The following is a 144,179-nucleotide window of genomic DNA, read 5'->3' as shown; positions in this document are numbered from 1 at the left end:
ACCATGATAGGGGCCTAAAATAATATGTGGTCAGGGGTCTTTTGTATGCAAAAAAATTTATTAATCTTTTAAAAATGGTTAAACAATATTCAAATAAATGGCAATAAAAGTAAAGAATTACACCAAAGTACACTACATTTTAAATATTTGTCCCTCTTTTTGGGCACCTCCTATTTATGTCATTTAATTAATACTGTATATATATATATATATATATATATATATATATATATATATATATATATATATATATATATATATATATATATATATATATATTACAGTACATACATATATGTACATACAGTACTCTCCTACATCAGTACATGCCTTTCATAACACCCTTGTGGCTGATGAACACAAATATCCATATGCACTCTATAATATTTAGTGGAAATTATCAAAGGGAATTATAAGAGCAAATTTGGACTGAATGTGGAATGAAATGCTCAAAAATCACATACAATACTTATGACGAGATGAACCAATACTTTTGGCAATAGATTATATAGTATCATACAGTATCCTTGTAGATGAGACTGCCTTTGCTAACATTATCACTTTATGTTGATATCCTAGAGGTTTTGTAAAGAGGAATGCAGTGGTGCTGTGCCTCTCACTGTTCCCTTGACCAGTGTGGATTTTGCTGTGTGGGAAAAGAAAAACGTGAGTACTTTCTTGTTTTAAATTAGTTTATAGGCAGCAAAACCTATTTATTTTTCTGTCATATGTTTAAACTCAGGAACTAAGTAATGAATGTGTTCTTCCAGATAGAAGAGCAGGCTCAAGAAGTCCAGGCAGGTCTGTGGCTGTTAAACATGGCCATCGGTTCATTAAGTGCATCGATCACCAGCTCGGCGCTCCATTCCCACATAAATGCCACTATCAGAAACATCGCCAACCTGAAGCATGTGCTACGCAGCCTCAGTATACAGGTGAGTCCCGTATTCTTGAGTGATTAGTCAGAGGGGTCATGTGGTGCATTCACTTCAGAGAACATGCATTGAACACAACTGCAGTTCCTGTTTCTGTGCATGCTGATACGTAGAAGAGGGAAGAGAGCTAAAAGCTTGGGTAATAAGAGTCAATCCAGAAATAGACAGAGGCTAAAAAGTTTGTGTGTGCGTGCATCTGTGTGGGAGAGAGCAAGGACAAGAGTACTGGATCCCACCATATCAACAGCTTTGAGATACTGATATGTATGTTTGTGGAAGACGCACAGATTCACTGAATTCCTGGAAAGGTCAGATTGTATCAGTGTAGTCAGAGAATGCTGGGAGAAAGCCCAGCTCTTGTCATTCATCTACTAAAACAAACATCAGCTCAACCTAACCTTTTTTCTATGTGTCATGCCAAAATTGATCACGTATGCAGTTTAATTAGAGGAACATTCCAGTGCAATGATGTTATTTCGGAAAATGCCTATTGCATGATCATATGGTTACATTTACTCTTTATAAACCATTTCATTTGATCAATAAGACTGATTTACTCTTTCTCTAATCTCTTACTTCATCTCTTTCTGTTTCTCATGCTCTGTCATTGTCTCACAGGACTATGTACCTACAGGTGGTGGGACAGAAGAGACATGGAGAGTGTCTTCAGCCTCCGAGCTCTTCCAAGTCCACATCAACTTTCTTCGTGGGAAAGTGAACCTTGTGCTCCACAATGCACCTGTCTGCCAGCAACAAATCACATGATTGGCACATGTACAGGACAGAACTGGAACCCAATATATTGGAGCAGACTTTATTAGAAGGCAGAACATTAGTACTAAACTGTCAGGGGCGTTGTGCTCACCTGCATGGAGCACTTTCTCACCATCAATGAAGAATGGAAGACAATATTTATCTTCTAGAACTCTAGATGGCCTTAGGATTCAGATCTCTTCACTGCTGCCCCGACCAACTCTGCAGACTTTTCTGTCTGTAATGCAAACTGTCACTCCTTTCTCTTCATTTGACTGTTATATCGCAGATGCAACTGCATCAACCCTAATCAGATACCACTTTTAATATTTTTTTTGTATTTTTGGTGATTTTATGATGCTTAATATTTATATAGATTTCTACTAGCTGGATTGTGGGTTATATTATAAAGCTAAAGTATGAGGAAGCTGCCTGCTTTCTGTCTTAGCCTTTTACACCTCTAAAAATTGACCTGCTGCTTTAAAGACATATTTATCATTCTCAGTAATGCACTGATTTTATATAGATTGTATGATGTGTGAGAGAGAGATAGCCGAGAGTGTGCAAGCGTGAAGGAATGTGAGTAATTTTGGAGTGTGTGTTTGCGTGTGTGTGTGTGTGTGAGAGAGAATGAGAGAAAGAGGGATATCAGTGGACAGACTGTTTACAGGTCACTTCTGGTGAGAGGAAGAGCGACCAAATAGTTACGCTTTTGGGGGAAACTGGGGGGTTATGTGAGGGCTGATGAGGTTTTGTGTTGATTATAAGCGTCTGCACTGGATTCACGTGCAAACGCACAGCACCGCACAGAGAATGGCCAGGAAAAATATTGCGTCACTGCCAGGAAAAATATTGATTGGTTTGCATGAAGAACATCCTGCCTGACTCCTGCTCTGTTCACAGTCTGGTGTAATGGCCTGGGAAACTTTTGGGTAGATGACGTATGTCTGATGTTTCTATTTGTGTTTCAGGCTCGGATTGGTCATTCTTGTTGGCGTCTGTCTCTTTTTTTTTTCAAAACAATGTTTTTGCTATGGGGATCGTTTTTGATGTTTGTGAATCAGTGTGTGAATGCAAAAAAGGAAGTTTGTAATATCACTTTCCTGTTTGTTACAGTTGTTTGCTTCTTTTACCACTTGTCCTATTCGGTCAATTAAATGCAAAATATTATTCTGAAACGTAGCTGAAGGAAATCAAGGAAATAATATTTGGCCTGCTTGATTGTATTTGTTCATCTAAGTGATCTTATTGAATCTCTTGCTTCCATGAAGCCTGTGTAGGCACAATGAGGACACGGCATGAGTTAGAGATACAAAACAAGATGCCATCAATAAGACTTTCAAACTATATGAATAAATATCTTTTAAAATTTATGAAATTTTCCTAATCAGTCAAGTTTAACTTTTACCTAATTAGATTCATTGTAAAAGCTACTTTTTGATTAAAATAATAAAAATAATGAATTGAGATACCCCATGTCCACTATACAGCATACAAATGTTATCTATGTAGTGTTACAGTAACTCAAAACATTGCAATCATGTTTATTATAATTGTCAAAGATTCCTTAACTCTACTAGTTTGACACGTATCTCAGGATTGAAACATAATATGGATGAGTTTATAATAAATGAATCAATCCTTTATTAATTTTTTTAACAAGGTCTGTATTCTGCATATTTCACTAAATGATTTCTAATAATGTATAATGGTATAATGTATATGACCATATATCCTTCCAATATAAAATGCTGCATATTAAAATATACAATGTGCCTCAAAAGCTCATAGCACGTAATAAAAATACAGTGGAAAAGAAAACCAATTATTATTTTAAAAAATCATAGTATATATACACCATAACAACATAGAATAGCTGTAATTTAACTTAAGTAATGGGTTATTTTTAGTGGCAGTGTTGATTCTCATCATTAATGTAGATTTATTCATTGACAGAGACTTAAAGCACTTTTGTACATCTCTCTGGACAAGGGCATCTGCTAAATGCAGCAAATGTTAATGTAAATGTGAAACATTATGCAAACACTGGGCCAATATAAAATATAACTTTCTATTACTCTGCCAATGGAGGACTAAGACATGTTTTCTGCCTGGTTAATATGATGCTTGTTCGTTTTCCGAAATAACTATATTAATAGTAACGTTTGTTACGGCTTATAAAGTCCTATTAAATTTGATTGCTTTTTTAAAACATAACTATCAAAAGCCATGGATAAAAACAAAGAAACTGTACATGTATATGTAATAGTGCTTTATTTACACAACTATACAACAAATATTTTCAAAAAGAAGATTAATTAAAAAACAAAAAACAAATACACCAGCAATTTGTTTTTCAGGAAATCTGACATGCATAAACACAAACTAAAATTTTTCTCTCAAAAACAACTGCACAAAATGTTTACACTCTGACAAATACGGAAACATGATTCACAGACAGCGGTCACAGTTCTTCTTCCTGCAGCTTACATCTCATCCCATCTGCTGACAGTGAACTTGTGGGATTGGACAGTGAACTAAATTCACACAAGGGATATCTTGTGACAGAAATATCACTTTATATTATGCAGTTTCATCTACTACCATCAACTGGATTGTCTCCCTCTTGCTTTTTTTTTTCATTGTGGAATGCGAACAGTCTCACTTTTTAAGCCTTGTAGTTGGATGCGTCTTTAAGCATTGGGGTAGAACACTTTGATGTGGATGGCAGAGTTGTTACGTGTGCGTGTGAGTGGCTCCCCGGCTTCATCTGGATCCTCAGGTTCCAGATCATCTATGAGCTCTACAGTGGAGGTGTTGGCAGCAATCTGAAGTGCCCCCTGGCTAAATGCCTGCAACTGCAGAGCAATGTTAATGGCCCGATTAATAGCAAGGCCTAGGCCATGAATGCAGATCTCCCTGTGACCTGCACCGCCATCCAGCAGCTTCTGACACCTGGCCAGCTGGGCCTTGAAGTCAGTCTTCATGTTGATGTACACATCATTGCGCCTCTTTGGTAGCTTCCTGGGGAGCCGCTTGCGGAGGGTATATTCCACTGGGTCCATCTCTGTTGCTGGCCCCTCAGAGGATGAAAATCCCAAAGACTTCTGTGACATGGAAGTTGACACCTGACTTCGAGGCTCTGCCATCTTGCAGCTTCTGGGGATTAAAGCTGAAAAAGAAAAAACATCTAATGCAAAGAGGTCTTAGAGAAATATCATCATACTGAATGTCACTAGGTGTAAAGATTTGTATTGTCCATGTGACAGTATCACGTCAATATGTAGACAGACAAGTAAGCCGTACATATACGTTATTCTTACTTTAGATGTATTAACTGTTACAATGATTAAGCGGTGTGCAGAAGGGAATAAGTTCTACTAGAATTAGTTTGTGATATTTGAGCTTTTTTTGAACATTTACAAGATTTTCTTAACAAAACATTTCAACTAGCCAGATTTAAATGTTGGTCAATTAGGTCAAGGGTATGTGATGGACTAGACAGAAGCTGACTTACACATATATGGACCCCTAATAGATTAAATGACAAAATTCTCATTAACTTGATTTGATTAGGCAATGTTATTTAATCCATACTTGGGCTCTCGCACTCGCTCATCATTGCGGCAGGGGAAATGGCTGCCTCTCGTTTCTACGTTTTTATTGCAGTTTTTTTCGACGGAAACAAGCCTTAATATCTTTTACACAGATATAGAAAATACCTTACTCACACAATGGTAAGTTCGAGGTGAGACAGAGTTCTCGGTTTCTGTACTTCACTGTGCCTTGGTGGAAATTAAATTTAAAGATTTTTTATTTGTATAGCGCTTTTAACAATTGTCCCAAAGCAGATTTTACACAGATGAATAGGTTATAATATATGAATGTATATGTCAGTGCCTAGAAGTTTATTCCTAATGAGTAAGTCAGTGGTGACAGTGGTTTGAGGAAGAAACCTTGAGAGGAACCAAACTTAGCCTAACAAATGTAATGGGGATTTCAGCTGAAATCTGCAAGTTATGACAATAAAACCATTCAGAATCACAGAGAAATTGCACAACACAGATCAGGGAGGAAAAGCGTTGTTTAACATTATCATTTGCCTTTTTATTTTTTACTGCCTCATCATCTCTGATCTTTAGACATGTTAAAATGAGTGCTTAAAATGTGATGGTAATCTATAACTGAACATTTCTAAAAGATTTATAAAAAAGCTTGTGAACTTTTAATGTGAGACAGGAAGCTGTGTTGTCATTTAACTTTAGATGTTTCTATGAACTGACACTGAGCTCAGATCATGTCGTAATATACACACTAGTGAATTAGCTCCAAACAACAATCCGACCCGGTTTTTTACACTGTTTAATCCACAGTCATTGCACAAACTCTGTATTTTTTTCCATATGTTTTCAAAGAATGAATGCACATTAAAAGCTTATCGGCTACAGATAATCACCATAATCCAAATCCGCACAGGGTTTTCTCGTGTACAGATCATATGCATCTTAGTATGTCGATTTATCGCCGGTTTATCGCTACGATAACCAGCTTTCAACAAAAGACCAGAACCAGCATGCTGTTTCTAATAAAGATACCTGTTCTGCTGTTGGGGCCAGTCACTGCAACTGACTGCGGAAAATCCCGGAAGTACTCGGAATAACACCGGAAGTACACACTTGCCTACGTAAAGATAACGAGATGATGAATAATATACCCAACCTCACACCACCGGTAATGTCGCAGATTATATAAAACAATAGTTTGTTCGTAGTATGTTGTAAAGATGAGCGGATCGAAAAATTCGACATAGTTATACATTAAAAACAACCAAAAAAATATATAACTTTGAAGCACCAAGCATCCAGCTCTCTACTGCCCCCTACTGTAGAGTAAACAAATAAATAGCTAAGCTTTATTTATTGTTTAGGAAAACTTGTAAAAACATTAGGATATTCTTGTATCTCCAGATATTGAATTAACCTGACGCTTTAGGGATTTTTACAACGTGCTTATATCTTTCTTCATTTTGTATTCTGTAATGTGTTGTATGTGCACTCAGAAAACAGCAGGGACAGAAACATTTTTTTCTACTTCAGCCTTGGCAAAGAAGCCAGAGCTTGTCATAATGGCCAAAGAACATTATAAAGATGGTAACACAGATTGAAATACATCAGAGTGCGTTTAGTATTCAGGCCAGTCCTTTGTTTTAAATGCATCCAATACCTGCTTACCTGTGCCATCAGCATTGACACTTTGTACCTTCTGCGTCTTCCTGACTCAGGAAGTTGAACAAGTTCTCACTTGTAGTTTCTGAATTGTCATATCCAAATACCATGAACTCAGGACAGTTGCACATCCCAATACATAAGCACTTTTCCTGTTTTTACGTTATGTAAGATATTGGTGGATTAGAAACCCTTTTGACAAAGCACTGGGTAGGAGTGCCCTAATGGCAGGTTTGCCTAAGAATGTTATTTATATGTAGAATGTCAGTTTTACAAGTAAATTCTGTGGCATGCCATCAGGCCAAGCAAGGCCTTCTAAACTGTATCAGAATCACTGACTTACATATTCATATATTTTTGTTCATGAATATATATATATATATATATATATATATATATATATATATATATATATATATATATATAATTATTCCCAATACTCTATTATTTTCATTTCATAGTGTGTCATAGTGCTGCTACAAAGAGTGTCTGTTTACATTGAAGTTTCTATCTAATCAAATTTCAGCCATCATGCCATGTGTGGCCAGGATCAAAGATATCTGCTGCTGTAAGGCCTTGAAAAATGAACAAAGTGGTGCTTGTAGTGTACAGGTCATGCTGCTTGAAGAATGTTGCTTTAATCAATCAGATTTTGAGTTGACGGCATTGAAGCCATCTGGCGGGCGTATGGTAACGTCAGCATTTTCACATCCTTTGATTGGATAGTCAGAGAGTGCACTAGTCAATGCTCTCAAATTGCATCAAAAACCCAGGGTCATTTTATGAAGTTAATATTGATGCTTCTGCAACAGTTGATGTATCTGGGCACCTGTTGCTGCAGTGAAATGAGACTTGTTGATTTGTGTTCTTTTGGTTTCTTGCTTTAGTAATAGCTGTTATTCTGTGTTTCTGTATATTATTAATGCTTTTATTTGCCATGACATCATAATGATGGGATTAACCACTGAAGGCCTACATGTAAAATCTACGGCCCACCACTGAGTGCACTTTACCAATTCCATGACCATAGTCCCTTTCTTCCCCATATCATACAACCATCTCAGACTTTTTGTTCTTCCTAGGAAGCAGGATGTAGGTGGGGTCAAGCTTGGTAACAACATCTTCGAAGCCCTCAAACTAACGGGGGGGGGGGGGGTTGGACACAACATCAACATTTCATCTGATTTTTTATGGCTACTTAATAAATATTAGATTTCACAATTGAGCTAAATGGACACGGTTTGGGATCTATACTTTAAAGGTCTACCTGAGTTTTACATGATCCAGGTATCTTTGTCATACTTGGAAAAAAGTTGTGTTCAGATACCACATTGGCCTACTATATACTGCCTCTGTGCTACGTTTGGTGTGAATAGTATTCATGGTATGCAATTTCAAACATATCTAGTACTACTGGCCTACTTTCTCTTGGTCTTGGGTTTTATTTAACATGGTTCTGTATTTACAAGTCAATCAAATCACACAATGCAAACAAAATGCATCTAAAATGCAACCGTTGAATCCGCATCTGATTTGATGGCGAGAATCATTGTTCTGGGACAGTGGAAAAAAAGTTGAGAGAGATTAAATTTGAGACGGAGGAGGTGATTTGAAAGTTTCTGATCCCCTGCTGCTTATGTAGTAGGCAAAGTAATATAATAAAGCAGGAGTTTTTAATATGGCGTTTGCCAGATGTTGGAAAATAGTATAGGAAACAATGAGTCAATGGAGTATTTGGGAGCCAAAAGAGTCGGCTCTTGTTGTTGAGCCGAGTCGATTGCCCTGACGCACTACTGCCACCTACTGTCTGCAGTCGAATTATTTAGAAATCATTATTAATGTCGGACCTTCTGTAAGACTTTCTTACAGAAATTGCATTTTAATATATTTTTTTTCATTGCGTTTCTTTTTTCATTTCATTTCGATGATTTTTTTTTCTATGCAATTCTTTAGCAATTCTATTCAGTGGATTTTGTTTCGATGCATTTTTTCCTGTGCAATTCTTTATCATTTCTATTCAGTGGATTTTTTTTCGATGCATTAAATTTTTTTTACATTTCTATTCAATGCATTTATTTTCAGTGCAATGCTTGGACATTTCTATTCGATGCATTTGTCAGAATAAATGGATTTGGGCGATAATCCTGTGCGACACACGTAAAGCTGGTTATCGTATATTGAGTGTTGAAACTAAAACCGCACACACGTGGCTCATGTGCAACACTACAACACTAAGCAGTGTTCCTACAAACCATTATATTGAAATCAGTTAGTCGACTAATATAGAGCCTGAAGGGCAACAAGACGTGCACAGTAAAATGAGCCGACCATCCAATCCAAGGAAAGGAGGCGCGACGCTATTGTCCAAAGGTAGTGCAGAAAAGCTGATGGGGGCGTCGTTAACATGGTGTGTGTGTGTGTGTGTGTGTGTGTGAGAGAGAGAGAGAGAGAGAGAGAGAGAGAGAGAGCGCTTTGCTGTACAACGGAGTAAAGTAACTTTTTAAAGAGTCAATTATTTAACCCTAAAGGGAAATTGTAATTTAATAAAATATCCCAGCTTGTCTGGAAGCCCTGGGTCAGCCATAGTACAGCACCCATGGGGCAGAGAGGGTTAATTGCCTTAACCCTAAGGATGCTTAAGGGACCAGTGGTGGTAGGCAACCCAGAGCCTTAACCACTGAACAATCACTGCCATTATTAAATGGATTTTCTGTAGGCTGTACCAGATACTGAAGGTTTAAACGGCTTGAATTAAATAAGGCTTTGCTGATTGTATTAAAAAGAAATTGGTGCATAAAAGTAAACGTTCCCACTGTCATACTTTGAGGAAGCTGAAGAATGTTTTTGTTTCATGGTGATGGCAAACACCGTAATCTTTCAAATCAGCACACAATTTCCTCTTGTCTGTGTGCCACTGCCTCGATCTCAACATAACTGAGATCATAATTAAGTGTCACAAAGCAGGCTGTACCTTGAAGTGCACAGGTATTCTCTGTTTTGAATTTTATTTGACATTTTTGTGGCTTGAATATTAAACAAAAATGTTAATTGTTATTGTAATTATAAATGATTTTTTTCCTAATATAAAGGTCACCACTGGTCAACTTTGACCCACGGCCTCTAGTTTGGTCATCTGATCTCGGGGGATTTATATGAATTAGGTAGGAGGCTTTAGGGTAACTCCAACCGTGATAACGTAATTTCTTATAATGTAAGTGACTTGTGTGGGTGTTGCTTGAGTAAACAGCCCTGCCTCAGAGCTACACACAAGTACACCTAACAAAGTGTGCTTTGTCAGTATGCAATGAGCCTTAAAGGTTGTAGGTGTAGCTAATCAAGAGATCATAGTGTGTATAGAACATGTTTCCTTGGATTTACTGACTAGACAAGAATGATAAAATTAGGAGATGATTCATTTAAAAGTTAATGATTATAAAAAAAGAGTTTGGATTTAAAACCAGGCATCCCATCCTCCATCATTACTCCCGGTGTTTCCAAGACCTGTCTTCAGATCTATGGTGACCACATAGTGAAGGACGAAGCAGTTATTTGAAAGGAATTAATAAAATAACATACAAAAAATAATATATGGTTTACCTTCGGTCATTCTAAACTGAGAGAAATCTTGCTTCACCTTTCACACTGCTCAAACTTTGCCTGGGGTGAACAGTTAAACTTTTTTTCGGTTTCTCCCATTAGGGGTCGCCACAGCGGATCATCCGCATGTTTGATTTGGCACATGGTTTTACACTGGATGCCCTTCCTAACACAACCCTCCCCATTTATCCGGGCTTGGGACTGGCACTGTGAGTGCACTAGCTTGTGCAACCCTAATAGCTGGGGTTGTTTCCCTGACCGGGGATCGAACCCGGGCCACAGCGGTGGGAACACCGCATCCTAACCACTAGACCAGCCTGGGGTGAACAGTTAATCATGGGTATTTAAAATCTGACATTGCACACTGTACATTCCTAAACCCTGGGGTAATGTTCTGGTTTTAACCACCATGAGTGAACAAACACTTTATCCTTTCACACTGCATGTTTGGCACCACAGTGTGGGGTTAACATCACAAAAGCAGGGATTCATCATTCCTTTTGGGGAAAATCAGTCCTAGCTCTGCTTAATTGTTACTATTAAATGAAAGTGTATTTGTATAATGCATTTAACAATGGACATTGTCCCAAAGCAGCTTTATAGAGATATGAAAGTTAGAAAAAATTTTAATTAATATTTTACTGCCTTTAAATGGAATCCCTATCTCTTATCCCTAATGACAAGCTAGTGGCAAGGAAAAACTCCCTGAGATAGAATGAGGAAAAACCTTGAGAGGAACCAACTAAAAAGGGAACCCATTTCCATCTGGGTGGCACTGAATATTCATAACAGAATGTTCATAATGGTTTTATTATTTTTACAGTGTACTGTTCTATGATGGGTGCTTAAATGCAGAACTGTTCATGCAAATTGTAGTCATAAGCCACTGTAGCAAACAGCTTGTATTCATTACAGTCCAACTACATCTTCATAGTTCTTGAATTGCTCAGGAACTTCATGGATCTTAAGGATATTTATGTGGAACCATCCTTAACTGCACAGTGGTATCCAATTGAAGAGAATCCATCTAGAGGGCATCAGGATGATTCAGGCACATGTGAAAAGTAGAAGGGGACAGGGTCACTGGTAATTCGGGAGGATGTTTAACTACACACACACACACACACACACACACACACACACACACACACACACACACACACAGAGACAGACAGACAGACAGACAGACAGACAGACAGACAGACAGACAGAGAGAGAGAGAGAGAGAGAGAGAGAGAAAGAGAGAGGGAGAGAGAGAGAGAGAGAGAGAGAATAAAAAATAGAGAATATTAAGTATTCTTATCGAATAAAATAAAATAAAATTTTATTTGTCACATACACATACATACAGAGTACAACATGCAGTGAAATGCTTTTTACGACGGCCCGGCATGAGCGAATCGAGTAGAAATATTAACCAAGAAAAAAAACGTATTAATAATTAATACATAATAGTTAAAAACACTGTACAGAGTGATTAAAGTGGCAATCCTAACCACTAGACCACCAGGGAACCAAGAGAAACCAATATAAAGACTGGACTAAATGAATATGATTTGTAAAAACAAATGTATTCAAATTGATATTATTAATAAGTATCATATTATATTTTTGAATATATATTTTGGAAAGCATCACTCCTCGCAGGGTTGAAGCAAGGTGAAGATACCAAGATACGAAGATAAGATAAGGTCCTGGTGCCAAACTCGATAACAGAGCAGGCTAGAATTAAATACCGGGTCTATGTAGAGGGCCAAACACTGTCATTTAATCAAAAACAAGACAGACAGCATACATTGGTAGTTATAATATAAATGTGATATGGGTGAGATGTGAAAAGCTGTAATGAGTAGATAGAGAAAAGAAAAGACAATGCACTGGTCAGTGCATAAACAAATAAAGTGAGTAAGTGACGATGGATGGATGGATGGATGGATGGATGGATGGATGGATGGATGGATGGATGGATGGATGGATAGATAGATAGATAGATAGATAGATAGATAGATAGATAGATAGATAGATAGATAGATAGATAGATAGATAGATAGATAGATAGATAGTGTGCAAGTGCAAATAATGTCAGTATATGTACTACAAATAAATGTAAAGCCTCTGGGTAGTGTAAGAAGTGCAGAAGCTGTTGAGCAAGTATAACAGATAAATATAGAGGCTCCAGCAGTGGATATGTCAAATGATTCAGTTGAGATAAGGCATAATAAATCAAAGTGGAAAAACTGGGCTGGGTTTATGTTGCATTTGACAAATGTATGCTTTATATGTATAATCTACATGTATGTCAGACACCTCCGTGTTTGGGGAGGTATTGGCCGCTAGGGGCGCTCTAAACCCTAGTCATTAGGATTCTTCGTGTGTATGGTGATGGTGGTAGGGACCCGGAGTCACGTGGTAGAGCGGCCATCTTCCTACAACACAAACAAGAGCAGCGAGCAGACACAAGAGCGATCAACGCACAGCGACCGTCGGAGAGAGCGAACACCAAACAATATACCAATTATAACACACTCTGATGAGGATCACAGCGCGGTTTTAGAGGTCGAGCACGCCGGCAGCCGGACACCACGACCCCATGCGCGAAAAAACAAACAAACAAACGAGGCGTCTGGAAGAAGGAAGAAGAACAAATAAATAAATAAAACCCGAGCGAGGTTTGCATTGTCGGAGCTGCAGAGAACGCGGTGAGCAAACGCAGCGTCTCTCCTTGAGCTAGCCTGCTAGCGTGATATCCTGTTACTAACGAGGACGCAGTTTCCTCGGCGTTTTTCTTTTCTTTTCCGCGGTCCACTTCGGTGTGTTAAGGCGTCTACCTTGAAATAGAGTAAAATACAGGAAGTGTTGTGTTTGTTTTTCTGGGAGACAGAGTTTAGGTCGTGTGAGTGAGTTGTGACGGAGTGTGAAGGCCACGGTTAAGGCAGGAGGAGAAGAAGGAGGAGGAGGGCAAGGGGAGAGTCCAAAACAACACACTACCTACCATTCTAACAAGAAATGTACCTCAGTTTTAATGACTGTTCAATTAATATGTGGGGTTTGGGCGATAATCTGTGTTTCGAATGTTTTCCTGGGTTCTTGGTTATGAAACTCGTGATAGGTTTCAATGACTATACATTTCTCTTGACCTCGTTCTGGGCTATAAACCATACATAGCAGGGCATTTTGAGAAATCATAATGAAAAATGTAAAAAAGAAAATTGCGATCTATTCCCATCCACAAGGTGTGTTTTGTATTTCTGTAACAGCAGTGCTGATGTTGGTTCCAGCTGCAAGATAGAGAACATGTGCCCTTACTGGTCACTTCATAAGAATCACCTGCTCATTCATCCAGTCTGCCAAGCATGTGGCAGAAGCACAGTGTCTCCAATCATGCAGATGCATTTTAAGTTTCATGAACCGGAATCTGCACGTCATAAGCACAAACTCATGAAACATGATTTGTTTAATTCTTGAAAATGTTCCTCCCGCACCCCATAACCTAATCTGGGGGAGTCTGTGCCCATGTAGATTTTCGTCAATAGTAAGATGGGACGTCAGCATGTTTTAGCTAAATACATGCAAAACGAATGGTGCATGAGCACACCTGGTGTGTGTTTGTATTGGGCTGCTAGATGATTTTGCCTTATTCTTAGTGAAAGTCACTGAAGTTCATGTTTTCATTCATGTGAGAGAGAAGTGAAAGGCAGCAATTTGGGGTTGAAGGTCACAGCCACCACCCAGCGCACTCTGCACATTAATCTGGGGTTTTTTTTTCTTGCAGCAAGCCAGCGCTTGTATTAAGGTTGTGCAGCAGGCTTGAAATCATCATTTACTGCAATTATATCGACTTAATATAATTGATTCGAACGCCACTCTTCTGAACGCTTATCAGGAACATGAGACCTGCCTGTTGATGGCGTATTTGCTTTGTTAGTTGCTTATTGCAATGAGATGAGCTGTACTGGCAACAACCTGGCCTCCTTGTGTTTTTTTTTTTTTTTTTTTTTTTTTCCTTTCTCTCTGCCAATCCTGGTTCTTTGGTTCTATGTAAATACGTGTCCTTATGCATGCTTTATCGACGTTGAGCGCTGATATTTGTGCATGGAGGTGGGGTTGGTGAATTGCGTCCGGTTTTTGAATGATCTTTGTGAATCAAAATTTCTTGACAGGTTGAATCAGATGTGGTTTTAAAAAAAAACAACGAGTCTGTGAACGTATTAGATTTGAAGGTGGTTGCTGAATTAAATATAGAACCAGCCATCAGTTTACCCTACTGTGGACGCACCTGATCCAACTCGTCAGCCAATTATGCCGAGTTTCATGAGTTAGATCAGGTGTGTGGAGCAAGTGCTCTGCATTAGAGCTGATAGATATCAGTGTTTAGTCTGTCTATTAAGGAAACACTGCATGGTTATTAGTTTAGAGGTTTTCAAAACATATCTATTTTTCATTGGCTCGTTTGTTTGATTACAGGAAACTGCATAAAAAAAAAAAAAGAAATCAAGGCTGCTGTATGTGTGAAGGCATGTGCATGCCTCTACACTGTTATTGTTTGGCCAGGCAGCGATTTGTGGTAACATTTTTATGTTTATTTGCTAGCAGCGCTACAGGAAATGTGTGAGGTAGGTGAAATCGATCACTGTTAGAAATAAAAAAGGCTATTGTTTCTGATTAAACTGATTTACTTATTCAGTTTTCATCGACATCGGAGATAATACCCAAGGTATAATGATCTATTTAACTTGTCTTCCTGGATTATACTTTAGTCTTTTTAATTTGGTGGTTGTTTTTGTTTTTTCTGTTTCAGTGATAAAAGTTCTTGGTCATTCTGTGAAACAGATTTTCTTTTGTTTTTGAGTGTTGAATGGGAGCCACTGGTGTACTGTGCTTGTAAAATTAAAAGCCCATTGAAGTGAAATAACTGGGCTCCAAAATATGATCGCTAATGTGCAGAAAATTGCTTTACACAGTACTAAACTTTATTTGATTTGTATTGCAGTGGTAATAGAGGTTAAAATGCAATATTTGTGAATTGTTTTTTTTTCTTCATAGAAGGCAAACAAATGAAGCCCCAGGCTTTTTTATTTTCTTAGGTTTTTTTTTTATAAACATGTCTTTGTATTTAGGAGAGAATATCGTTTCTTCAGTTACCTGCCCTTGATGTTTTGCTATTAATGTCATCCTATATCATTCAACCTATAAGGCACAATATTTTAGCACTAAAGCCAGGAGGATGACGACTTTTTTCGGCTGCCCCCTTTAGGGGTCACCTCAGTGAACCCGTCTCCACACCCCCCTGTTCTCTACATCTGCCTCTTTCAAACCAACTACCTGCATGCCTTTCTTCACCACATCCATAAACCTCCTCCTTGGTCTTCCTCTTTTCCTCCTACCTGGTGGCTCCATCCTCAGCATTCTCCTACTGATATACCCCATGTCCCCCCTCTGCACATCTCCAAACCATCTCAATCTCGCCTCCCTCACCTTGTCATCAAAACATCCTGCGCTGTCCCTCTAATAATCTTATTTCTAATCCTGTCTATCTTCGTCACTCCCAATGAAAATCTCAACATCTTCAGCTCTGCTACCTCCAGCTCCACCTCCTGTCTTTTACTGAAAGCCACTGTCTCTAAACCATACAACATCACAGGTCTCACCACAGTCCTATAAACTTTCCTTTTTCACTCTCGCAGATACCCTTCTATCACAAATCACTCCTGCCACTTTTCTTCACTCACTTCACCCTGCCTGCACTGTTGTCTTCACTTTTTCATCACACTCTCCATTACTAATGCACTGTTGACCCCCAGTACCTGAACTCCTCCACCTTCACCACCCTTTCTCCCTGCAACTGCACCACTTCACTGGCCTCCCTCATATACACATGTACTCTGTCTTACTCCTACTGACTTTCATTCCCCTTCTCTCCAGCACGTACCACAACCTCTCCAGGCTCTTCTCAACTTGCTCGCTACTCTGACCAGAAATCACAATATCATCTGCAAACATCATAGTCCACGGAGACTCCTGTCTGACCTCGTCCGTCAACCTGTCCACCACTGCAAACAGGAAAGGGCTTAGAGCCGATCCTTGACGCAGTCCAACCTCCACCTTGAACCAGTCTGTCGTTCCTACTGCACACTTCACTGCTGTCACACTGTCCTCATACATGTCCTGCACCACCCTCACATACTTCTCTGACACACCTGACTTCCTCATATAAAACCACAATTCCTCTCTTGGCACCCTGTCATACGCTTTCAGAAGGCAGGACTTGATCCTTTAAAAATGGAAAACTCCTCCTCTTAAATTTCATCACAGTTGCAGAGCTACATAGGAAGCAGTTCAGTTGTATTTGTAATATTTAGTGTCTTGAGTGTGTCAGTATTACTGTGAGTTAGGCATGCAGTCACCTCACCTACTGCAGAATATTGTTTTGACAACTTTGCGGTTGCTCAATATAGATATGCCATCTGCTTAATTTTGTACTTGAATGTGTGAGTTAACGAACCTCTAAAGGGTAATTATAGCGTAATCAAGGATAATCAGTGAAACTTTTTTTGGCTCAGTGGTGGTGCATGTGTTTGACTGACACACTGCAGCGAAACAGTCAACAGAATTATTAAATGTACAGCAAAAGCTTTTCTACATATCAGGTTTAAGTTCCCTTCTGCAGTTGTGGCAGATTTTGCTTCCTCCACGTGCAGGGCTGAGATTCCATTGTAATCGTTTAAACCCAAAACAACTACAACCTTGAAACTGTTCAAAGCCTAGTCACAATATACCATTCTGAAAGGATGTTTTCAGTGTAGAGTTTATTCAGTTCCTTCTCATAGTATTCAGACTCCTTCAGATTTAAGATTGAAATTTTGCCTGTAATCTACAATTTGTAGTTTGTAATGTAATAAATTACAAAGCAAAACCTTTTTTTGCAAATATATTAGCTCAATCAAACTTTCTAATTTGACTATTGTTTAGTACTTTTGTTGAAGTATAATTTATAGCAGTCATTGGGTCACTTCCCTTACTTGTTGCAGAACTGTGGCTTATACAGCTTTGGCTTTAGAGTGGCAACATTTCAACTGTTTGTCAACTGAAAATTTCATCTGGTGTCTGCCCTCCGTGTTGTGTATTTATGACACAAGCAGCCCACAGACCCAGCAATCAAGCCTCGGGCCACAACTGCTGAGGTTACAACAGTCTGAGCACTACACAGTACTCACCAATGCGGACTTCATGCATCAGGCAAAAGTTCCTCTGTGCTGTAGAATCTCAAATCCACACAAGGAATAAGAACTGCATAAAATCCTTGTGATGCATTTAGATTTGTAGGAGGGATTTAAATGGTATTGGCGTTTTTTTGCATTGCCATTTACAGTAATAAAGCGTGATCTACGAACTTCGTAAAAGATTAGTCTTTCGTGTCCTCCCCTTTTGTTGCGTCATCCATAATGTTATGGAGTAAAACACAGGGTTAAATACGTCCAGTATGTTGTGTAGTGTTACTCAGTCAACATGAAAGTGAGTTTCGGTTTTCATGTGATCTGACGAAGTGAAAATGCATTAATTGTTTGAATCAAAGCTTTAATCTTTGAATTCATTCTGCTGACTGTATTATAGCTTAGCAGATATAACAATTCTGCTGCAACGTTGCCGCCCCTCCCATCGCCACATTTAAATATTCATTCCTCGCATGCCATTTTCGGATTTTGGCTTGCAAACCCATGCCAATGTCTGCCTTGTTGCAATGTAAAACTGCCCATATCATGTTTAGATGATTATTGCAAAAAAAAAAAAAGCAAGAATGTAGTTTTGTAGTGCTGTGCACAAAGCCGCCACTTTGTTTAACGTGCAGAATTTCTCATGTACAATAGATGTGAAAGGAGATACAAATTAAATAAAAAATATAATTTATTTAAATTTTTCATTAAATATTCAATAAAGCATGTCTATTAGCAGGGAGCTAAATTATAAAGAATTATAAAGACTCAATTTGCATCCTTTACGATTCCAAACCTCACGATCGTCGTTGTTCAGTCTTGTCGAATGAGTTTCTCCTGCAGTTGATTTATTTTTAATAGGTAACTATTTGCTGTAAATTTTTTTTTTTTTTTTTTTTTTTTTATTCTATTTTGGCATTCGTAGGTGTTTCCATTAGGCATGTAAATTTCACTGTTCGTATATAATAAATGCATTAATAATAATTTCCCCATACAGACGGCTCTAAAAGAAAAAAATGATTGTAAGTGGAATACAGCCAAAAGGAAGCCAACAATTGTTCTCGGTCAGGTTATTGTTAGAAGATTGACTTTCGTTTATGTGTACCTTCAGGTCTGCAAATAAAAAGGGGTTTATGTGTATGTGTGATGTATAGAGGCCCACAGAAGGACTGAGGCTTTTTTTTTTTTTTTTTTTCCTTTAATATGGCAGTTTGCCAGTTTCCACCCACAAGCTGCTTCTAAGGCTGGGAAGGGTGAAGGTTAGCACATGCTTTCTTATACTTGTGAATCCCCCCCCCCCTTTATTTATTTATTTATTTTTATTTTTTTTATTCATTTTTATTTAAATAAATGCTGCTATCTAACTGGGCAACCTGAACATGGCCAAGTTTGTATACGTGAGCTCACAAACACTCGTGATTGGTGGGATTAGTCTCACTTGGAGAGAAAGCATGCACAGTAATATGCAATAAAATAAAAGTTATGCTTTTGGACTTTTGTCTCTATATCATTGGGATTCAGACGAATACTTTAAATATGTAAATGAGGCGCGTCGGGTGATTTTCTAATTGTGGTCCACGGGAATGTCCAGACTTTATACCTGGAAATGTTGTGACCCCTGACAGATTTGTCTAATTAGATTAATTATTGCTAATTTATATTCAGCTCATTAGAGGCCGTGGTCTCCTGAGTATGACTCATACTTATTCATTGGTGTACATTGGTTGCTCTTAACCCTCCGTTTTCAAGTAGGAAGATTACAGTGTAAATACAGGAAGTTCCAAGAGTAAAACAGTGCATCTCACTACACTAATATACACAAGGAAAACATGTACAATAGAGGCAGGATATTTGCTGAAATTAGACAGAGTTCATACATGAATGAAATGGAGCACAGTGTTACTGATTAACATGTATATGTAAATATGATTCTATAATCAGTTCACCCTCACTTTCTGATACAAAGAGAGACTGCGCTTTACAGTTGCACAATATTTAAGACCGCTGTAAAGAAAGCTGCAGCATCGTACCCATTTTTATTGTCTGGTTTATGCAAATGCTGTCAAGAAAAAAGGGAATCCGAATTGTTTTTGGTTGTTGAGACCTAACCAGTTTAACTGCTTGTCCTCGTCACCTGAAGGCAAGGCATGTGTTCATGTTCAGCTCTGCGTTTCTCTTGTCTTAACTCCACACAGCACCTCACAGCGTTGCCGGGAGATGTCTGTTGCCATGATGGCGCAACCCCAGGGATATTTTTTCCCCGGGACTTTGTGATTGGCTCGTCTGTCTGTTTACGAGGCTGGATATAACTATATAATGATCGAGTTCACCGAACTGCTCAGTATTGGCCCAAGTTAATCTGATCTAATCTTTTTGTCTTCTGACAATTCACCGTGGTAGGACATAATTAAAACTGTGTTGTGAAAAAACTGCCAGCGTTCTGCATATATCTACAACTAATTTGCATTATGTCTTGGATGAAAATAGTTTTATGCTTCAGACATATTTTATTAATATGCTTTTTGAAAATGACCGTGTCTAGTTCCTTTTAAATAGAATACCAGATCTTTTTAAAAACATTTTAAAAAAAAAAGGTACATTGCCAATTTGAAGTGTAATATAGCCTTTTATACAGCAAAAAATCCTGAGCATACATAAGAGAAAGCAGGTACCAAGACTTTATAGCACACAACAATAAGTTTATTGCCTCTTGCCATGCTTGACTGCACAGTGCAAGTAACGTGTTGTAATTTAAAACTGGAGGTCTATTGTCTCCTTATTGGGATTGTATATTCGCTTTATTCTCAGTTTTGTTTTTTGTGTTAGTCACATGGGAATGTGACATTTCGCATTTGGCACAGTAATTGAAGACCGTCCCTGCTAACTGTACAGCAGTTTTGGTGAAAGCTATTTGAGCTCACCAGCACCACTATGGGGATCATATAGAACATATGTTTATCGCTAATGTTTCTGCATTGACACAAGCACAGGTCTGAATTTTTTTTTGGTCATGTTGATTTTCTTTCTCCATATTGGATTTTCCTGAAAATGAATCGTGCTTTGTAAAAATTTAAGGTTTAAAAATTCCATTGTACTTAATTTGTTGACACCCTGACAAATCTCTTAACATACATGTAATCAGAATTCATATTTAGGCTGTTTCTTGCTCATGTGCATTTAGTTTGACCATTGCTTTGTGTGTAAATTGTCATTTAGCTAGTTATATAGGTATTGGAAATTGGCTATGAACTGTCCTATATAAAGTCTCACCACAAAAACCTTTCTGGATTTGATTGACGCTTCAGTTAGAAATATAGTTGTCATGGTTTTATCCAGAAGTAATATTACTATACTTGCTGCTGATACTATTGTGGGTATTTTTCTGTTTGGTAAAAAGGGTGCTCTCAAATTTACTCTAACCAGATGGGAGTTTCATTCTACATCAAAGTCTGTGGAGTTTTAGGTTTGATCATTCGCACAACTTTGATTATGGACTAATGTGTTTTGCACTTCGCATTTTAAATGCCAGAAATTAAAAGTTCCAGAGTAAACAAACATTCATTTGATTTATAGTTTAGAATAATGAGACGTGTCACTTTCCCACAGAATGAATGCTAGGCTTAGGGTTAAACCATATTCTCCATATAAACTAACTGGTTATGTTCTGCTAGTTTTGCTAAGAAAAAAAAAAAGAACGCTGATCATACTCTGATATTTGTTAAGCGATCTGATCGCCATGTTGAAATTAGACAGACACTAAGCCAGTTCACGCTTTGGTACCATGTTCGTGGTTCAGTGGCGAAATTTACTGAGTGCGCTCTTTGTGATCTTTAACCTGAGCGAGCACAGCAGTAAAACCACTACACTGCTCATGTTACACTGAAGCTTCCACAAGCTCGCCCTGTGCCTTAAACCCTGCTGATAGAATGCTTTGGAGAGATCTGGTTTATTATACATTGTGTGTGGATTCAGTAATGAATAATGAACTACTGTTACAGCTTGGAGCTGCTTCATGCCAACGCAACGTATATGCAGTTGCAGAATGTAGCAAATAAGATGTTTCCCCTCAAGGGAAATAGAGTGCCTGCGACGAGCTGGACGTGATGGATGAATGAGAAGGAAGGAAAGAAAAGGAGTGAGCAAAAAGCAGTGAAATGCAGAGGAAAAAAGGAGCAAAATGTTTGGTAAATAAGCAGATAGAATGAAAAAGGGAACAAATTATCAGGTGTTTGAGGAGTGTTAATCCAGTTCTCATGGCAAGTTTTTCTTTGGTTAATAGACTGGAGGAAAAGACACCTGTGACACCATATCATCAGGCCTCTGAGGCACCAGTCCAGTGGGTAATGGTGAATAAAACCTGATAGTTCAGACATATGATCTGATTGTCCTGGACTTATGTTTCAGCTGCAGCTTCAAAAATAGCCTGGCTTTTTACATACATAGACTAAGTATTGTTGCACAGAAAAATAAGGTCCAATTATTCGGACAAGTCAAACTTCAGCATAAACTTTCCCTGTGCGGATGAGAAATTCTTGCGCGGACATGTTGTTATTGTTTTGGCTTTATATTTAGCCACAGTCAAAATGCTGGTTCATAAGTAGATTCAGTTTGAACTTTTATTTGCCTTTTTTTAACTGTGAAAGAAAAATATTTCCTTATGCTCTAAAATGTAAAAAAAAAACAAAAAAAAAAAAACCTTCATACTGTCAGAAGCTGCATGTTTCTCTAATAACTGTAAATGTGAGAGGAGGAAAGAAAAAAATAAAAATAAAGAAGTACCATGATTTGTGTCTGCAGGTTATTGTGATGACACTTCTGTTAAAAGACTGGATTATGTAATTGGTTTTCACAAAAAGAAAAGAAAACCCCACAAGCTTTTAACATTTGAATAGGAAGAGTTAAGATGAGTGTTGAGTTTTATTAGATTAAATTTATGGTGCTGTTTTATATTTATTTTGTACACAGAGGTAGGAGCAGAGTCATTGGCGTGAGAAGAGTTGACTGGCGGGGCCTGGTCATTCAGCGTTTCAACTAGAGGGAGAGGAGGAGGAGGAGGAGGAGAAGGAGAAAAAGAAGGAACAAGGGAGAGGAAAGGAAGACCCAAGGAGGAGAGTCACGGTCACCTGCTTTAAGACAACTGTGTTGCCAGCTGATCAAATTTGTTCATATCGTTGGATTTCTGCAGCTCTATTTGGATTTTATCGTCAGTATCAAAGCATTGCAGTTATCACACAGTTATTGTTAGTGTTTTATTTCTTTTTTTTTTTTTTTTTTTCAGCATTTTTTTTTTTCCAACCCAGCATTTTTCTGGAATGTTTTTATTTGTTTAGGGTTTTTTTTTTGTTTGTTTGTTTGGGTTTTTTTTGGCTGTGAACAGATCACATCAGATTTGTCCTTTTTTTTTTCTGTACACAACCAGTATAAGGCAGCTATTTCTCTTATTCTTTGGAAATCTGAAAAAACACATACCTACACACATAATCCAGACGCTGTCCCTCACACACGCGCATACACACGCACACCACTCAGCCTTCTCACCTAAGCCTGGTCCAGCCTAGTCTTGCCTGCTCCGCTCTCCTGGACAGGGTAAGTGTGTATTGTAACAGTGTTCCACACGTTTCTGTGTAAAATGCACGACTTAGTAACATCTCGTTGCTGACTTGTGTGCACATTTTGTTTTGGATTTAATTAGGTTCAGCTCCAAGAGGAAGGGAGGAATATGACAGCAGAGACACTCAATTTCGGCCCAGAATGGTAAAAGTTAGAAATAACGTTCACAGCTCACCATCTTCTTTGTTCCATTTTCTCATTCCGTGCTGTCTACATCAATGCAATTTAATTTTGTATATTTTTTTTTTGGCTAGTGCTCCCTTCACATTTTTTTTTTTTTCTTCATCACTTTTTTCTGTCTAGTGAATTTCTACACTTAAGCATACTTTACAGTTATGTTTAAACTCTAGTCATTGATCATGCAGCATGAATTGAGTCTTGTGTGTCTATGCCTCTTTCTTTATTTAACACACTGTTGCTTGAGCTTGCTTTCTTAGTTTGCACACTCTCTCACTCACTACTGCTCTCTTTTTCTCTTTCTCCCTCTCTTTGCCCCTCCCCGTTTCTTGCTTTTTTACTTTAATCTCTGTATAAACATTTACAGCCAGTAAGGTGTGGCCTGTTTTCTGGTGCTAGGCCATTTCTAATGGGCCAAGGACTGCTGTGTGAATAGTTGATCACAAGCCAACACAAGATTATTCCTGTGCTTGACATGTGCAGTGCAGCACTGATGTGCATTTATAAAGCTCTTTTCATCTAAAGCTATTTGTATGAAATGTGTGTATAACAGGACACACTTAGCTCAGTTTAGTTTCTCTGTGAACCTTCCCGGTGGAATTTCTTCATCTTTTTTTTTTTTTGTGAAACCGTGTACGTGTTTGTTACTGTTCTTTCTTTTGTGAATTATTATTATTTTTTTTCCCCCCTCACTTGTTTCTTTGTTACTAACATTGATTTCTGTTCACCTTACTTCAGGCTCCGTGCACTTTCCAGTGGAGGCAGTGTGACTTCCCCTCCTCCCTCTCCCGCTATGCCAAAGTACAAGCTGGCCGAATATCGCTACGGCCGAGAGGAGATGTTAGCACTTTATGTCAAAGACAACAGGGTGAGGACGACACTCTTTAATCTGTTTTACTTTTATATTAGAGATATTTAGATCAGAGCGCTTTCACTGCAGCCAGCAAAAGACGAAGCGGAAACCATTCATTTTCAGGAGAGGATCCCAGGGGGAAACTGACTCTGCAGATGTGCATTTTTGGATGCAATTGAGGCTTCATTTGCAGTGAAGAACTTCTCTGATAATTTGTATATGCGACTGAAAATCATTATTTTGTTTGTGCAAGAAGTTTCAGTATAATACATAGAATACAACTCTAACTCGAAGTGTGCTTTAAATCAGAGTTAAATATGCTTACATAATAGTAACTACATTAAGATTTATACCTCGACTTCTGAATTTCAGAATTTTTATCTTCCATTTTAAGGTATGTGGTTTTCGCTCAGTCGTGCGTTATGAACGTTCTAAACATTCCACAGTGGGCTGCAACATGCTGTATCGTGCCTTAATGATTTGAAAACGGTCTAAAATGCTTTATAGCGTCTGTAAAATATATTGCTGTAATAATCGTTGGTTAAATGTAAAAATGTGTTTCTTGAATTAATGATGTTGCTACTCTTGTCTGGGTGTGTGTAGATCCCAGAGGACATGCAGGATAAGGTGTTTGCTGCTATTCTGCAGGATGAGCCTCAGCAACCTCTGGCACTGGTTCCTCTCACTGAGGAAGAACAGGTTAGAAACGTTTATATACACACACACACACACACACACACACACACACAATAGTAGTGTTTTTCTTTGAAACGAAGCAGAGAACATTGGGTCACATCATAACCATTTTATTTACCAAACACTTTTTTGCTCATCACTTTTTTTGTAATCATTCAGGATACTTATGCACAGACCATGAAAACACACAAAAGACTCATTTCTACTTGTAATGTGTGTTAATATATTTTGTTCTTGGTTGTAATGTTTGTCTCGTTTGTTTCCTACAGCGGAATTTTTCCATGTCCATAAACAGTGTGGCTGTGATGAGGCTGATGGGTAAAGGGGGTGGGGCCGTTCCTGCTAGCATGGCCCGTGGCAGAGGCAGTGTAAGAGGTGGGCGAGGTGCGTGAACGAGGAAAAGCGCAGATTATTCTTTAGATCAATGAATGTGAGGTTTATAATATTTGGGACTAGTGTTTGAGAGAGTACAGTGTCAAAGAAGCATAAAGATATGAAAACCAAATGTGATGGCACGTGTTTGTTTTTGAATTGTACATACTATTTTAGTTTTCTACTTAAAGATACACCAGTAAGACATCACAGCAAATAGCAAACACACCTTTCTCTGTACTTTTGACATTGATATGTACTTATGTGTAAGAAATTTGTGTGTGTGTAGGCAGGGGCCGTGGAGAGAGTGGGTTCTACCAAAGAAGTCCTGAGGATGGAGAGGTGGGCTTTAGCAGGAATGCTCGAGAGATCCATCGTAGCCAGAGCTGGGACGATCGGTACGACCGCGATCCTCATTTTATTTAGCGAAATTAGCATAATTTGATATTTAGCCAAACTTGGATCTCGCTCATTAATAATAGATTTGTTTGAACAAACCTCACATTAAACCTGTAATAGGTCTGAACCCAAACAGCAGGTCATTATTGTGGTTGTGAGCACATGTTGCACTGATACTTAAGTCCTGTGGTAAAACTAATCCCACCTGAATAGAGCTTTAGTGTTGGTGTCTGACACAGTGGTCTAAATTTAGACATGGCATACCACATTCAGTGTCAAAGGTTTTTTTTTGTTTGTTTTTTTTTTTGTAATCTCTCATTGTGTGTGTGTGTGTGTGTGTGTGTGTGTGTGTGTGTGTGTGTGTGTGTGTGTGTGTGTGTGTGTGTGTGTGTGTGTGTGTGTGTGTGTAGGGGTGAGAGGCGCTTTGAGAAGCCTCTGCGTAGGGAGGGGTTGCGTGTCGGCTTTGAGGATGTGGGCTCTGTGGGGAGGAAAGAGTTCATGCGTTCAGACAGTGATAACTGGCGCACACTGCGAGAAGAGCATGAGCTGGAGGAGGGTGGAGAGGCAGGAGGCAGCTGGAGGCTTGCTGGTTCACGCCGAGATGGTAGGTTCAAACTGATAAATGCAGAAAAGCCTAACATTTATTGTCTCCACATCTCCTCCATAAATATCGTAAGTCTGATGTCCACCTTTTGATTTCTGCCTTGGAAAGATGGTGGTCCCCGTTCAGCAGGCTGGCGGGAGCATGGTGAGGTCCGCCGTAGAAAGTTTGACTTTGACTTTCGGGATGGAGGGACTGAGGGGGGAAGGAGGAGAGCTGGAAGTGAAGGGGCGGAGGAAGAGAGAGATGGATTGCCAGAGTGGTGCACCGATGAAGAAGATGGAGAGATGGGTACCTTTGACTCTTCCGGAGCATTCATGCCCATCAAGGTGGGGCTAAGCGTGTGACATTCTGCATGTGTAGCTTAATAGAATTGTGTACAAATGCTACATACTAAGTGTTTTTGTGTGTTTTTCTTGTTTACATGTGTTCATATGCATCTCTTAAATATCACATTCACACGATCAGAAGGGCTCTAAAGATCCTATTCCAGAAGAGGACTTTGAGTTTCAGGGTTTAGAAGATGAGGATGAGTTTTGTATCGATGGAGAAAAGAAAGACTGCAGTTTTGGAAACGACGCCGAGAGAGGTAAGAAGAAAAGCATGTGGTTGTATATACAGTCCCACTAAAAATGAGTGGAACAGCGAGATGCATCAAAAGATAAATATCAGAACGTGGACCAGATTTTTCTTTTATTTCCTGGTATTTTTAACTAGAGTATAAAACAGCTTGTGTTAAAAAATAACCTGAGTGGTCTGACACTAAGGCCGTGTCCACACTAATAAGTTTTTTTTTGTTTGAAAAAGCATTTATTTATTTATTTGTTGGCCTTATGTCCACACTGAGACACGTTTTCAGTCAACGAAAACGTAGCTTTTTTTGAAAACGCTCTCCAAAGTGGATACGCTTGAAAATGCCGTTTTCTCACCCTATTGTGGACTGTGAGATCAGAGGCTTTTGAAAACTACGGTACATTTTTTGTCATTGGTGTGACATTTTCAAAGAGCTGGAAAGTAAATAAACGCCAGGCAGAAATGAAGAAATGACTCGGATCGAAGTGTCTTACGATTTGCACATGCGCAGTACAGCAACATAAGCGTTTTCAGACGTTTCCGTGTGGATAAGCAACGTTTGGGAAACGATTGAAAATAAGTGTGGACGTAGAGTGTTTTTAGATAAACTTTTAGAGGACTGTGATAATGTACCCTATTACAGTGCACCTCGATACTCGCAGGGGTTACTTTCCATGGTTTTTACTCTCCTTTTGATGGGTCCTTTTTCAAGGGGAATTGTACATGTACTCTACTGTAAACTCAACAAAAAGTGTGAATTTCATGTCAGTTTTATTAACTAAAAATTAATAATAAAATACATGCATGTAATTTATTAATACAAATTCTGTTTTGAAATGTTACTCCGAACTTTCGAGCCACTCACGGCTTCTCGTCAACCATCGGTTTCCGCGAGTTACTTTTAGTCCAGTTTCAAATGAAAGTCGCAAACTATCGAGGTTGTGAGTATCGCGGTTCCACTGTATTTGCATATAATATTATTTTTTTAGGTGATTTTTAAGATTTATTTTTGTTAAAATATTTTTCATACTCAGTTTTTCATTTTAATTCCCCTTTTTTTCCCCTCTCTCCTTTCACGGTTAGATGAGACCGACTCTGCAGCTGTGTGTGAGGTGGAGGTGAAATCTCTCCCTCCCTCCTCTCCTTCCTCCATGTCCCTCATTGCTCCTCAGGCCGAGCCCGTTCCCACTGCTGCCCCCACTTGTCTGGAGGATCCTCAACCTGCACCTGCCATGTCCAGCAAGATGCCAAGTGAAGGTAATCAGTTTTAAATGATCACTATTTAGTAATGCATCTGCATTTTTTTTTTTTGCCTGGTACTGGAATTGATATGAAATGTATGTATGTTAATTATTGCAAAAATTGTTACTGTTTTTAAGTTCTTTCAGTTATTCAAATATTAAATACATTCGACATTCTCTAGTGGTATTTTAATTATTGGCTCAAATGCTTAAATTAAATGTCTGTATGTGCTATAGTGTTATCAGAACCTGTGTCTGAGCTGAGCCTTAGTGCCTCCTCCAGCCTGCCTTCATCCCCTCCTTCCTCTTCCTCTGCTGCTACTGACCTCCCACAACCGGGGGGTGACCCCGAGGATGACGAGGGCATGAAGCACCTGCAGCAGGTATTGGATTATCAGTGTTTCACACAAAAAGCTACACTTCACATGATTAGACATTACCTGTGTTCTGTTTAACAGTTATCACAGTTTTCTCAGTGCCCAAGTGCTATAATATTGAAGTATCTGTATATAATTAAAAGAAAAGTGTCTATTCACAGGAGGCAGAGAAAATGGTTGCAGCTCTTCAGGACACATCTCTAGAGGAAGAGTGTTTCACCCAAACACTGCAGGAGAGCAGAAATACTGCAGCTGCCCTGCCTCTCTCCCATGACTCTGCCATGAAATGGTTCTACAAGGATCCACAGGGAGAGATTCAGGGTAGGTGCATGTTCATTTGCATAAACCAAACAAGCAGAAATGCAGAAATGCTATTTACAACCCGTTCTTATACATTGCATTTGGCAATAATAATAGCACAGTTCCCTCTACCAAGTTAGAACAGGAAGCACATTCACTCGAAACTCGCTTACGAAACTCTGGGGGAAGCTATTGAAAGCTTCAAGTGAGCGTTTCCAAAAATTAAAACAATAGTGAGCATGAGAACTACCAGGAAGCGTTGCTAATGGCATGATTTAATTTTTACAAATAACTGACATCTTTTTTTAGTTGACTTAATTTTTCAGTATTTTACGTTTATTGACTTTCCGTAATATCCATTGTTAGCGAGTTATGAGTCCGCTTTTGTTTTCTGTATCTTTTTTCAGTATAGTGGAAATGTCAGTATGTACAGTATGTGAAACTCGTAAGCAGGACCACTCAGTGCTTCCTTACATATAGTTTTCAGAAGTTGATGTAGCCTTGATATCTAAAGAGGAAAGCAGCAGCTGTTTAATGTGTGTGTGTGTGTGTGTGTGTGTGTGTGTGTGTGTGTGTGTGTGTGTGTGTGTGTGTGTGTGTGTGTGTGTGTGTGTGTGTGTGTGTGTGTGTGTGTGTGTGTGTGTGTGTGTGTGTGTGTGTGTGTGTAGGTCCCTTTAGCACAGTGGAGATGTGCGAGTGGTTTCAAGCAGGTTACTTCAGCATGTCTTTACTGGTGAAGCGCGGCTGTGACGAGGGCTTCCAGCCTCTGGGAGATGTTATTAAGATGTGGGGGCGGGTGCCCTTTGCGCCTGGCCCCTCCCCACCGCCACTGCTGGTGAGCGTGCATACATACCCTGTTGGGCGCAAAAAAAAAAATCAAACATCACACCATCACAGTTCTAAGAGAAATGGGTGCATATTGAGAGGCCACTGAATGTCTGTTCTATTTAAGGGTTGCATAAGGAATGAAATTACTTTTTTGTTATGATGTATAGTATTTTTTTCAATAGTGGACAATACATGGAGTAATTTGTTCTCACACCCCAGGAATTTGTCTTGATTAAGCAAATTTGTAAAAATTATTATTTTTTTTATTTAGAATTTTTTTTTACCAAAGTTGTTCAGGACACATTTAAATGTCTTGAAGATGATCAGAGAAAAAAAATTAATGTTTCTCATTTATTAAGAAACCAGACACATTAACACACAATTTAAATAGTATGCTTTTATGAATGATGTGCAAAAACTTAGAATCAGTAGAAAGCAATCTGATTTTCAGTTCCTACTGTCATTGAATTAAAGCTGCTATGTTTTGTTGTTAAACTAAATTGACTACATTTAGTATGGTTTTTAACTTAAATTTCTCTGGAATTGACTTTCTCAGGTGTTCAAATACTTATTTGCAGCTGTATCATACAAATAAATAGTTAAAAAAATCATACATTGTTATTTCTGGATATTTTTTTTTTAGATTATGTCTCTCACAGTGGACATGCACCCACGATGACAATTTCAGACCCCTCCATGATTTCTAAGTGGGAGAACTTGCAAAATAGCAGGGTGTTCAAATACATATTTTCCTCACTGTATATCCGTGTGTGTGTGTGTGTGTGTGTGTGTGTTTTTAGTGTAATCTGGATCAGGACAGGCTGAAGAAGCAGCAAGAGTTGGCTACGGCTGCTCTTTACCAGCAACTGCAACAGCATCAGCTTTTCCAACTCATTAACAGGTTTGTCGAGTCAGAAATGTGTCTTTATCTGTATTCATATTTTTTCTTCTGTCCATAGTGCGTATCATGTATTTGTTGGCACAAGGATTCTGGTATCCATGGCTAGTTGGGCAAAGTGTACCGGCTTTGTCTGTTTGCTTTACCTTTGTTTGCAAGCAGTAAAGTTCTTGTCATTTGATTTCCGTCTTAGAGAAAATGTTTTTTGTAATCGTCACGCACGTCAGTTTCTACACACAAAAAATACAAAGCGTCGCTGTCGTTAAGGTCAAGTAAATGAGGAGGACAAGTGTGAAATTTGGTGTATTTTTGAGAGAACCAGGACATTTGGGTGGGAATCCAATGTACAGATTGATTTGGAATTTATATCCTTGGAGATTTTTCTTGATCGTGAAAGATTAATGTTCTAAATCAAACTTGGGGTCAGATCTGTGCTCTAGAGAACTGTGTGTGTATATATGGGCAATATTCAGTTACACATAACAGGACACTGTTGGCTAATATCATCGCCTAAGCATTCTCAATGTCAAAATTAGATGATGTTTTGGGGAAGGTGGAAGTCTAAACATCATAAATGAAGGATTACAGGTGAGGAATTGGCCTGGGAAAGCAGGGTTAAAAAGACCAGTGTTAATATTGGTTTGATATATAAACGTGTTCTCTTCTCGAGATAATCTTTTCTTTTTTTGTGTGTGTGTGGGGGTTAATTTTCAACTCGTGTTGTATTTAGGTGCGGAGAGCAGGGTATGATGCCTTCAATGAACAGATCAATGTCAGTGCCAGATACAGGGTCCATGTGGGACATGCATACCTCAGCCTCACAGCCGACAGGTAAATTCATACACACGCTTGTTTTGCACATATTGTTTAAGATGCATTTTGTTTTAAATTTCACTCTTGATACATTTTTTTGTTTCAGGTGGTGAGGCCAGTCTATGGGACTTAACAATGAATTCTTCAACTCAGGGTCCAACTCTTGAACAGCTTCAGAAGGTGAGAACAGCACCCTCTGCAGGCCGAACAGCATTAACTACATGAGAAATATCTAAAACCTGGGTATCTGTGTGTAGCTCCAGGAGAGAAGAGAGGCTGAACTCAGGGCTAAGCGGGAAGAGGAAGAGAGAAAAAGAAGGGATGAAAAGAGAAGACAGCAGCAAGAAGAACAGAAAAGAAGAGAGGAGGAAGAGCTTTTCAGGCGCAAGCAGGTAAAGAATTTTGATCATGTATAATGCAAAATAAAGTGGTCTAAGCTAGACGTCAACAAATAAGTGGCTAGGATTATATATATATATATATATATATATATATATATATATATATATATATATATATATATATATAAATGTTTTGTTTGTGGTGCTGTGAGTGATTATTGCTTGTTAATGTTGAATTATATTCTCCAGATAGTTCATGCATCCTTTTTTTTATTTTTATTTTTTATAAATTAGCTCAAGCCATATGGCCTCTTTTCATTTATTTATTTATTTTTGTAGTTGGTCAAGCAATTATTAAAACAGCCTATTAGGATTTAGTCACAAGGTCATGAGTATTTGAAGGTAGCATTGTTTGGAATTACACACTCGCTTTTTATAGATTCTTTGCTCTACAAGTTTGTGTCTTTTCACAATCGTCTATGAACTGATGGGTGAAATTGGCAACATTCTTCAATATCTTTAAAATGCATGGCTAAGACAACATGTCTACTAGGTTCTGTGTTCGCTAAAGTCATGCTTTTAATGATGAGGGCATTTGTTGCAAAACCTTCATTCCCCATACTGGAAATTCAAGCACTTGGTAATTGTCCCTGCCATGTTAGAGCAGGTTGTGCAGAATGTTTTTCAAAGCAGCTGTATTAGTGATGTGGATACTTGTTTAATTTCTCGTTGTCTCTTCCTTATTGTACTGCAGCAGGAGCTGCTGATGAAGCTACTGCAGCAGGCTCCACGTCAGGGGGCATCCGGGACAGGCTCAGGCTGGAGCACAGGCCCAGTGTCTGGACTGGGGAAGCAGGGCAAGTCCATCAACACGCTGGACATTCAACAGGACACTGAGAGACTCTATAAACAGCAACAGAGAGCCCAACAGCAAAGAGTAAGCCAGTTTAGAGGAGTTAGAGCCTTTATATCTAGATCAATTATTTTGTGTGAAAGCTATTGATTGAAAACATGTAATGTTTGCATATGAGTACTATTAAATAGTCTGCAATATTATGCATAGCCAAATGAATAAAATAATAAAATGGCATGCATTTTTCAGTAAATATTTTGGTTTTTTCTCTCTAAACCTTTACAGTGGGCTACAGAGGGTCTTTGGGGTTCTGCTGGCATGGATGGGAAGGCACCTGGTGGCAGCAGTCCTTCAGGAAGCAGCATGGGGGTTTGGGATGAGGCTTTAAAGAACCAGAGCGCACTACGTAGCGGCATGGGCCTGAAGAACAGCCGCAGTAGCCCCTCACTCAGGTACTACACATGACGGTGGTTAAGCCTGAGTTGTGAATATGCAATTTTATTGTGAAAAACATTTCTCATATAATTGCCTTTGTAGTGACCAGTACATGATGATGAATCGTCGCAAGCGAACCGAGGACGAAGAGCGCTTACTGAAGCTCTTGCAGGGGATGAAGGCTCAGGATGGCTTTACCACATGGTGTGAGCAGATGCTGCATGCCCTTAACACCTCTGCCAACAACTCCAACTCCTCACTGGATGGTACATGCGTTATGTTTTAATAATTTTTTTTTATTCATGTATTACATTGATATTCATCTTTTTATATTCCATCGTGACCTTTTTTTATTTGTATATTTATTTTTTGGTCTGTGGCTCTTTCACAGTGGCCACTATTGTGGCATATCTGAAGGAGGTGGAGTCACCGTACGAGGTGCTGGACTTTATCCGCTCCTACCTGGGTGACACTGTGGAAGCCAAAGAGTTTGCCAAGCAGTTTCTGGAGCGCCGTGCCAAACAGAAAGCCAACCATCAGAGGCAGCAGCAGGTGTGTGAGGGTTTACGTAAGAGGAAGAAATGGTGCTCTAATCAGTTATGTATTATTTAGCAGTATGTTCTTTACAGGGACTAAAATGTCAAATTCGTTATTATAGGCACCTTAAAAAAAAAATAACGTTAAATTATTGAAACATGAACACTTGTGCAATGATACAAACTGCAGTAACTGCAAGAACAGCGTATTGACTCGTGTAGCGTTTTATATGCTCAGGACTAGTACAGTACAGGTAAGCACTAATCTCGGATACTCTTGTATATTTCATCCAAACACATCAAAACTTTTTTTAAGGTGTTGGAAATTTTGGAATTGGTTATGGTTTAAACTGGCTTAGCAGATTTTTGCCTTATATTTTAATCTCTTCATTGCCAGCTCTCTAAGGAGGTGGGTGGACTGACCATGAACAGCTTTCCTCTGCAGGTAAAACATCCAAACACCATTTAACAATTCAATATTATATTCAGTGCTGCACAGAATTTAAACGAACAATATTTGTGGTTGAAGGGCAAATGTTTCTTAAATTTGACAGCACTGCTGTTTTAGTAATGTTGAAAATTTGAACAGGCAAAAATAAATAAATTATCCATTATAATATACATAAACAATGAAGCTAGTAAACATTGCATTCCCAATATAAATGCATGGATTAATATTAATCATGTTCATCTTCTAGTGGTAATGATTGTTCATTTGTGCAATGTATACCAAAAATTAAGCATGTGCAACAAAAAATGTCTTGTAGAGCAAAGATTTTAAATCACCATGTATCTAGTAGGACTCTTACAGTTCCCTCCCAGTTTTATGTTGCGTCCCCAAAACAAGGCCTGTTTTTGAAACACTGGAAGCACCATCACAGTGTTTGTTAAACCTCGCATTGCTTAGTAATATCTTGTAGTGTGATATTGGCACCTAGTTATATATATATATATATATATATATATATATATATATATATATATATATATATATATATATATATATATATATATATATATAATAAAAAAAAGTCAGACCAAAAATAATCCCTTATTTATCTATTTTTAGTATGCTACTTCCAAGCTCCTGTTACAAAATATACAGGTGGGGGGCACTTCCCACCCTGTCACACTCAATGCTTCATTTATTGCCTGTTTGCCAGTAAAAGAGCTGAGTGGTGCAGAAAAGGGGATGATGCTCTGGGGAGAAAAGTGCAATGTGATCCTTTTTTGGGTTCGGGCAATGGTTCTGTAGGAGAAATTGCCAACAAGAGTAAAAAATTCTGTTTGTAAGCTGTATAAACAAAAGAAAAGAAAAATGAAGGCCATTATATAATTTTACTGTTTCTAATTTAAGCGCCCATATGCAGTCTCCTCATCTCAGAGTTTTCTCAAGTGCTGAAAGACATTGCTAATATCAGACACCTCAGCAAAACTTAAATAAACCACCTGCTGCAAAGCACTGCACAAAAAAAGCTGACACACTGACTCTGGGGTAGAGGATGTGCCCCGTTCTCTGGTGAAATATATTTTATTATATTGCAGTCGTTTTATTCAGCTTCATTAAAAAATCATTATCTTTTAAATAAAATGTTGCAGCTTTATTGTTATTTGATTGTGTGATCTTTATATTCTCCCTGTTTGTCCAGGATTCTATGAGAGGTATGAACCCTGCTGCTTTGCAGTCCATGTTCCAGGCAGTGCATTCTGGGAAGGCAGGGATGGGCTACGACCAAGCAGGGAAACTGAAGAAGAAACAGCCCATGATGCTGCACTCTGATCCTAGCATCTTGGGTACAATTGCCTATAATCTCTTTTTATATATTTTTTTACAAAATTGCTTAAAACAACTTCTCACCAGTTTGCTGGTCCTATGGAAGTCCCTATTTATTGGAATGAAATAGTAAAAGATCTAATGAGTTAGTGGAACACTAATAGAAGTGTTCCTGCCAGTGTTCTCGACGGTGTCACCATTTCCGCTCAACACTGTTTACTGTCTAATCCTATGGACCGGCTGTTATTTTAGTATTTGTCAATTACTGTAGTTCGACATTTTCATGAGATGAATTCCAAATATCCTGTGGTTTCCAAGTGTCAATTAATTATTCAATCAATCTCAACCCCCTAGACCTTATTGTGTTCAATATCTGTTTGTGTGCAGGTTACTCATTCCATGGTGCAGGTGATCGGATGAGCCTGAGTGAGATGGAGATGGTGGAGGATTACTGAGTCCACAGCAATAGCTACCTGAGGCCTTTTTCCGCGGGTCCAACTAATCAGACTCCGCAAGTCCAATGTGCACTGCTGGGGGTGGGTGGGTTGGGGTGAAAAGCCAGGATAAATAGAGAGTGGTGTGTGTGTGTGAAGGGGAAACTGCAGCTGAAGTATAAATTGGGGGTTAAGAGTCATTGTACTCTTACACCAGTTACAGCTTCAGAATTCCTCTGTGGTATGCTGGGGGAAGGGGTGATATTTGGGGTAATTAAACTTCTGGCACTTACACAAGAAGCACCTTATTCAAACTATTGCACTTTATGAAGGTGGTATATAGATAGGTTTTTTTTTTTGTTTATTTTTTAAGAAGGTTTTACATGTTATAGGTATGTGGTATGGATTCAGAAATATTCCCACATAATATGTGTGTTTGTGTGTGTGACTAAAACTGGACACGGAGTTGATTAAGATAATGGGGGACCGTCCTGTTTATTCAAACCGTATCAGAAAAAGAAAATTTTCTCTTGGAAGACAAACACTGTTTTTTTTTTTTTTGTTTGTTTGTTTTGGGTTTTTTTTTTTTTGTTAAGTTTGTTTGTTTTTTTTCCTTTATAAAAAAAAGTTTCTATAAAAAGCTATATAAAATAATAAGATTTTTGCTCATGAAACTTGAAGATTTGCACTTATATAAAAAAAAGAGAAAATGACAAAAAATGGGTTAGGATATGTTATGGAGAATAATATTTTTGTGTGTGAGTATGAGTGGGTGTGTGTTTAAAGCATACCAGTCTGCACAATTTTGTTTTGTTTGTTTTTGCGTTGCTTACCAAGATGTATAAAATGACGAGGCCATTTTGTGAATATATTTTTTTTTTTCTTCAAGCGGATTAGAATTTTGTACGTTGTGAATGAATGTGTGTGAGAGAATGTATGTTTCTTTTGTATATTTGCAGCATGTTTGTGTATTTGACTGAGGGGGACAGAGGGCAATGGCACAACCCATCCTTTAGTTTTTGTCATTTCCTCATCCCCAGATGGATACGTAAGCTGTAGATGCAACCAGAAACAAAAAGCTTTAGCTTCTTTTATACTTAGCAGTGCTCTGCATGCAAGTGTTCTTTTTTTTTTTCCCTTTTTTTTCTCTCTCTCTCTCTCTCTCTCTCTCTCTCTCTTCTGTCCACCACCCTTATCAGTGCCTCTAGTAGGCTTATGGGCAAAGTCCTGAGGTTATTTGTGTATGCATGCATGCATTTGAGTGAGTGTGTGTCTGTTATGTGTGCGTGTGTGCAAGAGAGTTTCTGTCCACACATGTGCCTAAGAACTTAAAAGGGCGAGTGGTTGAAGTTCATTGCTGCCATTGAGACATTATTTTTTGGGAGCATGTCTCAGAAAAGACCTCGCTCCCGTGCTTATATACCAAGAGCTTTGTGCGTTGTGCACACCATTCTCTGTAGTTCTTCTAGTGTAGCCTGGGGATAGTCCATTGACAGGATTGTCCACTTTTTTGGGGGAGGGGGGGATGTGGCTCACATTGCCTTGTTGTCCACTCTCTTACTTTTGAGCAAGTGACTGACTGGCTTATATAGATCCCATCAAACTGTGCAAGTGCACAACAATGTGCACACAAATGTTCATCTAATGTTACTTGTTTGTTGTTGACTCTTTGTTATGGCATATATGTATCTCTACTATACACATATATACACAAGTTAAAAGTATTTGGACTACAACGAGCACTTGGGGCTGCTACTTTTTTTATTATTGTTTTTGAAATTATTTTCCTGTAGTTTTTAGTTTCATTGCCACCATGTGAAGTGTGTCGTGTTTTTTTTTGTTTGTTTGTTTGTTTGTTTTTTACAAAAAAATTTGAATGTATTCCAAAAAAAGGTGAAAAAAAAAACAAAACAAAAAAAAAAACAGTGAAGCCGGATTATTTTTTTTATTTTTTATTTTTTTTTTATTCAACACATGGAAGTGTAGTCAGACTGGAATGGAGTGAAAGGTATCTTTTTATAAAAAGCCTATTCAGCAAGAAGATGGCGAATCAAGCCGACTACCACCAGAAGACACTGCCTCTACAATCCTGTTCATATAAACATTATGACTATGATGATAGAAAAAAAAAAAATCTATTCCATACTGGAGTTTTGGTTGTTTACAGAAAAACACTTGGACTTTTGTGGGTGCGTGTTTCCCCTTTTTTGGAGGGTGGGATTACTCAATTCAGAAATATTTTGTGAGGAGGTGTTGTAATCACATGACAGCATGTCCCACCCCCTTGTTGTGAAATGGGTGTGGCATACAGAAAGTCTCCATACTTTTGACTTTGGGGATTGGGTGCTGAGACAAGCAGTTATTATAAAGCTGACCATATTTTGTTTACTGAATTTGTTGAATTTTTGTTTACTTTTTGCCTATTTTTTTTTTTTTTTCTTCAGTGGATTTATATACTTTTTTCATCCAGAGGAAAAGGTGTGTTCCTGGAAAAGAGAAAAAAAAAAAAAAAAAAAAATCAAAAACAGCACAGACCATTTCTTTTCGGTACCTTGAAATGCACGAATGCGATTGTTAATGCTTTAAGAGTTTTCTTCCCCCAAGTATCTAGAACTGGTCTCTAGACTGATTTCGTTTTAGAAAAGTTGAATGGAAAAAAAGAATTACAAAAAATGGACGTCTGCAACGTGCTGGAAAGTACAGAAGAACATGAGAGACATTCATGACCTCAGCTCTGTCCTCGTCATCTGGGGACTGTTATTAGCCTTTCTTTTCCATATGGGCGAAGGGAGTATCAAAGCAGTCGACGTCGTCCTTCTGAAGATAACGAGCGAACGATCACTGCCTCAATGCTCTCACTATGCACTTTTCACACACTCAAAACTGTGAGGAACCTGTGGGGACACATAGAGGAAGACAGGGGGTGCTGTTGAAGCATGGCTGACCGGACACTTCAAATCCAGCTAAAGCCCCTCTAGTGAGAACCTAAACATGGCATGATGTTCCCTCTTTATTAAAAAATGTACATAAGTGATGATTTTTTTTTTTTTTTTTTTAACGGCGCAATTCTTCGGACTGAACATAATCTTGAACATATACCAATGAAATAGGCTAATAAGACATCAGACATTTTGAATGTTGAGGAATATGTTCTACTCCTTGTTCTGCCTTTTTGGAGATTTCCTGTGGATGCACTCAAGATGCAGGAAAGAACATTTTATAAACTGCTTGTTGATGGCTGAGGAACAGAGACAATTCCAGCGTATTCTACAGATTAACTGAGGAGTAGACGAGAATTTGAACAGAGCTTCTGCTCAGCTGTGGATTAACTTCAACATGGAGTCACCTGAAACTGCAGCAGCAGAACTGTCTGTCCGGTAATGTCACTAATTAGAATGCACATTTCCGTCGTGGAAAAGAAATTGTTTTGTTACTTACAATTGTCTCTTTGTCTTTTTTCACTTTATTGCAGACCAGTATACCAGATCTTCTGACAAGGACAGTTCCTTGCCTTCTTTTCTTTTTTCTTCTTCAAATCTCTCTCTCTCTCTCTCTCTCTTTCCCGCCCTCTCTCGGAGTAAGACCACCGATGATACCTGCCCTTAGACGTCACCTCGTTTTCAGAATGGTGTGAAGTGACTGAACTGATATAAATGTGCTGTACCACTCTGGCTTGCTGGCACCATCAGTAGGTGATCATCACCCTCATTGCATGCCTATGCAGAGAGCAGGATACTGGAACTCTGGAACTATGACAGTCACTACCTGTACAGACCCTTATTGCATACATGGCTAACACACACAAATGCAAGTGGAGGTCGGCTAAGCACACATGCAAGCATGGTCATCATGTAGTATCAAACGCAAACTTCACTTCCTTCAGCTGCTGTCTTGATGAAACCGTATTCAAACAAAGACTTCATACTCATGGCCTCTGGCTGCCATGTAGACTGTATATACTGTATACTGTTTTCCTCTTTGAGTGTGGTGTTTTTTTTTTTTTTTTTTTCAAATTTTTTTCCTCCTACCTTTTTAGGACATGCCTTAACTGTACTTTGGAGAGAAAATAAGTTTAACATGTTTAGTTAACTTGATTTTACTCCCATGTTTATTCCTGAACTAAATGAGTCATTAACTTAATCAGAGCTTTGGTTGAGGATTGTGTGTGTGTGTGTGTGTGTGTAAAACTCATCAGCCCTAAAATTAACATGTTTGCATAGAACCTGGCTATTTCTCACTAAATAGTTTGAGGATTATTTATGTTACAGAAGCTGCAGCATGGTAAAAAAATATATAAATATATCAGGCATTGTATTAAAGCTGTATTTTGGACTGATTAGTGGCTTAAGTAGTAGATTATATAGGAATTAACTGAAATTACTGTTTAACTTAGGTGGCCCTTTTTGGTCATTAATGTTTGAGCTGCATTCAGCTTTCAGACAGTGCCAGTGCAATTTAACATGACATGGCATAATGATTCATGTGAAAGAATGGTTCTGGTTTGTGAGAGCAATGAAAATGATTCCTTTTTTATTATTTACCATGCCTGAATGTTCCTGTTCATTAAAGATCCCTCATTATTTCCAAGGACAAATGTAAGTACATGTATGCATGAGGGCTTTGATCATAATTTGACACAAAATCATCCTCCAAACCTCCTCTTGAGTAATGACTGCAGGAATTTCCGGATTTTCTAAAATATTTCCCAACTCCCATAGTCTTGATACAATGGGAGACGATCAGTATTGAGTAGGAATCTCCTTGTTTTAACATCATTTGCATGTAACTTGTAGTGGAGGTGATGCAATGAACCATTTACCTGTTCCCATTGTTAAGTTTGTCCTGTAGCTAAACTTTTAAAATCAGATAACGGTGAAACCTTACTGAAAATAAATGATAACATAGAGATTATAAGTGTGTAAATAGTTTGGGCTTTTTGTTTGAAAATATGAATACTTAATAAATGATTCTCATAAAGGATGATGTTTTGATTTATTTATATATAAAGTATATACAGTGAGGAAAATAAGTATTTGAACACCCTGCTATTTTGCAAGTTCTCCCACTTAGAAATCATGGAGGGGTCTGAAATTGTCATCGTAGGTGCATGTCCACTGTGAGAGACATAATCTAAAAAAAAAAATCCAGAAATCACAATATATTATTTTTAAACTATTTATTTGTATGATACAGCTGCAAATAAGTATTTGAACACCTGAGAAAGTCAATGTTAATATTTGGTACAGTAGCCTTTGTTTGCAATTACAGAGGTCAAACGTTTCCTGTAGTTTTTCACCAGGTTTGCACACACTGCAGGAGGGATTTTGGCCCACTCCTCCACACAGATCTTCTCTAGATCAGTCAGGTTTCTGGCCTGTCGCTGAGAAACACAGAGTTTGAGCTCCCTCCAAAGATTCTCTATTGGGTTTAGGTCTGGAGACTGGCTAGGCCACGCCAGAACCTTGATATGCTTCTTACAGAGCCACTCCTTGGTTATCCTGGCTGTGTGCTTCGTGTCATTGTCCTGTTGGAAGACCCAGCCTTGACCCATCTTCAATGCTCTAACTGAGGGAAGGAGGTTGTTCCCCAAAATCTCGCAATACATGGCCCCGGTCACCCTCTCCTTAATACAGTGCAGTCGCCCTGTCCCATGTGCAGAAAAACACCCCCAAAGCATGATGCTACCACCCTCATGCTTCACAGTAGGCAGGGTTCCCGCAGGGTTTTAAAAAGTCTTAAAAGCATTGAATTTATTAATTTGGAAATAATACCTTAAAAAGTCTTAAATTTTGATGTCTGGGTCTTAAAATTGTGCTGTATGTAACTTCTCTATATTGTAATTTTCCTCAAAAGTTTCATTTGTCAACCACGATTATTTTGATTAAATGACGTAGTATAAAAGTGGCGGAACCAATAATTGAGAACGCAGCGCAGCCCCGGGTCACCCTACAAAATACTGCGAACACGCGATGCCTTCAGTAAAGGAAGATCACGCGCTACGACACCACAGCCATAGACTACAACACAACACAACAACAAGCAAAGGAGAAGCGCGAGAAATCAATGAAAATCTCAGCATTCCACAGGAAAGGTTGACTGACGCACGCAGTTATATTTTTTAAGTTTGTTTTTACGTTAGCTAGCTACCAATTTCATACGTTTTTGAGGCGTTTTGCACCATATGCAAAAAAAGAATTCAGCTAGGTACAATGGGAATGAAGGCATTAGAGTCTCATGCCAACTTGTCCAAGCACATAAACGCTCTCAATGGACAAAAACAAACTCCTTTCATCGCCTGCGTGTTTCAACCAACTAATGTTAGCCAGCTTGCTGCTAGCGCTGCAGACCCTCCAGCTATGGCCGCAACTAGAGTGGAGCTGCGCACAGCTTTTGGGTCCACACCAACAATGAAAGCCGAGATGTTGTGGACTCTTAACACAATCGCTAAACACCAGTCCTACAATGATAACGAGGGTATCTCAGAGCTTTTCAAGTGCATGTTCCCTGACTCCGACATCGCTAACACGTTTACTTGCGGTCCCGACAAAACAGCTTACATAGCCAAGTTTGATTTAGCAATCCACATCAAATAAGAACTGGTGTCCGAAGTCAACAAATCGCCGTTCGTTCTTATGTTTGATGAGAATCTCAACGAGACTACGAAAAACAAAGCTGGATGTGCACGTCCGCTTCTGAAACGAGGGACAGGTTCAGTCCAGATATCTGGGCTCTCAGTTTATGGGACATTCCACTGCACAAGACCTGCTGTCGCATCTCAAAGTAAGGATAATCATTTTTTTTTTTACTATAAAAGCTCATTAATTTATATTGATAGACTCAACTTCTGTGCATATACTCTTCTGTAACTGCAATATTACATGACCAATTAGTTATTTCCCTTAACAATATGTGCTCATCCAGTCCTCTTATTTGAGTAATCAAATGCAACTCTTTTTTTCTCAGGAATGTATGGACAGACTGAACTTCAGGGACTTGGTGTCCATTTCAATGGATGGGCCCAGTGTGAATTGGGTCTGGCTAGGGATGCGTACAGGCTGGCTGAGGAGGCTGAAAGGAAGGCAGGAAGCAAGATGGCTGACCTGATCTCCAGGTCCAACCTCTTGCAGAGAGGCCATAAGGAGAAGTTGACAGAACTGGCTGTCCTTGATAAAGACATTGCTGCCCTGAGCTAAAGAGTTGACTGTGTTTTCTAATTTAATTTTTTTATTGTTGAGTTCTGATTTTTGATGTTTATTGTTCAGGGGTCTCTCAGTTCCCCATATTCCCAGCATGGAATAAGTAGCTAGCTCATGTTAAAAAACAACCTAACATTGTTCGGCAAACTTTCTTGTGGCCTACTGAAATGTTTTTATTTTTCACACTGCTTGGCTTATCTTTTACCCATTCCAAATTTAAAAAATAAATGTTTTATTAAATAAGTTCAAGGATTTTGTTTTTCTTTGCTGGTAGGGACGTGAAATAGGTATTAATTTTTTATATAAATGGTCTTAAAAAGGTCTTAAAAAGACTTGAATTTAACTTGAAGAAATCTGTAGGAACCCTGAGTAGGGATGGTGTTCTTGGGATGTTACTCATCATTCTTCTTCCTCCAAACACGTTTAGTGGAATTATGACCCAAAAGTTCTATTTTGGTCTCATCTGACCACATGACTTTCTCCCATGACTCCTCTGGATCATCCAAATGGTCATTGGCAAACTTGAGACGTGCCTGGACATGTGCTGGTTTAAGCAGGGGAACCTTCCGTGCCATGCATGATTTCAAACCATGACGTCTTAGTATATTACCAACAGTAACCTTGGAAACGTTGGTCCCAGCTCTTTTCAGGTCATTGACCAGCTCCTCCCGTGTAGTTCTGGGCTGATTTCTCACCTTCCTTAGGATCATTGAGACCCCACGAGGTGAGATCTTGCATGGAGCCCCAGTCCGAGGAAGATTGACAGTCATGTTTAGCTTCTTCCATTTTCTAATGATTGCTCCAACAGTGGACCTTTTTTCACCAAGCTGCTTGGCAATTTCCGCGTAGCCCTTTCCAGCCTTGTGGAGGTGTACAATTTTGTCTCTAGTGTCTTTGGACAGCTCTTTGGTCTTGGCCATGTTAGTAGTTGGATTCTTACTGATTGTATGGGGTGGATAGGTGTCTTTATGCAGCTAACGACTTTAAACAGGTGCATCTAATTTAGGATAATAAATGTAGTGGAGGTGGACATTTTAAAGGCAGACTAACAGGTCTTTGAGGGTCAGAATTCTAGCTGATAGACAGGTGTTCAAATACTTATTTGGTCAGATGAGACCAAAATAGAACTTTTGGGTCAGAATTCCACTAAACGTGTTTGGAGGAAGAAGAATGATGAGCACCTTCCCAAGAACACCATCCCTACTGTGAAGCATGGGGGTGGTAGCATCATGCTTTGGGGGTGTTTTTTTGCACATGGGACAGGGCGACTGCACTGTATTAAGGAGAGGGTGACCGGGGCCATGTATTGCGAGATTTTGGGGAACAACCTCCTTCCCTCAGTTAGAGCATTGAAGATGGGTCGAGGCTGGGTCTTCCAACATGACAATGACACGAAGCACACAGCCAGGATAACCAAGGAGTGGCTCTGTAAGAAGCATATCAAGGTTCTGGCGTGGCCTAGCCAGTCTCCAGACCTAAACCCAATAGAGAATCTTTGGAGGGAGCTCAAACTCCGTGTTTCTCAGCGACAGGCCAGAAAACTGCTTGATCTAGAGATCATCTGTGTGGAGGAGTGGGCCAAAATCCCTCCTGCAGTGAAAATAGGAACCTGGTGAAAAACTACAGGAAACGTTTGACCTCTGTAATTGCAAACAAAGGCTACTGTACCAAATATTAACATTGACTTTCTCAGGTGTTCAAATACTTATTTGCAGCTGTATCATACAAATAAATAGTTAAAAAATCATACATTGTGATTTCTGGATTTTTTTTTTTTAGATTATGTCTCTCACAGTGGACATGCACCAACGATGACAATTTCAGACCCCTCAATGATTTCTAAGTGGGAGAACTTGCAAAATAGCAGGGTGTTCAAATACTTATTTTCCTCACTGTATATAGTGTGTGTGTGTGTGTGTGTGTGTGTGTGTGTGTGTGTGTGTGTATATATATATATATATATATATATATATATATATATATATATATATATATATATATATATATATATATATATGAGAGCACTTCTGTTTAGAGATTTCTGTAAACAAACTGGATTTTGTTTGATTTCAGAGCAATTAAATTATATATTAATTATTTACTAATGCAAAAGTTAAAACATTTACAATGTGGTTGTTGTGAATCAGATGACTGTTACGGTCTTATTGGTGGTGCATTATTACTTGCCGATCTGCAACTTTTTTTTTTTTTTTTTTAACTATTATAAAATATATAAATGTATTTAAATTAGATAGATAGATAGATAGATAGATAGATAGATAGATAGATAGATAGATAGATAGATAGATAGATAGATAGATAGATAGATAGATAGATAGATAGATAGATAGATATAATTACATGTAGTATTATCGTGAACTAAGGCTATAAATACTGAGTACCACAAATTAGATAGACTTTACAGCCCACTGAAAGTTCTAGAACACACGTACAAATGGTTCATGTTTAAAGGTCAATGATATGTCTGCAAACATACCTGAATATCCAAGAAATATTGGAGAACTGGATGTTAATAGAGAAACACTGCTGAAAGCAGACAATGCTTACAAAAACAATGGTGCATTAAGCAAAGTCTCAATGATCTGTCGTTTCACCACCCTTGACAGTTAAAGAAGCAGAACATGAAATATGGATGTTTGTTGGATGTGCCAAGCTATTTTGTAGATGAACATAATGTCCTCAGTTTATAAAATAAAATAAGTTGAGCACTAAACTTTTCAGCAGCATGATGATTTCTAGCATTCAAGGAAGCCAAACAGGAAATGGGCCTGCTTATGTCCTTGATTATCTCACCACTGAAGCCATACGATTGAATTTGCAGAAAACAGCAACTCAAAAGCCAAATAATATCTTAACTTAAAGCTTGCGTAATAAACTAGTAGTCTAAAAGCTTGTTTGCACTTTGTCAGACAAAACTGTGAAAAAATTTTTTTATGACTTTTATGATCAACAGTTACAGCTTCTTACTCAACACTCCCATCTGAAGGTATCAAGATGTCAGACCAATTCTTGAGTTTTTTTGCTATACACTAAATACATTGTGGTTCGAGTTCAAAAACAAAATTTGATTGCTCATTTATGTAATATTTACAATGAACATCAGACTATGAAAATGTTTTCTGTGCCTTTACTTGAGGTATGATTGTTGGGATCAGATGGGTTGGTTTAAATATATAATAAACTGCTAATCTGGGCTTTTCACTAAGTCTTTAGTCACCATTTTACACATAACGGTGTGATAAACCCCCAGGCTGAAACACATTGTTCATTGTTAAGAGACTTCAGAAGAGAATGACCCGACTAAATTGAGCTGAGAGGAAGTCTACTGTAACGTAAATAAGCACGCTTTTCAACCATGATGAGCAGAAAAAGAACAAACCTTAAAACACAAAATTGCAGATGAGCAGGCTACAACACAGCAGAAGGCCAAATCGGATTCTACACCTGCCTACCAAGAACAAGATCCTGAGACTCCTGACCCAATGTGGACAGTCAAAGAGTGGGAACAGAGTCATGTGTTTTATAATCTTCAAAACGCTCAATCTTGGGTTGACCGTCTTTTTATTAGTATACTTTTTTCCAAATTGTTTTATTGGTTATGCCTGTTTTCCAAAATGTCTTTTCTCCCATGTTTTAATTGAACTGATGTAATTTATAGAGAAAAGCCCCAGAGATCATATCTGGGAAAGAGTAGACCTTCAGAGCTATGAACTGTATTTAAGTATTTAGTCTACCAGGGAATAGTGGTCAGCGAGAAACCTGTCAGTTCCATGTTCTAGTGTTATTGATCACTTAAAAAAATAGAAGATTTGAATTCTGTGTACCTTATATTATTCTTGTTCATATTTATAGTTGTCTATTAGTCCCGGGTGAAGGTCTACTATCTTTTTTGGGGTTATTTCCATAAGGAACTAGGGTTTATGCTTATCCATTGCCATGCAATGTGACAAAAAATTACAAGAACGTTTGACTTTTTATTCCGTTCTATTTATATATTGTTTTGCAAAAGTATTGGCCTTACTGAAGGGGCTGTATATTTAGATACTTTAGAATACTTTAAATCAGTATTTTGGTTTATTTTGATAAAGAACTTACATAAAAAAAGACAAAAACAAACAGTGGTTGGCAATGAACCAGTTTAGTTAAGTGCATGGGTTTGGTTTTCCTTTTTTGGTATTTGAATTAGTAAATGATGGACTCAAGTTGCATAATAGTGTAGATTTATGAGCTAATTAATTCCGTCAGCTACATGTAATGGATGTTATTTCCTACACTTCCGGTGTAAATAAATGCTGTATCAAGAAAGCGAGTTCACTTCACTGTAGCTGACTTGTTTCCAGTTTATTCCATCTTGTGGACAAACCGGGTAGTGCAGCCCCCCCCCCCCAATAACGCAAATCTCGCGAGATTTGTACCGCACTTTCGGTTCTAATAATGGCGGCGCACTGTGAGTGTAAACACGCGACATGGGGTTGAGATATTATTGGCTCGAGTTGAAGATATATAGACAGAAGCTTTGTGTTTGTGCCTGTAACACAGCTGGTAGGAGGTCAGTAGGAGGAAAGTGACGGATAGCAGGTCGTGACAAAAATTTCGAGCAGGTGACGTTAAATTTGTATTTCTTTTCCTATCATTTTATTTCATTCACAAGTTGTTGTGGAAGAAACAGTTGAATACGTTATAGATGCGGGCGAGAGAATTGCAAGAGCATCTTTCCTTCCTGGTTGTATACATGAGATACATGGAATTCGCGTTTCTTTCCTCAGTTATGGGATTGTAAATAATATTTAGTTCATTACAAATGTACAGAACCCTGAACTCTGGGCAAATAGTTAAACAGTTAGTTGACATTTCCCTGTGATTGTGATAATCTCTGAAAAAAAAAAAAAAAAAAAAAACGTTTGTCCTTCGAAGCTTGAAAGTTGAAACGTGAAGATTGGACTGTCTTTTGTCTCCTTAAATCCTCTGAGATGTAATTAATATTCTTCAAGTTATTCTTCCTGACATCTCTGTGAAACCACTGCCAGATGTGAAACACTGCCTGCTTTAGATCAGCTCTAAAGACCGAGAAGATCAACCTTTTTCCCTGTGGTTCTGCTTTTCTGCTCCTGGATACACAATACTGTGTGTAATTATACGTCTTGAAACTTTCTCTCTTTTTGTAGATTATTTATAAAACAGAAATACGTTCTGTTTCTCCACAAAAAAAGTGTGTATGTGTGTGTGTGTGTGTGTGTATATATATATATAATGGGGTAGAAACCTTGTCCCTAGTGTGTATATGTATGTGTGTGTATATGTGTGTGTGTGTGTGTGTGTGTATATCTTTCTTTTCGGCTTCTCCCGTTAGGGGTCGCCACAGCGGATCCTCCGCACGTTTGATTTGGCACATGTTTTACGCTGGATGCCCTTCCTAACGCAACCCTCCCCAATTTATCCGGGCTTGGGACCGGCACTAAGAGTGGCTGGGGATGGTTCCCTGACCGGGAATCGAACCCGGGTCGCAGCGGTAATATATATATATATATATATATATATATATATATATATATATATATATATATATATATATATATATGGGGTAGAAACCTTGTCCCTAGTGTGTATGTATGTATGTGTGAATATATATATATATATATATATATATATATATATATATATATATATATATATATATATATATATATATATACAGTGAGGAAAATAAGTATTTGAACACCCTGCTATTTTGCAAGTTCTCCCACTTAGAAATCATGGAGGGGTCTGAAATTGTCATCGTAGGTGCATGTCCACTGTGAGAGACATAATCTAAAAAAAAAAAAAAATGCAGAAATCACAATATATGATTTTTAAACTATTTATTTGTATGATACAGCTGCAAATAAGTATTTGAACACCTGAGAAAGTCAATGGTAATATTTGGTACAGCAGCCTTTGTTTGCAATTACAGAGGTCAAACGTTTCCTGTAGTTTTTCACCAGGTTTGCACACACTGCAGGAGGGATTTTGGCCCACTCCTCCACACAGATCTTCTCTAGATCAGTCAGGTTTCTGGCCTGTCGCTGAGAAACACGGAGTTTGAGCTCCCTCTAAAGATTCTCTATTGGGTTTAGGTCTGAAGACTGGCTAGGCCACGCCAGAACCTTGATATGCTACTTACAGAGCCACTCCTTGGTTATCCTGGCTGTGCGCTTCGGGTCATTGTCATGTTGGAAGACCCAGCCTCGACCCATCTTCAATGCTCTAACTGAGGGAAGAAGGTTGTTCCCCAAAATCTCGCAATACATGGCCCCGGTCATCCTCTCCTCAATACAGTGCAGTCGCCCTGTCCCATGTGCAGAAAAACACCCCCAAAGCATGATGCTACCACCCCCATGCTTCACAGTAGGGATGGTGTTCTTTGGATGGTACTCATCAGTCTTCTTCCTTCAAACACGTTTAGTGGAATTATGACCCAAAAGTTCTATTTTGGTCTCATCTGACCACATGACTTTCTCCCATGACTCCTCTGGATCATCCAAATGGTCATTGGCAAACTTAAGACGTGCCTGGACATGTGCTGGTTTAAGCAGGGGATCCTTCCGTGCCATGCATGATTTCAAACCATGACGTCTTAGTGTATTACCAACAGTAACCCCGGAAACGGTGGTCCCAGCTCTTTTCAGGTCATTGACCAGCTCCTCCCGTGTAGTTCTGGGCTGATTTTTTCACCTTCCTTAGGATCATTGAGACCCCACGAGGTGAGATCTTGCATGGAGCCCCAGTCCGAGGGAGATTGACAGTCATGTATAGCTTCTTCCATTTTCTAATGATTGCTCCAACAGTGGACCTTTTTTCACCAAGCTGCTTGGCAATTTCCCCGTAGCCCTTTCCAGCCTTGTGGAGGTGTACAATTTTGTCTCTAGTGTCTTTGGACAGCTCTTTGGTCTTGGCCATGTTAGTAATTGGATTCTTACTGATTGTATGGGGTGGACAGGTGTCTTTATGCAGCTAACGACCTCAAACAGGTGCATCTAATTTAGGGTAATAAATGTAGTGGAGGTGGACATTTTAAAGGCAGACTATCAGGTCTTTTAGGGTCAGAATTCTAGCTGATAGACAGGTGTTCAAATACTTATTTGCAGCTGTATCATACAAATAAATAGTTAAAAAATCATATATTGTGATTTCTGGATATTTTTTTTTTAGATTATGTCTCTCACAGTGGACATGCACCTACGATGACAATTTCAGACCCCTCCATGATTTCTAAGTGGGAGAACTTGCAGAATATCAGGGTGTTCAAATACTTATTTTCCTCACTGTATATATATATATATATATATATATATGGGGTAGCAACCTTGTTCTAACCGTATATACATTCAATTCTTGTATTTCCATACCCTGAGTAGTAGTATTTAATTCAATATTTGTATAGCGCTTTTAACAATGACCATTGTCTCAAAGCAGCTTTACACAGATAATGTGGTGATAAAACCAAATAAAATGTTCCTTATAAGTGTAAGTTTGTCCCTATTTAAGATTAACATTACACATTTTTTTTCTTTTTGACATATTATGTCAGTATTTGAGGTACAGTGTTCATGTGCATTTATACCAACATCAGAATGTGAGCATTTGGGTATTTGTCATATAGATATTCTAGCAGTTTGTAGTATGTTTTCACTTTGCAAATTGTATCGTGGTCAGTTATTGGGTTACACATCTTTAATCTATTTGTGTATAATGTCCTTTGATTACATTCTTTATTTGTCTTCAGGACTCAGTTTTGTGCCATCCCCAGAAACATTACCCTAATGGCCCGATCTTCTATCCGAGTGTGATAGTGACACACAAACCAATCACTTCCTGGAGGTCTTTCCTACACGCACTTCTATACATAGAAACTGCCATAGAGGTGCGAGTATGTCTGAACTTGGGACCTGCAGTGGTGCAGCTAGTTTAGGAGGAACAGGACAGGAGGCAGAAGCTGATGTACCAGTTTATGCTGAGCCTCCTCCAGCCTGCACTGAAGAGACCAATCAGTCTGCTTTCAAACAGCTGCCTCTCAGTGAAGGAATGGAGATAGAGTTTGGTCCCACCAATACATGCATTGAGACACTAACAGGAGTTAGTGAGGGTCGGGATGCTGATGAAATCCAAGATAAAGGTGACATTACTGTGTGTCTCCCTCTTTTTGTCAATTCAGTTATGTTAATTAGTTTGATGTGACTCCAATTAGATTTTTGTGACGTTTGAATATTTTAATTAGCTTCACTTGATGTGTGTAATCACAGAATTGTGTGCATTTAGCAAAATCTATTTAAATGTCTGCTCATGCAGCTTTTTTTTTCTGACTACCTAATGGCATCACTTAGTACAAAAAATATTACTGCTTTATTCAGGGTTTTTTTTTATTTTTATTTATAACCGAAATCATTCTACATGTTTTCTGTTTGTTTGAATTTGTTTGACGAACTTTCAAGCTACATTAGGGGCATCGAGTGCAACCAGTGCAGACGAAAAACAGTACCGACAGACAGACAACACAAGACAATACACATAACACAAGATAGCGCCGACCAGTAAACCCACTGTATACTCTGAATATACAATACTGTGCAAAGAGAACTATAAAAACTATAACCGATCGTATACATAAACAAACACATTGCAGTGCAAAAAACAGCAGTAGCAGCAGTCAAGAGGTGTAAAAAAACAGCATGTAAACAGTATAATATGGTCATGTATAAATAAAAATAAATAAATGATGGTGGAATGGATTGAGATGAGTGATGAGTTCTGTTCGCGTTTTGAAACTGTAACGAAAACAGAACGGACAACATTTACAGACTATAATTAGTTAACTATGTGTGCAATTTCATTTAATTTCCAATAAATAGTCATTTCTTCTCGACATGTGATCCAAGGGATTCTTGTCTACTAAAATATTCTGTAAGCAACATTTCTCTGAACTGCTGTATAGTGTTTGTACGCTTTAAATTCCCTTGCATGTGCACTGCAATGACCTGTAATTGTTCTACAGTGTTCCGTCAATCAGAAGATGCTGAAGCGAGACCTGGAGAATTGATGGAACGAAATGAAGAGTGGCAAGAAAATGAAGAGACAATCACAGTGACTGAGAGTAGAGCAGATGATGGTGGAGACGAGCAGGAAAACACTGAGCCCACTGAGTATCAACATCAGTAGTAAGTACATTTTGTCCTTCATTTGAAACCTAGTGAAATATAGCTTGTGTATAAAAAAAGTCATCATGTAATATTTTTGACCTATGGTTGTTCTTATATGAATTCAGCCTGGGCCTGGATTTCAGTCAGAACCTCCAGATGCTGACAGGCTCTTGGGCAGAATACACACAGACTCCAGAGAACTACCTCAAAGGCTGCAAATGGTGGGCAAAGTGTTAAGATGTACACAGTAACAAGCAGCAGATTTTCACTGTTTCTCTTATTGCGAAGCTTTTATACCCTTGTGCTACATACATATTGCCTTTCACTGGAATTCTGTAATTGGACTGCAGAACCAGCATCACGCCCAATGCGGCACTAGATCATAATAACCATATAACTAAATCACTTAGCTGGTAGAGAGTGTGTTTAATGTAGTGCCCCTGGTACCAGTTAACCATGATCTATACGCTGTGACGCTTTTGGGAAAATCTGCCTAGATGATTTTTTTTTTTATCATGCATAAAAACACTAACAAATGTCTCCCAAACATCATTAGTTCCGTTTCTAAATGTGCATTCCTTTAAATTACACCCTGGTGTATTAATTTTCATTGTTGCCTGTATATCCAGGAGAATAGTTTTCTCTTTTTTTCATGCGTTAGAAATTTAATCAGTCCAGATGAATTCACGCAGGCTGCTCATTTCAAATGTATATATGCAGCCTAAACTAAGAATCAGAACCAAATTTATGCACACGCATATTGCTGAATTTACTGTTGATAACGAGGCGCGTGTATATGCCCCGTCAGTGTGACGTGTAGCCAGCATTGGTTCAATGTTGAGATTAGCAAAACAAATTTGTAGAAGGGAAATTTAATGGTCATCATTCTGCTTTGAAATATTAGTTTGATCCCCAGTCAGCATCAAAATGGGGATTAAACAATGTGTAGCATTGATTATGTGGAGCAATGATTTGGGGTCAAACTATGTTTAGAATTGGTTTCTACATAAGTAATAATTTTGCTTGTGAAGGGACTTATGTGATCGTGAAGATGTTATCTGGTGATTACTGATTACTATTTCAATCAGGTAACAATGTCTTTCAGATTAGCTATCAAGGATTTAGGAGTATGAATGAAAACTAGTGCAGCATAGCCTTAGGATGGTGATGTCATGTTGGCTGATTCACATTTCATTCAAAGTGCCTTGTATATGAACCTAGTCCTAATACACTGTCTCTATCTTTTATCTCTCTTTCTCTTTATTTTATTTTTTTCTTCCATCCTGTCTCTGTCTCTCAGGGCTCCAGATGGTTCCTGTATCCTCTCGAACAGTGCAGATAATGTGCTGCGTGTGTATAATCTCCCGCCTGAGCTCTACAGCAGCAGCTGGGATCTGCTCTCTGAGATGGTCAGCCTCAAAACCATAGCAGCATCTTTTTTTTTTTTATTTTTTATTTTGACACTGTTATTTAGAACCGGAGCCTAATCAGCAATGATGATATGCGTACTGTCATATCAGTTTGGAATTTAATTTGATCAGTAGTCTATCATTGCAGGGTTGAAAAATGCAAAGCAGTGCACATTGGCATCCAGAGCTTTTATACTTACTAAAAAAAAAGTCAGGAATTTGTTCCTGGTATGGGTTTAGTACTCAAAATGTGCAGCATTTTGTTAATACATCTTCAACTCTAGCCTTGTTCCCCACCACTGATTATTAGCACTGCTCACCAGAGCGCTGGCTCTGTGCCCTGTTGTATATTACTGCAGATTTCCTGCAGCATAAATACTTATATTAGAAAGTCACTGTAACATTTACCACACCAAGAACCACTATGTGACAGTCAGCTTGAATATTTCATAATTTAGATATATATTTTATTTATGTAGTGCTTTCATAAGTAGACGTCGCCGCAAGGCAGCTTTACAGAAATCCAGATGTCGATTTGGATCATGAATGAACAAACCAGAGGTGGCCATGGCAGGACCACATAAAGAATAAACCTTCACTGAAATAATAATCAAAAGGAAACCAAGCTTCTAGTGGTGAAATATAAAAACATTTTCAGAACGACAGAAAAATTCTGTTATATGCCACATAATCATCTGGAATTTTATTGTAAGGGAGTAGTCTCGTGTGTCTCTTTTTACTTCTGATACTTGGGTTCAAATAATCCCCACATGTTTTGAGTTTTCAGGCCGGTCTTTCATTATGTGCATGGAACATTGTCATGGGACAAATGCAATATGCATTTATGTGATGTTCTATACACTGCATATAGTGTATCATCTGCCCACCCTGTTGAAAAACGCGTTATTTAAGCAGCCGCAGTAACCTTTCCTTCATGCAGCACATGTCGATGTGAATATCGATTTTCAAACACTCTGAGGTTGTTAACGGAAACGATCTCGGTGGAAAAGCGTATTGACGCAACAGGCCGCTAGTCTGCAGCACCGGTTGATTAAAGAGCGGATAATGTCCTAGAAGTCTTAAAGCCCATAATAATTGATTTTCCTGTGTTTATCTATATCTAGAGTCCTGTGCTGAGAATGAGTGAAGGAGACACCATTTATGACTACTGCTGGTTTCCAAAGATGAGCTCTTTGGATCCAGACACCTGCTTGTGAGTAAATGTCCTCATCTGTCAATTTTGCAGTAGGAAATATTAAGATGCAGATAAAATGAGCTAGGTACACAATCTGGAATTGATCTAGATTAATTTATGCGCCATAATCATTGCCATGGCAGTCTTTTATTGACCGATGTACTTTTCTTTTTTCTTCTCTATTTTTTTCTTTTTTTTTTTTTTTTCTTTTTTCCTGATCAAGAGAAGCAGTGTAGCATCTATCATAGTGAAAGAAACCCCAACCATCAGGATAGAAATGTTTCCTTATAGGAAAAAGGTGAACAAGCAGAAGAACTTTGTATTGATTTGCAGTCACGCTGACAAAAACCGTGTCAGCTTTTCCTTTAAACTGTCGCCCCTCTGCAGCTTTGCATAATTACTTCCCACTCTTCCACTCCCTATAATTGTCTTGTCATTTACACTTTATGGCATGGGGTGGGAAAAAAAAAATCTGGGAACTTTTAACTCTTTTTACAGCTAAAAGGAGAAAGTCTGCAGGTTCAGCACGTTATAAGAGACTGTATATTTTGAGAAACGTGTGTTGTTCATCACGCGAGCGTCAATTTGACATCCTGAGGACTCCTGAGGTCTCCCAGTGGTGTTTCATATTTCATTCACAAAGCAGCCTGGTGTACCATATAATTCCAGATGTCTTATTGCTAGTCCAGAATTCATGACTCTTATCTGCCTGTCTGCCAAATCATGTGTCCCTCAGCTGCCCTGATTTTATATTTTTTTGTAGATGCTCTTTGAAATTCAATGCCTCACTAGAGAGATTGAGGGAAAAAAAAAAAAGAGAAACTTTTCATCACTAATCTAACCTCTGCTTGCATCATTGGACATGTGTGGCAGGCCACAGTGCTGCTGGAGGTGATTATGAAAAATCTAAGTGGTCTCTTATCTTCCCTCTTCAGCCATTTCCATCACCCTTGGTCTCATACAGCATCTCCCTTTTTATTGAGCATCGTTATTGTGCACGAATAAGTGTCCCAACAGCCTCATTATTTTTTTTGAATGCAGACTGGCCGACATCAATGCAGGCCAGCTGTCTCCAAGGAGATTCCTGTTGTCACAGGCGCTGGCTGTAATGCTGCTGAAGGGGGGCTTGTTAGCTGCATACATCCCCCCCCCCCGTCCCCCATCCCCCGTCCCCCCCACCACGCTCTCACATACTTACTCAATTGTCTGATCAAACACACTGCATGAATATAGTCACCCTGTGGCAACAAAAAACTAGGGGTGATGAGGTCAAGGATGAGATCGCAGGCAGAATGAAGATGTAACGATGAAGAGGAGAGCAGGAGGAAGACGCACTCAAAGGAGAAGACCAGTAGAGATCAAACCTGAGCGCTGAGCTTCTCAAAACAATGCTCTGCCTCTAAAGTTTGTTCAGGCTGCCAGCGGGAATGAGAGAAAGGAAAACCATGGAAACATTTAGCCGTGATTGTGAGTGCTGATCTCATGCACACATGCTGGGGAAGCTGCTGAAACATTCGGAGAATTGTAATCTAAAGTGGGATTTGCCATTAACACAGGCCTCTAGCATTGACTGCGTCTTCCCGGGAATCACCACAGATTTCTTTTTGTTTCTTCTTCCATCTCGGCTCCCGAAGTATGATCTCTCCCTCATATTCAGAAGGCAAAGAATGTAAGCCTCCCTTAGAGACGATCAAGCGGATCTGCTTTGTTTTGCTTTCTGGGAAGCGGTCCAGCCAAAACTGCAAAAGTGCACAGCCATAATTGTTTCTTTTCCCCAAGCAGGAACAAACGGCATGATGAGAGAAGAGAATACAGTTTCTCGCATGGACGGCTGTGTAATTACGCTATAGTGAAATGTGCTGTATTTAAACCTTCTGCATTTCTGACTATTTAGGTTTCTGCTTCTTAAGCAAATGGAACAACGTGGGGTGAAATAGAACAAAATGGACTTAATTGCCTGCACAGCTGTGAATTTTTCCTTTAACTAATAGGCTTATGATAGCAGCTCACTAATTGTTCCTCGTAAGATTTCTGAAGTTATCCCGCCTCTTTGTCCTCTTCCAGCATCGCAAGCAGTAGCCGTGACAACCCAGTCCACATATGGGATGCTTTCAATGGTAACCTCCGTGCAACCTTTCGACCCTACAACCACCTGGATGAACTCACTGCGGCCCATTCGCTGTGTTTCTCTCCGGATGGCTCACAGCTCTACTGCGGATTTGATAAGACAGTCAGGGTGTTCTACACAGACCGCCCTGGCCGGAATTGTGAGCAGAGGCCTACTGTTGGTGAGAGATCATGCTACTCTTCAAAGTGCCTTCACTCCCTTCTGTGTATGAAGTGCATAAGAAAATGACCTGCTGTGCCGGAGATGGAATGAAATGATCTGTTTGTAATTATTTTGCTCTGGAGCCAAATTAGGATTCTGGTCTACAAAAGTTAAACTAATAATTTAGCAGGCAGGGGTTGATGTGCTTGTTATGGGCTTTAAAAGAGGAACATGATCGCAATGAAAAGCAGTGTTATAAAGTTTTTTTTATGCTGTAATGATTATATTTCTCCATTCTCTCTCTCTCTCTCTCCCTCTCTCTCTCCCTCTCTCTCTGTTGTGCCTGTCTGTATATTTTTCTCTGTCTTAGTGAAGAAACAGGGACAGACTGGTATAATCTCCTGCATAGCATTTAATCCGTCTCAGCCAGTGTACGCTTGTGGTTCATATTCACGGACAGTGGGCCTGTACTCATGTGAGGACGGATCAATGTTGTCTCTTTTGCCCCAACGTCACCATGGTGGAGTCACACACATGCTCTTCTCACCGGATGGCAACCACCTGTACACGGGTGCCCGCAAGGTGGGTGTGGGAGTCGGGGTAGATGAGCCTAATGATGGATGATGGTGTTTAGTGCTCGTGTGCACGCAGAGAAATTGGAGCGCTAATATACACAAGAGTCCACACACACGAGGTGCCATAAATAAGTCGTTTTTGCTGATCAAGTACAAATATTTAGTGTCTAATGTATTGGCAATGTAGATTATGGAATAATGATGTATACTGATATCATAAAATGACATCTCACTGTACACTGAACTACTGAATCAATTCTGATTGCATTTGAACTGTATTTGAATATAAAAGCCTAAAACCGAACTGTGTGTGTTCGCAGGATCAAGAGATCCTGTGTTGGGATCTCAGAGATCCTGGTCAGGTTCTGTTCTCAGTAACCAGAAATGTCAACACTAACCAGCGCATTTACTTCGACCTAGATCCGTAAGTTACAGCACTGAATGGGAAAAACATCCATGCATGTGCCTTAGATATCCTATTAGCTGCTGTTGTATCTTAAATCTTGCGTGTTTGGTGCAGGTCTGGCCGGTACCTTGTGAGTGGAGACACAGGGGGAGCGATGTCAGTATGGGACACGCTCACAGCAAATCCTGATGGTAATGAAGAAGTGCTCCTGCCTGCGCTCCAGTTTCAGGCTCACGCAGACTGCACTAATGGCATCAGGTATCACCAGAATCGCACTTCTCAAGCTATACTTAATCATGTAGAAAAATTCTGTAGAATCCCAAAGGCTTTGTTTTCTTTCGTTGGAATCTAAAAGCATTCTGTTCAGATGGTTCAGACGCGGCGTTTTTGACTGTTATTGCACACGATTTCAGCAGGACAGGAAATGAGTCCACTAGTACAGCGGTCCCCAATCTTTTTTCGCCACGGACCAGTTTAATGTCAGACAATATTTTCACGGACCGGCCATTAAGGTGTGGCAGATAAATACAACAAAATAAAATGACACGACCGGCATAAAAACTGGTATTTTCCAAATATAATAATAAACGTGAATCCACGGTGGTGTTTTTTGTTCATTTTGTTCGCTTGGGGGTTTGAATTTAGCGGTAAGGTATTGTGTGTTAGCGGCCGGAGCAGCCCCTTTAAGAAGGTAGCGGATGGAGGTAAGACATGTGACCGAGACATCATCACATGCATCAAGAGTGAGTCATAGACAGATGTGGCAGAAAGAATCCAGTAATTTTCCAAAATAAAACATCGTTCAGATTCAGAAAAAAAACCCCAGAAGTAATGTAAGTTATGTATTCATTTTATGCGGCCTGGTACCAATTGACCCGGGGGTTGGGGACCACTGTACTAGTGTATGTGTTGGTGGTAAATTCAGGTTGTTTGCAGAAATATTGCAGAAATTTATAGAAAATGGTAACATTTAAGTACAAGAGGTCAGAGGTTATCAACAAGCATAGTTAGCTCTTTATCCCGATTCGTTGGGTTTTTGTGTTTATATAATAACTATTTATTTTCTGACTATTTGACTGACAACTACCATATAGACCAAATGCATAGAACTTTAACAAATATTAACAAGAGACACGTTTGTTCAAACTTTAGAAATCTGCACCACTGAAACCCTTAGGGTGTATAAACCTTCGTTTTGTGTTTCTCCCCACAGTCTCCATCCTTTTATGCCATTAGTGGCGTCCTGCAGCGGTCAGCGTCAGTTTCCATGGCCTGGAGACAGCGATGACTCAGACGTTGAGGAGAGCAGGATGATGACATCCAGCGACATCAGAGAGGACAATGGACTCGTGCTGTGGTGGGCGGGACCACCGGGTTCAACCAATGAACAGGTGGCGGAAGAAGAAAGAATGCCTTAAGAACTCATCATCTGTAACTGTTAGATTTTTTGCAAAACGGACCGAGTTTTTCAAACCAACTGATCGCAGTAATGACTGTGAAAGGAATTATGTTGCCCCATGAGCTCTTTCAGAGACAACTTGCAAACAATGAGCTAAAGACTTTATTGATCAGTGAAGAACTTGTAATGTGTTTCGAGTGAGGTCTTTCACAGATTTTGATGAGATTTAAAAGCTCATTTAGAAATTAAAGTGAAGGCCTGTCCCAGAAAGTGATTTTTTTTTTAATCCATTAGTGAATTAGTTCAGTTAATATGGCCAAGGTCTTTTTTTTTGTTTTTTTATTTTATAAGGAAGTTGGATTCTCTTTAGTGTTACACTGATCTCTCAGTAACCGTTTTACTTCCTGTTTTTTTTACTTGCACTATTTGCTGGTTTGTTTACAGCAACTATGATAAAAGCTTTTCTCTTCTTATGAGAAATTGAAAAAGCCATTTTCTTGAACACAAAGTTTTATAAACAGTCATGTCGGAGATAAGAATGGAAGCAAACACTGAATCATTGCTGAGTTCCTTCTCCACCACTAATCTAATTCTACTGCTCCGGTGGGACACTGCTACCTTTTATTACATCTTCTGTGCTGCTGTGAACATCTGTAAGTCAGCGATAACCTGTATGTAAGACCCAGCTTTTGCGAGATTCTTTTCTCTACACCCCAATGAGTCTGGATATACACACGGATTTGTGTGTATTGTCACTGTACACATCACTGTCTTCTGTAGGATACACACTGCTTTTTTAAGTAGTGGATCTGAATCTCATCAACTTGTGCATAAACTGTTTACAGCTGGCTATTTGTACTTAGTAATTAACATTTACAAAATTCTGTCATTTCAAGCGTCTGATCATTGATCAAGGTGCAGCTTGACAGTTTTTTTTTTTTTTTTTTCTTCTACATGCTGCGAGACCTACAATATTGATGTCAGGTTCAAAGCTACTTTTGAAAAAGCCAGCTGAAGCACAACATTGTAAGGCAATTAATCTTCACAAATCTGAGGTTTGTGTAAATTTTAAATGAGAAGCGAAAGCACTGTGGCAACTCATCTTGGCGGTGAGGGATGATTGTACAAACCAACACTGTGAAATGTCTTTCCTATTTTTGAAATGCAATCCTGAACATACTGGTGATGCTGGCTCTGCTTCTCTGAGGTTAAAGGATTTAAATTATACTCATATACAGCAATGCTGGTGTTTCCCCTGAAAAATTGTTGCTATCATTCATGCAGAGCAAACATGTTTTAGCTCTTCACTACGAGAATGCAACTTGCTAAGTGAGTTATTTCAGTCCAGACTTTTCAAGTTGCAATGCACAGAGACTTATGAGTAAGAAAACGCCCAACGCATTGCATTGCATTTTATTTATTTATATATATATATATATATCACACACACACACAGTGGTGTGAAAGTGTTTTCCTGATTTCTTATTTTTTGCATGTTTGTCACACTTTAATGTTTCAGATCATCAAACTAATTTAAATATTAGTAAAAAGATAAGATGGCACAACATGCAGTTTTTAAATGAAGGTTTTTATTATTGAGGGAAAACAAAATCCAAAACTACATGGCCCTGTGTGCAAGCGTTTGCCCCCAAACCTAATAACTGGCTGGGCCGCCTTTAGCAGCAACAACTGCAAGCGTTTGCAGTAACTTGCAATGAGTCTGTTACAGCGCTGTGGAGGAATTTTGATTCACTCATCTATGCAGAATTGTTGTAATTCAGCCACATTGGAGGGTTTTTGAGCATGAACCACCTTTTTAGGGTCATGCCACAGCAACTCAATAGGATTCAGGTCAGGACTTTGATGAGGCCACTCCAAAGTCTTCATTTTGTTTTTCTTCAGCCATTCAGGGGTGGACTGGTTCGGTTCAGCTTGAGGTCACGAACAGATGGCCGTATATTCTTTTTGGGATTTTTTGGTAAACAGCAGAATTCATGGTTCCATTTATCACAGCAAGTCTTCCAGGTCCTGAAGCAGCAAAACAGCCCCAGACCATCACACTACCACCACCATATTTTACTGTTGGTATGATGTTCTTTTTCTGAAATACGGTGTTACTTTTACGCCAGATGTAATGGGACACACACCTTCCAAAAAGTTATTTTTGTCTCGTCAGTCCACAGTATTTTCCCCAAAAGTCTTGGGGATCATCAAAATGTTTTCTGGCAAAACTGAGACAAATCTTTGTTCTTTTTGCTCAGCAGAGGTTTTCGTCTTCGAACTCTGCTATACAGACCATTTTTGCGCAGTCTTTTTCTTATGGTGGAGTCATGAACACTGACCTTAACTGAGGCAAGTGAGGCCTGCAGTTCTTTGGATGTTGTTGTGGGGTCTTTTGTGACCTCTTGAATGAGTCATTTCTGTGCTCTTGGGGTAATTTTGTTCGCCGGCCACTCCAGGGAAGGTTCTCCACTCTTCCGTGTTTTTGCCATTTGTGAATAATTTCTCTCACTGTGGTTCGCTGGTTTTTCAAAGCTTTAAAAATGGCTTTATAACTTTCCTCAGACTGATAAATCTCAATTACTTTCATTTGTTTCTGAATTTCTTTGGATCTCAGCATGATGTCTTAGTTTTGAGGATCTATTGGTCTACTTCACTTTGTCAGGCAGGTCCTATTTCTGAGATTTCTTGATTTTGAACAGGTGTGGCAGTAATCAGGCCTGGGTGTGGCTAGAGAAATTGATCTCAGGTGTGATTAACCACAGTTTTAACAGGGGGCAAACATTTTTTCACACAGGGCTGTGTAGTTTGGGATTTTGTTTTCTCTCAATAATGAAAACCTTCATTTATAAACTGCATGTTATCTTTTACTAATATTTAAATTAGTTTGATGATCTGTAACTTTAATGTGTGACAAACATGCAAAAAAAAAAGAAAGAAATCAGAAAGGGGGCAAACACTTTTTTTTACACCTGTGTGTGTGTGTGTGTGTGTGTGTGTGTGTGTGTGTGTGTGTGTGTGTGTGTGTGTGTGTGTGTGTGTGTGTTGTGTGTACACTGTTGCCAGCTATGTAGTTGGTGTGGCATACTAGTACTAGTCAGGTAAACCATACCCACAGCTAACTTTGTGCCACTTCTGTGCTTTTTTTTTTTTCTTTTTTTTTTTTTTCTGTTTTTAAACTGTGAATATATTAAGAATAGAGGTTTAATAAGCAAAGACATTCAAGCAAAGCATATTAAATAACCTGCACTGTGGGAGGTAAGTCACGCACCTTTCTTACATACACGCTTCACTAAGCACAAACACAAAGGCATCTGCTCTTGTATCCGGTGGATCTATTTATTCTTCAGTTCTAAGCTGCAGCAGGCTTCTCTTGTGCTGGCTGAGTTGCTTAGTGACCAATTTCAGAAAAGAGGGAGTGGAAGTGAGTAGACAGTCAAGTGTCTTTTAAAGGGTCCAATTCTGGTACTCTAGAAAAGTAAGGGCACCGTAGAGCAGACTTTTAACCACAAGGCCCATTGAAGAGGATGTTCAACAGGACCAGGATGCATGTGTTGAATAGATCAGGTTCGATACCAGTTAGAGAGGGTCTTTAAAATCCTAATAAATAAGCCAAAGCCCTAACCAAATTAGTTTAATCAAATAGTATTCCCATTGGAGTGTTGCAGCATGATGAAAGAACTTTCTTTAGCAAAACTAAAATCAGACTTTGACTGCCTTCAGTGCTAGTGTTTCTTAAGGTAATTGTGCTCAAATAGGGGTCTGGAGATGTATTTTTTGCTCAGCGACTTTTTGTATTGCATAGCAGTGGTAGAGCTATCTGCCAGTCTCAAGATTTTTATATAGCTATTGTATATAAGTGTCGAATGAATAATAAATCTAATATAAATATTACTTTAAGTTGAACATTTGAATTCCTAAATGAAATAATCCTGTTAATGGATGAGTGGAAAATTCAGGAATAAAATGGTGTGAATCCTTTATTATAGCGGTAGATGTTTATTGTTTTTAATCTTATCATGAACACACAGGGGCCACTGGTTCTTTGAAAGTAGTCCATCACAACAACAAAAAAGCTCTTGTGCTGATATAGTTCTCAGGAGCCGGTCTGTCCTGCAGCATTTAGGTTTTTTTGATGGTGTAAGAGTGAGACGTTTATGGTTAGGCCTGGACTGTGGCTCATGAAAGCCTTCCTTGAAAGTACAATTTCTCCACTTTGAGTGAAAATGTGATTTTGCCACAGAGCCCACAGATCACATATTTACACTGTGATCGCAGACACATTATTGAGTCTGTCATCTGTTTTTTTTTTTTTTCTTTTTCACTTTCTCTCTCTACTTGTTTCTCCCACACACTTAAGAAACTTTTGCAGCATCTCAGCATTTCCACAATAGCATGTTTCTGACTGGAAGGCAGAACAGAACATTCTCTTCCTTGTAATGACCTGAACACAGCCATACGATGACAGTCCCCTAATTGCTAGGCTCCCTCTCCAAAGCTAGACAAATGACTGTGGCATTTTCAAGTGCGGCATACACCCCCTTATCTCTCTGACGACCTAAAGTTCGCCTGACTCTCTCCAAAGCACCCACTCTTTTCGACCTGCCCTTTCTTCAGCCCTTGGCATAATTGTTGCTCTTGTAATGTAAAAAGGTAAAAATTGATTCCACCACCATCATGAAGTCCTGTACACTTCCGTCCCAAACTCACTCAGCTTCCAGGTGATGATGAAGCCTAGTTACTTCGGATTGAAGGTAAGCAGTGTTGAGCTAAAATGTAAAATACAGAGGCCCTAAAACTCCTAGGAGAAGTTGTTAAATGTATTATTGTTGAATGTTTTATTAATTAAAAAAAATATAGTCGCAGTTTCCATTCTGGTTCTTATGGATCACAAAGCATTACACATTTTGTTAATGCCTTAAATATACTGGGAACATTTAATCAACCACTGCTGCAAAAAAAAAGACGTAAGGACCTTCATATAGCAAATCGTATGGAACAAATTTATTCAACCAATCAGAACTTATGTACGTGATCTTCCTGCATTTAAACATTTTAGTTTTACCTTCAAATAGCTGCTTCTGTTATCATAAAGACTCCTTCTGCTCATCTCTGAACACGTTCAGACTATACTTATAATTTACTCACAGGTACTCCGTTTAGTGTCCCCCAGAAGATAATCGATTCTGATTTAATCTGGATTCTCTTGACACTATTTTATTGCTGCTCTCAGCAATATCAAGTCTACGTGAGGGTTTATATTCAGCTGCATTGTGGTGGTGTCTTTTTTTTTTTTTTTTTTTTTTTTTTTAAGTACAATATAAATAATTTGTTATTGAAAATAATCTAAATGGGTACTTTAATTAGTGTGGCTGGATCACAGCTCCATGTGTCACACCTGTTGATGCTTGTTGAGCTTGGCTTTCAGTAGATTCTGGTATGGTTTCTGCTTGGTTGGAATCTAAACCTGCATCCACACGAGCTGCGTCCAGATAAGATCGAACCCTCCTGCAGTAGGTGGATTCACCATGCTAAATTGCCCAACATGAGAATGTTTACATTCAATACCTTTTATTCACAGCAAATTACATATGAGTACATTAGGGGGTTAATGGCAGCTTGGTGGTTCCAGAGTTTGATCTTAAAAACCTATGAATCAGTAGTCCAGCATATAAAACTCCAGGCCACCACTGCCCAAGTGCAGGCATGCATGGGTGCTTACATGGTGCCGTGCGATGGACTAGTGTCCTAGCGGCATAAGCTTTACACAGATTGTGGTTCTCTGTTTTACGACAGATCGATTTCAAATGAATTCTATGTAACTGAGTTAAAATGAAGTAAATAGGATTAAACTGAGCTAGAATGTTCTAGGGGTCTGGTTTTGAAGGTAACAGCGAAGAGAGGGAGTGTATTTGTTAAGCATGTTTAAAGATTCCAAAAAACACCCATCATCCAACTTTCAGTAAAATCACTGTTGGCACATGCACATCCATCCATTCATCTATCTATCCATCCGTCTATCGAATTAATGAATACGAGCAATTTCTAAATTTTGCACCATTGTACAAATACAGTATTTCCAAGAAATCCAATGGCGGCAGTTAGGAAGCAGGAGCTGTGAGTAGACCTTGTGTAATGGTCTGTAATTGCTTGTGTAATTGCTCTCTGGGGAAAGTGTACAGCAGCCAAGGCCTGAGACTGATCTCATCTTCAAAAACGGAATACATTCAATCCTGCCAGCCATGATCATCCATCGTTCTCTTGCTTTCTCTCTATATCCCTCCCTCACTCCATCTCTCTGAGCTTTTTCCATTTCTCTGTCTCTCCTTGTCTGTGTTTCCTTCTCCCTTCTGTCTCCTTCAATCTTCCCAACTAATTCATCATTTGGGTCCACCTCCTTTTCGGTCTTGATCCGCTTCTCTTTCTCAACCTCTTGTTCTCATTTGACTTCTCTCTCTCTGTGTGTGTGCAGAGGCTTGGTGTTCAGTTGTAGGCCCTGCTCAGACCTTGATGTCTGGGATTAGGTGAATGGATGAAGAATGAACAAGGGCAGGTAGTGCAGGAGTCCTACAGGGGAATATAGGAGTATTTGGCCTGTGTGCAAATATGAAATCATATAGGTTTGCCTGGCCAGAAGTAAAAACCACTTTACATGATTGTACATTGTTATTGTCTTTTAAGTGAATAATAAAATACTTGTACCCTTAGGAAATTACTTTTCTATGAAAACTTCGTTTTTCTTTTGCCTGGCTACCAGTACAATGAATGATGTTTTGGCGCATCCAATCTTTTTTATTAATTGTATTTAAAAAAGACGTACATGAGCTCAACATAAATCATTGTTGCCTCACAGCTAAAGTTGGAGAGTGTAATTCCGGTCTCAGGTTAATGCCTATGAGGAGTTTTGCATGTTTTCTGTGTGTCTGTATGGGGTTTCTCCAGATTCTCTAGTTTCCTCCCAAAATAATCTTAGTAGGTGAACTGGCGAGTCGGAATTGCCCTTAGCTGTGAGTGTTTGAATGTAGATTATATGTGTATCTTGTCTTTTAGTGCAACAGACTGGCTAACCATCCAGAAAAGGCTTGACCACAATTTTTACACTATACCTATATTATGTATTTTCCCCAGTGCTTTTCCCAAATCCATATTTCTGTACTCTGTAAATGATGTGTACAATATAGTTCAAGGTCTCGATTTAAGCATGTGTTTTGGGGGGAAAACATTTTTGTACAAGTCTACATTAACTAGAATTCAGATGATATCATGACATTGTTTTGAAAATATGTTTCCACTGAAAGGCATCACTCATTCCAACATTACTTGTTGAACACACTGGCTTTAGAATGCAGTGATTGAATTTCATTCCAGGGAATTGGCTTTCGGTCACTAAAGCTACACATAGTGTATGTGAGGAAAATTTATCTAGGCCAATTTTGCATTGGCTTGTCAGTCATCTGATCCCGCTGTGTGTGATTCCTTGGCACGCTCTTTCTTTCATGCACACTGGAACGTGTGAGGGGGTGTGTATTGACAGCATTCCAGAGTGCACAAGTGAGGCTCAGAGGGAAGGACAAACTCTACAATACAAACATACGGAGGAGATATCTCAACTTCAGGACAGGCAAGAGTGTGAACACACACACACACATCCTTCTCTGCCCCATATAATACCTTAGTGAAGCACTATTTCTTCGTTAGCGTGTTTCACTTGGCTCTCTCTACCCCTGTTGCTCCCATTCTCTCTGTTCCTCTCTTTCATTTTCATTCTCTCATTACTTTTCCTGAACATTTTTCAAACTTTGTTCTCTTTTATTCCTTTTTTTTCCATGACTGTTTCTGTTACGTGTGTCCTCATCCAACTTTCTGTACTGTGATAACTAAGCTGATTTAAATGTGTGTGTGTGTGTGTGTGTGTGTGTGTGTGTGTGTGTGTGTGTGTGTGTGTGTGTGTGTGTGTGTATATGTGTGTTGGGGGCTGCAGCAGCTGCGGGATGGTCTGGATGGAGTCTGTAGGGAGTGGATGCAGTATGAGGCACAGCTTAAGGTCAGAACTCATAACGAGGTCATCATGAATAAATGAACAGCTCCAAAATGGGCCCGGGTCCAATGCAGCATCTGCACCTCACTAAGCTGACCAGCACAACCACAGACCCTCTCCCTCTCTTTCCCTTACTTTGTGCCAGCATATCTCCCAACTTATTTCCTGTTAAAGTTGCTGATGTCATTGCCTTGGCTTCAGCCCTCCAACTCGTCTCTCTCTCTCTCTCTCTCTCTCTCTCTCTCTCTCTCTCTCTCTCTCTCTCTCTCTCTCTCTCTCTCTCTCTCTCTCTCTCTCTCTCTCTCCTATCCAAGGTGCTGCAGCCTCCTCATCATCACTGATATTTCCAGCTTGTGGTTGTTGTCATTTTCTGCTTGTCCGACTCGGTCTGCATCTGCTGTAACGCTCACACAAGGCTGCTGCACATTCATTATTTCTTGCTCTTTGACATTTTTTTTTACATCTTTCTCCTTCTTTTTTGTTCTTTCTCTCCTTCTCTCTTCTACAGTCTGTTTGTTCATCTCACCGACTCCCTTGTCCACTCTGCAAAGGAAGCAATGGCTATAGGTGTAACATGCTTTAACACATCCCGAGCACTCAATACAATGTAAGAGATTGAAGTTCAAAAGGCATATTCTACCTTCACACCACACCTAATCATGATGTCCTTCCACAGAACTACGTCTTTCTGAGACTAACTAAGCCTAAACAGTGTATTTTTCCGTGAATTTTTGCTCTCTTTAAATAATACTCTTTTGCTGGTTTTACATTAACCCATAGTCCTATACATAGTGTTTCCCATGCTAAGAACCTAAATTCAGGCTGATCAGAATTGAAGTTGGTGTATTAGAGCAGGGGAAAGAACAATGTGCAGGACAGGGAGTTCTCCAAGTTCAGGGTTGGGAACCTTATCCATAATATACATCACCTGGGTGTTGTACCTAATTATGCCCACATGGTGGCACTACAGGCAAAGCTTTCCATCTGTATCGCTTCACTTCCCATTATACAGTACCCGTTTCATATATAATAATTTACCTGTTTCACCAATTTGCAGTCCAACAAGCACGCATGCGCAGTCTGGGAACGTTGTAAATGAATATTTATTTGCATAATGACATATAGAATAGAAAGCATAATATAGTGTAGACTGTAAGCCGCAAGCTATTTGACTTCTGGCTGCAAACTCATTAGCGGGCACTAACGTTAATATAGCAGGGGCTGTTTCTGGTGGGTCCACAGGGGGGCGCACTAACATGTTAGCATGCAATAGGGGAGGTTGTACTATATGTTATTATTTAGTACAACACTATTGGGTGGTATTTGGTGTACATGTATGGGTGGCTTTTTCAGGCTGGTAGAACTGGTGGGACAAACACGTTTTATAAGAACCTAAAGGGGAGAAAAATCCTCTCCCTTACAGCGTCCGCCACCCGGAAGATAGGGCTTTCCCCCCTTCCCACCCCCTCCCTTTACTTTCCACCAACAAGTCAGTCTGTCAGCGAGCGAGGACGAATCCCACCACAAGGCTTTTCAGCACCAAGTGAAGGAGACAGGAGCACGCAAGCGCTCTACTAAAGCCATAACCCACCGGGATTTAGCCATCCAGCACCAACGCGCAATTTTCAATCTATATTAAGGGCATTAATAGACGTGTTTCTAGTCTCAATAGTTTTTTTTTTTTTCTTTCCTTGGTTGCCTTTTTTTTCCCTCAACTATTCTTTTGTTCTTCACTTTTTAATCCACGGTCTCGATCTCTAAGAGCTGCATGTCCCATACGGCCAGTTTGGTGGAAATCCAGCGCGCGGGCACGAGCCGGAGTGCGTGAAGGAGCTTCAGTGCGCTCAGGAATTACGAGCAGAGCGCAGAGGAGCAAGTGGACGAGAGGAAAGAGGAGGAATAAGGTGGAGGAAAGAAAACAACAAAAAAAGAGGAGGCATCGTCGCGCTTTTTTGTGTGTTTCTGAGAATGTAACTTTGCGAAACCCAAGACGCGTTTTTACTCCATAACATCTGAGTTAAAATAAATTGATCTATTTTATTTTATTTTTTTGCATCTTGTATCTCATAGGAGGAAAAAAAAAAAACGCACCAGAAGGCACGGAAAGGTGGAATGGGAAAGGAGCGAGATCTTGCAGCCGAAGAAGATATTCTCTCACTATCATTTGAGAACATTTAGACGGATTTTTTTTCTTTTTTCTTTATTACGCGACTTGTCAGGATCGCTGGTGTTAGTGGAGTTTTCTTGGCACGACTGACCGAAGCACTGACTTTTGAGGAAAGAAGATAAAACCAACAATTAGGGGGAAAAAAGCCTGTGTAGACTCATTATTAGGGGGTGCTTTCTGTAAAAGTGCCTTTGCAGAATATTTAGTGAAATTTCATCTGCTTGATCTCCAGATTTAATAAACCTTGCGGGGTTTTTGTGCCTTTTTTGTTTTTTGGAGTGTTTTTGTTTTTGCGCGCTGATACCCATGCGGACAAATTGCGCCTTAACGCACTGACGGATTCCCCCTGTAGCCTTATCGCGCTTTAGGCTTTTGTTCCTCGAGGCTTCATCCATCTGTGTGTGTGTGTGTGTGTGTGTGTTTGGGGGAAAAGAAAAATCTTCTTACATGCTGGGGGAACGCAGACCGGGTTCTGGGCTTGAAATGGCGAGTCTGAGCTGTGCAAACGCGCTGGGATTTCTCTTCATATTATTGGTGGATTTACTCGGAATCACGGCGACGAACATGGAGCCGATCTACTGGAACTCCTTGAACAAAAGGTAAGAGGCTAAAAACTAATGGCACCCCACACAGCGTAGACTTTGGGCTGGTGATTTCCGGCGGCTTGGTGATTTATTAAAAAACAAAGTGCGCTTTAGAAATGCGGCTTTGGGAAGTGGAATAATAAACGAGTGTCAGGTTGTGTTTGGAGAGATCAGGTCTTCATACAGGGTTTAAGCAGCAGGACTCGGACAAATGCTGAGCATCAGCGTCGACTCATAAACGCCACTTTTCATCCGCTGTGGACGTTTTACGACAACGTTTATGGACGCGATGGGCTTTTATAGACGCGCTCATTTGGATCCTGTCGTTTTGCGTTAAAGACTATTTAGCATACGCCACGCACGCGCACGCACGCACGCGCGCGCCGGTCAGCATTGCACTCAAAATCATTCTCATCAGTCAGATGAAGCGCTACAAAAACAGAAACAACTACAGACTATAGATATTTTGCCGCAAAATCAACAAGTTGTATATCTTTTTTTTTTTTTTTTTTAATATCTATATATTCTTTTTTGATTATTATTTGTTGGTTAGTTTCCAAATATATCAGTCCCCTCTAGGCCTATACTGCGTTCCTTCTTAGGTTAAATGCAATCATGTATGATTTTTATGTATAGCATTAACCATGGAATAAAATGTACACACTTCATGCGCTTCATCCCCTTATCACTGTCCTCTATTGGCAAAGTAAGAAGGCAAAGGTCCAAGAAATGTCATGATTTCATTATGTACTGCTTTGGGCTCAAGACTTTGACCAGGATGTGTTCAAATCAATTCAAGTCAATAAACCCGTATACTAGCTGCATATGTTAAACCTATAGGGTCTGTCGAAATCACAAAAACACAAGTGTGAACATATGGCAGTTAGTACAGTGGAACAGTTCCTGGCCTAACTGGAGGTTTAGGGAGGGACAGAGCAGAATGGGTACAGCAATCCCGTGCAAACACACACACACACACACACACGCACTCTTTTGTCATTATCCGCTTGTTTAAGTGGACACCCGGCGTCATGGGACTACTTCTACACCAGTATGCGGGTTATGAGGGGCTATTAGCCAAGCCATATCGCTCCTTTGTGTGTGTGTGTGTGTGTGTGTTGGGGATGGGGGAGTCTCCGCACGTTTTCTGCGTGACCCGTTTATTGCATGACTCAGAGTGTGCGGTAATTAACGCAGTTTAACAGCGGCGCTAGTTTTCACACTCCAGCGTGTTTCACTTGTTCGATTTCACACAACCCGTTTTCTTTTCTCTCTTTCATCAGGCCATCGTCAGGAAACACACACAAAACACACTTGTTGGTAGTGAGACAGTGAACACTGTGCAGGCCAGAGCTGGCCGCTTAAATTAAAAGTAACCATATGCAGGTCATTCTGGCCTGTAATTAATATGACCTTAATGTGACTAAAAGCAACCATATGGAGGTCATTCTGGGCTCTGTGGCACATTTAATTATGAACTCGACACCTCTTTGCCTTTTTTTTTTTTTTTTCTGCTACAGCATCCACGTCTGATTACATTTTGTCCTTATCGTAATTTGTCCCCTTGTCTTACCTTGACCTGTCCTCGTGTCTTATGATGGTCCTGTCTTTGCGCATGCTCGATTGAACCCACATGCAGCATGGGGCGGTTAATGATCACGCTCAGCCAGTAGGGACAGAGGGATGAGAGGACCAGAAAGGAGGAGAGCAGTAGGGGGCATCCTTCCATGTGCAGAAATCGATATCGTTTAAGCCACGGATGTCAGTATGAGTTAGGCTTAAGAAAACGCAAGTGCAGCACAGTGATCACCTTGAGGATGACTGCAGAGGGCGAAAAAAAAAAATCCATACGGGCCAAAAGTGTCAATTGTAGACACCGAAATTGAATAAACCGTCACAATTGATATTGGACGACGGAGCTTTGGGCTGCGTTGTGGAGGTGGCTGACGATCTGAGTAGACTGATCGTATAGGTCTTGTGTTCACTCTAATGGGAGATCATGACATGAGTATTATAGTGCCTGGCCATTGGCTTTGCCTTCTAACCTGCTGACCTCTATTGTCCACCTAATTCACCATCAGGAGTGACCAACTAGTGTCATGAAAGGGATGGGGGCTGCTGACTTTCTTTTTTTCTTTTTTCTTCCTTTTCTTGACAGTGTATCTAAGGAAGAACTATACCAATCCTCATCTCACTAAATTATCCATGTTTATTTTGTAGGTAGAGTGTGAGATTGACTTATGAATAATAAATTATGGGGATTATCTGGAATAAAGGTACACTCTGAGAAACCTTGAAACTCTTAGTTACTTAAGGATTTATTGAATAATTATGCATTTTCCCACATTTTCAGGGTTCCACAAATGATAAGCGCAAAACTTTTAAGGGTTTGCCCAGAAGAGCAACTAAAGAATCCTTAATGGTGTATAAAGAAGAACCTGACCAGTTTTCATTAGTGAAAAATTCGTTAAATCACAAGTCTCATTGCACATATTTTATAGGTCATATGATACAACAGCAAAATACCGGATTACAGATTTTATGTAAAATTCCTAGGTACCGATTTTTTTCCACAGGTTTTAAGATGTGCATAGTGGTCACACATAACGGGTGTTTAAAACTGGGTTGACACCTACTCCTTCGGATGCTGGCCAATTAGAAGAGCCTACTACTGGGGTTTTTTCTTTTCGAAGTCAGTGTTAAACAAATTAAAATGTGTCTCCTAAGGCTCACATAAGATGCTGTGTATTTTGTTAAACGCTTTTAGGGGTTGCATGTGTGTCACCATCCTGTTACTGCTAGTGGTGACTTGTATTACAACTATTTTTCCCTCAAACACATTAACATTTAATCCCCTCCAGATTTTCAACAATTATTTCATAGGCAGCTAATTAGCTCTGGATAAAAGGCTGGGGATGGAGGCTAAATGTATCAACAAGAGGTTAAACAGAGAGGATAAGAAAGAAGACAGAAGGTTTGGAGAATGACTTGGAAGCATGGAGAAATTAAGCCACAATGTCAGTGGGTCAGAGTTAATATCCAGGGACAAGTAGAGTATGTTTGGGCCACAATGAGATCATCTGCACAACATAAAATCACAAACTAGCATGTTTTATAGTCATAGAAAAAAAAAATGAAAAAGCCTTTAAGGGGCCACTTGGGTCAATTGCATATTTTTACAATGAGATTTGGGAAAAAGAATGGCGATAAAAAATAATGTTAGGGCGGATTAATGAATTATTGGAAGGACACTTTTATGGGGTTAGTATATAGCTTTGGGTTTGTGCAGCATCATTAATTTACATAACTGAATTGTATTGGAGTTGATCTATTGTGGCTTGAGGACTGAAGCCAATTTCTATTAAAATGCCATGGTCAAGGAAAATTAGGTTTTTTATTTGGTGAAAGTGGAGAGCGCAACAGTGTGTTGCATTGCCTAAATGGTGGAGAGGGAAACGTTGTGTGTGTGTGTGTGTGTGTGTGTGTGTTAGTGTTATGTAGATAAATTAGTCATTGGGTGGTTGTACTTGTGTATTGAAAATAGTGATGTTTCAGCTTTTCTATTGTTTAGTGCCTGTCTGAGGCCCTTGCTCTGTCTGTCTGTCTGTCTGTCTGTCTGTCTGTCTGTCTGTCTGTCTGTCTGTCTGTCTGTGTGTGTGTGTGTGTGTGTGTGTGTGTGTGTGTGTGTGTGAGAGAGAGAGAGAGAGAGAGAGAGAGAGAGAGAGAGAGAGAGAGAGAGAGAGTGTGTTTTTCGGGGTTTGCTAGAGGCTTTACAAGACAGGAGCTGTGGAAATGACTGCATTGTGCCAGTCGTCCAATCACACACATGCACACAGCTGTGTAGAAAAACTAGTGTGTTTACGAGGTTTTTTTACACACTTGAATCACAACACGCGCAGATAACGCATAGATAGAGTTCATGAGATTTCTAAAGCGGCTCCAAGAGATGAGACATGTCTATTATAAGTGCTCCCACACACACTGATGCAAAGCGGTAAACATTCAGCCACTTGTGCTGCCCTGGGCAGAGTTGTAGACGTGAGAACACCCTGGAGGCATGGCCTTGTGTACCTTCCCTGCATGCTGCTCCGGAGTGTGTGTGTGTGTGTGTGTGTGTGTGGTCCGTCCGAATGTCTCTCATCGACTTGCTGTTTGTCTCTGCGCGAGTGCGTGCCCAGCAGCCGCTAACCATCAACCCCCCCAGACAGCCGGCCTCCTCACCTCAAACCATAACAATCAAACTTGGATGAGCAAAAGTCAGAAGTGTATTTAATAAATAAATAAATAAGTAAGTAAGTAAAAAGAGGAGCTGAATTCCATGGACATCCTGTTTTGTTTTTATTTTTTGTTTAATTTTTTGCAGTGCAGCAGTAATGTTTACTCATAAAGTTGACCAGAGCCTTTGAACCACCTGCTATAGATGTTACTGCAGTGGTCTTTTCCCTCTCTCTTTCTCTCATAGCTAATCCTGTCCTTGCCTTTGAGGTCACATAACTGTTCAGCATGACACCCTTGTACTTCCCTGTAAAAAAAGTGGGTGTGTGGGTGTGTGTTCTCGTACATGCATGATTGCTCTTTCTTTCATTAGGTTAGTTCACACATACCCATCCGCTAATCAGGATCATCCTCTTTACTGACGACCGGGCAAGCCTGGGTCAGGTGCAAACTTTCTCACTTCTTCTCTCACACACACACACACACACACACACACACACACACACACACACACACACACACACACACACACACACACTCTAAGTGGAATCAAGGGAGAAGACAGCAAAAAAACAGCAAATGGTTATTTTTTAATTCCTCTTTCCTCAGTTGGTTTCCCTCTCTTGCTATATGTGTCCCTTTTCCCCCCTCTCATCCTTCTTTTGCTTCTCCCTCTCCTCTGCACAGTAGATCATGAGCTCCAAGCTGAGTGGACAGTTTCAGTCGATTAGCCAGAGGCTAACTTCTCCCCACTCCAGTACACACCAGCCATATTACTATAGATTAGCGTGGTCCACCTCGGCCTTCTTTTATTGACCTGTCACTCCCACTGCTGCTCTCTTCCCCTCCATCTGTCTCTCACCTCTCTAAACCACTGTACTTAAAGTACTTTTCGAGTGACATGATGAAAAAGGGAATTTTCGGACATGGGGATGTCGCACCTGCCATTAGAGCGAGGGATAAACACTTTTGATTGACTCTCATGCTAAAGAGATGGGTGTGGTAGAGCAGGCCCGAGGCTGTAAAAGTGTTCAGACTCAAAGCCCTTATTGACTGATCTGCCTACTGCTTGGCTGGCTGATTCTTAAGAGCCATTATCAGGCTTCTGCTATGCATGACTGACTCCTGAGACCTGTAGATTAGAGCGAATCACTTTATTGGCCAATTGGATTGCTACATTGAACCTTGACATATCCCATCTCAGCACATCAAAGACACACAGAGACAGAGAGGTATATGAAAGGAATGTAGGGCCAAAATGTAAAACCTTCTTCTAGAGGTACTAGAACCTTTGGTACCGCAGTGACTACTGGATACAGAGGTTTGTGATTTCTGCTCTTAGGAATTGTACCTACAGGATTTAATAATCAGAGCTGGGGTTAGAGTTGGGTTGTTTGGAATTTTGTTGTAAGTGAAAAAAAAATTAACCCAAACAACCAAAAAACGAAACACAGAATTGTCCAGTGGTTAAAATCTTGAAAACTCAGAATAGTGATTTTATGAAACTATTGATTTTCAGATGTTGGGTAGTGTTTTTAAGCACACCTATGACATACAGTAATATTTAAATTTTGTAAGGTTTTTTTCTGTCCAAAATAAGCAGTTAGTAGTTAAGAGGACAAAATAGTGGCATTGGTACTTCTTCTCCTGGAGGCTCACTCCACTCAGGAGCGACTTGTGCTAATTGCCTGTGCTCTGTAGCACTATATCTCTTTTGTATCACGTTCAATTTGAAGGGCCTGCTGATAAGAGTCATTAGTGGGGCAGACAGTAGTGTGCATGTGAGAGAGAGAGAGAGAGAGAGAGAGAGAGAGAGAGAGAGAGAGAGAGAGAGAGAGAGCGCTATCTCCCCTTTACTGGGATCTGAGTGAATATCCTGATCATAAAGATCCATATCAAGCCAAGCTTATCTCCAGCTCACTGTTGTAATGACCCAGGTGTGGGAATCCTGATTTGTAAGGCTGTGCAGTATGGGTACTTCAGCCTCCCAGCTGCTGCCTTCTTGGGGTGGGTTTGTACATCTATTTGTGCTGAGCTCAGCTTGTGTGTGTGTGTGTGTGTGTGTGTGTGTGTGTGTGTGTGTGTGTGTGTGTGTAAAGCAAGGAGCCAGGCCAGATTTATTTGCATCTCTCTGCTTCCCTATAACAAGAAAGCCATAACCCTGCTCATTATAGACAAAAGGAAAAGCGATTAGCAACGGAATGAGGGATATCAGCATGTCTATTCAAAACACACAGACACTTACACAGAGCTCTTCCTGTACAAAGCTCAGAGGCGTCTGGCGGCGTTGTTACAGTGATAAAGTGTCTCCTGAGTTTGACTAGAACATGATACTAGGTATTGTTAATGTCGGTGCTAAAAATACTTTGACAGGGAGTTTGTGCTTAGTGTGGATGTCTGTGCGCATTGCCAGAGCGCAGCGCCAAAACCGTGCTTTTGTAACATTTGAGTGAATCAAGTGGGACCAATGAACTGTGTGTCTGTGTTTGAGCGAGAGAGAGACGGCTCCTAATTGTCAGTGGGGGTGCCGGGATTTGACATGACCCACTTGCAGAGCATGAGAGATGGTCAGTGGATCATGACCCTGTAGACTTCCCGTTTGGCTTCTTACAGAGAACAGACTGAAATGCTCACAATACTGCTGACAAGATGAGGGCCCAGTTCCTGTCCAAATAGAGAATACTAACACTCACTCTTTAGTGTATCCATCATGCATGGCAGCTCAAATCCGATCTCTGATGGCCCTGACGTTTCCTGACTTTGTCATTGTGTGCTTTTTCCTGTACAAAGTGTAATTGAGTCACATTAAGTGCTATTAAAGGGGTCTTACAAGTAGTTCTAAGAGACCAGAACTTCAACAGATATGATGATTTTATAAGAATAATGAATGGTTCTTACATCAGAACTTGCAGGACTCCTTACAATCTAGGAGGTTTAAATAAAATATCTTGTTAGCAAAATACAACTTGTAAGGTAATAAGGTGTCTTTAGTCTTTCATTCTGAAAGCACCACCTCTTCCACTAGCACTCAGATGGTGGTGGCTATGTGGCATTGGATGTTGGCTCAGAAGGTCACAAGTTCAAATCCCAGCACCACCAAGCTGCCACTGATGTGCCCTTGAGCAAGGCCCTTAACCCTCAACTGTTGAGCTGTAAGTCGCTCTGGGTAAGGGCATCTGCCAAATGCTGTAAATGTTCCTTAGTTCTTTGGGGGCAAGGCATTGGAGGGCTCTCTGTCAGGAGGGGCTGTATTTAGTTCAATTGAAGTTTCCAAAAAGCTAGCTTCAGCTACTTGTGCCAAAATTGATGACTACTTTTAAGTGTGTACGGAAAGGGAAGTAGTAAACGCGAGGCCTAGTTTTGATTTGCTTTCTGAACGCCCCCATCGCTCACAGAGGCAGCTGCGAATCATTATTCTAATGCTTTTTTTGTCTGAGTTGGACTGCTTTTGGTAGAAATGAGAACTCTGTTGGACGGAGTGCTGCAGGCGAGAGCAAAGGAGCTCTGGCAGACGGGCTGCATTCGTGGTAAGGACTTGCAGCTTGAGTTTGGCCCATAGCCGTCGTCCTTCTTTAATATCACTTCAGGGTTTCTTTTCCTGATTCGTTAAATGCATCCCAGAAGCCCAGTGCTACGCATCAGAATGCACTCTGCTTCAAGTTTCAGGTTTTTTTTTTTTTTTTTTTGCTGTTCTTTTTTCCTTCTTTTCTGTGAAAAGCGTTACACGCACATGCATGGTGGTGAAAAAAACGTTATAGCTCTGAGTGTTGGATAGAGTCCAATGTCAGGGGTTAAATTTCCTCAGAGGCTCACCCCCATCTCTCTCGCTCTCTCTCTCTTTCTATTCTTCAGTTGCACAACACTAGTTTTTCTACCTTTGCCCCCTTTTCTCTCTTTCTTTCAGACAAAAGGACCCTAGTTTGCAGCTCACAGAAACATCTCTCTCTCTTTCTCTCTCTCGCACACACACACACACACACACACACACACACACACACACACACACACACACAGACATAGTTTGGCGATTACAGTCTGCCTTAGTCAATCACAAAACACGATTTCTTATCCTTATGTGAAAACCCTCTGCGAGTGTGTTGACTTCCGTCTCCTCCACCCCGTCTATTATGTTACAGAGTTGGCAATGCTGTGCATTTGTGTGTCTTAAATTGCTGTCTGTGTTTTTTTTTTTACTTTTCTTTCTGTGTGGTTTGACTGGTTAGTGCCAGTCTTACCAATCCTTCTCTCTCTCTCTCTCTCTCTCTCTCTCTCTCTCTCTCTCTCTCTCTCTCTCTCTCTCTCTCTCTCTCTCTCTCTCTTTCTTCCCCATTCCCTCTGAATAATTCTGATTTCAAAAGCCACACTGAATAGGCCTGATTGCCTATCAACGTGGTGTCAAAGTAATTTAGCAGCGCTTGTGAAGGTCCGTGAGATTTCAACCTGCTTATGAGCCGTTCTCTTTCCTTCCCATCTAAACGACCAGAAAATCAATCATTCCTTCCTTACCTTTTTTCCTTTTCACCTCCTGTGCTTTTCTTGCTTTTCTTTTCACCTCCCTGCATATCTCTCCTGCTCTCTCTCTCTCTCTCTCTCTCTCTCTCTCTCTCTCTCTCTCTCTCTCTCTCTCTCTCTCTCTCTCTCTCTCCCCATCATTCTCTTTCTCTGTTGGAGGGCATCTGTAGAGCTCCAGCACCACGGGAGAGAAAACAGATGGAGTGGTTTTCTTTCTTTTCTCTGTCTCTTTCTCTCTCACTCGTGCATTTTCTTTTTCTTCTTTTTCCTCTCTTCTGAAAGAAAAAGGGGGCTGAAGAATGCCAGTTGGAGGGGGATTTAGGGGTGCAGTGTGGAGGTATGGGGGGTTGGACACAAAGACACTGCACTGCCACAAACCCGGTCCCCGGTCGCCGGCTTTCTAATGCTCACGTCTGTTTGATGGATGTGTGTGGTTCTGATTGTGCGCATTTGTGCGACCGTGTATTGATGGTTTTTCTGCTGCAGTAGCCTTGTTTGTTTCAGAGTTAGATAGATGGTGGGCCTTTTTTTCCGTGCTTGTTCACATCGTGTAATGACAACACATGTTTCTAGTTTCCCATGCTCTATACACTCTCGAAGTGTGTTTGCTTTGAGGTTTTAATATTGAATTGTCAGAGGCGTTTTTGTTATTTTTGACTCACTATTGCATGCTTCTTTAGTTTACCTTGATAGTGTGTGTGTGTGTGTGTCTGTGTGTGTGTGTGTGTGTGTGAAATTTGGATGTGTGTGTTTAGGAATCCTGCAAGAATCCTCTCTTGCTGAGGCTGTAATATATTTAACTCCCACCTCATGAGATTCTCATGTTAGTATTTAACACACACACACACACACACACACACACACACACACACACACACACACACACACACACACTAATGATGATGTTAAGGCTTCCAATAAACCACTTACTGTGTACACACACACATACACCTCAATGTGAGCAGCCTACTTTCATGTGTCAAACCCATCAATCACAATCACTGCACATCTGAGGTTCCATCTGTGCAAATGAACACGTTCTTCTGTTTCTACTAGTCATATCTCTGTCTTCCTCTCTTTCCCTCACTCTCTCTCTCATTCTCTCTCTTCCTCTCTCCACACATGGCCATCTGTAAACAGATCTAATATACTCAGATAGTCCATTTCATACCGCTCAGTTGTTGAGAGGTTTCGCCAGCCCTCTGTCTATGCTAAGATATTGAGTTTCATTTATGTTTGGAATAGAAACAGCCTACAGAAGAGATCGCTCTCGCTCTCCTTCTTTCACTCTCACGCATACACGTGCGCACACACACAGACGCACACGTACTCTTACGACAGGAGTACTGTTGACTTGCTTTTGGAAGGAAATATTAGATTATGAAGAAAAACACTGCTACCTTTTCCTCTGTGTTATTGGGGCTTCTGCTCATGTTTTTACACACCACCTTCCAAACAGACCTGTCTGAGATTAGAATCGAAACATTGGCCAGCTCTCGTTCTCTCAGTGCGTGTGAGGTTTGTGGGTGTGTGTGTGTGTGTGTGTGTGTGTGTGTGTGTGTCTGCTTTAGCCAGACTTATCCTCTTTATACTAGCATATTAAGAGAGACATTTGCAAACCAAAAACCATAAACAAAACAAAGAAACCTGTTTCTGAATGGGAGTGTGCGAAAGGCGAGCGGGAAAACAACAGAAAATGGCCTGTACCACTTGACCCTGTCTTATGAGGGGTGTGAGCAATGGGTGGATTATCCCCTGGCATTGCTCACGTGTACCCCCTTCAACGGCAGCCCAGTGTGTCGCACTCTGCTGTCAATCACTCCACAAAGCTGCCTGTTCAGGGATTAGGAGCCTCTGTTCCTCTGTGGAGAAAAACTGCACCCCTCCCCACCTACCTCTCTCTCTCTTTTTTTTTTTTTTAAGTTGTGCCTCTACTATAAAGCTCAGAAGTTCTGCAGCTTTTCCTATTCCACAGGTTTTTTCTGCCTTTCATCCCGTCTCTGTCACCGAAACCTTGCTGTTTCACCTCGTCCTTCTGTTCTCTCAGGCCCTGCTGGTTCCACAGGATTTTCTGTCCTCATTTTTATTCATTTGCACTGTTCCTCACTCTCTTTTAGACTGTCATTCTTTCTTTTTCTGCTGTTTAATCTGTTTTCCTTCTTCGTCGAGGCTGTAATCTCTTTGCTTTCTCAGACAAGCGCAAAATCCTCTCTTCTTCCTAGCTTTTTTTCTGGACCATGTGTCTGTGTCTCTTTCTGGGTAGCGTCAGCAAGACCACTGCCTTCGTCCTTGTCCTTGAGATGTCAAGCGTGAGATACAAACTTGCACAAACACGGATGCAGAATATTTGTCCACACACACACACACACACACACCCTTTAAATCTATGTAACATAAAATCCATTTTATATCCATTACAATATATTAAATCCATTGTATTGGGCAATTTAATTATAGTAGTGTCTATTAAATTTATTATATAGGCAACCTTTTCACTTGCATCTCTTCACACCCTATCACATTCCTCTTCTCTTTCTTATCATTCTTCCTGCATCCATCTCTCTTTCTTCTCACTCTGGGCTCTTTTAAATTAGAGCCTTTTGTTAATCACTATCGCAGCACTGACCTTTGCATTACCGATACCACAGCAGCCTACAATATGCAAATGAACGCTTTTAATGGTGCCATTTCGTATGTTAAATTGTGTTCATACACCCGCAATGATCATGTCGTTTCCACAAAGCCTTTAAAAACTGTAATTCCGTAGGTGTTTCCATGAAATACAATTTTTGTTCAATTTCTTCTTCTTTTTTTTTTTTTAGATTCAGGATCATATATAGCTTCTTGGCTGGACCCTTTTACATAATACTTTTTTTTTTTTAAATCATCTCTCATCATATCTCAAAGGTTTGTGGTTGATCATAATTGGAAGTCTTCTTCTTAGTGTTTTCTCAACAAATATATTTCACCATATATGCAAATTTGCCATTTGAACAAGCCATACAGATCATTTTCCTTTTTTTTTTTTTTTTTTAGATCTAGTGATGTCTTCCAACCGATCGTAGTGTAGTCTGTAATGCAGTCTTTAATTCTCATTACGTCCCCACTAGCTTGCTGTAATATACGGTATATTACACAGACTCCATCTCCATTACAGTACTTAGCACTATAATCACAGTGTGCTATTTTTGTCCTTGTCCTGTGTCTGAGAGAGAAAAAGGGAGGAGGTGAAGGAGGTTAAATGACAAATAGCTTATTTCGCTATACCCCCCCCCCAAAAAAAAAAAAAAAAAGAAAATCTATTATCATGCACACTTCATATTAGATTTGTTTCTTCGCTACTCCCCCACACATGAGATTGACGTCCTGATTAAATACACATTCAGAACTGAGAGCGAGAGAAAGAGAGAATGAGAGTGTGGGTTCATTATAATGACAAGTTATGCGACAACACTTTTTTTCCTCATTCTGCTCTTTTTTTTTCCTGACTTGTGCTTTCTCATTTACACTTACACACACACACACACAATCTACACAGTATGAAAGTCAGATTTTCACTGGTTGAATCCTCAGCTGGTTGCATAATATATAATATAGTATTTTTATATTTTGTAATAAATTCACTTTGAGAATTTTAGCAATTTTCCTTTTGGCCAAATTACTGTTGTGCCAAGTATCACATCTTTATATAAAGCCCATGTTAAAATGAGCTAAATATTAGGTACAGACATGACTGTGGGTAAATGCACAAACAAAAAAAACAAACAAGGAAAAGAAAAGCACCATGACCTCCTCATGTTTTTTCTGTCTAAGGAGATAAAATCGTTTTTGCTTTCTATTGTTTGTGATACACATCCAATCGATTGCTACGGTTCGGAATAACATCATCAACTAAATCTTACTTGAAATCTGTATAAATTGTATTAATGCACTCTCTTAATGGTTAAATCGAAAAGCTTTCAGATGCAGACACATCTCTCCGTCCTTTGCTTTCTTTCACACACACACACACACACACACACACACACACACACACACACACTCATTCAGACACGCAAACTCATAGTCAGATACGAGAAAATTGATTAGCCCGAGCTGTTGTACTTTTCTCAGTCACACACAGGTCCATTGGGAATTTTTAACCCTTCAGACTGGAACAGAGTCGGGGGGGTGGATGGAGATTTCAGTGTTATTAATTACATTTCATGCAGAGAGCGAGAGAGCCGTGTTCCATAAGGCCTGGCATGACTGACTGCTGTTCTATAGTTGTGGTCTGCATAAAAGAGAGAGAAGAAAGAGGTTAGTAATAAAAAAAGAAAGAAGGGAAAGAAGGATGTAGAGATTATCCCGAATGCCAATAGTATGTCATGCTGTCGTTTTATAGTGACACATCTCGGCAAGCCATCGCTGTTTCTTTGTGTTAATTCATTTCTCTCTCTCTCGCTCTCTCTCTCTCTCTCTCTCTCTCTCTCTCTCTCTCTCTCTCTCTCTCTCTCTCTCTCTCTCTCTCTCTCTCTCTCTTTTTACCATAAGAATATCACACATTATTTCAGTGTTTGGGATTTTTTTATCATGCCGTTGAGCCGCTAAGATGTGTTTATGACATTTAAAGCACTGGAATAATCATTTAGGCACTTTATCCTCATGCTTAAATTCACTGTGTGTGTGTGTGTGTGTGTGTGTAGTTGGACTGAGCTCCTATCATTGGCAATGTGTTGCTATGTCTGGCACTGTGAGGAGAGGAGAGTCCCACAGTGATGGGATTATGTAGAATTACACACACACACACAAACTCATCTACACGCGCACACACAAATGCACAAGCAGGCTGCCACACGCAGTCTACGTAATATGGTTTGAATAATTCAATTAAATACCTGATTGTCCTACTTGTGATTTTTTTTTTTTACTTAGTATGCCTCAATTTTGAATTTTTAAAAGGGCTTGCTTGATTTAGTTTGACATTTCGGCACTCGACTGCTTATCAACTTGTCCACACTTTGATTGGAATTTGTGTTAAATTAGGTTGATTTGCATTTTCATTCGCTCGTGTGTGGGTATGTTTGCATGCGTGTGAAATTATTTTCGCTCTTGTGATTGAAAGGTGTATGTGACCCGCTGGTCCTTGAAACACTCCCAGACTTCAGGCCTGTCTTTCTTCGACAGACACGCACACACACACACGCATGCATGCAAGCACAGGCTCACAGATGGAAACCTTTTCACAAAGCTACCAATTACAGCTGCCTTATTCTCTACCTTCATATCTTTCTCGTGTTCTCGCTCTCCCTCTCTCCCACTCTATTTAACAAGCAATCTTGTTAATGTCAGAGCCTCTCGAGCTCCCTCTCTCACACTTTCATACCCCATTCTCTTTCCTCCCATATCTACTTGTCTCTCTCCCCCTGTGAGAAGATTGGGCCCTGTAGAGCAGTGGGAGGGGGTGAAATGTGGAAGCACTAGCTCTGAGAAACAACAAAAGGGCGAGAGAAAGAGAGAGGGAGCAAGAGAGAGAGAGTCACTGAGAGAAAGACAGAAGGGGGAACGCATTAATGGAAGGACGGGTGACGAAGATTACAGCTCTTGTAGTGAGGGGGACATAATTGTGCAGTGCATCTGTCAGAGCGAGTGTGCCGTGGGGGCGGTATTTCACAACGCACTCGTTCCTCCGTGGCAGCGGCACTTAAAGATACAGCCATACAGAGGCTATAAATATGTCTGTTCTCATGCCAGGCGTGTCAAGTGAATAATGTCCCTTCTTCGGTTCAGACGTTTGCGTAAAATATTCCGCTGCTTGAAGTGCACAGGTCTCCCTGATCTACGATCAGTTTCTTTTACCTAATCCCGATTGCGACGTTTATTACAGAAACGGCAAAATGAGTCAGAAATTAAAGAATAATTTCCACCACTGCGGCGTGTGAATTCAAAGAATTATGGCTGCCTTCAAGGAACAAAGATTTTATACAAATCCTGGTTTCCCACATGTATATTGTGTAAATCGTACAGTGTTTGCATTGCTTAATGGTGGCCCATATTTTTTAAACGCTGCAAATAAAGCAATGTGTGGTGAAGAAAGACAGTAAACACAAACTTTTGTGGGACTTTTGTCTGTGTTCAGTGAGGCGTTGTGATGGTGTGGCCTGGGTACAGACGGGGGGGGGGGGGGGGGGAGAGACATACTGCTTTCTGTCTGAGCTGATGTGTTAATTAACAGCCCCAAAGCAGAGATAATGAATAAGAAGTCTTGATTAATTGCTAGGGAGATGCGCTACTTTAAACACAGATGACGATGTGAAAGCGAAAGGTCACTCGCTTCCAAGTCTGTTTGCTCCACAAGTCTCTGTGTTTTGCATATGTGTATGTACGTGTTGTGTGTATGTATAAATGTGTGTGTGTTTGGACAGTGCTTTTGAGAAGTGTAATTGCTGGCCATGTTCCAAGTTCCTTTTTGGTTCTTAGTATTTAGTATTCTAATGTATTTGTGTTTCTATAGACTGTGGATGTGTGTGTGTGTATGTGTGTTCATGTTTGTGTTTGTGCTTGTGCGTGAGTATGTCTGATTTCGCTCCAGAAGGACATGTGATGTTTTTGTTGAATGAGGGCCCTCTCACAGCCCTCCAGACTGGTATTCAAGGGATATTGCCAGGTTTGCCACCTCTCCCTCTTTGGCAGCTATGCCTGTATGCCTGTTGCCTGAGACACACACACACACACACACACACACACAGTCATGCACACAAATACACGCAGGGCTGGAGGATCCAATGAGCCGAGTGTAATGTGAAACCCACAGGCACCTGTGGCTCAACGCTACAGATTTTCTAGAGCTGATAGCAGAGCTACTGGAGCTGAGCTGAAAAACGGCAGCCATGTTTAGAGCACACAGAGCATATTTAGCCCTTTTACTAAAACTCATTTACCACGAAAATTATATTCAGCAGCTTGAAAGTGGCATCAGCAAACCAAAAAGGCTGCCCTGATTGAAAATTTCATTTAAGATGTAGATTTTTTTGGATAATAGCTTTTATTAAACATTCATGTGTTTTTGTCACATAATGCTGCATTCATAATTATTTGTCCAAATGAGTCAGATTTTTTTTAATTACTGTTTAGAGATATGGCAGAAATATATTTTATGTATTTTACAATGTTTTGGTTTTTTTTTGTAAAAAAAAAAAGAAAATACATGGTTAAAATGAAGAGGTAAATAGTGGAATCACAGTATCATTGTTTTCTGAGTCATGTTTACTAGCCCTATTTTAGTACTTTTGTGTTTTTGATACAGCTTTATGTATGAATTTAGTTTGGTCCAAATTTTTAAGTTCATTTTATATAATCACATTCAAATGTAAATTTTAGAGGATTGATAATATTGGAATCATTATGCCTTAGTAGCTGCATGCTGTGCTAGCCTGGTAGCTAGCCAAATGTTAGTTAGTGCCATTGTTAAAAAGGTTTTTTGTTTTTTTCTTTCTATTATGGATATTTTGACTACATTTGGCTAAAAATAAAATTGGCAATACAAACAGTGAGTGAAACACTTAAATATTTTACCTCTTACAAATGTGAGCTAGTTTACTGTTGGTAACTAGCCAGCTAGCCTCAGAGTTCACTGGAAGAATATTCATGTATATTCATAGGTACCAGATGCAAAGATAATTCTAGGTGCTTTGTTGGGATTTTCTGGGGTCTTAAAACATAGCAAGTATAATTCTTCTTAGATATAAGGTTACTTTTATTTTACATTTAAGTCATTTCATAATTTCATTTTATGACGAGGACATTAAAACGTAACCATGTAAATCTCTCTTTCTTTTTCGTTACCCTGGTTCTGTTCAGATCAGTAGGGTATTGTAGCTTCAACTGCGCTGATGGAGGATAAATGCCTATTGTCAGCCGAAAAAGACGAGGTTCTGAAGAAAATGCATTTATTTCAAGCTGCCCCCTTTTCTTTTCGGCTTTTTCTCCTTTCTTTCTAAAGAGGGGATGACAAAAGACATTCTCAATGCTCCTCTTTCCCCTCTGCCCCCTCACCTCTTATCACCTTTTTTGCTTATCATTCTTCATCACGTTTCTTCTCGCCACTCTCACGTCCGACCTCTCACTCCATCTCGTGTCCTTTCATACTTTCCCCCTCTCTGTGTATTCACCTGCCAGTCTTCTCTGTTGGGGGTCACACTAATTATTCTTCTCTCTCCCCCTTTCTTTTCCTCACGCTCTTTTCTACTCTCCCTCGTTCCCTCTCTGCTACAGACACCTGGCTTAACTCTGCGGGGCATCTCTCTGTTCATCCCTATCTCAAACTTTCTTTCTCCCTCTTTATTTCATCCCATCTACCCCTCCTGTTTGCTCTTTTATAGTCTTCTTTTTAAACTGGAGAGCATTTATTCTTCCTTTCCTTTCCTTTCCTTTCCTTTCCTTTCCTTTCCTGAAGAGCATTCTTTTTATATTTCTTCCTTCCTTCTCACCTCATGCTAGCTGCTTCCCATCCAACCCAAGAATCCATTTTGGCAATGCTTTAAGTATTAGTCTTTTTTTCCACATCTGTCACCTATTTCTGCCTTTTCTTCATTCTTTTTTTTCTTTCTTTCTTTATTTGTTTCTTCTGCTTCTCTCTCTTTTAGCTCATGCCACTCAGTCAGTTAACACAGTAAGCAAGTTAGTGTGAAAGCTTCATTCTGTGAATATGAACTGAATAATAATCAGCGAACAGTGAGGGGAAAAAAAATTGTTTCCTCCTTTCCATGCACAGCATCGGTGCTTGTGCTGTCTCCCGACTGACACAAAGGGAAAAAGATATTTTTATTTTTTCTCATCTGATTATAATTTAATTTGGGATTTGAGAAATCAGTTTTGCATGACTGTGCATGTACAATTAAATTATATATGCTTGTGTCTTTTGGATAAGAGTAAATGTATATTAACGTATGTGTGTGAGGAGACAATAAGTGGACATTCTGGCATCCAATCATGAGACACTTGCGACACCGCACACTGCCACCTTCTTAAAAAAAATTGCCATGTCTCATCGCTCCCCCTGCTGTGCTGCTTGTCTTTTCTTTCCTAATTTATTCCCTCATTTTATTTACCCTCAATCCCTCACTAATGCTAATTAGAGGAGCGAGTGGCTCTGATCGCGCCTGTGGTCCGTCACTCCACTCCACTCCATTTCAAACCCCTTGAGTCATCTCTCGCCAGAGACCTGTCTGTCAAACTCACAGCTGTCAATCACTCGCTAGACAGGAAGTGCTCCTGAGAGGGCCAATTCAAAGGCACTGATTCTGTTGGCTTCAGGCCTTGGAGTAAGTTTGGAATCCGCAGAGAGCTTAGTGGCTTTAAACGCTTATGAATTTCTACCTGGTGTGAACTGTAAATTTTTGAGACGCCACAGAGAGTCTATTTCAGGGGAGTTAAATAAGGCATGCACACTGTATTCATACACACAGACTCTGGCAGCCAGGAGAGCTGGAATTGGCATGACGCCGTTCAATATCCTGATGGGGGTGAGAAGCCGAGGTGTTGCTGTTTCAGACCGCAGTCTCGCTCTCTTTTTCCTTTCTCCCTCTAAATGTCTGTCTTTCTTTCTTCTTGTCTGGCCTGCTTTCACAAACACCTCTCTCTCTCACACTCTCTCTGTCTGTGGCTTGCTGTTGATTTTACCACAGGGCAACGTGACCCCATAGGCCTACTGGGAGTGCAACCTGACCACAATAACCCCACCATAGAAAGAGAGCGCGCACACGAGAGAGAATGAGAAGGTGGGGAGGACGGAACGACAGGCTGAACAAGTGAGTTTAGAGAACAAAGAAAGAAATAGGGAGAGCTAAAGGCCTGAAATCACTTTCAGATGCATGTGCAGCCTCAGCATGGCTGATTTGTGAAGGCGTTTGGTGGAGCTGTGGAGCTCAGGGTGTGGAATAACTGCCTGTCGTCACCGCTGGAGGCTTTGAGCTCCGTAACGTACACATGCACGCACATGCACACACACGCCACAGTGCTGAACGGTTCTCCTCTGGGCCTACTCTGCTTTCTGATCTTTGTGCAGACATAGTAGAGAACAAGAGCTTGACCTCTTATCATTTAGTCGTTATGCTGTAATGGTTTATTAATGTTGCTTTATACCATGAAAGCACTGTTAGCATGGCTTCACTCCAAAACACGATTATATTTTTAGGCCTTGTTTTCATTAACCTGTTGGGTCAGAGATACTTAAGCTGTTTCTTCAGTTGGCTCAAAACTCTGTCAGTGTAAAAAATAACAGATATCCACTAATGACATGTGCATTCTTTATTTAAAATTATCTGGTCAAATGCTATGCACATAAGACAAGTGTATATCATCGTTATTTATTTATCGGAAAACACAGTTTTTAATGAATACACTGTGTTAAATGGATATTGCAATTGCAGGAATTAGTTTTATTAAATCTGCAATTACGCTGTTACCAAAAGCATTTGCATTTAATATTATATACCCCTATTTAAATGAAAACATAAAAAAAATTGGAAGAACAAATATAATAATAAAAATAACCTCTATCATTGTAATTAGTGATTGTCAGTATTTATGATTAATTTGTGATTAAACTAATGAGCTCAATATGTATAAAGATTTGTGACTGGCAGTGTATATTTCGATTGAGGTAATTTTTATATTATATATATATATATATATATATATATATATATATATATATATATATATATATATATATATATATATATATATATATATATATATATTTATTTTTTATTTTTATTTAGTGGATTTTAGAGTAAGCCCATTAAATACAACTGACCAGTCACTGGAGCATATACATTTGTAACCCAATTATAAATTTGACACTCGAACAGCTTTATAGTGGTTGATTGTGATTGACATTTAGATTGATAATATAATCACAAACCCGACTTTAAAAAGCAACGCCACCACTGGGAATACAGTCTAGGTAGCTTAATGGCCTCTGGCTTTAATAGAAAAGCAATAAAACTGCATCCGGCCTTTTGGTGTGTAATTCTGTTCAGTGTTTATGTAAGTCATTAGAAATTGTCTTGTAGAAGGAAATCAAGGCAGAACTCCGTGTTTATCACCATAATTGGTAACGTGTCCTTGTAAGTGATAAAACTCCTTCAAGATAATATCACTCACTTAAAGATGCTATTTCTGTTCTGTACATCTCAGACAGACAGCTAGAGGTTTAAGGGGCTTTTTTTTTATGTGTGCCAGTAATTCGTTTGGGCCCCAAAGCCATCTGGAGCACCTCTATATGGGTGTTTATGGGTCTGGCGGATGTTCTCGGCTCCCTTAGAGCAGAAGGTTCTCAGTAAGATTGTGAGGTTGAAGCTTATGGGCGTCAGGGTGACGCTCGAGCTTTGGAGCTGATTCCCTGAGGAATGACGCAGTATGCGGCCTCGAGCCCACCCCGGCCCTTTGTAACCTCTTCTAATCAGACTGTTAAGTTTGAGAGAATGAGTTTAACCTGGTGCCTGCTCCCCTGAGGTACTCATAAGCTTGCACACACCAAATACACACACACACACACACACACACACACACATGCAAGAAGCACACACTATAATGCACACACCAACTGACACGGGGGCTAGCGGTCAAACACCAGCTGAGCTGTAAGAGGCACTTTAGCCTCTAAATGTACCGCACTCCTCTTGAATCCACATGGAGCGAGACGGTGTGTATGCATGTGCGTATATGTGTCTACCAGACCTCTCTCATTTTCGTCTGATCCTCCAGCAGGCCTTACCTTTCCAAAGTGGCTTTATGGGTCTAATTAACCACGGTGCAAATCACTCACATGCACAGGCTGTAATTTTTAGGCCGGCAGTGAGAATATATAGCCATTTTACTGACAGGTCCCTCAGCTTGGAGAAAATAATATATAAAATAGAAAGAGAGGGAGTATCTGGCAGACAAAAGAAATGAGAGAGAGAGAGAAAAAATATATTCTGATTCATATTTCAGCCCGGTTGCAATCGCCAAAAAGTAATTTCATTAGGATAGATTTCAGATTGGATTGGTGTTAAAGTCTTGTGTGGTTTGGGTCATGGACAAACACTGACAAAAAGGCTAGCTCGTGTGGTGTTGGTGTGTGTGTCCTGTGTCGCATGGTTACAGCGCGAGTGATATGGAGGAGATGTGACACCGTCGCTGCAGCAATCTGGAGCGGGGGGCAGTGCGGCAGCATGGGCAAGGACACACTTACCTTCAGAGTCCCACCGCGCCTCTCTCTCACACACATATATATACACACACACCCCGGCACACACATACAGAGTAAGCTTTTATCTCAACCCACCTTCCTTTTGCATATGCATGCTTGCGCCACTCTTTAAATATCTAATTTATTCAATTTTTGTTTGCTTTCTTTAGTCTGTCTTCAATCAACCACTTTTCTTTTTTTCACTCACTGTTCCTTTCTGTCTCACACACTGATTTCTTATTCTTTACTCTCCATCTCTCTCTCTCTCTCTCTCTCTCTCTCTCTCTCTCTCTCTCTCTCTCTCTCTCTCTCTCTCTTCCCCCCCCCTCTCTCTCTCTCCATATGGAAACTATTACTCCTGCCGTTCTTCTCACCGCAAACATTCCAGCATCACTTCCAGCTTTCTTTGACTTTATTTCAACCTTGTATGCCTAGTTAGAGGCCTCTCTCTCTTTCACGCGCACACACACAAACACACTTTCAATCAGTCTGACTCATTTTCTTCGTCATACTTATCAGAATTCATAAGTTTGCCCACTGAAATCTGGATAATCATCCACATATGAAATGGACCATCGTACATACAAAATCCAATTGCCATCAGTTCCACATGTGAATGTATGAGCAAGTCACTTCCCCATGGCTATGATTACAAATTAAAATGAGGGCCAGACACAATTATTTATAATGCTACATGACATGATTGTACATAATCATTATGTTTATTCCATTGTGTATTATGACGTTACTGACCCAGTTGTGTGTGTGTCCGATAGAGAGAAGTAGTTTCTCTCCCATTTCACAGGTCTCTCTGTTGGCTTGTCTGATGATGTAATTCAGGTCAGTGTTGTGTAGCTCACTGGGCTTTTGAACACTTTTCTGTACTAGAACTTATTTTTTTCTATTGGCCTCTGGTCCAGTAGCAAAGTTTTTCAGTGTTTTTTGTCGTCTTTTTAAGAATTAATAGCTAACAGCCCTGTTTCTTTTTGAGTGGGTGTGTGTATAAGCTATGTGGTATGAATAGCAAACACTAAAACATGGGATGAAGAAAGAATAGACTGGTTTGTACATCGTGATCCTGGGATTGGATCCAGATTACTGAATGCATGAATGAGTCTGGTTCTTAAAACCACGTAGCAGTGCTATGATTTTGCGGCACAAACGCGGCGGGATTTCACAGAGGATTTTAACACACTGATAATATCCTTTTTGTGTTATTAGTGCTACGTCGTATTTTTTTCAGTATCATTTCATCAATGTGTGGATTTTGATCCTTATTGTTGAAATTTGTTGAAGACTCCCTTTTCACTGAGACTTCTTCAGTATTTTCGTTGCCATGGTTGTAACTAATGTTACTTTTACATTGTCTTTTTTTATTGTCCTACTTGTGACTTTCCATAGTTTTGTAGAAAATGTTTTTGATTACTATTTAAAAATAACGAGATATGATCTGCAATCGTAATCTGTATCAACAGTGAAGAGAAAAAGAAAAAGGAAGAACAGTACAGACAGAGGCAGTAAAGCCTACAATTTTTTGATGTCTAACCGTTTTTCTGTTGCAAATTAGAATAAGAACTAAAACTGTGGCTCTATGGTTGGGGTTGTGAAGCTCTGTAGTGGTTGTGGTCTGCTTTTCTAAACCTCAGCTTCCAAAAGATTAAAATATCTTTTTTTTTTTTTTTCTCGTTTCACTGACACTCATTTTGTATCTTTAGTCTAAATGGCTGGATCCACGTCCACATTGCTAACTCTTCCGTGAAACTCTGTATTACTGTCTGATGTGAATATAGACATCTGAGCTGGGTCCTGATATTTCTGTAATTAGTTTGAACCCACTCATGGATCCTTATCCCACACACACACACACACACACACACACACACACACACACACACACACACACACACACACATTGCCAGCGGTCCACCTCTGTGCACCTGTGTGCCGGACTCGCTTTTGGACATGGCTCGAGTTGCTCGTGTGGAATCTTTGTAATGCAAAAGTGAAGAATGGGAGAAAGGGGAGATGGGGGGGGGGGGGTGAAGGTGGAGAAGGCATTTGCTGAAGAAGAGAGAAAAAGATGAGGGTCAGCAGAGGTGGGGGGGGCACACTGAAACTAACACTTGCTTCTTTTCTGGGGCCGTCAGGGTCATGGAAGGGCATTACGAGAGTTTGACAAAATAATGTTTCTGCCCTCATAAAAGAGCCAGGCACACACACACACTCTCTCACACACACACACACTTCTCTGTCACCTCTGGCCCCTCCATCCCCCCAATCCATGTTTCAAAGCGTGGCCGAATGAATACAGCCATTGTTGCTGTGAGAGGAGGAGAGATAGAGGGAGAAGGTGCAGGGGGAGTTGGGGGTGAGTGTATACCGGGTGAAGAGGGAGAAGCTGAATGTTTATGATGATAGGACGGGTTTGAAGACATGCATATTTATTGTAAACACAATGAAGGCTAAGCAATAATTTTACTTTAATCTTTTCTTTGAGGCCTAAGTAAAGGCTTTATGCAACCTATTAGATATATTGCATTTTTTCTGAAAACACACAGACACACACACACACACACACACACACACACACACACACACACACACACATACGAGTTTTATTATTATTTTAGCTCGCTTCCAAAAGGCCTTGCGGCATGTACTTTTGGATACATATCTTCAAGGTTTTGCTCTGGATGTCCAGCACCGACGTTGAGCATGCGCCCCTCAGTTTCAAGTTGTGCGATTGGACACGCGTGTGCACGTTAGATATGTCTTACCCCTTTCTCTGAACATTGACTAATTATTTGCAGAGTGCTTGCTTAACCTTGAGCAGACTCATTAGAAATTATTGCTTGACAGTTGTTCAATCATTGCAGCCTAAAGTGTTCCTGAACTAAAATTGCTGTAATTATGCTGGCATTGAAAAGCGTTCTGCAACTTTTCAAACTCTGTTTATGCGGCTGAAAAGAGTGTGTAAAGGAATAGTTAAAATTTTTATAAATGTTTTGTGCCACTCCAGTGTCACAAAGCAAACTTGTGTAAAAGAGAGAAAATGAAAAATGCATTAGAGAGAAAACATGAATGAAGGTTTTCTCTGGTAGTGTCTACCATGACCATGTAAACATCACTACAACACCACTCTTCCTCTCCGTCTTGCTTAGTCTTTGTGTCCTTACTTCTCCTCTTTCCCATCTGGCTTGCTTTTAAATTCTCAACTCTTAATTCTCTTAAGTTTACATTCAGAACATTTTTGCTTTTCAACCATTTTTTTAGGATAGAACTTCTTTTGCCATTTCAAAATGCTTTGCATAGTCACTTTTTCCCCCAAACTTTGTCATATTGCAACTTGTTTATAGCATGCTTGGCTTCATGAAAAAATTCACAATGTCTCCAGAGCTTACCAGAAGAACTGAAAAACGATGATTCAGTAAGGAAGCAGCTGATCGAATAAAAATTCAGCATGTTTTCTTTTGTTTTCTGTTGCAGTTCCCAACAAACTAACTATAGCAATATTATTCAAATTCAACAAAGAAATGTTTTTTTGTCTTCTACCACTGTCTGCTGTTCGAGATCACTGTTCAAATCAGCATAGTACTGTTTTGCATTAAAACGTTCCCTAATTCACCCCGTTCCCAGCCTATCTCTAAACCAGGGGGCATTTAAGTCAAACCTGTACAGATCGAGTTACATAAAATTCCATGCTAACAAAGGTCTGTATAAACAACTAACATGACTGAATGGTGATGACAGTTACCTTTTAACACTTAACCACTAATGATTAGTTTATGTCTGTATAAAAGATAAATCAATTTGAAGTGTTTATATTTTGTCTTGCAGTGTCGCTGATTGTTAACACTTCTATCTAGGGACACAGATTGTGAACAAACTATTATTAATCTCATGTGAGAAGAACAAGCTTATAGTTTTCTGTCTATTATGTTTAATACATTGTGATTTCACCAGTTTGCTGAACAACAGAGCAGAGAGTGATAATAAAATGAAAAAAAGAAAAAAGTAAAACGTTCCCCTTTATGACCTAATGTCTCTAGCCTTAAAGCTAGCCCCTGGACTGATGAGTTGCCTTCAGCAAAAATCATTGTGATTGGCCACATCAGAGGATCGGCTGAAGAAGCCAAGTTTTTGTCTATTCTTTTATCTGTCAGTTCTGTCCACTGAAATACTGTGCCGGGTCCACTTGTTGATGACCCTTGCTCTGGTCCATTTTACACCTTCATTGCCCTTTCCCGGTCTTAATCTTTTCATTAATTTTTTTTTTGCCACAAGCACTTTTTTCTTCTTGTTCTTTTTTTTTTTTTTAAACTCCAGCTCTCGCTCTCGCGCTCTCTCGCTCTCTCTCTCTCACTCTCTCTCTCTCTCTCTCTCTCTCTCTCTCTCTCTCTCTCTCTCTCTTTCTTTCTTTCTCTTTCTCTCTCTTTGTCTGCATCTATGCCCAGCTAATTTACCTACTCGTTCTTAAGCACTACTGTACCGTGAAATGCCATCTCTCCGATAGATACCGAGCAAAATCTACCCAACAGGAAATACCACTGTGTGTATAAGGTGTGAAGGTGTGTAAGCAGTGTTTGTGTGCAGGTGTGTCTGCGGGTGAATCCCTGCTACACCTGCAGAATGGTTGGGGGCTGGGCAGGAGCATGGTGATGAGGGCCTGTCGCTGCATGTCTGGTGTTGAGCTGATTTCCATAACTGTGTGTGGGTGTGATGGGATGTGTGTGTGTGTGTGTGTGTGTGTGTGTGTGTGTGTATGCTCTGGGGGGCAGGGAGAAACAAGAACACGAAAATAGCAACCTGGCTTCCTTTTAACAATTTAGCTGTAGTGTGTGTGAAGAGGGTGTTGAGTGTGTGCTCCTAACTGTAAGAGGACACTGATAACCTTTAACCTTCGTGAGAGGAAGTGGAAACCGTTTTCTCACCGCACACTTGTGCTAGTTACAATATTGCATTTACTAATATTGCATACTCTTATTGCTAAGCCTTGCGTTAATCCTAACCTCACTAATAGAGCTGCATGCTAACAGCTGAAATGTCCATGATGATTGTTACAATTATTAGCAGATGTAGGAATAAAGTAGGTTTATTACCCCTAAATATTTTATCATTTTAAATCAGACAAAAATGTGCTTCTCCTTTACAGTGTCCTTTTATAAGCCTGTAGACCTTTTACCCAACGTTTTGAATAAAACATGTCTGCTTCTCAGTTTCATTAATTGATTGCATCATTAACATTTTGCATGTAAACACGATTACAACCCAAATAAACAGAGCTTGCGGTTTAATACACCGCCATCTCTAGACACATGATTTCGAACATTAGCCAATTCGCAAACTTTAGTCACGCTCATGGATTTTGCAGTGGATTATTTTTTAAATCAATTGTGCAGCAAGATGTAATAATTTATGTAAAAGAAAAAATTTAACACTGAGGACATGATGGCTCTGTCTTAACCTAGCCTCGGGTCGCTGTTGTTCTCTGAAGTTTCATTAGCTTTTTAACTGCCATTTACATGCTAATGCAGAAACGGCTTCAGAACAGGAACGACTGCTCCGATTTGTTTAAATGTAAATACAGTCTTGAGGGGTTAACTCGAGAGCAGGAATTAGTCTTTCTCTCTTATCTCTGATCGGGGACTTTTTTTCTTTTCTTTCCACCACATCCTGAGCTTAGGGAGCAAGGCTGAAACTTTTCAAACCGGTCACAGATCAGGGTAAACAGGCCTGCAGCTACCAAAGCCCGGAGAAGTGTTGAAATAGTAATTAGAGCTTAGTGCTTCGAGTGGGCTTGTCACACAGATCTGCACTGATAAAGTATCCAACGTGTTTACATATTTGGGCACATTTATATTAAAGTTATTTAGGTTTGAAGAACGCTGCCCTTTTGCAATATCGACATGTGATATTTACAATGGGAAATACGATATAAAATGAACACAGCTAAATCGTGATGAAGGAGAAAGACAAGAAAGGAACAGAGCACATGAACATCTGTGCTCGTGAGATCACTCATAGTTAGCGTCAGGCAGAAAATGTCACAGAATTCCTGAGGCTGCCACTTGGTGTGAGTGTGAGTCAGGGGAGTGAGAGGTCATGTTTTGCAGGTCTCTAAAACTGGGTGATCTATGTGTATCCTATCATGCACCATGAGCCGCACCAGGCTTGTCAAGATCGCAGCATTTTGTCTTTGATATAACATTAAGCATCACAAAACCTAGTCACAAAAACTAGTGCATCTGAAATTCATTATTTGTGTTTTAAAATGCTGTGCCACTGTATGTCCTGGGTTTAGATTTGTCTATTGTTACATACAGTGCATTTCTGTAACCTGAAATATTGAAAAACAAACGTTCCCCTAAAGACATGTATAACTGTACATTTTCAAAGTGTTAGGAAAGAAAGACTTTAACGTATTAAAAGTTTAAATATCTCATTTATTTTCACATTGTAGTATTGGAAAGGTATTAAATACATTTTATACTCTTTATAACCGTACACCTTTCTCTATTTTTTCTATGTTGGTTTTAGGTTTATGAATTTTTTTTTCTGACTTTGGAAAATAAATAAAAATAAGAAAAAAACATAATTCACTAGTTTTATATACAGAGCAAATGAGTAATCTTTAAAATGTAGTCTTAGTTTGTTTCTGTGATGCTCCATTCGAATGGAACTGGGCTTAAAAAGAAATGGATTTGACCAATTATCTATTACAAGACTTTATAAAAATTTTAAAATTACATTTAAATTTAAATAATCTTGTAATTATTTCATTTAGAGAAAAAAATTTATTATTGTATGAAGCTGATAAATGATAACCGTGGTGAATATAATGCGATGGCGAATCTCATGGGATAATGAAGAATAATTAATCTTTCTCACTTGCTTTCTCTCTCTCGCTCTTTCTTTTTCTACCCAGGTTTAGTGATGATACGGGTTATATCCTGTACCCTCAGATAGGGGACCGCCTGGACCTCATCTGTCCTGCATCGGACCCCCCAGGACCCAGAGCTCCAGCCGAGTATGAGTACTATAAGCTGTATCTGGTGTCCTCACGCGAACAGGCGGACAGATGTGAAGTGACAGGAGCACCGAACCTGCTGCTCACCTGTGACAAGCCCAACAGTGACATGCGCTTCACTATTAAGTTCCAGGAGTACTCGCCCAATCTCTGGGGGCACGAGTTCAAAACCATGCAAGATTACTACATCATCGGTGAGTGAGTGCGTGTGCGGGCATTTGTTGCTTTGTCTGCTAATCGTTTTGCCATTTCTAAGCGCTTTAGAATAACATAGCAGTATTTTAGGTTTGTTTTCATTTTTTCCCTGATCCTCGACCTAGATTTAGCACATTCTGAATTCTATCATAGGGAACCATCTTGTTAAAGGTCATTTTTCTGGAAGGGGGTGTTCTTAGTGTCTGAAACAGCACATGGTGGCAGGTAAAGAAAACAAGCCTGCGCAAACACCCGCGTTTCACCTCCAGACTGGGGAAAAAAAAACAATGTCTGTGAGAAGTACATTACCTTCATTTGCACTTTCTCCCACCTATTTTAAAGCAGGAGTGCAGATTAAAAAAAATCATACGGATGTTATTTTAGTATCTATTCACACATGAAAACAGAGAGAGAATGACAGACAGAAAAGGAAGGCTGGAGGTGTGCCGAGAGAGGGGAAGTGAGAGAAGTAAGGGAGGGGGAACAGGTAGGATAGAAAAAGAAAGGATATGGAAAGGAGGATTATACATGGGAAGAGGGATGAATGGGAGCACTGCCTCCTGCCTTCCACTCCTATTTGTTGTGACTTGTTCATATTGTAATGCTTTAGTGCATTAGCTTCTGTAAGGACTCTCAATACTATCGGGGTTGGCCAGCGTTTCTTTTTTTAATGCATGTATTACAAATACAAAACACTTTTGTGAAAAAGACTTTGAATGGTGACATCTTGTAAACTGATGCTCATGCGATCGTGCTGAATTTCACATCAGACACTACCAGCAGAGCTGCTCTAAAACTAGAAACTGTATTATAGCGCTGTTAAAGGAAATGGAGTTTTAGCCATTTGTGTCTTTATCCAGCATGTTTTAGAAGCATAACAATTATTGGCTTTCACAATCTTGACTTTGTGTGAGCTACTCTTCATACGTTTGTGCTAGTGATAGTGCGCTTGATGCTAGCCTGCATGTAACACGCCGGGGAAAACTGTAACAGGTTAAATGCAGCATTTGTGGAACAGTAATACTTCAGAAAGTGGCATTATTTTACTAGTAAAGGGCATCTAGTATTATAATTAATTATCATCTATCTTCATGCTAATAGTCAGCTATGTCAGGTAGTTCTAATGATCTCGTTTCCTCCTTTGTAAAGCTACTTTTGTACTGTTAGCATGCAACAGATTTTAAGCGTATTTTGCAGTACATTGTTAGAATTTTCTGCCAGAAATTGTTTTGGGCTGTTAATTCTATAAATATGCAGGTGATTACCTGTATTATTAGGTGAATATATTGCAGATTATGTTTATCAGGGTGTATGTATATGAGAGGCTCAGTGGCTTCACGATAACAATCAGGCCAAGGACTTTTAAACTGCCATGACTGGTGCTGTGTGTGTGGTTGTGTGTGTTTGTGTAGACGTGTGTGTGTGTACATGCCACATTTATTCCATCTATACAGGCAGAGAGGTGTCACTGAAATAACACGCTCACACACACACACACACACTTACACACACACACACACACACACACACACACACACACACACACACACACACACACACACACACACACTTCCTGCCAGGGCCTTTATCATTGCTCCAACAGACCCAGCAAATCAATTGACAGGCTGAGTGGATCGATGAGGTCTCAACTGCAAGGTCAGACACTCACAAACACATACACACACACACTTAGCGGTAGAAAGATGGACAGGCAGAGAGGTGGGTCAACACGAAATGAGAGCAGCTGAAGGAGAGAGAATGACAAACACTTGGCACAAAGCAGGTAGAGATAGAAATGGGAAGAGAAATAAGGAGAAAAAGACAGACTGGCTGATAGAGGGAGAGAGCGAGACGGAGAGTTAAAAACGGAAAGAGGAGGAGCGATACCCAGATGAATCAGAGTGAAAGTTTGTGTTTATCCCCAATCTGCAGCTGTATAAACAGTGTATTAGAGGAATAATTAAACCAAAGATGAAATGTATACAATGTCTCAGTAACCCAAAATGAAATAAATCAGCCAAGACATGTTTGGTGTTAAATTTGATTGTTTAGTTTTTAACGCTAGCTCTATGATGGAAGAGTAAGGGAATAAGGGAAGACAATGACTGCAAGTTTATCATCTTTCAAACTGCTTGCCAAATCATCACACATACACAATATTTTAATATCTTGTTATTATAATTACTTTCAAAGTTCTTCATATCAGCATCAACTTTTTTCTGTTTGTCGCAAGAAAAGAGACAAATCAGCACAGAAAATCAAAAGGCGCCTGAACAGCTTGCTTTTCTTTATGTGGAGTCCAGCTGGCCAGGTCAATGTATGTCCTCTGCATTGCACTGATGTCTCCTACTCATTGTGATTAGCACCGAGACAAATTGCAATAAATGAGAAGACAAACAGACAGATAGAGATCAGTATGATGGAGATGAGGTGTGATTAGGATCATATAGTAGGACATTTTAGGGGTCACTGAACATGTAATTCTCTGTGTGTGTGTGTGTGTGTGTGTGTGTGTGTGTGTGTGTGTGTGTGTGTGTGTGTGTGTGTGTGTGTGTGTGTGTGTGTGTGTGTGTAAGAGAGAGAAATCATAACGAGTTTTATTATAGACTACAGTAAATGGCGATTGCCTTTGTCTTAGACATTGCATATAAATGTGTGTGTGTGTTTGTTAATATAAAATTTCTGGGTGTGTGTAGGTAGGTTGGTTACATTAGATCCTCTTATGCATGTGATAATTCAGTCAATAGGCATCAAATGAGTTGGAACACATGCTACATAATTGAGAGAGAGAGAGAGAGAGAGAGAGAGAGAGAGAGAGAAAAGAAAGGGTTGTTTTCATCTCTGTAATCTTTTTGGATAAAAGAAAAACATAGCTTTTCAAAAATCATATACAGAAGTAAAGGGCCAGAAAAGGGAAAAAAAATTGTGTGACTTATATAGTATATATTTTTTTTATTTACACAGTTGCATATTCAAACCATTTTGATATATTCAATATACTATATAACTGAGGAACTGGGAAGAGAAAAAGGGAAGAATGGAGGAGAAAGTTATGGTCCCAAATGGCACTTAAAGCCTTCTGGTCCACCTAGAGGTTGACGTTGAGGGTTGAGGGTTGAAGCTAAGACCATGAGTGTGTGGGGTGTAAAAAATAAGGTTTTTAAAATATCCAAGTTCCATTTACCAAAACATGAGTTGCAATTTTCCGCTTTATTGGTTAATCTGAGAATTGACTGATACACTGACTGGGATAAAAAAAATAAAAATAAAAAAATTTAATTAAAACATTAGAAAAAATAGAAGAATTAATAAATGAAACAATTGAATATATTACTCAAGCGCACATATGAAAATATACAGTATGTACTGTAATAGATTCTGCTATATTTATCTTCCTTTATCTAGTTCTGTATTCAGTGAACATAAAAAGCATTTATGTTCCCTTGAGCAAGGCCCTTAACCTTCTGTGCTCCAGGGTGCCATATGACTGACGCTGCGCACTGAGCCCACCAGGGTTGTATGAAGAAAGAATTTCACTGTGCTGTAGTGTACATTTGACGAGTATGAAGCACCTTTAGTCCACAGTAAATGCAAAGCTGAGTGCATTAAGAGCATCTGTGCAGCACATCTTTGATCTTCAAAATAAGAAATGAACAACCTGCGAGCTTGTAGACCCCATGCGAAAATTATAAATGCTTCACTTTGTGTGTGTGTGTGAGAGAGAGAGAGAGAGAGAGAGAGAGAAAGAGAGAGAGAGAGAGAGAGAGACATTAAGTAATAGATGTTTCTTAAATGTTGGTGTAACTATGACACAACTCTGAAACTGTCTCTCTGTATCAGTTCCCTATACACACACACACACACATGTACACTTACACACAAACACATACACACACATTAGGTTGTCAGTCAGAGTGCGGGTCTCTGACAGGAATGGATCTGCAGCGGGTTTGCTGTTGCCTCGTGTTGCCTCGTGTTGCCGTGACAGCAGGCAGAGACAGATGGCAACCTGTCACTCAGGAGCAGAGAGACAGAGGGGGGGATGAAAAATGAACGAAAGCTGAAGGAGGAGAAGAAAGTGATGGATGACTGAATAGGCACAGAAAGGAGAGAGGGAAAGGCAAAGAGGCAATATGAGGGTAAGTGAGACAGCAGCGAGTGCTACATCTGGAGTCAGGAAGCATAGAATAGCTCACAAATTCTTATAAACACACACGCACGTGCATGCACAGCCAAGCACAGGCCTCGGAGATCAACACAGCTCCCACACACAAACCACTGGGCACATCTGTACTCTGTTTGTCTGTGGCTTCTGCCGCTGTGATATGCTGTAAAATCTGAGTGCGATGTCCCATTCTCTGTCTGTCGGCCTGCTCACCTGTAAATGTGTTCGTATGTGTGTGTTTAGGTGCGGGAACTCTAGCATTGCCATAATATGTCTGCAAAGCTCTGTTTGTTGTAGGTGGGATGAGGGCGTTAATTGCTTTGTTTACCATGCATGTTTTCGTCTCTCATGCGAGTTATGAGTGCGAGAGAGAGGAAATTGAGTAGTGAATGAGGCAGGGAACGAGCCAAGGGAGCAAGGGATTGAAGGAGATCTATATCTGATAAATATTTGAGCATTTTAAAACCTGATTTGACTTTCCCATTTCTGCCTGACACTAAATTCTCATACGCACACCTAGAGGGAAAGCGAGAGCAGGATAGAGAAAGGAGACAGTGGGATGAGTGAAAAGGAGCAATGCTGGTGGACGAGTGCATTAACACGTTTAATGACCCTGTTTAATATGGTTAACATGCTGCCATTCTGTTCAGCAGGGTCTCACATCTGGCTCACTCCGCTCTCATTGGACGAGGGTTAGTTTGAAGTGGCTGTGTCTGCCAATCGACGCAGCCCGGGTACCGATGTGTTCTCAGAGACAGAGAACAGAATAACTGTGACGGCAAACAGAAAGAGCCAATGAGGGTTACATAAACACGCACAAACACACTTTTAACACAAGTACTTTCGTACTGATGAGGGCGCTGATAAATGTAGGTCGGGGCAGAGAGGGGAAGTGGAAGAGACTCTGGGCTTTTTGGTGATGAGAAATGTTTTTCTAATGATGGAGAGAGGGAGGGAGGCAGGGAACCAGTAACAGTACATAGAAAGAAGGGAAAAGGGGGAAAAAGTGCTCAGAGTGTGAATAAGAGAATGTGACAAGTCGCCGCTCCGATTTAGGTCAACATCCAGAACCATCGTCTCTCTCTATAGGAGCAAACGGGGCGTATGTGTATTAGTGCCATATGTGCTTTACGACACACTGTTTGATGCTTTTGCGTGTGTGTGTGTGTGCGTGTGTGTGCGTGTGTGCGCGTGTGTGCGTGTGTGTGCGTGTGTGTGCGTGTGTGTGCGTGTGTGTGTGTGTTCCTTTCCCTAATGATCAAGTTCTTTTGAACATGAACACTATGATTAACAGCTACCATTAGAACATAAACACTGACACAAACTCATCAGCCCCCCTCAACAGCCCCTCTCTCACTCTCTCACTCTCACTCTCTCTTTCTGTCTGTGAGGAACGTGGACAAAGCGAACATTGTTCCACATTCTTCCAAGGAACTACTTGCGGAGGGATGTGTTTCGCGGGAACAGGGGGCCGGTTTATCCAGCCTGCACAGTGCCATTGACCCTTGACACCATCTCGGCGGCCCGAATGCACAGACGTGCAAACATGAGCGTGATTTAGCGTGCGGGATCACGCAAACATGACCCATTAATGGCCATAATGAACACAGCATGCATTTACAACATGCGCGCACACAGCTGCCGCAACACACGTCGCACAATGAAACAAGCACTCCGGCGAATTACACACGCTGTAATTTACACTCGGAGACTGACGTGCGATTGAAATACAGGCCTCGATGCAGCAGTCGGACTTGTCCACGCTATAAATCTTTCCCAACGCACGCATCTATTGTACCCACGCATACACAAATGCACAGGGAGACATTTTGGATAAGCAGGACTTTAAACAGCGATGATGTTTGCCAGGCGTGCACAGAGATTAGAGCGTTCAGGGAGGATTGTGCTGACGAGTGTTTCTGTGTGTGCACTCCAGAGAGACGGGGACAAGCGCTTTAGCTCACACACACACACACTTTTGAATTTTGTCTGTAATTTGATTTTGTCTTCCCTGGTGATCTGAGTGTGGGTTCTGTGCTCGAGCACATCTGTGAATTCTTTCTTTTATAAATCAATTTTTTGGGGGGACATCCAATACAATACAAGGAGATATTTGTCTGAGCCCCAGTTTCTATCTTAACCTCTCTGTCTCCTTCCATCCCAACCCAGTTCTTCTCTTTCCCATGCTTTCTTTCTTTCTTTCTTTCTCTCTCTCTCTCTCTCTCTCTCTCTCTCTCTCTCTCTCTCTCTCTCTCTCTCTCTCTCTCTCTCTCTCTCTCTCTCTCTCTCTCTCTCTCTCTCTCTCTCTCTCTCGTTCTTATTTTTTATTGTTTAATAGCATGCACGATGCCAAAAGAATAATTCATTGCATGTTGTCACAGGATTGCAAGATTTTAATCTTCGTTAAAGATACATAAAGCATGTTGGAGTTTTTTCAAGTGGTGTTTGTGGGTAACTGATCACCTTGATGATATTATCAGCCTTGTAATGTAAGTGGACCGGCTTTTGCCGCTGTGATAGGTCGATTTGGGTTCCGCTTCAGGGCTTAGGGTTCTAGAATAACGCGTAACAGGACTACAGCCTGCGAGGATTTAGATCAGCTTGCACAGATTAGGAAGCTGGAATCATAGCGTACATTACCCAGTGTTCCTGCTTAAAATGCCATTTAAGCAGGTTTTTAATTACACATCCCCCTGAACAATGTGCTGATTTATAACATGTTTATTAACGACGAAGTGCCTGTCATACCACTCTGTCTGCCTGGCCTGGGATGGCTCGAACCTCATCTCTGTCGCTTTCTCAATCCACTGTTTTAATACATGCAATTATGCAATTTAATTAAGGTAATTAATTCTGTAGGGGCGCAAAAAAGAGACGCACAGAACCTGCCTCTATTCAGAGTTATGGATCCAACTTAATCCTCATGCCCCACACTCCAAACTCAAAACAACCCGAGATAATGGGACCTTGTGTGTGTGTGTGTGTGTGTGTGTGTGTGTGTGTGTGTGTGTGTGTGTGTGTGTGTGTGTGTGTGTGTGTGTGTGTGTGTGTGTGTGTGTGTGTGTGTGTGTGTGTGTGTGTGTGTGTGTGTGTGTGTGTGTGTGTCTGTGCGCGCGCGCGCCTATTCACTAACAAGCTAATAGCCTGCTCTCAAACTTGAAGTGTCTGAAACAGGCAGAGGTGCGATAAGGAATACATTTACAGGAAACTGCATTTTCAAACCAGACCTCACACTCCACTTGAGTTGCTGGTGCACTGCTGGTCGAGATTGTGCCAGTAGTTTTGAGATAGCAGGTGTAGTTCTGGAAGTTTGGGTATTTGACAGAAATGAGAGAGAGAGAGAGAGAGAGAGAGAGAGAGAGAGAGAGAGAGAGAGAGAGAGAGAGAGAGAACCAAAAATAATCCCTGGCCCCAATATCCTGTTAAAATGTTGTGCCTACCTATCGTGCACACTTTACCTGTGTTAGCTGGTTCAGCACCTGGTTTAGATATATATCGAACCCGATCGCATGAAAAACGACTCCACATTTAATCAGATATGTGCATTATGTTTTATGGTTGTATTTTATTGATAAAATCAGAAAAAAATTGGAATGCTAACCATACTCCAATTCTAATCTCAACCTTTAGAACCCCCTTATATGAACCGGGTCATGTAAATAGTTCCAAATGTATTCAAGATATCTTGATGAAAAATGAACCATGAAATTTTTAATATTATTATGGCAACATTCTAACCAGTACATTCCATTCTAAAATGAGGAGACGTAATAGTGCATTGAGTACAAGTATGACAAAAATACAATAGGAGGTCATATATTGGGGTTTAACATTGGATTAGGAAAGGAGTTGCCTTTTTTTCCCACATGCTTCACATATAAAGTACTTTTTAACAGATATACCATATGACAGATATAACAGATATCAAATATGAGCTGCAGTTTACAATCTGGGTTGAAGAATTTGCATTTGTGTGAGGGACTAACAGGCACAAAGGCCACACCTCTTTTATTGGGACTGATGGGCACCAAGGTTGGAAAAAAAGAGCTAGAGATGTAGCATACAAAAGGAATAATTTTTTTAGTGTTTCTAAGGAATCATAATAATAATACGAATAATAATCAAAAACAATAATATTAATGATTAAATACAAAGTAATGAAATATAATCATTTTGTACTTAAAATCAACATCGGCATATTGTACGTGTTGAACGTCAAAGCGATTTAAAGCTAATCATATTCGCATCACATCTGTGCTGTGACAGTGCCGTGTTTGTTTGAATTAAATTAGGGAAAAAATTTGGTGAAGATTTAATATTGCATGTTGCACCGTTACTCCAAATCGAGAAATCCTAAACAATCCATCTAATCAGCTCTCCCCCTCCTTCACACTCGCACACACAGAAGCTCATTCCCTCTCTTATCCACTCCCTCACATTTTGCCAAAAGAGCATCCTTCCAAATGTGCAGGCTTCCAAACCCAGCTTCAATCTGCAAATCCACTGAGGAAAGGCAGACAACAGAAAGTATGTCACATTCAGCAAATCACACCACACACACACACACACAACACACACGCATAAACACAGCCCATAATCCCATGAATCAACATGTACACACATGAAGAAACAACCACACATAGACAGACACACACATCCACCTGCATCACACAGACACACAAGCACTGTTACATTTTGCTGTCATCACTTGCTCTCCTTACACAATCCATCAGCTCTTTGTCCTCGCACTTTTTCCCTTCCTCTGCCCCAATCTTTTCCCTTCTCGCTCCCTCTCTCTCCATCCCTCCCTGGAGCACTGGGCAGGGACAGATGTCAGGATGTATTATTTCGATTGGCTGCTTCCCCAAGTTGTGCTCTGGCTCTCTCAGTTTGCCTTCAATGTGATGAGCTTTATTGGCATGGCCGTATTTAGTTGCAGCTTTGCCAAAGTGTCGTCAAATATAACGAGAAGTGATGTTTTTAAGAAATTCACTAAGCGTTGGCTTTGATTACGCTGGGAATTTGGTTTGGAATGGAGAGGAACAATTCAAAAGAAAGGAGGGGAAATGAGGAGACAAAAGGAAAAAGATGCAAATAAGTGTAACAGTAGAAGTCGTGGTGAAGCTGTGGAGGGGTGGGAGGCCGTGACTTGCATAATTTCAGCTGCATGTTTGTCCCGTTGGGTCACATTATGGTTTATGCAGCAGTTTCTGCTCACTGTAGTTGAGGAGCATGGATCTTAAAACTCAGTCATGTTGTGTGACATATTTGTTGTTTTAATTGTTTGTGTTTCAAAAAAAATCAGTGAGAAGCTTGAACATTTTAGATTTGTTCACTAGATTTAGGCCAGAGTTTTTAACAAGATAATATTAAAGACAGATGTTTAGGCCAAGACCGACTCTAACTGTAATTTACACCTTCTCTAAATATTAATTGTTTAATCATTTGGCTATGTTTTACTCATATCATAACACATATTTTTAGTTCCTAATTTATTGCAAAGCTTAATCAAGCCACAGCATAAACATCTACTGACCAGAGACATCCTGCAGAATGTTTAAGACAAAAGTTTCTCATACTTACAAACACACACACACACACATATATATGTATATGTAAAACGAAAATGTTCAGTAAACGGCGGTTTTGTAGGTGGAAATGCTTTGTTTAAAAGAGAGGTCACAGAAGAATGGCCAGACAGGCCAAGAACTGGAGTCAGTAGTGTATACAGGTTGTTTTCACCCCATCGTTCTGTGTATAAATGTATTTATATTTTTGTTTAAAAATACTTAAAGCAGACAATCAAAATCAGCAACCATGCGATGGTCAGAGTCCTTGACCACATTCTAATTTATAACGTGAAAATGAACTGAAGCTCTTGACCTGTCTGAGTGTGATTATATGCATTAAATTGATTCCACATCATCTCTTGATTGAATAATTGCATAAATGAATTGATACTCAGATGTTCCTATTAAAGTGGTTAGTGAATGAACGGTGTTCTTATTAAAGTGTCCATAATGACGTTTATAAATTCCTGTCATAAAACGCCTAACCATTGCGAATAACTGCTGAGATCACATTACATTTTTAAGTCAAGTTAAATGGCTTTTAATGTCATTTCAGCGATATACAGTACAGTACACAGTGAAACGAAACACCGTTCCCCCAGGACCAAGTAATATGTTCTATTACATGTAACATTGCTTGACCATCTTGTCTCGATTAAGTAAATAAATAATATCCTGCAACCCTAATGTCTTTAAATGGGTCGATTAAAGTCAGCCTAGTCTGGCCTAGTAATGGATGTCCGTGGATGTTCAGCCGGTGCACAGCGTTGCCCTGAGGTCAGGATCTCTTTCGGAAAAATGACGGTTTTAGTCTTTTTCATGTTTCCTGTCAGGCTCCAGGTCTGTCAGTCGTGCTCTAGCAGATCCAGACTGTGCTTTAGGCCATGTTCGGTGGGGGGCAGCAAAATCAGGTCGTTCTCTTGGAGGAGCAATTCGATTTCAGACTTGTGTGTAGTGAGACCAGGTGCTACAAGACCCCTCTCTAAAATGGCTGCCTGTTCAGTCATGTAAAGGTTAAATACTGCTCAGTTTAGAATGTAAATAAACTCATGTTAGTTTAGTGATTTATCCTCGAGACACATTCTTTAAGCTTTGCAAACTAGACCTTTGTTTCAAATACAGTTGAATGCTTATAACAAATGGGTGTGCTCGATCTACAGTCCCGACAAACAAATATTTACTTTTGTTCCGTTTCGGGTTGGGCAGAAGCTGTGCAAGGCGTCACCACAACCCAATATTCTGAGAGCTGGCACAAATCCAATTGGCTTGATGAGACTGTTTAAGTCTTGAATGAATAATAGTACAAAAAAAGCTTTCCCCAGATTACTGTTCACACAGATGGCCCCGTAATTATTCGGATCAAATCCATCTCCATTTCTGAACGAGTGAGTTATGGGACCATGGGTCCAGATGTCAAGGACTACATTGAGAATCATGTTGAGTCATTTGAGAAGGACTCATTTATTTGTATGTACATATGTACCTTTTTTTTTTTCTTCAAGATTTATTGTTTTTTTTTTAGTTTTTTCTCACTAATTGTAGCCTATAATATATATTGTGAAAATGATCATAATATATCATATTGATCCTGAACATTTTACTGGAGATTTGCTAAAGTACCAGCAACAATGTAGAACCCTGTTGAATGAAATGTTTTTAAAATCTGCAATTAAAAGAACTAATTCACAAGGACATTTAATGAGACCGAACTGGCCAGTACCAAAACATATCTTGACGTTTAATCAGTTCCTCATTGTAGTGGAATTATAGAAGTCCTGACACCTGAGAATCCCCATAACACTCAGTAAAGTGTTTCATCTCACATTCTAGTGTGAGATTAATAAGCTAAAACCTAATGAATGAGGGCTCCTTTGTTGTAAAAACCTAATTAGTTTTTATTAGGACATTTTACTTGTCTACAGAATCTGTGTGGAAACTGACATTCGGTTATTTGGAATAGTATTTTGCTTTGTGTTTAACATTGTATTATAAATGTTTCCCAGAAGCTATTTATATTTATGGCTTCTTCACGTCTACTCAGTTGTGCTTGTGCATGTATATTGAATTTATTTAGTTATTATTATAAATTTTTAATTCTCAAATCTTCACGTCATTACTTTATTCTGTCCTATTTTCAAACACTCATGTCAAACCACTTATCATCCCTGGGTTTTTTTTAGTTCCTTAATTGTTTCAGTCGGCATATTTGGGCAGTCTTAATGAAGGTATAATTCATATTCCTACCTGGAAGACGAATGTCTTCATTACTGTGGTGAGTGTGGAGTTTGCAGGGAGGTGTTTAATAGTGTTAAATTTTCGCGACTCTGATTGCTTTCTGGAACTCTTCTGTGCTGTTTCAGGCTCGGTGCTATGACCTCCGCATATTGAACAGTTTACTGGGCGCTGTGTGTGTGTGTGTGTGTGTGTGTGTGTGTGTGTGTGTGTGAAGTGTTAGCGTCTGTTCTTTTAATGAACACAGTAATTTGGCTGTGATCGCTCGCTCGTTCTCTCTCTCTCTCCCACTCACTGTGGTGTTGGTGAAGTCTGGCTTTCAGATCAGTGTGGCTTAAGACTGTCTGTACTGATTTAAAGAACTCCAGATGTTGCTGTGTGTGAGTGTGTGTTTTAGGCTGCTGTGCTAACCATAGGTTTGTGAAATTTGTGTACCTATTCTTATCCAGGCCTTCTCTGTGATTGTGTGCGCATTTATTTGTATTATTATTAAAGGGACAGACACACACACACACACACACACACACACACACACACACACACACACACACACACACACACACACACACACTGACCTGCATACATTTGCATGCTCATTCATGCTTGGGGAAAACACAAACCATCAAATAAAAACAGATGGAAACAGAATAACTTTGTAGACGCACATTCTAGCACTAATGACATGCACGACCGTTGGCGTGCAGGAATATACGCCATCTGTGCACAAACACACACACATGCACATGTTCACACACACACACACACACACACACACACATACACATACACACATGCACACGCACATGTTCACGCACACACACACACACACACACATGCCCACGCCCTGTCAGTGTCGGTGTACTTGCTGGTTTTCTTGTCTGGCAGAGCTGTGTTTGCCTTCATTATAACCTTTAATTAAAAGTGGCAGTAAAATGTAATTACAGTCTTTAGAACGGACTGTGCACTAGTGCGCATTCTGCCACCATTTTGGCTGTCTGAGCACTTGTGTGTGTGTGTGTGTGTGTGTGTGTGTGTGTGTGTGTGTGTGTGTGTGTGTGTGTCTGCATTTGCGTGTTCAAATGTTCTTGTTTGACTTTTGGCTCCAAACTGACCTAGAAATGAATAACTCGTAAAAGCGCCTGTGAGATCGCTCTAACTTTTCTCTGTCTCGTTTTCCCTTTTTCTTAATATAGAATCTCTCCACCTCCCCTCCATCTCTCTCTGTTTCACACAGGCCTTTTTCCTCCCATCAGACCAATGACCCACTTCCAGATGCCTCTCATCCCTCTATTCCTCACCACCCTATTTGTTTTCTCAAAATTCGTCCTTCACCTCCGTTGTTTTTCGTTCTTGCTCCACCTCCTCGGATGTCTCTGGGAGTACATGTTGCCCTCAAGTCCCCGCAAATGTTTGGTCGCGCATCATAGAGGCATCGTGCTTGCGTCACATGTGGCTAGTCTAATGTACAGAGTGTGCTGAACTTAGACATCATTTCAATCAAAATTGTATGAAAAATCTGGCAATTCCTTCTACCCAAGCTACTATACCCCATCAATGCTGAGACCGAAAACAACATTCAGTATTCATATACATTCAAAAGAGAGAGAGAGATTATTTGATAAAATAATAATAAAATAAAACAGGAGAGAAAATGACATGGAGAGCATTATTATTCCAAACCATCAACTCTCAAGTGCCTGGAGCAGTGGCTAGTAGCCTCCTGTCAAATAAGCAGCAAGAAACCACACACACACACACACACACACACACACACACACACACACACACACACACACACACACACACACACACACACACACACACACAGCTATATACCCATCTAAATTAAATCCTTCCTCCTTCTACCTTCTTTCTCTTTCCCCCTCTTTGTCTCCGTGTCTCTTTTTCTTTCTAATACACACAAGTCAGGCTGCAACAGTGTGTGTGTGTGTGTGTGTGTGTGTGTGTGTGTGTGATAAAGCTACATTACAATTAGTACATTTCCAAAAGCAAATGTCCTCACATTTGGACACATAGAGGACACAACATCCATAATAGACTTTGCTGATTATAGAGAATAGTGCATAGAACATAATTTTCCATACAGGCTCCAGTTTCAATGCTGAAACAAACCAGGAATCAGTTAGACCAAAATTCCCCAATCCTTTGCATCACAAACCAGTTTCGCACAAGACGTTTTTTCCATAGATGGGGAAAATTAATATGATGCAATATGCAATAGCCTCTAGGTCTAACTGAGGGGACTCCTGATTTAAACCTACACTATTGTATGCCACTGGATGCTGTATATTATTGCCTGCAATAAAAAAAAAAAAAGAGAGAATTATATATACAGTAATCTCCCACTTTACGGCGGTTGAATCTCGCGCCCTCGGTTGGTTTATCGCGAAATTGCATTTGCCACTTAACTCATTTGTTTAGCTGATTTTCCCGGTCTCTCTCGTGGATAGAACGATAGACCAAAAAACTTATAGGGGATTGTTTTATGTTAAAATAAGGAAATCTATTAATAAAAATAGAATTATTAATTATAAAATGAAGTAAAATGTTAATACAGTACAGTATACGGTTCCCTGGTGGTCTAGTAATTAGGATGCGGCGCTCTCACCACTGCAGCCCAGGTTCGATCTCCGGTCAGGGAACCAACCCCAGCCATTAGGGTTGCACAAGCCTTAGTGCCGGTCCCAAGCCCGGATAAATGGGGAGGGTTGTGTTAGGAAGGGCATCCAGCGTAAAAACGTGCCAAATCAAACATGCGGATGATCCGCTGTGGCGACCCCTAACGGGAGAAGCCGAAAGAAAGTTTGTTTTACAGTACAGTATACATAAAATAGAATTTTCGGGGTGGCGTCGGTTTATCGTGGTTTTTCGTTTATCGCAAGTGGATTTGGAACGTAACCACCACGATAAAAGGGGGATTACTGTATATTAACATTTTATGCAGTAAACACTTAGACCTCCATGTAATGTTATGTATAATTGATGTTAAATGTGAATGAGTATGGTTTTAGAGCACAGGCTTTTCAGAGCCAGAGGGTGAGTGTGTGTGAGTGAGTGTAAGCCTCTCGTATATAGACTTAAACAGACTTTTTTTTTTTTTTTTTTTAAGTTCGTACATTTATTCCAATGGAGAAGAAAATAGCAAGGTTAAGAAAGAAGACATTCACGGATCTATGAGCAAAGAGCACACACAGAGAGAAAAAGAGAGACTGGCTATCATTGACCCATTTCTGCAGGCTCCTATTCCAGTGACTGATATAAGCAAGGCAGACCACACACACACACACACACACACACACACACACACACACACACACACACACACATTTAATCAGATAACTCACGCAAACAACATTCACCTGTGTGGCCGTTCCCTTCCATCAAAACTCCTCATAACGATGTTCATACAGAGAACAGGAAACACCACCCACTCGACACACACAGATGTTTGTAATTATACCTTTGTGGGGCATTTCTGTTATGGTTGAAAACGAATACAAGTGTAAAAGTGAATACTAGTATGACACAGTGCCTTGATATGGATTGTCCCATAGCAGGGGTTAATGCTGTAAACTAAACTTCAGAAAATGGCACGTTGTTTAAAGTATAGTGTGACCTGTTTACAGTGATGCAAAAGATCAATATTATGTATTTGTATTTTTTTGGCATATTGTGAGATATTAATGGTACAGTGGAAAATGTGCATGAATGTAAAATGTGATGTGAATTTTCACCATTTTTCACCAGTGACTTGTGTATTCTTGGGGCTTAAGAATGCCATGCCTACACACACCACTAATCCCAGCCTTGACCCCAATATCAAAAACAAAAGTAAAATCCTCAAGCGAACCACAAGTTCAAACCCAACACAATATCCCACTGAGATGAGGACATTTGTTTCCCATAAAGAGAGAAAAACAAGACTAGACACTCAAAGGATTTTATTTTGCTATTCTTCCCCGCACAGACAAATAAAGACAGAAATAAATGAAAGTGTCCTTCTTGACTACTAAACAAGATTGAGGTCTTGACTGTATTTTCCCTCGTCTAACCTTGCTAGATTTATACTTTTTCCTATCATGCTAGATTTGATCTTTTGAAAGGTGACATCCATATTGAATTGAAACTATCTCACTCAAGGTAAGCCTCCCATTCATTAAACTTGTACACACACACACACACACACACACACACACACACACACACACACACACACACACTCAGACATGTGCTTGCGCCCACAGCTGACCCAGTTTGGCTGCATGTTGTTCCTGTGAGATGCTCATCTCAGTGCCAGAGTTTCATGAAAACATCCTGATGACGTTCTTCCTCCTCCAGAGAACCCACAGGCCTGTGCCGCTTCTCCGCCACGCTGTGCTCTGTTGAGAAAAGGATTGTGGGAGTGTAGTACTCAGGAACTCTCCAGCTTTTAGTACACCTCATTTGTTCATGTTTGTCTCTTTTTTTTCTTTTCCATCCCTACCCAACTGGACTCCTCTCATTCTGCAGGGAATGCGTGCTTGGCTCAGTGTTCTTGTGTCAGCATGCTGTCAGCATTCTTCTCTGCTTTGTTCCACACAGTGACGGTGTAATTTCCCAAATTAGAACATGATTGGATATAGGAGTTTCCTCCATTCTTGTGCTTTTCTCTTCATTTAACATTTTCGAGCTAGTTCGTTTTTTTATCAGCATTTATGTATATTTTCAATCATAATATTTAGATTACAGGGATTATGTTCCATCACTTAGTTTCGGAATGGTGATTTTCAAAAAGCAACTTTTCACAAATCAAAAAATGGAATTCAGCACGGTTGATTTGGTGCTGTCGATTTTTTTTATTTTTTTTCAACTGGATAAACATTAGGTGCATTTTGTACCCATTAGATTTTTTTAATTAGCTTTACTAAATGAATGTTCAATGATCAATAGCGGCATCATTCAGTGTTATTTATTTTTACAGCCTCACAATCTGTTCATTTCTGAAAGCGGTTATGGCAAAAAGTGGCTCAGTAAAAGTTGGACATCTGTAGGCAATACAAAAAGCGCTTTGTTTTATTGATCACTTTATTTTTAGAGTTAACCACCAAAGCAAATTTACATAATTACTTCAGATCATAAGAAGAAATGACTTAAAAAAAAAATAAATAAATACAATTTCCAGCTCTTCAGTATAAACCTCCATCTGTTTATCCCTTTGTCTGTCGACCTTTCTCTCTCTTCCCCGCTCTGACCTGTGTAAGCCCATGGACACCTGCTCTGGCCGAGTGTGTTGTTTGTTGTCCTCGTGATTGGCAGATGGAGTGACTGTGGAGTGTGTGTCGGGGTGGAGACGATTACAGGGTCAGGCAGGTTAACGGTTTTCCTCATGGCTTAGCACCCAACCTGGCAGTCCTCCAGCATCTCACTCCTTCACACACACATACACACACATTGTTTTTTCTGGACAGCATACTGTTATGGAAGCAGCCTATTATTTATCAGGTGCAGCCAATTCAGACAATACCATTAGTATACTAGTCACGCAGGTATACATTACAGTATACAAAGCTTTATTAGGAGACGCCTGGTGATATTTAATGTCATGACTTCAATATTGCAGCTCAACACCACATATTGCTTTTTTATAACATTGTGGCCTACTTAGTATTCATGATATCAAGTAGCTGATTGGATAATATTTTTTTTCCCCACTAGAGATATAAACGAATATAAATATTTTGCTTGTAATAATCCGATATCGTACTCTTTGAAAACCTGCCAGCCAGGTAGACCATAGAGGTGTGTATTGGGACTGGGATTCCACAGCATTTCAAAAAACAGTTGAACGACTGAGAGGTTTATTCTTTTAAGCAGATACGAAGCTTGGGGGACAAAGTAAGACTACATTCATTAACAAGAGATTACCGTGTTCATTTGCTCATCACTGGTAATTGGTCTTGGTCTCTGTGGTCTAAAATAAGCGAACAGTTTTCATATACTGAGAAATAGACGCAATTATAAGAAATAAAAGCAATCTGCTAAATGCCATGAAAACAAAAATAAATTGTGAGCAGATATCAGAGCCGTAATTTACGCACTTAGTGAATTTCTATCTGTTTTTTTGTTGTTGTTTTTTTCGGATATAGAGATTTGGAACAATAAGCAGATGCAAATATTGGGATTCTGTTAGATCTGTATTTTGCTGAAACTTTCCTTATATACTTTTCCTTGTTCTTAGTCAAAATAATTTTTGATTGTCACCTTTTCCCGCTAAATATCTAAAGCTGAATATTCTGCTTTAGGTTTTATATTTTTTCAGCACACCATCCACCCCTACATAATATTATCATGAAAGCTATTAAAATGTTTCCATCATTTATTTGTTTCCATTAAGCTTTGTTTAAGCTAAAGTGTCCAACTGAAGGAAATTTCAGATATGATTGTCATAATGCTGCCTTCTGATCTTCTGAGCACAACTTTCACCCTAAACATCTGCCTCGAGGTGTAAAACAGGAGCAAAGGTGACATTTTGCTGGACATCATATGTTGAAGCATATAACAGACATTGCTTGTCTAAAAGACTCCAGCATATTAAATTTGACATTTGTTTTTAATTTGAGCCAAACTTTTTCTTCTCTGCTTTGGTCATCTTTTTTTTTATGTATGAAAATAGTTGGCAAACTCAAGTTACTGCATCCTTATAACTCAGAAGGCTTTACATTTCAGAATCCCTAATATGGTGTGTGCATGTTCTTTGTTAAAACTCCTATTTTCGTATTCTTTTGAGGCTGGAATTGAGTGTTGTGTGTGTGTGTGTGTGTGTGTGTGTGTGTGTGTGTGTGTGTGTGTGTGTGTGTGTGTGTGTGTGTGTGTGTGTGTGTGTGTGTGTGTGTGTGTGTGTTTTTTATGTTTCTTGCGTGTCTGTAGCCAGGTGTCTGGAGGAGAAGCAGGCAGATCCGGGATGTCCCGGGGCCTGTGCCTTCATACTGTTGGTTAAAAACAAAGAAAACGCAGTCAGAGAAAGAGAGATGTGAGATGTAAGAGCATGATGTGAATCGAGCTGGAAAGTGAATACGTTTCTGAGAACGGAAATGTCATAAAAAAAAAAAAAAAGAGCGGAGATCGACGCAACACGCACAGCACGTGAGCTGACTCACCACTCTCGGCCTGTGCGTACGTGAGCGCTATATACATGTCTGCTTTTGATTTGGGGTATGTGTTTGCATAAGTATAAGTATGCGTATCCTCATTTGCAATTATTATGAGGAACATTTCTGCTCCAGTGCCAGAGCTGTCACTCTGATATACTCACATGTACCTCAGGAGGCTACTTTAGCTGTCCTGCATGCGCATTCACACACAATCTCACACTCCCCAAACTCCACTCACTCATAGTCTCGCAGGAGCTTTAACCCAGCACTCTCACACACTCCCACACACCAGAGATTTGACCAAGCCTCAGATCGGCTCTCTGTCTCCTTTCAAGAAAATTAACCACAGGTTGATTGTTAAAGCAAGAAAAACCACATGTTGTTGGTTTATAATTAGTGTAACAGTTACCAGTGGTATCCAAGTAATATTCTACTGCCCAATTTAATGTATAAGATATTGTATTCTTACATCCTACACTCCTCATGATGGCATTGCACTATAAACCATTTTCTGTCTTTCTTTTTCCCCATTTGGACACTTGCTAATTCCCATCCACCATCCAGCTCTTGCTCTATCATAAAACTGCTACCAAGTGGGGAGGAGGAAAGCTATTACATGCTTCCTCAGAGAGACACGAAGCTTCTATATGATTGACAGGGAAGAAAGAGAATTCTATCGCTCCAACCCAGAAAGCACGACCAAAATCAGCTCCTTTGGTCGTGGCATCTCCAGGATCTCAACTCGAGATGTCCTGATGATAAAGCGTACAGTTTTCTGTACCAGTGCATCACTCAGGAGTTCCTCTGCACGACTTTATCATCTTCATCCTCGACTTGGACACACGTCTATCGAATCTGCGATGAACCAAGCCGCAGTACATTTAAGTAGCATCAGAACCTTGCTGTTTTTTAGTAGCAGAGACACGCCGGTTTTCCAACCGCGCTGCAAATCACATACATTTATGCGGACGGTTTTCGCAATGGCTTAACTCTGTCGTTAAACCGCTTTTTTTAAGGTCACACGGCAGCCATATATTTATTTTGGTGTTTATGGCGGTACGTTGTGATTTGTGTTTGATGCCAAGCGTTGCTATTAACTGCTCTTCTGCTCTTGTTTTTGTCCCTGATGTACTAAAAGCCATCTCTATGTCTCTCTTTTTCTTTGCATATCAGTCTCTAGCTGCATATCAAACAGTGTACCATTTTAAAAACTTTTAAGGGGGAAACTTAAGACATGGTTGAAGTTGTACAACTACTAAATAATGAAGTTTGGCAAGTTAGACACACTGTACATAGTGAATGGAGCGGCGCTACTAAAGGCAGTTTATTTTAAGTCGGAAAATGTAGGATTTGAAATTCAGTAGTTCTTGTTCCTTCAGCGATGTGAGGCGCTGTGCGTTAATTTATCATTTCCGTTTACTGCAAAACAACACTGAGCGGGTTTGATATATTACTACCCTAACACCCTACATCATGTTTTACATATTCAAATACATGTGGTTTAGTGTAAGAATGAAATGCATACTTAGCCATTTGCAATGCAGCTTATGCCTTCCTTACACACCCTCTCCTCCAGCTGTCCTCAATCACTTAATTGCTTACGAAGCCTTCATCAATAGCTTATATCATTTTTATGAATGTGTTGCATGTGATTTATAAAGTCTTGTTCAGTTACAGGAAATATGAAGCAGGAGCCAGAGATATAAATTGTGAACCGAAGCGAATGGGAGCTCAGCTCTCCCAATTCAGTCTGCAAGAGAAAACACACCATAATTCACACACACACACACACACACACACACAGTCCAGCACACAGAGAAACACTAACACTGCTGTCTTTGCAGCGTTTTTTTCATTGAACTCTGATCTAACATCGCCATGCCTCTTTCTAAACCCGAATCCGAACTTTAACCGCAGGATCCAAAACAGAATCCGTGTGGCTTTCAATTCCACAAATTAAAATCAGGGTTTTGTGTGACAAAGCTTTTTTGCTCATGGGAACCAACAAAGCGTCCCCACAGCGTCCGACCTTTCATGTAGTCCTTTCATTGTGGGGTCACTTGTAAACCAAAACAATACAAAAAAAAAAACACTTTCACACACACCGACACACTGAGACACTCGGAGGCCTTTTTGTCCATCTCTATCTGCAGATAAAACAAGATATGAAAGCAAATCACACACACACATTTGTACACACTCATACTCCACTTTCAAGCCAACTTTCTCCACATTTGTACACACACACACACACACACACACACACACACACACACACGCAATCAATCACAGCACCGTTCTCAATGGCTCTATCTGCAGATGTGGTGCAAGACGTGTTTTGAATTATGTTTGTGTTTGAAGTTGTGATAAGGGCTAAACATGTGTATTCAATTGAGCACCGTTATGAGTTATGTTAGGTCACATACACTCACTGTGAGGTTAGAGAGAAAAAGATACACACACAGTACATACGCACAACACACATAAACACAAACGTCTCAATGCAGTACGAGCTTTTGACCTAACACTCGTCTGCAGTGCTTCATCACACTGTCTGTTTTAGGTGGTGGAGTTTTTCGGAGAAAGTTAGATCTTTTCTCTCATTTTAAATTCTTTCTTTGAAACACATAGTAAAGCTAGAACAGCTGAATGCTCTGAGTGCATCTGGGGGAGCTTGCGTTAGAATTATGAATTTAGAATTTTAACCCAAAGTCCACGTGCCAACTTTTTCTGACTGGTTTCTATGGATGAGGTCCATTTTGTTTTTGGTTTTATTCCTGTAAACAGAGTCTAAGGTACCATAGATACTCGTGTTTTACCTCCCAGCAGGTATTTTATTTGCAACAAATGGCAAGTATTACAAATTGGGTTTTGACTATTAAGTCAATGTATAATCAGATTCGAAAACGTGTAATTGTTAATATGGTGTTTATTCTGAGGAGATGTTTAGTTACTCTTTTTTTTTTTTTTTCTTTTTTCTGAAGGAGTCTCTAGTTTTAGCATAAGGAAATAAATATAGGAAAGTCTTAATGTTATTATTATTTGAATTTAAATTAATGGTGTCACCCTTCTGAGTTTGGTTTCTCACAACATTTTTCCTCATACCATACAGGGAGTTTTTTTGCCACTGTATTTAATTTTCCTTGCTATTTTATGTTATTTATCTCAAGCTGCTTTGGGACAGTGTGTAATGTTAAAAGTGATATATTAATAAAATTGAATGGAATTTGCAGTTTGACTAGCTGAATTTTTGTTTGTTTGCAAATGTATAAGTATAGGATAAGAGATGATTGGGGCTCATTTACTTTGTGGATCTTCCACAACATTAATCATAATTATAAAGGGACTAAAAAATAACCCTCGTCTTTTTAATTTAGTACAGAATTTGACAATTACCGCTCTGTTGTTCCCTCAGAGGATTTAAAAAAACATAAGGCATGGCAATATTTCAAACATAATCAGCTTCATTGTTCATTGTCTTCCTGTAACAGCAAACCGTGCCCCATTTTATAGTTTTTGTGTCACTGTATGTCACTGGGTGTTTGGCCTGACCTGATCTGGGACTAAAGATTCAGTCAACACACTCTTTAATGTGTCACAGTAACCTGGTACATTTGTAACGTGCATAAATTCCAATAGCGCGCACACACACACACACACACACACACACACACACACACACACACATATAACAATATATATATATATATATATATATATATATATATATATATATATATATATATATATATATATATATATATATATATATATATACAGTGAGGAAAATAAGTATTTGAACACCCTGCTATTTTGCAAGTTCTTCCACTTAGAAATCATGGAGGGGTCTGAAATTGTCATCGTAGGTGCATGTCCACTGTGAGAGACATAATCTAAAAAAAAAATCCAGAAATCACAATGTATGATTTTTTTTACTATTTATTTGTATGATACAGCTGCAAATAAGTATTTGAACACCTGAGAAAGTCAATGTTAATATTTGGTACAGTAGCCTTTGTTTGCAATTACAGAGGTCAAACGTTTCCTGTAGTTTTTCACCAAGTTTGCACACACTGCAGGAGGGATTTTGGCCCACTCCTCCACACAGATCTTCTCTAGATCAGTCAGGTTTCTGGCCTGTCGCTGAGAAACACGGAGTTTGAGCTCCCTCCAAAGATTCTCTATTGGGTTTAGGTCTGGAGACTGGCTAGGCCACGCCAGAACCTTGATATGCTTCTTACAGAGCCACTCCTTGGTTATCCTGGCTGTGTGCTTCGGGTCATTGTCATGTTGGAAGACCCAGCCTCGACCCATCTTCAATGCTCTAACTGAGGGAGGGAGGTTGTTCCCCAAAATCTCGCAATACATGGCCCCGGTCATCCTCTCCTTAATACAGTGCAGTCGCCCTGTCCCATGTGCAGAAAAACACCCCCAAAGCATGATGCTACCACCCCCATGCTTCACAGTAGGGATGGTGTTCTTGGGATGGTACTCATCATCCTTCTTCCTCCAAACATGTTTAGTGGAATTATGACCCAAAAGTTCTATTTTGGTCTTATCTGACCACATGACTTTCTCCCATGGCTCCTCTGGATCATCCAAATGGTCAATGGCAAATTTAAAACGTGCCTGGACATATGCTGGTTTAAGCAGGGGAACCTTTCATGCCATGCATGATTTCAAACCATGACGTCTTAGTGTATTACCAACAGTAACCTTGGAAACGGTGGTCCCAGCTCTATTCAGGTTATTGACCAGCTCCTCCCGTGTAGTTCTGGGCTGATTTCTCACCTTCCTTAGGATCATTGAGACCCTACGAGGTAAGATCTTGCATGGAGCCCCAGTCCGAGGGAGATTGACAGTCATGTTTAGCTTCTTCTATTTTCTAATGATTGCTCCAACAGTGGACCTTTTTTCACCAAGCTGCTTGGCAATTTCCCCGTAGCCCTTTCCAGCCTTGTGGAGGTGTACAATTTTGTCACTAGTGTCTTTGGACAGCTCATTGGTCTTGGCCATGTTAGTAGTTGGATTCTTACTGATTGTATGGGGTGGACAGGTGTCTTTATGCAGCTAACGACCTCAAACAGGTGCATCTAATTTAGGATAATAAATGTAGTGGATGTGGACATTTTAAAGGCAGACTAACAGGTCTTTGAGGGTCAGAATTCTAGCTGATAGACAGGTGTTTAAATACTTATTTGCAGCTGTATCATACAAATAAATAGTTTAAAAATCATATATTGTGATTTCTGGATTTTTTTTTTTTAGATTATGTCTCTCACAGTGGACATGCACCTACGATGACAATTTCAGACCCCTCCATGATTTCTAAGTGGGAGAACTTGCAAAAAAGCAGGGTGTTCAAATACTTATTTTCCTCACTGTATATACATACAGGAGGGATTTTGGCCCACTCCTCCACACAGAGCTTCTCTAGATCAGTCAGGTTTCTGGCCTGTCGCTGAGAAACACGGAGTTTGAGCTCCCTCCAAAGATTCTCTATTGGGTTTAGGTCTGGAGACTGGCTAGGCCATGCCAGAACCTTGATATGCTTCTTACAGAGCCACTCCTTGGTTATCCTGGCTGTGTGCTTCGGGTCATTGTCATGTTGGAAGACCCAGCCTCGACCCATCTTCAATGCTCTAACTGAGGGAAGGAGGTTGTCCCCAAAATCTCGCAATACATGGCCCCGGTCATCCCCTCCTTAATATAGTGCAGTCGCCCTGTCCCATGTGCAGAAAAACACCCCCAAAGCATGATGCTACCACCCCCATGCTTCACAGTAGGGATGGTGTTCTTGGGATGGTACTCATCATTCTTCTTCCTCCAAACACGTTTAGTGGAATTATGACCCAAAAGTTGTATTTTGGTCTCATCTGACCACATGACTTTCTCCCATGACTACTCTGGATCATCCAAATGGTCATTGGCAAACTTAAGACGTGCCTGGACATGTGCTGGTTTAAGCAGGGGAACCTTCTGTGCCATGCATGATTTCAAACCATGACGTCTTAGTGTATTACCAACAGTAACCTTGGAAACGGTGGTCCCAGCTCTTTTCAGGTCATTGACCAGCTCCTCCCGTGTAGTTCTGGGCTGATTTCTCACCTTCCTTAGGATCATTGAGACCCCACAAGGTGAGATCTTTCATGGAGCCCTAGTCTGAGGGAGATTGACAGTCATGTTTAGCTTCTTCCATTTTCTAATGATTGCTCCAACAGTGAACCTTTTTTCACCAAGCTGCTTGGCAATTTCCCCGTAGCCCTTTCCAGCCTTGTGGAGGTGTACAATTTTGTCTCTAGTGTCTTTGGACAGCTCATTGGTCTTGGCCATGTTAGTAGTTGGATTCTTACTGATTGTATGGGGTGGGCAGGTGTCTTTATGCAGCTAACGACCTCAAACAGGTGCATCTAATTTAGGATAATAAATGTAGTGGAGGTGGACATTTTAAAGGCAGACTAACAGGTCTTTGAGGGTCAGAATTCTAGCTGATAGACAGGTGTTCAAATACTTATTTGCAGCTGTATCATACAAATAAATAGTTTAAAAATCATATATTGTGATTTCTGGATTTTTTTTTTTAGATTATGTCTCTCACAGTGGACATGCACCTACGATGACAATTTCAGACCCCTGAATAGCAGGGTGTTCAAATACTTATTTTCCTCACTGTATATATATCTCTCTACTAAGTGAACTTAACTATAAGTGTCAGACTTGGTTAGCCTGTTTGCAGTGCGCTAAGTACAGCTGACTGTGCTTTTATTTCATTAGCGTCGCGTTTCTCCCTTCTCTACTCTCATCTCATCTTCACTGCGCTTTCTTTTCTCCTTTCTTCATGAGCAGAGACATTCTGCAGGAGCCTCTGTCCTCCCATTTTCTCTACATCCTACTATCACTGCTTATCATCATCTCAGTTACTTATTCCTCCTCCCTTTCTCTCTCTCTCCCTCTCTCTCTCGTCTCATCTCAGCCCAAGTCCTTGTCCTTCCTCTTGTCACTTTCCCTATTTCCCTCTCTCTGCTCCTGCTTTCTTTATTTTTCTCATAAAAACACTACAAACAAGCTGTCACAACTTGCTACCTCTCTCTCTCTTTTACCGTTCTCTTTCTCCTTCTTCTGTCTTTCGGTTTGCATTTACGCTCCGAGAACATTTGTTGTTCCACAAATAGCCAACGCTAGGAGTCAGCTCTCTCAAGCTCACGCTCTCTTTCTCTTTTTCCACATCTCTTGTATCTCTTTTTCTCCTCATCGCAATCTCTGTGTTTCCTCTCTGCCCTGCACATGTTTGTTCTTTATATCGCCCGTGTCAGAAACAGCTTGTCAAAGGCAATCAGTGTTTTGTTTTATCTATCTCTCTCTCTCAATTTTTTTTCCCTTTTCCCTCTCTCCCTTTTTTTCATCATTTTCTCCTCTTCTATTTAATTTGCTCTCTCAACAAGTAATCGCTGTAACCCTGCATGTGATGTTGCTATCACTCAGCTAACAAAAGTGCTTATGTAAGAGTGCGCCCAAAGCACACGACGATGTATAAACACTGATTATTCCTAACATCTTAGTGTAAGCACTTTTATCCATGAAAAAGTGAGTCAGAGCAAAATGCGGTGAAAAAGTCGCACATTACCCACGAGGACAACCATGTCACGTCTAATGACGTTGCTTGTCCTGCATGGTCACAAAAGAATTGACTGATGCCTCAGGTTTTTTGTTCATTAAGAGGTCAAATGAGTCTTGAGATCCTGCAAGCAGAACGGAGAAAAAAACACACCTGAGATGTTTAAATCCGGTTTAGCGTCCTTTTTTTGGAACAAATATTTTAGATTTGTTTTTGCTCTGCAGTGAATTGACGTGGTGGTGGTTGTTTTGGACAAAGCAGGAGTGGTAGCGTAGCATCATAGCTATCCCTGCTTGCGGTTGTAAGGCCTTGGCGCCTGTACAGCTTCCTGATTTACAACAGTGCAAACAATTGCTGCTGAATTTCCTTTGCTAACGTTCAAAGAATGCAATGGCACTAAGAAAATACATGCTACTATTCCAACTTGGGTTAGGGTCTAGAGAGTTTTATACGGATACCGGTGTTATTATATATGGATGATTATCTGAACGTTATACTCTGTTCTTTTTTGTTGTTGTTGTTTGTTTATTCGACCATATTTTTCTCTCTGTAATACTTTCTCCATGTGAACTCTTAAACCTTCTGGATTTTTTCTCTTTTATGCTTTTTCATGTGCTTGTTGGGGGAACGATGTGAGAGCCCTTTTTTATCGAGAGGATCCTTGGCGAGTGTGTAAACCCTTCAGGTTCTATTTGAGCTCCGAGCTACGGCGGTTTCTTTTTAAATGGAAAAACGTAGCACTTTCCAATTGAGCCTCTGATAAAGAGAGAAAGAGAGGGATGGTGAACGAGTTCCTCAAATTTTCTCTTATCTCATTTCTTTCTCTATCTCTCCAGCCCTCAGTAAATAATAACTATATTAATGTGTATATAAAGACATTCTCTCTCTCTTCCTCCACTCTCTCTAGAGCACACACAATTTCTCTCTCTTTTCCTTTTTCTCCTGCTTATTAAAGTTGTACCAAGGACAACTTGTCCTTTAACAGTCTGTACTCAAGGTCTGACTTTAAGCATTGTTTAGTCCACCAGTAAGCCAAGTTCAGCCAGGTTCATGTCTGCTTCACGCTGGCCCACTTCAGCTTCTCGCTGACCAGGTCAAGGTGTGTGTGTGGTGTGAGTTACACTTCAGGAAATGAATGTACTCCAGGGATGCTTTAAAAGAGGACATTTTTTCGAGTTCTGCAACTGTGCACTGATTATTTCTGCACTCCCTGCGTGTGAATTTCGAATGTGAGAATTGTGACTCAGTGTTGCAGAGTGACTGAGTGCGAACGAGGTGTGTCATTACTGCGGGGTAATATATACCGTGAGAATGCGTGTGTGCTCGGTCTCATGGATTTATGTAAATATTTTACTCATCTGTGTAATTTTTAATTGCAAAATATAATACCTGGTCCTCACACGTGCATTATGCTCTTTTTCCTCAGCAACGTCGGACGGCACACGTCAGGGGCTGGAGAGCATAAGAGGAGGAGTGTGTGCCACACAAGGAATGAAGGTGGTGCTTAAAGTTGGACAAAGTGAGTACACGCACTCATATATTACACAAACCTATACATTAATGGGCACTTTTAAGCAACTCACACAAGCACAAACACATTCACAGCATATAGATTTGCAGTTTGCAAGGGGCAGATTATAAAGTAAACTCGTATGTCCAACTGTCTACACTATCTGCCCCCTCGTAGCACTTCCACACAGCTAGCTGAACACTTTGTAGCATCCCTATTAAAGTAAACAAACCTGTATATGAGACGGGTCAATAAATTACTCAGTTTATATAGGCGTTAAGGAAAACAGCTCTTCTTCTACGTGTCAAATCGTTTGCACATCTACCACAACACTGAACTAAAAATACTGCATGAAATGTGTTAGCAGATACACCGTGATATGCTAATGAAGGAGGTTGTATGTCTTTCTTAAACTGAAATGTTTTGACAAAGCCACACGCATAAAAATAAACCCTTTTTAGCTTTCAGTCCTGCAGACAATCCACGGACATGTTGCTGAGCAAAAGCAAAGCTAATAGCACAATCTTCTTAACCTGCAGCCACAAAACTTTCCTACATCCATGCTAATCACGCTAACTCTTTTAATTACTTTTAAATATTTCACATTTTTAAGTCTGTTTCCAAAATTTAATATATTCAAATGAAGCCTCATTGGTAATCAGTATGTGTCCTTGCAAATTTAAGAGCTCTGGCGATGTGTTTGCTGAGGCTGTCCCTTTAGAGGTGATTGTCCTTGCACGAGGACCTTTGAGGATCCCAGATATGTTTGCTGTGTTAAACTAGCTAACAATTTTTTGGGGAAAAAATCAGTCGCTATATATTTATTACAATAGAAAGTTTTTTCTGTCAGAAAATGCTAGCAAGTTAAACTGAAGGAAATGTATGACAAATGTTAGAAAAACCATTCAGAAACCAAGAGTCTGTCTAGGGTATATAGATAACATTTAGCTACTGCAGTCAAAGCCCATCAGCGTGCTTGTATGATCACATTTTTTTTGTCAGTACTTAAATCAATGATCAGTAAGTAAATTATTTATTAGCAATTTAATGCAAGTCAAGTCAAGAGGCTTTTATTGTCATTTCAACGAGATGTAGTTTGTATAGTACTCAATGAAATGAAACAACGTTCCTCCCAGACCAAGATGTCACATAAAACAACATACATTTACACTGAATCGCAGGACTATTCAAAGGACTACACAACTTGCACATGCTAACAACACAACTGACCAGAACACAGAGCTAAATGTGTGAGACAGAAATTGTCTATAAAAAATAATAAATACTGTACAGGTGATTTCACATGACCTTCATTAAGTTACCATATTAACAATGAACAAATATAAAGCTTGCTAGGTTACTTGTTAGTGTCAACTAGGTAGCTTGAGATTCTGTAATTTAGGTAACAAAATGGTTTATTTACACAAAGTGTACATTTTATTAGCGCATGTAATTAAACTGGAAAACAACAAGGAATCAAATTTCTTTCTTTTAAGACCAACTTAATAATGCAGTATAACCTGCATCCAACCATACATGAGAAACTATAAAAACATTAGACAGCAAGTAGACGAAATATACAGATAATTCAAACAAACACATTAAATGCAATCTAAATGCCTTCACATATAAGTTAATGCATATGTTTTCACTATACCGTGATAGACATCATTATGAAGATCAGTTCATTTCAAGTCTAGTTTTGGATTCTGCCAAATGGTACACATTGCACATAAAACCTAACAGTTTTTTTTTTGTGTGTGTGTGTCTGAAAGAGAGAGACTTTAAAGTGAAATTTGTTCAAGTGCTGAGCTATTATCAACTGTTGCATTTGAACATTTGCCTGGTCATGATACACACACATCCATGTAAAGTGAGAAACACACACTTCACAGCTAACAGCAAGAATTTGCTCGAATAGTCTTCTTTTCTCTCTATTTGTGTGTGCATTGCTCTTTGTACTCAATCCCCTCCCCATTTCATATGTTCTTTACAGCTTATTCTGTAACTCTTATTCAGCTCCCCAGAATACTGTATAAATTTTTGACATTATTAACATTGTGCATTCAAAATATCCTTCTATCCATCGCTCACGCTCGCTCTGTTTTTTTTATCTGCTCTCTGGCTGAAAGGTCACGTCTGTTTTGTTTGTCATCTAAATAGAAGCCTGGTGCAGATTTCTGATGAGATACAGTGCACAAACACACTTAAATACACACACACACACACACACACACACACACACACACACACACACACACACACACACACACACACACACGTGCACAAACACACTTAAATACACACACACACACACACACACACATTCATATCCACACACACACACACATATTCATATCCACACACACACACACATATTCATATCCACACAGGCAAACTATTCTGAAAAACAACAAAAACATGACAGTGGCCCATAAGCTCAAGAGGACTGTGGTAGAACACATCTGATTAGCATCTGAAGCACGTGCCTCTGTCATCATATTCATAAGCACTGCTGTCGACTGATTGAATGCAGAGAGCTTGTGATTATTTTCAGCATTATAGAGAACGCTGAGTTTGTTTGAGCTTCACTAGGCAAAGCCATTTAGTAGATTTATGCAGTGGCTTGCTTATAGTCATTGGGTGGGCATAGAACGCATTAAAGGTTGGCAAGTTAAATTTATACAAAATTCAATTTGTTGCTTGGTGCCAAATGAGTTAAATGATGACACCGTACATTCACATTACAGACTTCTTCGCACCAATTTTTTGGCTCATATCTGTTGATCTTGATGGGATCCAAATCTGTCTTCAATTTAGAAGCAACCATACATTCAAAGGGCCTGCATGCACATAGACTATTGTTTTAAACACTACTCGGTTCCTTCCAGCTTTGCTTCCCCAAATATTGTTGCTGTTCAATGTAGTTGGTTTGCTGCAACAGATGATGACTTTGACAGTATGTGACCAAATATGTGACCAGCTTGGACCAAATATAAATGTGAATCAAGTCGGATTTGAAAAGATTGGATTGGTATGATTTTTTTTATTTTAAAAAATCAAATCTGTGTCACATTTTCTTTGCACAAGACAGAAAATCGGATTGTACCATTTTACACTGGTCACGTAAATATAGCCATAATATATCTCTTCTATTACTTCTCTGTAAGACATACTAATTAATGGATTTGATCAACCAAACTACAGCACAATAACTATTATGATTATTTACATTGAAATATTTTTGATATATGCATACTGTTGAAATTTGAGGGAAATGATGGTTTACCCTGTGCCACTGGTTTCATAATTACAATTATTTTCCATAGGCCCCTACGGATTGCCACCAAAATCTGGCAAACCGGACCAGGCAGGTCATACCAACACCAGAAACCAAGGTAAGCACCAAATGCTTTAACTTCAGATTATTATGAAAACATCCCACCATCCCATGCAGCACATCCCACCAAGGACCAAAACACTCTCCCACGGTCATGGAGAGAAAATAGCAGAAAGATACGACATATGGCTTGGGCGAGAGGGAGAAGCGGCTGAATGCTGGCACTGCAATTCCGTTTGATATATTCCACCCCTCTGTTCTCTCTGCTTCTCTCTCTCTCTCTCTCCTTTGCTTCTGCTGCGAGGCCTGCAAGGCCCATGCCGGAGGCAGTGTATGGTTTGATAATGGCCGTCCTGGGAAAGGAAAGGGCTGCAGGGAAGAGTGGGAAGCCATTTCAAAGAATTATTATTGCCATTAGTTTGGCGCCCCGTTTTTTGTTGGTCCAGAGAGATTGTGTGGAAGATAAAGATAGGAAGACAGACAGAGAAGATGGGTGGAAGGAAGGAGGGCACAAGTAAGAAAGGGAGGATAAGGACAGAGGTGATTATTAATCATTCTTTGTATTTGTCGGAGGTTTGTTTTGTCAAAAACTTCCAGAACTGTTCTTTATCTCTTAGTCCGCCTTCACACTGCTTTATACATCACTGGCGCGCGTACACACACACACACACACACACACACACACACACACACACACACACACACACACACACACACACACACTGACTCACAGGCATATACACACTGACTCACATATACACATGTTTACTGAGGCAACTTAGAGTGAAATTTTTATACGGCTAAAAAAGTCACAGTAGAGTGAGGGAAGGAAGGAGCGAGGGAGGGAAATAGGGAGGGTGAAAGAGATAAAGGCCAAGCAGATTTAAGGGGGAGAGGAATGACAGGTAACGAATTTTCAAGTGCAAGAGGGAGGTAAGGATCAGGAGACATGCACTATATATCATCCAGCATTGCTAAACCAGAAAAGGAGTGACAGAAGCAAGGGCAGGGATAGACAATGATAAAGAAGTGACACTAGATCTTTCTTATACTCTTAGCCTGTGTTCAGCCCAGCAAGTGACAAAGCAACAGGCGCCAAGAATCTGCTGACAGTGACAAGTGGCTTGGATTGAGCTGCAATAAATCTAAGCGATTGGCTCTAATAAATACCTTATACCGATCCTACAACTGTTCATTTCTCTTTATTGTCCATTTAACACTGTTTGATACACAAACACAGAAAAAATATTTATGACCGTAGTTTAATTATTGGCTGGATTTTATTACAGCAATAAATACATCTTAAACCAAAGTAATACAGTGATGTGTATTAATTATACAGTAGTGTTTATGCAGTTTGGCTACTGCCAAGAATCCAGATCGTAACCTAAAAACATCTGGAGTGCAGGGCTGGGAAATTTTAACACTGGACAACATCAGTGTTTGCAGTGACTGTTAGCTGATTGGATGATTATTTTGCAGCTGTTTAATCCTTTATATATTTTATATATATATATATATATATATATTCAGTGCTACTGTTCTGCTTACATCTTTTGCTACATAGGGACTTTATGTTCCAATTTAATTGCCATATTTTGTCTTATCGCTCTCCCTTACTGGACAGTCCACACCACATGCAATAAGAGGCAAACCAAGAAAAGACATGTGGCTTGCTTGAAGGGATGTAGATTTACTAAAGGAAGATCACAAGATGCTGTTAAGAGAGAGATGGTCAATAACAGGAACAGACTCGGAGGCACACAGAGAGGGGACATTGAAGAGGGTGCAGGAAAGTGAGAGAAAACAAGAGGAATTGTGGGCTGCATAACAATGTAGCAATCAAGCACATCTGCAGATACAGCCCAAATATTACTGACCAATCCCCTGCTCAGCTTGAGATGCTCTTGTCTCCCTGGTTACCAAACACACACACACACACACACACACACACACACACACACCTCAAAATTATGCCCATCATTTAGTCTCTTGTCTTTGTGTATAATCCTAAACTTAATGCAGTCTGAAGCTGTGGTGTTCCACACGCTATATTACAAGCACAGTATTTTCATCATCTGCTCAATGATGTAGAATATGGTTCGAGAGATCTACAAATGTGAGTTTTTATTGATTATTTTATTATGATAATGGATGCTTCGGATTCTCAGCCTTTGATTTAGAGGGTGAATATAGTACATAGAGCAGTTAATGGTCCCATCCGAGAGATACAAACATTTCTTTTAAATAAAGACATTGAAGTCGATGTACTAAGTAATTAATAAGTGTGATTCAGTTGACATGTGTTTAAAGACAATGATAACATGGGTCCCCTCTCATTTTTTTTTAGGTGGCAGCGGAAACACAACTCTTCCGAGAGTGCCTGGTGGGGGCGGAGCGACAGCAGGTGGTGCAAATGGTCCACTCCCCGCATCCAACATTGCAGTCATCGCAGGTGCAGCCGGAGGCTCCGCCTTTCTCCTTCTGGTCACTGCAGTGATTTGCGTTGTTTGCTATCGCCGGCGGCACTCGAAGCATTCAGAGTCGCATCACCCACCACTGTCTCTCTCATCCCTGACCTCACCCAAGCGCGGAGGTGGAGGAGGGGGCGGGAACAACAACGGCTCCGAGCCAAGTGACATCATCATCCCGCTGCGCACTTCGGACTCAGCCTACTGCCCGCATTATGAGAAGGTTAGCGGGGACTACGGGCACCCAGTCTACATTGTGCAGGAGATGCCGCCTCAGAGCCCCGCCAACATCTACTACAAAGTATGAGGACGGGCACGTCGCATTAATGCCAGCCTGCAGTGCCCAGACCACGCCCCCTCACCTACTACCTAAACCATAGCAGTATGAACCGACTTCTCCTGTATCTCTGCAGTCTCAGCTCTGACTGTGAAAACCCCAATCCCTGTGACTGAAACCCACACACACATGCACGCACACACACACAAACACACACACACACGTGCATACAGACACACATATATACACGCCTCCTAAACCTCTGACTCTTGAAATCAGGAGGAGCGTGTTTTAAGTATTGAGAGGAAAATCCCTGTGCGAGGGCTATTTTTTTCTTGTAAGAGCCTGAAAAGCTCTCCTAACATTACACCAGACCCCACGGAGCAAAAGAGAGAAGCAATGGCTTGATGTCTCGTAAAGGTGTCCCTGAGAAACACACCGTAAAACGAACCATTGTGAAGTAAAGGCATAAATAAACGAAAGAGAGACTGAAAGTAAACTGACCCTAGACCAGTGTGAGGTTACCTGAAAATGAACTCTCGAATAATTTACAAATCGCAGTTAAGTTTGTCCCATTTGTGTTTGTAATTCCTCAGCTAAGAGGAGGTGCGCCTGGCTCAGCCAATTACAATGCAGTGCTGCCATCACATGACCCAAGGCCCTGCATTTGATTAGAGGAGTCATAGTCGCATTGAAGATCTTGTATATTTTAATAACGTGTGTATTTTGTGAGTGTGTAGGGTAATAATTATGACACTGCTGTGGCACAGTGTGCGACAGCGAGTGCGCATATCGTGTGCTTCATTTACAGTGTGATGGTATGTGTGAGAGTGTGTGTGCGTGCACGCGTTTATCTGTAAGAGAGCGTTGTACCTGAATGAACGTGAGTTAGACTGTTTCAAAACCAAAACAAAAAATGAGCGAATATCAAAAAGTGTTTTTTTTTTTTTTTTTTTATTGCTTTCACTCAATATAGAATATAATTATATATGAATATTCAGAAAAATAATTTTTAGGTGTTTTTTTTTTTTTTTCTTTTTTTGCAAATGTAAAACACCGTATCTGTTTTTAGACATTTTTTTTTCTGCCTTTCTTTTTTCTGTGCTTTACAAACAGCTGACCCTGTTTCTCCTTTGTATCATAAGTTAATTTAATACTTTGTATTTCATTTCACAAAATATTTTTTTGTTTTATTTTTTATTCCCCTAGTCAGTCCTCATTTCCCAGGAGTCTCCACTCTCCATGTATATTTTTATAGCTCCTTGTACAATGATGTAGTTTTGAAGCTAGACCTCGTTTTGTGAAAGTGTTGAGGTAGAGGCACAATCTGAGAAGTTTTTTTTTTTTTTTTTTATGTGCAGAGACACTTTCTTTTTTTTTTTTACAAAAAAAAGAAAAAAAAGAAGGAGGGAGGGGTAAAGAAAAGAATGCCAGAGCTGCCTATGAAAGAAAAAGAGAAGAGGAACAGATAGAAGTGCAGGGTAAAGACAAAAAGTGATGGGTGGGGTGGGGGGAGGGAGTGGGGCCCTCGAAGGATGTCGTGAGGATGGGGGAGGATGAAGGGATGGAGGAACACAGAAGGAGAGATAGAGGAACGGTGGTGGGTTTTTAAACAGACTCTTGAAAGAGGTTGCGTGAAAAAAGCGGGGGTTCGGGAAATGCAGTATTCTCAACTACACCGATGGAAAAAGAAAAGGGATTCGCTCACTCAGTCTCAGTCGGGGAGATGGAAATAGGCTTTCATACACCTGCTCATACTTATCTAAGGTGGAAATATTTGAGGCTCAGTTCAATTCTTCAATTCTTTCACTTTCTCACAACACACCTTAGTATAATATAACAGGTACACACACACATTCCATGGCCTCAGAAAAAAGGATACACTTGAAAAGGCACACAAGCTTTCCAAGACACACACACACACACACACACACACACACACCAGGAGTTCGCAGTCAAATTTCATTCTGGATGTCCACGTAGACTCTTGATTACCTGAAATGAATTCTGATAGAACTCTCGCACACATACACACATGTACACGCTTTCAGATTACAGCCATGCATTCCAGGACTTCAGTACACACAAATACACACACCATATGTGTGTGTCTGATTGTGCCAACAGGAGTCTCGTATTTTCAAAATGTGCTCTTTTACATTGCCGTGTGTGCTGACGCTACAAGATGGTTGTTAAGGTAATGTACGCTACTGCTTGTGTTACAGTTAATCAGTATATCAGGTTTCCTTCATTTACGTTCAAAGCTGCATTGAGACAGAGGACCTCACACAGACACACACACACACACACACACACACAGCCAAATCTGTGAACTTTCAGGCCTTGTCGGTGCATTTAGACTGAGTTTTTGGACGAGTGCGAGTTGATCTGGTGTAACATTGCAGAAAGTGAACAACATTGTTTTTGTGTCATGACAATATTCTCTGTTAAAATCTTCACAATCAAGTTGTCAGTGTTGCTTTGTTGTTAAGTGACAAAAGTATGGTGCATTTATTTGTTGGTCAGCTTTCAACATTTCTGTTTGTTATATCCTGATTTTCGTAAAGCCATGTTTCAGTCCTGTGGATGTGGACTCATGAGTGTGTGTGTATCTCACACAGATAGAGATCCCAGCATCTGAGGACTATTCAGTGGCCAAAAAGCTGGTGTCTTATCGAAGAGTCCTATAGAACAATGTGGCCTCCTTGACGCAGAAGACACTCTGGAAATACGAACATGTTGGACTTTGTTTTTCCATGTTGTTACATTTCTGTGTTGTTTTTTTTGTTTTTTTGTTTTTTTTACCTTCTGCAGCCTTTCTTCATATGCTTACTTTCAGCCATGGATGCTGAGACTTGTATTTTGCAGGCAGACAAAAAAAAAAAAAAAGAGAAAAGGAATCAAGAGGAGTGTGATTTTATTTTTTTTTTTTGTAGAGAACGCTTCAGTGTGTGCGCGTATACATGTTTCTCTGTGCCAATAGCCAGCAAGTGACGGCCATTTTAAAGACCTCTGCTCCTCTCCAGTTGCCGTGTTGAGACGTTTGTGGGACACTGCATTTGTGTGTGAGATGTTTTCTTTTCTGTGTTCATCCTTCCATCCTTCTCTCCCACCCTTACCACTCCCTCTCTTTCTTTCCTTGCTTTCCCTCCACCCCATACACACCTCTTAGAAAGAGAGGTTTAAAAAAAATCTAGTACATTCCTTTGAAGAAATGTTGATTAAAAAATTGCAAAATTTGTTTAAGCACCAATTTTTGGCCTTGTATTATTTTTATGTGCAAATTCAATTGTGTGTGTGTGTGTGTGTGTCTGAAAGATATGGTTTGGGTATTATATCTTACTGGGGACCAAATAGTCACACAAGGACAGGTTCTTCTGAGTTTCAGCTTACTGAGGTTAGAGTTTAGAGGTTTAGGTATATCATTTATTGGCTGGATTAATAATTATATAAATATATAATTGAAGTCATTTAAAGAGACAGTATATATGTGTACTCATCAGATCTGTACGGCAAGAAAAGCACTTAAACATATTATTTCACTGATTCACATTTTGCTATGATTTGTGCTGCCTTCAGGAAATAACTAAATTCCCATAAGTACACGTTGTCTTCTTAAACTGACTATTTGGGTCATAATTTCAAATAATGGATAGTGTTTCAAGTTACTGACATTTATGTTTTTATTGTGGTAAAAGAAAGGTCAAAAGCCGTTGTCTGTTGATTCTTTAGACTTCTTAAAGCATGGTTCATTTGGACACGAAGAATGCAAGAAGGAAATAAGGTCATGTGGGGGCACAAGAAGGAAATGTGTCTCATACTGAGCAAAATCAGCAAAGTAAAGACAGGAACATATAAATCTTGTTTCATAGAGCAGTCTCATCAAATTTGCACCCATGGATTCATGACCGTGAAAATACATCCAGCTTAAAACACTAGCACAGTCTGGGCAATTTATTTATTTGCATCCAAGTGTTCGAACATTAGGCATAATTAATATATGTATACTCGAACTTTTGCAGCCACAATGGTTACAAATAAACATTTTGTTTGACACCATCAGAACCTATTCTAGGGAATCTTTTCCCTCACACTTCCTATTTACTTTGCTGCAATTCACACAGACATATGAGCAGTTTTTACTAGGAGGATTAATTAGCATGCTCGGATGACAGGTAATTTTCTTTTTTGAACCAGGAACAGACGGGTATGTAGAAACACTGACGAAACAGAGCAAAATCAAGGACAGTGTCAACCAGTAATATTTCTCCTCTCCTGCATAGACAACACACAGTCAAATCGAGGGGAAAAAGAAGACATTGTTCAGATATAAATAATAGTTTTATATTTAATGTAAGGACAAAACACCGTTGCTAGTGTTGAAAGCATTGGATAAATAGTCTGTTAATGAATCTGTTTTTTTATGAGACTGCAAACACAATGTGCTATGTTATACAAATTTTATCAATTTTATCTGTTGTTTCAGAGTCTTCCTCCCACCACTATTAATACCACGGTTTCCCTTAAGTTCACTCAACATCTCATTATGTAGTATATAAGTTGCTTTAAACAGTGGCATTGAGATCATTTTTTATTCAATTCCAGTCATTCTTACTATTCATAGTAATAGAACTTTTGAATGTCACCAACCAATTGATCAGTCATTTAATTTTTAGTTATAAAAGCTACAACTATAACAACTGAAAATATGGTGAACTCCACCATATTAAAACTATGTATAATAAAAATAGAAGACATCCTTACTGTAACACACAGATGTCCGGTCTTCCAGGAGAACATTACAGTTAGTCTGACCAGTTACCAAAGCCTAGCTGGTCAAACCTGTAAAATATATATTTTTAATTGCTATAGTGTGTGTGTATGTATATATATATATATATATATATATATATATATATATATATATATATATATATATATATATATATATATATATATACACAGTATACTAGCTGAAAGTACCCGTGCTTCGCTACGGAAGGCAGAACGCTAAGCAATATGGCAATAAGCAGTAAGCACTGAGCAGGACTGTCAACAAATAACATACTACCCCGTTGTAGTACCGATACAGGGCAAACTACTTTGAAAATAATTTTTATCGTGCATCTAACATCTAATAAGAAACAATGTACTAAGTTTCATGAGGATCCGTAATGTTATTTCGAAGAATTTACAATGCGTGAGAAATCGCGTTTTTCGCGAGGTAGCCGCGATCCAGGGATAATTTTTCAAAACCCTTTCTTAGTGAGCGCCTAAGACCCAAGAGGAAGGTATGTTCCAAATTTCATTGCAATCCGTTCAGTGGTTTTTGAGATTTCGTGATGAGTGAGTGAGTCGGTAAGTGGTATTTGAGCTTTATATATATATATATATATATATATATATATAATGTTTTTGAATCTAGGCTGTAACATTATAAGCAGTAATTTCCAAAATATTCGTAAAGATGGTTCACTAATTTGGCATTTGGATTTTTTTTAGCAGAGATGTGGAGTAGACAGAGATGGAAACATAGCATAGGCACAAATTTATCTAAATATTTATTGCCTCAAAATCCACAAAGTGACAGAAGCTCTGCAGGAATAAATTCGCTTCAGGTTAAATCTCAAAATAAATAAATAAATAAAAATCAAAGCCATAAGGTATCTTTCTGGCCTGAATTCAAACATGAAAATGCCAACATCTGGTACTTAAAACATTGCCATACAGCTACAGGTGATGCTCAGGTAAAATGACTTCCTATTACGCAGTCCTATTGCAGATATATACCAATAGATCCAGGCTTTTTTGAAGAACTTAAATTAGGCTGCAAAAAAATGAATGAAGTCAGTGTAATCTGAGGACACACACTTTCATTTTACCTGAAAAAACAGCTCATTTTAAATGTGGAAATCAAACCCCCAGACCATTAGATTCACATTACACATGAATCTCAGATACTCCAATAAATGACATGCTATTCATTCAGTTTTGTTTAGTTTTTTTTTATCTAACCATGGTTAATGTTTTTGTGTGAGGGCATGCAGAGGTGCAGAAGGTTGTGGTCTGTTGATGGAGCTTTTTTTGGCCTGGATGAAGAATTTTTGTTTGTTTAGCAGTGAGTGGGATGTTCGGTGAGCTGAGTAATATTTAGCAAAGGACACCATATGCTACCGGGTTGCTAGAATATGGAAGTAATAATGTTTTCAGTGATCTAATATGACTAGGCCCTACAGGGGATTGGTTGGGAACAGAAGAGAGAAAAATATTACCCAGACACGCAAACACACACACAAGCATAAACTTGCCCTGTGGTCATTATTACTTTGTAATCATTTTTGTCCAGACGCACTCATGCTATGATGAGTATTGATGATGATTGAGTTGATGGCTAACATATGTGGGACACACAGATTTGTATGACCCTTCACACACACGTGTACACACATTTGCCCATATACATGCCTACATATGCATGTGCCCTTGAACCCTATGATTTTCCTTTACTCACCAAATACCTGAAACTACCTACACCACACACTATTCAACTTTTTAACCACAGCAACAGTTATTTTTCTATTGACTACTTTACCAACTGAATTTTCTCTTTGTTCATTTAAAAGTTGACCAGGGAAAACTAATCTAAAACTTTGGCCTGGAGTGAAATCAATTAGGAGATAATCCTGTCTAATCAGATTTGTTCCAGCGGCGAGTCTCCACAGCTAAAACCCAAGACTGGCCCACTTGACTTAATGTCACAGCGGGAGCCGTGTTGCCATGGGGATCCTTTCTGAAGGTCAGGGATAGAGGATTTTTTTTATCGAGCTGGTTGTAATTTGACCATTTCAAAAGGTGTCCGGCCATCTGCATATCAAATAGTGAAGATGAAGAAAAAGGCAAGACATTGTAATAGTGCTGATTGAGGGTGGGGGTTTGGGGGGAGTGAGAGACGAACATGAAAAGCCTTACACAGATCTCTCTCCAATATGACAGGAGAAAGTCGAGGTGAAGAAAGGTGGAGGTTGAAAGTCAACTCTCTCTATCTCTCTCTCTTTGTCTGATTGCACCTGTAGGCGGTGTTGACAGCGAGCGGCTGATGAAAAGATGAGTGCTTAAGTAGTCACCAGGAGTTCTCCATCCTAATCTCTCGTTCTTTTGCACACTAGCCACTGATTTTTCTCTATTTTTCTATCATCTTGTGCTCTTTCATTTGCACTTTCTTCACCTTTTTTACCTCTTGCTCTACATATAACACTTTTTTCCCTCCTTTTCTTTCTTCACACTGTTGTGTGAAAAACAAACCAGCCTGCTACTGTTAATAGCGGCTCTGATTACAAGAGCAGCTGGTTTTGGCGGTTTTGAAAAAAAAGAGAGGTAAAAAACTGATAAAGCGAGTGACGGGATGTCGGATGGAGAGAGTGATGGAGTGTAGAAACTAGAAGGGAGAGAACAGATTAGCGTTTGCATAGCATTGCTGGCGGCTAAGTTGGTATTTATTTCACATGATTAACCTGCATCTATTACTGTGTGTTATCACAGACATATCTGATTACTGTGATGTACAGTTTACAGTCCTACACTGTCTTATGTTTCCTCTACCAGAAAAAATATCCCCACATGCCCTCAGCTTCTCATAGAAGTGTCTGGGTATCTCTTTGTGATTCATAGATAGTTTTATTGCCCTCAGTCACAGTGGTTCTGAGGTGGTCTGAGCTGTGTGTTCGCTGTAACTGGAGAGCACATGGATTATCCCATCTATTCATTTCAGCTCTGTCTATCTCACGACACAAGAAAGACAGGAAAAGGCCTTATATGGAAGTTGAGCAGTGATGTATAAATTAAGTGACCAGCTAAGCTTTCTGGGAAATGACTAGTCATATGTAACTGATGAGATTTTTTCAGGAAGTTAATTTTATACACTTTATGGGCAAATGTTTGTAGACACCTGATCATAGGATTTATGTGTTTTTTAAACATCCTAGTCCACATTCAGTCCCTGTTTCTATTATAATAACCGGCACTCTTTTGGAAAGATGTTCCACCAGATTTTGTAGTGTACTTTGCAGATTTGTGCTCATTCAGTTACTGTTGTAGGGTGAGGTGAGGTGAGGAGGCCTGGGGTGCAGTCAGGGTTCCAATTCAATCCAGTGGTGTTCAGTAGGGTTGAGGCCAGAGCTTTACAGAAGGCCATTCAAGATCTTCCACTCAAACGGTGCAAACCATATCTTCAGGGATCTGACTTTGTGCACAGTGGTATTGCCATGCTCTAACAGGTTTGGTTCTTCTAGCTTAAGTGAAGGGAAAATATTTTACATCGGTGGAGTGGATGATCTAAAGTTGCCTGCTATAAAGCTCTGTCCTCAACTTATTACACCTATTGGGATAAATTGGAACGCCAAATGCTGCACCCAGGCCTCCTCACCCTACATCAGTACATGACTTTACTAACAGCCTTCTGGCTGAATGAGCACAAATATATAAAAAGAGTGGAGGATATTATAACAGCAAAAGGGGACTAAACGTGAAATGGAATGCTCACAAACATACAAATCTTAAGGTCATGTGTCCACAAACTTCTATCCATATAGTGTATAAACTCAAGCATTGCAGTGAACATCAGTACGGCCCAATCATAAATAATTCATGCTGTTCTCATCCATCTATTTCATCCATCAATCCATCCATCTATCCATCATGTGTTAGGATGGCTAAAACCGGCCTACTTATTAAAATCCTGCTAGCAATATTGGAAGCTCTGTAAATTTTCAGAGATATAACGCTATCTCAAATATAGATTAAGTAACTATGTCTTGGCAGTTTTTCACTTAGTAAACACTTTACTTTGGTCGGTCATTGTGGCAGTGGTTCCAATGTAATGTGAACGGAAACATTTAGCATGAGGTGGGAGTAGATATAAATTCAGTCTATCAGATGCCCAAACATTACAATCACAATTACACCTTGGGGCAACATACCTTCTTTTTTTTGGGAAACAGGTGGACAACCAGAGAACCCGAAGAAAACCCACACAGAAACAGAGAACATACAATACATGAGTAAGTAAGTAACTCGAGCTTAAGAGCAAACCAGGAACCCTGGAGCTCTGAAGCAGACACGCTACCTGCTGTGCTACCGTACCACCTTTTGTAAGATATAAAGAGTTGAAATGATCTGGGATTTACTACTTACCTCATGAGTAGCTCAGATAAATGATTCACTTTGTAAATCAATGTGGATGCTGATTTGTTGGTTTCTGCCAGTTTAATATTGTAGCAAGTAATAAAGAGACCCGGGGAAAATGTATCAGAGTAATTATATACAATTGGCAAATAAGGAAATAAACAGAAGTCAACAAAAACCTTTATATTCAGCGCAATTGGAAATATTACATAGCAAAAGATTGATCTTATTTTTTGTTATATTGGAATTTTCAAATGCATTCATCATTTACTCATATACACAGTCTCATTGAACAATGAAGTAACAAAACAAATTTGGTCACACTCTCGTAAATTGAGAATTAGCATTTCTCAAGGATTTTTTTAAGCGCTTACTCTTTGTAGTTTATAATGAACAGCTCTTAATTGAATTTTTTATCAATGCATATCTGCATCTTTTTTACACCTTGTCATGTACCTACCTGGGTTGAAGGAAAATTCTTCTTACATTGTTCTCTATGTACTATTTTAAAATATTGTAAATAGTAATAAATCCTTCCATCTTAATTTGCCAATTATATTCCATTTCACTTTTTATCTACCCAATTGCAAGGGGCTCTCCTGTGCACATTCCTCTTCAACAGGTTTTCAATAGAATTCAGATTTACAGTATCTCACAAAAGTGAGTACACCCCTCACATGTCAGCACCCATTTTAGTAACTTATCAAGGAAAAATACTATAGAAATGAAACTTGGATATATTTTAGTCAATGTGCATTTTAAATAGCAGAACAGATTTACTGTGCTCTAAAAATAATTCAACATAAAGCCATAATTGTCAAAATAGCTGGCAACAAAAGTGAGTACACCCTAAATGAACATGTCAAAACTGTGTCCAGAGTGTCAATATTTTCTTCAGAAAGGCAGTTGTCATCTTGACGTCATCTTGGGGTCATCGTTGGAAAACTGCTGTTTGGCCCTGTTTCTAAAGGGAGGACATCATGGCCGTTTCAGAATGCCACAATACATGTTAAAATCCATTTTTCCCTCATCGGACCGCAGTTCCCTGATAGCAGCAGCACTTATGCTACCACCACCATGCTTGACTGTAGTCAAGATAAAACAAATGTGTACTCCTCACTAGGGCATCACCACAAATGCTGGAAACCATCTGAGCCAAACATTTTTTCTAAATCTCATCAGACCACAGGACATGGTTCCAGGAATTCATGCTCTTGGAAAGGTGGTCTTGTGAGCCATGTTGCAGTGAGCAGCATGTGGTCTGAGCATAAACAAGTGGACCTTTCCCACTTCTGCAACCTCTAAACCAATGCTGACAGCACTCATGCGTCTATTTTTTGGAGCCAGCTTCTGCACCTAACACATAGCATGAAGACTAAACTTCTTTAAGCAACCCATGCGAGGTCTGTTCCGAGTTGAACCCATCTTGGAAAACCTCTGTATGACCCTGACCACTGTACTGTAACTCAGTTTTTAGAGTGGTACTGATCTTATATCCTAAGCCATGTTTGTGGAGAAAAACAATTCAAATTCTCAAATCCTCATAGAGTTCTTTGCCATGAGGTGTCATGTTAAAAATCCAGTGGTCAGTATGACAGAATTGTACTCAAAGTACCAAATTTTAACTCAAATAACAAAATACACAAATTTGTATGGTCCTGTCAAGCAGACAAAACATGAACATAATAGGACGTGTCGCTTTGCATGGTTAAACGACGTACAGCTGTTATCACTCAGAGTGTACTTAACTTTGTTGCCAGTTATTTAGACAATAATGACTGTATGTTGAGTTATTTTCAGAGGACAGTTATTCTATACTGCTTTACAAGCTGCACATTGACTCTAAAATATATCCAAGTTTTATTTTTTTTGTATTGTCCATTGAGAAGATTAAAATGTTTGCAGAAATGTGAGGGGTGTACTCACTTTTGTGAGATACTGTGTCACCTAATATGTATTTTTTCAATTATGTTTGTAACTTCATCAGACCTCATCAGACCTTAACACATTCTACCACATGGTTTGCAATGATTTTTCGAATGTCTTGTCCATTGTGTGATCAGAAGTTTTCAGATAATCATGAAGTTTCATTAAAGTTTCCATAGGTCTCATTCTTCTTCTTCTTCTTGTAATTTTCTCAATTTTTGAGGAACATTATGTTTTTGGTCAATTCACTCTGGTGCTTCATGTTCTCCACTTGCTGATGATGACCTTGGTTGTGTTCCATGGTACATGTGA

General features: G+C 39.7%; 5 protein-coding genes across 9 annotated transcripts in view; 4 read left to right on the top strand and 1 right to left on the bottom strand.

Moving 5' to 3' along the window:
* The window catches only part of epoa (erythropoietin a), a 13,969-nt gene extending 11,099 nt beyond the window's left edge, over positions 1–2,870 (top strand). For all 3 annotated transcript variants that reach the window (XM_083541559.1, XM_083541561.1, XM_083541560.1), the window contains exons 3-5: positions 580–666; positions 771–935; positions 1,554–2,870. In XM_083541559.1, coding sequence (XP_083397685.1) covers positions 580–666; positions 771–935; positions 1,554–1,700 — 399 coding nt within the window. In that variant the 3' untranslated portion in view covers positions 1,701–2,870. The remainder of the gene's footprint in view (positions 1–579; positions 667–770; positions 936–1,553) is intronic.
* Positions 2,871–3,945: 1,075 nt separating this feature from the next.
* On the bottom strand, positions 3,946–6,949 carry pop7 (POP7 homolog, ribonuclease P/MRP subunit). 2 transcript variants are annotated; one of them, XM_083541562.1, is made up of 3 exons: positions 6,920–6,949; positions 6,284–6,368; positions 3,946–4,860 (listed from the first exon to the last, which is right to left on the bottom strand). In XM_083541562.1, the coding sequence occupies exons 1-3, from the start codon at positions 6,932–6,934 to the stop codon at positions 4,382–4,384; spliced, it is 579 nt and encodes a 192-aa protein (XP_083397688.1). In that variant the 5' UTR covers positions 6,935–6,949; the 3' UTR covers positions 3,946–4,381. The 2 variants fall into 2 exon arrangements, with proteins under 2 accessions (XP_083397688.1, XP_083397689.1); XM_083541563.1 differs by lacking the exons at positions 6,284–6,368; positions 6,920–6,949 and adding an exon at positions 6,145–6,267.
* A 5,502-nt stretch (positions 6,950–12,451) lies between these two features.
* gigyf1a (GRB10 interacting GYF protein 1a) lies at positions 12,452–40,809 on the top strand. 2 transcript variants are annotated; one of them, XM_083541438.1, is made up of 26 exons: positions 12,452–13,209; positions 22,687–23,307; positions 23,414–23,475; positions 24,247–24,376; positions 24,965–25,060; positions 25,327–25,432; positions 25,719–25,827; positions 26,239–26,432; positions 26,541–26,758; positions 26,898–27,018; positions 28,086–28,259; positions 28,481–28,626; positions 28,782–28,941; positions 29,589–29,755; positions 30,549–30,649; positions 31,377–31,477; positions 31,566–31,639; positions 31,717–31,851; positions 32,555–32,737; positions 32,939–33,105; positions 33,191–33,354; positions 33,480–33,640; positions 34,022–34,069; positions 35,274–35,418; positions 35,786–39,209; positions 39,305–40,809. In XM_083541438.1, the coding sequence occupies exons 3-25, from the start codon at positions 23,441–23,443 to the stop codon at positions 35,851–35,853; spliced, it is 3,003 nt and encodes a 1,000-aa protein (XP_083397564.1). In that variant the 5' UTR covers positions 12,452–13,209; positions 22,687–23,307; positions 23,414–23,440; the 3' UTR covers positions 35,854–39,209; positions 39,305–40,809. The 2 variants fall into 2 exon arrangements, with proteins under 2 accessions (XP_083397564.1, XP_083397563.1); XM_083541437.1 differs by having other exon boundaries at positions 25,327–25,441.
* A 6,657-nt stretch (positions 40,810–47,466) lies between these two features.
* wrap53 (WD repeat containing, antisense to TP53) lies at positions 47,467–60,024 on the top strand. Its single transcript, XM_083541495.1, has 12 exons — positions 47,467–47,650; positions 48,077–48,173; positions 50,812–51,201; positions 52,078–52,240; positions 52,348–52,443; positions 53,523–53,631; positions 54,756–54,844; positions 56,891–57,114; positions 57,466–57,677; positions 57,991–58,094; positions 58,191–58,334; positions 59,290–60,024. The coding sequence occupies exons 3-12, from the start codon at positions 50,958–50,960 to the stop codon at positions 59,492–59,494; spliced, it is 1,590 nt and encodes a 529-aa protein (XP_083397621.1). The 5' UTR covers positions 47,467–47,650; positions 48,077–48,173; positions 50,812–50,957; the 3' UTR covers positions 59,495–60,024.
* Positions 60,025–68,841: 8,817 nt separating this feature from the next.
* efnb3b (ephrin-B3b) lies at positions 68,842–136,014 on the top strand. The gene is made up of 5 exons (XM_083541540.1): positions 68,842–70,279; positions 98,134–98,429; positions 126,590–126,682; positions 130,003–130,071; positions 132,364–136,014. The coding sequence occupies exons 1-5, from the start codon at positions 70,128–70,130 to the stop codon at positions 132,789–132,791; spliced, it is 1,038 nt and encodes a 345-aa protein (XP_083397666.1). The 5' UTR covers positions 68,842–70,127; the 3' UTR covers positions 132,792–136,014.
* Positions 136,015–144,179: the final 8,165 nt, after the last annotated feature.

This window comes from Silurus aristotelis, assembly GCF_946808225.1.
Source record: "Silurus aristotelis genome assembly, chromosome: 5".
Lineage (NCBI taxonomy): Eukaryota > Metazoa > Chordata > Actinopteri > Siluriformes > Siluridae > Silurus > Silurus aristotelis.
This window is presented reverse-complemented; position numbering and strand designations above follow the sequence as displayed.

Excerpts from the sequence above, each read along its gene's own strand:
- pop7 (XM_083541562.1), bottom strand. Across the intron at positions 4,861-6,283 it reads TGGCCCCAACAGCAGAACAG|CTTTAATCCCCAGAAGCTGC; the intron begins GTATCTTTATTA and ends TTTCTTTTTCAG.
- gigyf1a (XM_083541437.1), top strand. The coding sequence starts at position 23,441 with ATGACAGCAGAGACACTCAATTTCGGCCCAGAATG. Across the intron at positions 28,942-29,588 it reads TCCACAGGGAGAGATTCAGG|GTCCCTTTAGCACAGTGGAG; the intron begins GTAGGTGCATGT and ends GTGTGTGTGTAG. Across the intron at positions 29,756-30,548 it reads CCTCCCCACCGCCACTGCTG|TGTAATCTGGATCAGGACAG; the intron begins GTGAGCGTGCAT and ends GTGTGTTTTTAG.
- wrap53 (XM_083541495.1), top strand. The coding sequence starts at position 50,958 with ATGTCTGAACTTGGGACCTGCAGTGGTGCAGCTAGTTTAGGAGGAACA. Across the intron at positions 57,115-57,465 it reads TGAGCAGAGGCCTACTGTTG|TGAAGAAACAGGGACAGACT; the intron begins GTGAGAGATCAT and ends TCTCTGTCTTAG. Across the intron at positions 57,678-57,990 it reads TGTACACGGGTGCCCGCAAG|GATCAAGAGATCCTGTGTTG; the intron begins GTGGGTGTGGGA and ends GTGTGTTCGCAG.
- efnb3b (XM_083541540.1), top strand. The coding sequence starts at position 70,128 with ATGCTGGGGGAACGCAGACCGGGTTCTGGGCTTGAAATGGCGAGTCTG. Across the intron at positions 70,280-98,133 it reads TGGAACTCCTTGAACAAAAG|GTTTAGTGATGATACGGGTT; the intron begins GTAAGAGGCTAA and ends TTTTCTACCCAG. Across the intron at positions 98,430-126,589 it reads GCAAGATTACTACATCATCG|CAACGTCGGACGGCACACGT; the intron begins GTGAGTGAGTGC and ends CTTTTTCCTCAG.